Genomic DNA, 144179 nt, shown 5'->3' on the forward strand with positions numbered 1-144179 from the left:
CTTTTCTTTCAACATAGGCAACACATAATAAGGTTGCCTTTTCACTTATTACAATAAAAAATTACATACTTTGCCCAAGTTTCAAAAGTCTTAAAGAAGGCCACACATGAATTACATAATAACTTATCAATATACCATGAAGGCTATATAATATGCACAGGTTCCTTAATTAGTTAAAAAAGGTGAGACTTTTTATTTGATCCAATAGAGACTATATCTTCAATTCAATAAAATAATAATGTCCTTCATTTCAATCCTGCCGATGCCTATCTTCACTTCATTAAATCATACTTATATAGAATCAACACAATTCAACAAATGATTCAGCCATATAAATAAAAAATATAAGAATGCACACAAGATCACTAGAACAAAAAACTAGGAACAACTTGATAACTAAGTCATCTAAACAAAAATTCATAATCACAAAATTTAAATGATTCAACAATGAAAAGAAAATGAACAAGAACTCGCCAGTAAGTAGATATCAATGTTCTGAAAACCGATTCGAAGTTCGAACCGGTCAAATCGTGAACCGGCAAAGAAAACGGTTCGGACATAAACCATAACCGCCTATTTTAAAAACCGTAAATGAATCACCGAACCGGCCGGGAACTGCCCAGTCGAACCAAACCGGGACCCGGCCAGTTTTCTCCTTTTGAACATGAACGGCGCCGTTTCATTTGCTAAGATAACGCAAGAACTCTAATCCCCTCACTCACGCAGTCACTCACTACCAGAGTACCAGGCAGCAGCATCTCTTCCTTCGAGCTCCTCTCTCACTCCCTCCCTTGCTCTGTCCAACAACCGTCGTGTCACCGCCGCCGTCCGTGCTTCTTCAGCGTCGTCGCAACGCCTCTGTTCAGCCGCTTTCTGCCGCGCTTCCGTGTCTGTTTTGTCGAGCTTCTCCTCTGTTTCGCCGTGCTTTTTCTGCCATTTTGCCGTGCTTTCGCCGTGCTCCAGCCATCGCCTTCCGGCCTCTGTTCAGCTTTGGTTCCGTTGCGTGGTACAACCTCTGTGCGAACGTCGTTTCGCCACTGCTCAGCCTCCTTTCCGTCGCAGCTCAGCCCTCTGTTCAACCATCTCCATCGAGTTATAAAGTTCTAGCTCCCTCTCCTTCCTCTGTTTTTACTTTTTAGTTATTGTTTTAGTTTCTTGTTGTTTTAATTGTTAGGTTGCTGTTCCAGACTTAGAGCTTTTGTTTTTTGTTGGTTTGCTGTTTTGTTAACTTGTTTTGATTATTAACTCATTTTGTGATGTTCTTGATTTGATTATTAACTGGTTTTGATATGTTATTAATTTTATTAATTTGTTAATTTGATAAATTGTTGTGGTGTTGTTCTTGACCTTGTGATTGTTAGATTATTGTATTATTACTTATTATATCAGTGGTAGATTTTGATCTATGTCTATCAATCTGTAGTACCCCAGAAGAAGAATCTCCCAAAGGTGAATTATTTTTTATTTATTTCTTGGAAAAGATTTAATTTTGTTTACTCCCCGTGAATTCTGATAGCCATCAAGAGTGGAAGAAATCTTTTGAGGATGCAGAATGTAGCATCTTTGATGTAATCCACAATGCAATTGATGCGGTTGCTTTAGATTATCCCAAAATGTTGAATATATTGTTTTGTATTTGCTCTGTTGCCATTAGTCTGCTCTATTTTTAATTATCCAGCACAAACTTGTTTGGAAAATACTGAACAAACTAAGTGATTGCACTGAAGAAATATTTATCAGTTTAGAAGGGGATTTTTTTTGTGATGTTTAGAAGGAGATTGTACACATCATTTTTATTACTTGATTGTTTCATCATTTGCAATTTTCATTACCTTAATGACTATAATCATAACCATTAATGCTTCACACTTTCCTTTAATAGGAATGTTTGTATGTTGCTGATGTGAATTTCTTTTGGCAGGAAGGACTGCTTGAGTTGCACTGATTACCCAAATGGTGCATTCGGCTCATTAGACTACAAGAAAGAAGAGAGGCGCACATTGGCAATTAAATCCCATTATGCAGCTCCAAGGTTTGGGACTCCTGAGCGGCAAAAACTGATAGATGAGGTAGAACAATTCTTATTATTTTCTCCCTAGTGCAGTGTTCTGTAATATTAGGCATATTTTGGAGATTAAGGAGAGACTTTACAAATTACAACTATCACAAAGAGGTTAGTGATTATAAATTATAAGGTGATAATCTTAACGAAGCAAATCTGCACTAAGTTTTGGTGGATTTTGATGATTATTGGTATTTTATGTTTTGGCTTTTTTTGTTAATTGACTTTTGAGTTTCTATTGGAATGATATTATAATATTGTGATTTATCTAGTACTTTTAATCTGGATGATATTTTAAACTATAATTATATTTTAATGCGTTTATTTCTATTTTATTTATTATTTTATTGTAAAACGGTTTTATCGGTTGAATTGCGGTTGAACCGGTTAAACTAATAAACCGGTAAACCAGTAGCTAGAGCGGTTCGATAACCGGTTCGGTTTTCAGAACCTTGGTAGATATAGGTTGGCAGCTATTATTGTTGGTTGCTTCCTTGTTGCATGCGAAGGGTTATTGAAGTCTTGTAGCCTCCAAAGTGTTGTCTTCTTCGTTGCTTCTTAAATTAATATCTTTAAGTTTATTCTGTAGACAAGACAAAAACTAATAACAGAAATAATAAATAAAATGAGCATCAATAAGAAAAAGAAAATCAATAACAGAAATAGTAAAAAATTATTCCCGCTTATTACCCAAAATCAAGGTGTATTTGGATTTAGATATGAAGTCTAGACATTTTTGAGTGAGAATTTTGACTTATTCATTGATATGATGATTTGTCTATGTTTTCGCTTGGACAGTAATAAAAATACCTACAAAAAAATACAATATTTAAGTTAGTAAGAACTTTAGTAGAATTGAATGATATTGGATTAAAAAAATGTGTATATTGAAATATTTGCAAGCCATGAACCTAATTTGTATGAAAAAAATAAAGTAGGTTGGGCTTATGTTATATAGGCCCAGATATAAACAAAAATCAGTAATAATATAAAGAATAAAGTAGTATCAACTATCAAGGACAAGATAATCTTTGCTGGAATCGTAGTGTTGATGAAGAATTTACAGTAGCTAGTGTCTATAAAATTCTACCTGGGATAATAAACGAGAAGCATATCCTGTGGCAGAAACTTTGAAAATGGAAAGGACAAAAAAGAATAAAGGTGTTTGCGTGGCAAATGGCACACAACAGATTTTTTACGACAAGTAGAAGGGCTAGAATGATGAATACGGGTGATTCGTGTCATAATTGTCCAGAACAAACTGAGACAACAATACATGTTTTTTTATATAAATAAATATTCAAAAAACATTAATTCCGAAAATACGCACGGCATCAATTTATTCCACAAATGCGCAGGCGCTTGCGAAATGGTATTACACTACAAATCATGGGTGGTAGCAACGAAATGGAGCTGACACTGGCAAGCATTAGCATTTCGCAGCTGACATAAAAAAAATGGCGCATTCCAAGTATGGCAAACACGAATTGGAGCACCTCAAGGACAGCGCCAGCGCCAGCGAAATGGCCCATTTCATATATTCAGTTTTATTGCCAAATGCCTATTTTATAAGGTGTTTGCTACGGTACAATGATAAATTTATACGTACCGATATAATAAAAACGTGGACAAATGACAAAACGCCACGTAAATTATATTATCTCCGTCAACATTTAATTTTTATTTTTTTAAAATATATATCTTAACATTATTTTTACTAAAATACCCTCATAATTTAATAAAAATAAAAAATATTTTTTATATAAATATATAAAAAAGACTTAAATGTCCTTTTTTTATGTTAAATAAAAATTATCATTTTAAATTAATTAAATTTTAACATTCAACTAACTTTAATCTTATATTTTAAAATCTTAAATAATTTAAAAAAACAAAACAAAAACACATGAAAAGAAAAAAAAATAAAAAAAGTTGTTCATCTAGCTGCTTCGTGTTCTTCGTCTCCTCCCTCCTCTTCCTTCTCTCTGCTAAAGGAGAAGAAGAAGAAACCCTCTAACCCTAAACCTTTTTTCTCGAGCTTCAATCAGTACTGTTTCTGTTGGATCCACAGAGACGGCGACGCCGGGGTCTTCTACTTCCTCTCTTTTGTCAGAGCTGTTCACCATCTCCTCTAGTTGTGCGTGGTTCGAATCTGTTGCAGCTGCGAGAGACGAAGCCCATCATGTACCACTGCTTACTGCTTGCCTGAAGCTTTTCTCTGCTCTGCTCTGCTCCGCTGCACTGAAGCGCAGCAAGTTCATCGCCGTACCAAGAAGATCCCGCTCTCTCCTCGACCCTGCTATCTCTTCTGACTCCGTGATTGCAAATTGGTGGCAGGGAAGCAAATTGGGGCTGGGATTTTGTTAAATATTAGCATGCTTTAGCCTTGCTCATGCCAATATTAATTGGAATTTCTTCGAACGGAACATGATTTTAATCACATGATTGTCTGAATTTTAATAACTTTTTTTTGTCTGAATTTTAATCACTTTTTTTTTCTATTTGATTCAATCTCTTTATTTTGTTTCTTTGTTCTTGTCAATATAATGTATCAATGCCTCTGTTATTGGGATTTCTCTGTTTTGCCAAAAATCTGTAGTATGGTGAACTTTTTGGTTTCATGGATGCTTACCCTTTTTCATATTTTAATAAGTATTTATGTGCTTAGAAGAGCAATTGACTCTGGTTGCAAATTCGGATTGTTGGTGGAAGGAATGCAAATTGGGACTGGTTTTCTAGTTGTTGGTGGACTAGCCTAGCTTGCTGCATTGATTAATTCATTAATAGAAGGGAGTGGTGTCATAATCTGCATTGACTCTGAAACAAGAAGTGATGTCTCAGTTCCTTCAGTTTTTCTGTGTCATCATAGCAGCTTCGCATGCTATTAGGTTTGCCACCAACTTCTCTATTCTTGTAGAACACCCTACACAACACCCAATCTTCCTGTATGGACAGAAAAAAGAGTTAATTAGATGCTATCATAGTTAATTTGAACCTATGACTATGCTTTAGAAAATGGCCGAGGTTTGTGAAAGCTTCAATTTTTACCATCATTCAATTGCTTCTTTTTCTTTTCTTTTTTGCTACTTCATTGAACTTCAAAGTGTTTGGACTAGTTGATGGAGTACTCCCACTTGCTTGATAAAGCAGATGAGTGTGAGGATCTATACATGTGGCTTGTGTATGCATGTGAGTGTTTTCTCTCCTTTTAATCCTTCTATACAATAATTTTATTTTATTTGGAGATAGTGGAGGAATAGTTAAAGATTTAGGCGAATGAAATCAAGAACCTCTATGTAGCATTTTAACTAGTGTTGACATGTGATCAATCAACAATGTAAATCATTTGAGCTTAAACATTTTATTGATATGACTTATGCATGTGTTTTACGACTGTTTCTTTACCTTTTGTAATTCATTAATCATCACAGCATCATGGGCTGTATCTGTTCACTATGCATACCAAAGAACATGGAAGCCTTTTAATCCAATCCTTGGAGAGACCTATGAAATGGTTAACCATGGTGGAATCACTTTTCTTTCAGAACATGTATCTTTTCTTCTAGTTGAGTAGGTTTTGTAATGCATATTTTACTTTAATTCCATATAGGCATTTGATTTGTTATAGTTGATGCCTTGATGCTATTAAGGTCAATGATTAATTCAGTTCTTAGCTATTATTTTTCAAAAAGAAATTACCGGGCAAATTTCTTTGCCGAGCTATTGATTCAGTTCTTGGCTATTGATTTTTGTTGTTGGATCTCAACAACAAAAGATTCAATTCTGACATTGGCGTACATGGCCAAGCAAATTTTTCATCATTTGCGACTCATCATGATGTTCATCCACCACCACTACCTATGCATTTGTTTCAAGGTGTTCTTTCCAAGGGCAATATGCTAACTTATAACCAAGTCATGGAAGTAAGTTGCAAGAAATTTCAGAAGGTCAATATTCTTAACTCTTTGGTTCCGTTTAGTAATTGTATCAATATTTTTGAGGAATGAAGCAAATAATTAAACAAATGCTCCTCTCATAAGATAAAATTTGTACATTTTCTAATTTCTATCTATCCAAAGGTTTAGAACAATGAAGGACAATTTTTCTTAATTATAGTTTGTGTGTCTAACTATACATTTGGTTTTGAAACTTTATAAGATAGTACTGATGACTCAAACCATCGTTCAGGATCAAATGCATCAGATAATAAGCCTTTCTATAACTTCTTAGAAGTTAAGGATCCAGAGTGGGGGAGGGATGCACCTGGATCACATCACGGGCGGCACAAAGCAGGACGCTACGGCCTTGATCTTAGCTTGAAGCTTTGATTCTAGCAGGAAACTGTGAAGCAGTAACAATGGCTATGATGAGTATGCATTTATAATGGTTTGGTTTAATTACTCTGTTGGTCCCTATAGTTTCGTGAAATTTTCAATTAGGTCCCTATACTTTTTTCTTTATAATTGAGTTTCTGTACTAAATTTTTTTTTCAATTAAGTTCTTCTTAGTAGTAATTGGCTGAATTTTATAAGGACCTAACTAAAAAAAAAGAATTGGTATAGGGACCTAAATAAAAGGAAAAAAAGTGTATGGACCCAATTAAAAAAAAAATTGGTGCAAGGACTCAATTAAAAGGAAAAAAAAGTATAGGGACCTAATTGAAAATTTTGCGAAACTATAGGGGCCAACAGAGTAATTAAACCTAATGGTTTTCTGCTTGAAATCCAACAATGTTAACAAGCTAAGAAAAAGTGAATAGTTTCCTAGTCTTGGTTGAGGCCAAGGTAACTCGGAATTAAAAATAGAAGGGACTTGTTACATTGGAGACCATGCCTTTGAATTCAAGGAAACTAGAAATCAAAGATAAGAAGAAATCTTGCATGGAGATTTCATTTGACCTATCTTAATTTCGATAGTTATGGTTTTATTTTATTTGAGACTTTTAATTTGGTTACATTACATGTAATTCTATAGTTGCGCTATAGTCTTAGTAATGAAATTTTAAATTCGATGACACTCCACAAGTCTTGGTTCCTACAAGGGATTTTGTAGCGTGAAAATGCATGACTTTTATTTAAAATTTAAGAGGAATCTTATTTGGGACGAAATCATTTTAGAAATTTTGTTTACTCTTCAAAATTTTCACTAAATTTGTTATTTCCTCAAAATAGGGGGTAAGTACTCCTTTATCATTTTCTTTCTTTTGCCCTTCTTCACATTTCACAGAGAATAATTAAAGTTACTTAAAATGAAATTAAATATGCCTCGTATTTGGTATAATGTTCTCAAAATATATAATTCCAATATGAAATGAAACTAAACGTATTCAAATTTAACTTTCTTTTCGTAATATAAATCAAATTTAACTACTAGTGTGGTTTATAAAATTTGATTTGACAGTGTTTTCTTTTGAATATACGTGTAATGTATATGTGCAAAATGATCAAAATACAATCAGACTGTAATGTTGAAAAAATATAAAATAATGTATGATGAAGAGTGAAACTTCATCTAATTATCTTTATATGTCACTTTAAATGGCACTTTCTCAAAAATGAGCAGGAACCAATCTTCCCTTTCGTTATTCTTGAATACAATTTACAAAATCTAGAGAGCGATAATGGTTAAAATCGCAACCTGGCTAATTAGGACTGGGGAGCTTGAAGGATTAACAATAAATCTTAAAATGACATTCAAAGGGATTTCTATCTTTACTCACTAGTTAACCTGTCCTACTTGAACCAGAGACTTGATATCTTAGCAAAACATTTCCTTTGTCTCAGATATCTCCAATAATTAAGGTCAAGGCAATTTAGTGGAGAGGATTAGATTGTTGTAGCTGGTAGAAGTGTGGAGCAGCCTCCAAGAGCCATGATCTTGGAGTGCATGTCGAAGATCCCCCCTTCTGAGAGCTTGCACAATGTCACTGTACTATCCAACAGTAGAAGATATCATTATATTAAAACTTCAAAGGCTGATAAAATTTTATATGAATGTGAACTATCAAAGGAATTTGCATTCTTTATCTTTGCTCCAGCAAGTTTGATTGCTTCTGCAGTTCTGTACATATCATCTGTGCCTATTGCAAAATCTGTAAAGAAACAGATGACAAATATATCAGAGAAATTACTCTTCATTAACAGGCATAAAACTTTTAATAGAGAAACATAAGTTAGGAAGCATTTTAGTGGGAAAAAAAAGACTTGTATAAGAGATATTCACACTTCTAATGAAAACTTCACAAACTAAGACATGTCAAGCAAACATTTATATGCACTATGATAGATTATGCCTAATAAAAAATTAGTACTTACATAAAAGCTCTACTTTTCCAATCATTTATTCAAAACAGAAAAAGCCTTTCATGATAACTGCAGCATTAAAATTTTGTATTGTAGGACTAACAATAACAATAATCGAAAAGGATGGGAGTTTATCATAACATTTATCATAACATTTTAAAAGCCTTGTACCACTTGAAAAATTTATCATAACATTTTAAAATCATGGAACAAAAGAAGGATATTTAGAAGCAAACCTCCTATAATTTTTTTCTCATGAGTTCAAAACATCAAGCCATGAACCCAAAATAAGTCACAGAAATCTCTAGTACGGAACAATAAAATGGCCTTCTAAAGAGAGTCATTTTCATCTTAGTTCGCCAACCATACAAGAAACTGAAGGAACCGAGACATCACTTCTTGTTTCAGAGTCAATGCAGATTATGACACCACTCCCTTCTATTAATGAATTAATCAATTCAGCAAGCTAGGCTAGTCCACCAACAACTAGAAAACCAGTCCCAATTTGCATTCCTTCCACCAACAATCCGAATTTGCAACCAGAGTCAATTGCTCTTCTAAGCACATAAAAACTTATTAAAATATGAAAAAGGGTAAGCATCCATGAAACCAAAAAGTTCACCATACTACAGATTTTTGGCAAAACAGAGAAATCCCAATAACAGAGGCATTGATACATTATATTGACAAGAACAAAGAAACAAAATAAAGAGATTGAATCAAATAGAAAAAAAAAGTGATTAAAATTCAGACAAAAAAAAGTTATTAAAATTCAGACAATCATGTGATTAAAATCATGTTCCGTTCGAAGAAATTCCAATTAATAATGGCATGAGCAAGGCTAAAGCATGCTAATATTTAACAAAATCCCAGCCCCAATTTGCTTCCATGCCACCAATTTGCAATCACGGAGTCAGAAGAGATAGCGGGGTCGAGGAGAGAGCGGGATCTTCTTGGTACGGCGATGAACTTGCTGCGCTTCAGTGCAGCAGAGCAGAGCAGAGCAGAGAAAAGCTTCAGGCAAGCAGTAAGCAGTGGTACATGACGGGCTTCGTCTCTCGCAGCTGCAACAGATTCGAACCACGCACAACTAGAGGAGATGGTGAGCAGCTCTGACAAAAGAGAGGAAGTAGAAGACCCCGGCGTCGCCGTCTCTGTGGATCCAACAGAAACAGTACTGATTGAAGCTCGAGAAAAAATGTTTAGGGTTAGAGGGCTTCTTCTTCTTCTCCTTTAGCAGAGAGAAGGAAGAGGAGGGAGGAGACGAAGAACACGAAGCAGCTAGATGAACAACTTGTTTTATTTTTTTTCTTTTCATGTGTTTTTGTTTTGTTTTTTTAAATTATTTAAGATTTTAAAATATAAGATTAAAGTTAATTGAATGTTAAAATTTAATTAATTTAAAATGATAATTTTTATTTAACATAAAAAGGAGGCTCAATAATTTTTATATGGAAATTAGATTAGTGTTTTGCTTAGTAATGGAGGAGTAGTGTGATTTACCCGATGGTGGACCTATCTTTAACACGCAGGGGCGTGGTGGCTGCGTGGAGTGGCAGGTGAGATGACGTGGCGCCGGATGAGTGAGACACGGTGGCAAAACGCAGAGGCGTGGTACCTCATCACGTGGGGGCGTGATGATGATGTGGCGGAGCAAGAACTAGCCACGCTGGCATCACGTGGGGGCGTGATGATGATGTGGCGCACCAGGATTTGGCCACGCAAGCACGTGGGGGCGTGGTGGGGTGCATCACGTGGGGGCGTGATGACGTGGCACGTGGGGGCGTGATGACACGTGGCAGTACGTGATTCGCCTGAGGCAATCAAAACGTGGGGGCGTAGTGAATGCTACCCTCTATATAAGGCAGTGCACAACTTCATTTTCATTCTGAGGAAGTGTGTGAGTGTTCTTTGAGTGTGTTTTTGGTGTAATGGAGGGTACTACAAACTTGGTAGTGTATCGCGACGGTGAGATAATACGTAATACTCATGAGGGAGTGAGGTTTGTGAGCCAGAATCCGTTTTCGTTTGTGGTTCCATGCACCATGACGTTTATGGAACTTCAGAATGGTCTCTGCCAAAGCATGGAGAACGGAACGTTAATGAGAGTGAGCAGAATTCTGTACCGGAATCCGGTTGTAGTTTTTGGTGGTCTAATACAGTTTGATACCATGCCAATTACTGACGAAGTGACTATGCATAATATGTTTCAAATTCACCGGCAGACGCAGATGCGACAGCCACATATTGAGCTGTATGTTGAGTTTGAAACCGTAGAGGCGGAAGGGATTCAAAATGAATTAGAGGTGGAGGATGATAGAGCAGCAGTGTACGAGGGAATGAATAGTGACAGCGAAGAGGACTTCGAAGCTACTTATGAAGCCGGCGACGAAGACGAGGATGGTGATGTGGGAGTTGAGAAAGCAGCTCATAATGTAGTGGTTCACCTATCGATTAGTCAACCGATGAACGTGCCACCTTTTATGCGTGAGTTGGATCTCGACGCCATGCATGCACCGGAGTTTCCGGAATATTCAAACATAGGTACGTGATGACCAAATAATATGTTATCTTTAATATATACTTTGGATTGATTAGTAAACGATGATGGGCACTTTCTGTAGGCGTTCCTGATCCCGAGGACGGAGAGTTCCGGATTGGAGTGGAATACAGTTCTAGAAAGTCGGTCGTGGCAGCAATTAGAAGTTACACTATCGCTAGAGGAGTTGACTACGAAGTGTATGAGTCTGAGCCATAAACGTTCTATGCAAAGTGCAAGATGTACGGGCGTGGGTGCGACTGGCTTATCCGAGCCAGCTTGATACGGAAAAAAGGTTGTTGGGAGATACGCAGATACAACGGTAGGCACACGTGCACAACTGGAGTGATTTCACAGGATCATTCCAAGTTGGACTCGGACACAGTTGCTGAGGCTATAAGGCCATTGGTCGAGACTGACCCGTCCATAAAGGTGAAAACTATAATAGCCGAAGTCCAGTCAAGGTTCAACTATACCATCAGTTACCGAAAGGCTTGGTTGGCAAAACAGAAGTCCATAGCGAATGTTTTCGGTGATTGGGAGGAGAGTTACCAAGCCTTGCCGTGGTGGCTCTCGGTTATGGTTCAGAAGATTCCTGGGTCAGTTGTGCAGATAGAAACACGCCCACTCTACAATGGGAATGAAGAGGCTCAAGGGGTAAAAATACTTCATCGCGTATTTTGGAGTTTCAATCCATGCGTTAGGGCATTCAGGCATTGCAAACCCCTAGTACAGGTTGACGGAACACACCTATATGGAAAGTACAAAGGTACACTTCTGGTAGCTGTTGCACAAGATGGGAACCAGAACATTGTGCCTATTGCTTTTGCTTTAGTGGAGGGGGAGACAGCTGATGCGTGGCACTTCTTTCTAAGGAATCTGCGAATGCATGTTGTTAGAAAAGATGGTGTGGGTATGATCTCGGACCGGCATGAGTCAATTCGGGCAGCGGTAAATCGTTTCGGAAGTGACTGGCAACCTCCAAGAGCATGGTGGATGTTTTGTATAAGGCACATCGGCAGCAACTTCCTACGCGCATTCAAAGTCCCTCACTTGCAGAAGCTTGTGGTCAATATTGGGTATTCAAGAACGGTGGAGGAGTATAACATCAACTATAAGAGGTTGGAAGAGCGAGGTGAGGCATATGCCAGGTGGTGCGATGCCATTGGGCTTAGACATTGGGTATTGGCATTCGACGAGGGACATCGTTGGGGCCATATGACGACGAACCTTGTCGAGTGCATTAACTCAGTGTTGAAGGGTGCCCGTAATCTACCTGTGTTGGCACTAGTTCGAGCAACATATTATCGGTTAAATGAACTTTTTGTGCGGAAGAGTGCTGAGTCTTACGAACGCAAACGTGCGGGACATACTTACTCCGTATTCGCACAGCAGCGGATAGAGGCAAGTATGCAACAGGCTGGGAATATAGTCGTGCACCGTTTTGACAGACGGAATGAAGTATTTGAGGTGCGCGAAATGACTAGTGGAAAGGTGTTAGTCGTTGATCTTGCACGACGTACGTGTGACTGTGGGCACTTTCAGGTAGAACGAATACCATGTCGTCATGTTATTGCTTGCTGTGCTAACCAGCGAATCGATTGGCACGTGTATGTGCATGACGTGTACAAGATGTCAGAAGTTCGTAAGGTATATAAATTTGAGTTCTCACCGTTAGGTGATGCGGAGACATGGCCTCCGTATGAGGGACCCACATTGGTCGCTAATCCCGCCTTGAGGCGAACGTCAAAAGGTCGACCAAAATTGACCAGATACTTGAACGAAATGGACTCACGCGACATGCGTGGTCCTCGGATATGCCGTCTCTGTGGTGCCCAGGGACATAGTCGGAGTCGATGTCCTCAGCGTGCCGGATCGAGTGGTGGGGGGGAATGACTTTTATTTTCATTGTATTTGTATTTTTGAATTTGCATTTTTATAATAAATTTTCTTTCTTGTCTAAGTCGTGTTTGAATTTTTAAATTTGATATTATCCGTTGATGGTTAAGAACATGATAAACACAGAACATTACAATACATTGAAACATAGTATGAAATAACATTTACTGCCTTACTGAAAGAAACATACATATTTTAACTACAGATAACATCGACCAACATACAGAACATTAAAATACATTGAAACATAGTATGAAATAACATCGACCAACATACATATTCTAACTACCCAAAGATACATATTCTAACTACAAATAACATCGACCAACATACAGAACATTAAAATACAGTGAAACATACTATCAAATCTTAAAAACCCAACCCGATGCTCACTTCTTACGACCCATCCAGTGCAATGCCTTATCCATCATGCTCAGACCTGGCTTTGACGGAGTATACCTATCAGGTGGATGTCGCTCCGTCCGAAGGTCATATGGGTGACCTGCAACTGGGTCACCCATACCTGTCTCTACACGAGGTGCCGACCCACCCGCCCCTGCTGGATCTGCTGACCCACCCGCCTCTCCTGGATGTGCCGATCCACCTGCCTCTGCTGGAGCAGATGCACCGGGGTTGTACTCGTCAACAAGTGTGTATGTCCGCCGAAGGAATCCACTATCACACGATGCACCTTCCGACGTGTGGTCGGAAGCAGGATGCTCCAAACCATGGCTCATACCAACTGGTGCCCCACGTGGATCAGCTGTACCCGACGGTGAATGCAGAGCACTAAAATCTGACCAACCACCCAAACTAGCATTGGCCCAATTCTGTAGTTGTTGATCTCTGTGACCGCCGATGGAAAAGTCGAACCAATCATCAGTACCGGCTGGAATCGTCAGTACCGGCTGAGAGTGATGAGAGTGGTGGCTGTGCTGAGAGTGATGAGAGTGGTGGCTGGACGCACTATGGTCCTGTGGCTGAGGTGGCTGTGGTACATAATAAGGAACCGGCTCAAACACTGCATGCTGAGGTGGCTGAGGTGGCTGAGGTGGCTGAGGTGGCTCAGGTGGCTGAGGTGCAGGTGGCTCCGGTGGCTGAGGTGCAGGTGCATGAGGAACATATGCCGACAATCTCAGCAGATGTCCGAATGAGCGCACGTACCAATCCCGATACTCCGGGGTCGGTATGAAGTCCCATGTCGGAAGGGGGTGTAGATCCCGCATACGAGTGTTTCGCCTGTTGCCCCACTCCGCTATCCAATCCCCAAGCAAAACTGTCCAGTCATAAAGCTGCACTCCGCGAAGAGCCATGCAATGCTGCTCTAGTGGAATGTCCCTAGGTGCTCGCGGTGGGGCTGTAAGAACCCAAACTGACGCATCACTCGATCCGTAGGGTGCCACTCGATACACTCAAACGACAACAACGGAGCAACGATATCACACACATCAAGATGTCTGTGTAACTCGACGGGAATGTTCATTCCCTGGTACGGCCGCCACTCAAACTGCCACAGATAATTCGAATGTCAGAACCATAACATTAATCTTTGGATCTAGCATTCATTAAAACCATAAATAGTTACCTCCTGCATGTAGTCTATATCAACCCTAAATGTCACAACAGTCTTCTCCAACCACGCTGTACTCCGCTCCGCATGACTCCACCTGAAACATGATACAATGAAAAAATCTATGTCAGTAACCGTAACTGAAACATGCATAATGAATATATTGTCCGACAAGAACCATAAATATTTACCTCATGGCAACTGGTATCTCAGCAGGTGGAAGGATATGCCTCGGTACGGGTGAAATACACGGCATTCGCTCCCATGCCCAAACAAACAACAGGTTAAGAGGACCATCCATCTCCTTCGTATCATATCGTGATGCACGGCATAGTGCTCGGTAAAGATGAGCCAGACATGCTGAACCCCAACTATAAGTATGGATCCGCTCGAAATCGCGAAGCAATGGTAGATACTTTGCATGGGCATATGCGGTCGACTTATCTGTGAATAGAGTCGACCCTAACAGACAGAAAATCTGACATCTCACGTATCTCCTTATGGACTCTTCAGTGTCCAACGGCTCCGCATCTCTGACACTTCGAACCCAACCGAGCTTTATATAGGATTTTGAATTACGACTGAGAACCGGTTGACGACCGAATATTTCCATGCTGTGACTGAACGAAATCACTACTACTGTCAGTCCATCCACTCACGGGCTCTCCATCAATTGGTAAGCCAAATATATGTGCGACATCCTCCAATGTCACCGTAACCTCACCCACCGGCAACACAAAAGTGTGAGTCTCCGGCCTCCACCTTTCAACCAGAGCAGCTAACAACGGGTGAGATCCTCTTATCATCCCAATCCTAGATACGTGGTAGAATCCGGTGACACGTAAGTAGTTTTCAACCCTCGGGTTCCAACTCTGTGGCGGATCCAATTTACGCACCAACAAATTTCTGTTCGGCTGCATCAATAAAATTATATTTGTTATATTACCTATAAATATGCATGTATTATTAATAAACAAATATTAATAATAATATTTACATATTTATTTACTTCATTACAAACAAGCTATATATTTTTTTTTCTGATATTTATTTATTTATTACTTTAACAATGTATTAAACTTTTGAATTTGGTCAACATTTATATTATTTATTTATTTTACTATATATGGTATTATTTTTATATTTTTGCCGTAAAAAATTTTTTTTTTTAAAAAAATTTTAACTTTGTCGTATTATAAAAAAATATTGTATAACAATTAACTAATTATACACAAAAAAAAGATTATATTTAAAATTAAATTAAATAACAGCAAATTAATTTTTTTTATTTTTATAACAGCGGAATAATTTAAAATTAGCAAAAACAAACTAAATAAATAACATAAAAAACAGAAATAAAAATAAAAATACACAACCCTTCCGAGCTTATAATTTAGCAACTTACATAGATTGGATGATCCAAATAATTTACAATATGTTCCTCTGGAGCTTTATAATCACGAACCATTCTTTAAAATAAAAATAAAATAATATTTTTTTTTCTTCCCTTTTCCCTTTTTTTCCAGCTGGGAACGGTGAGCAACAACAACCTCCTTGGAAGAACACTTCTCAGCTGCTTATATGGAGAAACACTAAGCTCTCCTACCCACTCTCCATAAAATGCATAAGGCTAGCTTCCTTCTTCGTTTATATAGAGCTTCAAGCTCTCCAACCTCTGCTGCATGCTGTTTACCGGGGTGATACATGTCCCCTGCATGCCAGCAGCTTCAGCACGCCCCCCCGTGGTGCATCGGGGCTCTGCCACGCCAGCTCCACCACGCCCCTGCGTGGTGCCAGTCGCTGCATGTCGGCCACGTCAGCACGCCCCCGCGTGGTGTGCCACGACGGATTCCGGCCCCGTCATCTCGCCCCTGCGTGGTGAGCCACGTTGAATCCTGGCTTGGTCACCACGCCCCTGCGTGTTGACCACCACTTTCACCATCGGGTAAATCCCCCCATCCCCCAATATTCTCCCAATACACCAACACCTTTTCCATAAGAATAATAATTTCCGTAAAAAGGACATTTAAGTCTTTTTTATATATTTATATAAAAAATATTTTTTATTTTTATTAAATTATGAGGGTATTTTAGTAAAAATAATGTTAAGATATATATTTTAAAAAAATAAAAATTAAATATTGACGGAAATAATATAATTCACGTGGCGTTTTGTTATTTGTCCACGTTTTTATTATATCGATACGTATAAATTTATCATTGTACCGTAGTAAACACCATTTTATAAACCAAACTAAACTTAAAAAGGTAGTAGAATTTTGCCACGGTCCATGGGCTTGATGAATCTTTTCCTTTTATAGAGTTTTGACTTTAAAAGGAAAAGTAGAATCATGTGTCTTGCACTCTTTAATATAAGATCTAGATGATTAGATGATCCTTTTAGTGAAAGGAAATAGACTCTTGTGCATATGCTGTGTCCCAGAGGACAAATGAATTTGAATAATTTTGCTTCTTTTGTAATTGTTAAGTACATAAAAATGGTAAAGGAATTTGTTGAGAAAGATACGTGTCGACATATGAATGTAGAAGGAAAGTATTTGTTAAGAATATAATAGTAAAGATGTTGAATAAAAACACAATTATGATAGATTTAATATTTTAAATTTATATTTTAGATGAAAAATTTTTACTGGATGTTTATTTAGAAGAAAATATTATTTTAGTCTTTCACAATTAAATTAAAATTTAAAATATCACAGTTGTGTCAAATGTAATATTTTGTTTTAAGCGTTATTCTATAATATTTATAAAATACACGTTTTAACTTCATAGAAACATAAGTTTCACTTTTTAATACTTATTTAAGCAATTTAGGTACAAAATTTATAGACACAATATAATTATCCTTTGTTTTATTAGGTTTTTGATAAAAAATTATTTTATTTTCTTCTAAATATACCTCTTTCTTTTATTATTATTTTTCAATGGTGATGAATATGATAGTAATTGTAGTGATTTGGTGGTAAAATTATTAGAAAGAATAAGAAAAGAAAAAAAATCCTAATTTAAACAAATGATATTTAAAAAAATTAATATTGATTAAAAATAAAAAATAAAATATAAAAAATTTGAGACAAAAATAAAATTTTAAATATTAAACACAAAATTAAAATTTAATTCGAATATAAAAATTAAAATAGTATTTTATCAATTTATTTATCAACTGTATTAGCAAAATCTAAACTTAATTTCTCTAATTATTTTAGTCTCACATGCACAATGGACTATTTCGTTGGCGCTGCTCTTGAGGTGCTCCAATTCGTGCTCATCATGCTTGGAATGCGCCATTTTTTGGATGCCCATGCTGATGCCTGCCAATGTTAGCTCCATTTTGTTGTCACCACCCATAATTTATAGTGTAATACCATTTTACAGGCGCCTCCCAAAAATTGGCACTGCTCATCTATGGAATAAATTGGTGCCGTGCGTATTTTCGGAATTAATGTTTTTTGAATATTTATTTATATAAAAAAGCCCAACAATACCTGTATTAAGAGATTGCCTTAAGACAGTAAGAGTGTGGATACAAATGCTAAATCCCAGAGTTGTCTCCCACTTTTTTTAATCAGAATTAGAGGATTAGATAGTTAATAATCTGAGCAATATATATGGGAAAGACTCTCAATGTAAATGAGCATATGTCTTTCTAACTACTTGCCGGTAGATCTAGAAATAGAGATGTCAGGAGATTTTCAACCTTCCATACTCTAGATCTAACAATCTTAAATTCTAAATACTAGAATACATTACAAAAAATAAGCAAGCACTCATAAATAAAAAGCAGTCACATATAGTAAGAACAAACAATAAAAGAGATACAAATAAATTAAAAACCATCACCGCAGGGGTAGATCAAACTTAATACAGACAGAACATCTAACAACCAAAGACAAAGAGCAGGATACGGATGTGTGTTGTGTACTTATTTAGGAGAGTGGATTGTTGAATTTGAAGCTAACACAGGTTATTGCAGCGCAGAGCAAATGGAGATGTTTGGAATTCTCCATGGGTTGCGGATGGCTTGGAATATGGGTATGCGCCGAGTCATAGTGAAAAATGATGCAAAAGAAATACTCAAGTCTATCACAACAAAAAAAAATAGAATTAATCAGATTCATCATGAGATAATAAGAAAAATTGTTAAGATAAAACAAAGACTGTGGAAGCTAAGGTTCTGCCATATTTATAGAGAAGTCAATTGAAGCGCTAATTGATTGGCAAGGAGGAGTTTGGATGATGACTTAGGATTTAGGTTCTTAGATATAGCTCTCAAGAATTTAGAAATGCTATTACAAAATGTTTAGGAAATTGTACTCGTACTATTAATATAGTTCAAAAGTGTAGATTATATTTTCTTTCTTGGACCTAGGCCTATTTTATTCCAAAAAAAAATAGTATCAAATGAGCAATAAACAAAAAAAGAACCAAAATAAAAAATATATACTTTATCTAAAGTTAATATCTTACATCATCAATTCTGATAAAAATTATGAGTGCAATAATAAAAGATAAATATCATAAATTTTTAATCTTTAAATGATCAATTAATAAAATTTTTCAAAAATAATTTAGATAAAATCTCATCTTTTGGAATAAATTTAACTTTTAACCTTTGTTATTTTATTATTAAGATAAAAAATAATGTTACACATTTAAATTTGTTTATTAATTAAGTCTAATTAAATGTTAATCATAATTAATTTTTGGTTTAATTACTCTGCAGGTCCCTATAATTTCACCGAATTTTCAATTAGGTCCCTATACTTTTTTTCTTTTCAATTGGGTCCCTGTACCTTTTTTTTTTCAATTTAGTCCCTATTAACGTTTGACGTTAAAAAAAACGTTAGTGAGTTTTGGAATGACTTATTTACCCCTGTCTTCTCCCTATAAATACTCTCGTTGCAGTATCTGAGGTTTCTCTTCTTCTCCCTTTTTCATTTTTAGTTTTTATATTCTCCAAATTTATGGCTCATAGTCAAGGAACCTCATTCATTCTCTCTTCGGGAAGCTGTGTTTCGAGGAGCTCGTACTCGAAGGAAAGAAGACACCTGTGTTTCTGTGGAGAGGCAGTAACCGTCCGCCGTTCCTCAGCCGTTTCTGACAATGGTAGGAGGTATGTTACTTGTGGGAAGATACCAAAATGCAACTTTTTTGAGTGGATTGATGATTTTGATTGGATTGAGGTTGATGACGGTGCAAAGAATGGGTGGCCAAAGGAAAAGAAAAGACGGGTTCACTGTTTGTGTGGTGACACTCTCAGTCTTCAAATTTCAGGAACCACAAAGAATTCTAATAGAAGATTTATTTCTTGCCCTAACAGAAGATGTAAATTTTTTGAGTGGGTTGATGAAGTTGGTGCAAGAAGTAACGTATCTGCTGCTGCTGTTGAAGTTGTTGGAACACAAAATTCTGCTAAGTTGGAAGCTGAAATGTGGAAATTGGATGCACAAGAAAGAAAGATAGAGAGGCTAAACGTGGAGATAGAGAGATTAATTGTTGAAGCCAAAGAAATAGATGCTTGTGTGGGTAGATTATGTGATGAGTTGAATATTCTCCAAGAACAAGTTGGGAGGTTGGATGACAATATGAAAATTCAATGTAAAATGCAATATATGCTATTTATATTTTTGCTAGTCTTAATAATTGGAATGTGGTTTGCTAGAGATTAGAGTTATGTGTGCTATGAAGTTGTAATATAAGAGATTGTATGGCTTCAATCCAATTAAAGTTAATTAAGTTTAGTTTGAATCAATTTTGCACTTTGATGTATTTCGTGTGTATAACAAATGATAGTTGGGAAGCAACTTTATCAATGTGAATATTTAAATTTTCACAATTGACAACAACTTGCAACAAGAAGTGGCCAGAAAATATGCTACATATATTTTCATTAAGTGTTCTTGTAAACCATACTTACACAAAATATCATAACATAAGTGGTCATATAATATGCCACATATAACTAATCCAAAATAAGGATCCAAGAAGTGCAACAATTAAAAGTGGTCCAACCTGATTACAAAATATCAAAATAGTGGTCCTATCCACATAATAAACAGTGGCCACATAAACACAATTCATCACAAGATATACTATTTAACAGCAACCCCAACAACCCTAACTATAAATATAAAGAGACTTCAGTCATCACTTAGGTCTATATGTAGACTAGGTGCTCCTTTTTGCTTCATCACTCCTAACTTCAGCCGTCCACTTCTCCTCACACCAAACACCTTTGTCTTTGGTAAAGGTTGAGAAGATGCTCTAGGTGCTTGGTGAGATTTTGCACTTGCCACAGCTAGGACTAGGAGAGGCTGGGAGGCTGGCCCTTCAAGAGGCAAAGTTTGTTGTGAGGTGGCTGTGGTTGGAGCCACTGCACCGGTGGATGTGGTTGGCCCCAAAATCTGCAGCTACACATTCCAGCCAACAAGTCAACCACAAATCTCTCAACAATCATCCAGTTTTTATGAGAAACTTCGTATTTCAGTCCTCCAGCCCATCTTGCTTGCCACTCCATAGCTCGCGTAGCAATGACATCAAGCCTCTTTTTGGGTTTAGGCATGATTGTACTCATATTTTTCGGCCTTCTTCTTTTTTTCAGCAAACCGAGACATCCAATAATACTGAATCCACTCGAACATAGTAAGTATGGGCTTGTCTCTTGCCTCTAAGATCCTACCATTGAAAGCTTCAGATATGTTATTCATCAACATGTCGCTCTTAGCAAGAAACGTGAAGTGGCTCTTGTACCAGAGCTTTGGATCCAATGATGCTAACTTTTCATAGCATTGACGGTTGATGTTCATTAGTTGAGTCATCCTCCTCTCCCATTCCTCCACATATGTAGCTTTAGCTATTGATAGAATTAGATCCCGCAAAATAGTCCCACCTCCATATGCTTTCTTGCAATTCGCATACAGATGTCTCAAGCATAGTCGATGCTCTAACGCCGACATCATCTCTTGAAAAACTTGCATCAAACCCTGCAGCACAGCATATATAATTCAGATCCATGTAGCTGCATCATATCATATATAATAACTTTTTATAGAGCTGCAACATATCATATATAATTCACTTATAAAAGGCAACAACATATGATAAATATTTCAGTTTTCAGCAGCTGCAACATATCATATTAAAAGTAAATAAATTAATAAATAAATTAAAAAAAAGTAAATTCTTATATCACTGTTTTTGTTTTTCCCCGTAATAATAACTTTTCAAATTTAGTCATAATCAAATTATGAATTGATCCAAAAGAGATGAGACTTGTGCATCTATGATTTAAGGGTCCACCATGATTACTGACAGAACATTTCAATAATCTCAAAAATCAAAATAAGAAACTTGATAAGAAAAGTGTTTTAATAGCAATATTTATTGTGTGGCCAATGATAATTTCTACAAAATAAAAAACTGTTTTAATAAGTCGTCCACTTGCAACTTGCAAGACCAAAATCCAAATCAAAAGCCACTTGTTAACACTATACAATCATGTTGGGGTCAAAGAAGATTTTCATTCTGGCTATAAATATGATTATTCTTCTGTGTTTCATTCTTTCATTAACTAAGATAAATTTTCAAGATATGATCAATATAAACAGATTTCAAGAACATAAAACCATTATGAGAAATGTAAAAGTGTGTAATGAGAAAAAAAATTAAGAGCAAACTAGCTAAGACAACTACTAAATCATACACATGCTACATTGCAGCTTTTATAAGCCTATTAAAAACTGTAGCTACATTTTCACTAAGATGATAAAACAAGAGACAATTTTACAAGAGAGATCGCCATAGTAAAAGTTCAATTTTACAAGATTTAACTTGCAAATGCTAACCTTTTATTGGTCAGACATGAATACCCACTTTCTTCTACTGACATCTCCAATATCATCCAATAACAGGTTTATAAACCAATCCCAACTGTCTCTAGTCTCAGCCTCTACAACAGCAACAACAATTGGAAAATAGTTATCGTTTGGATTTCTTCCGACAGCTACCAATAGTTGTTGACCATGATCACCCTTCAAGTGGCAGCCATCTACTCCTATGATAGGCCTGCAACCAGCCAAAAAGTCTTGCTTGACAGAATTTAGACACATATACATCCTCATAAACCTTGGTTGGTGTGTAATTGAAGGCCTGTCAACCAAAATTTGAGTAGTTGACCCGGGATTTGTCCTCATAATTTCTGCACAGTAATCTCTAAGCTTGCCATATTGTAGAATAGTCCTGCCATGTACTTCTTCCCTCGCCTTTCTCCTCGCCAATAAGCCTTTGTGACTGAAATATTAGCCATGTATTTATCCTGAATGGTCTGAATTACTATTGCAATCTTCATCTCCTCCCCCTACTAATATTGGTAACAATCTTCTGAGACACCCAACTACTTGATGCAAGCCTACCGCTGTAATCTCGTCCACAAGTGTGCTTTCCGTTAAGGGTCTTCAGCCAAAAGCAATTGGAACCACCAACTTTGGATGCAAACGCCATCCACCTACACTTCCCTTTCTTTCCTCTACAGCCCACTCTACATCTAACCTTATCATTCTTGATATACCTAATATCCCTTCCATTCAACAGAGCATGCTCCCTAATAGCATCCTTAAACTGACCAAGTGACTTGAACTCCAATCCCACCTTAAACACATATTCCCTATTCATCTTAGCCTCATTGTATTTAGGATATCTTCTCTTCTTAATCATATCATCCGAATCTCCCTCAAAGCTATCAATATCTTCAGTTTCATAACCCTTGAAAATCTCTCCAACCTCAACATCATCCCTAACGGCGGCGTCATTCACAGCAGCATCAACACCACCAGTTTGAGCATTGTCATATTCATTTAAAGGGCCATCAAATCCCCCAAAAGCATTTCCAACTCCACCATCATTTCCATTTTCAACGTCAAACCCAAAATGATCCTCGTGTTCTCTATCGTCTGCACTGTCATCAAATCTATCCTCCTCACTAGACGCTTCTGATTCACATTCAACCTCTACTTCTACGAAACCACTCTCATTGTACTCAGCTTCAGTTGGCACATAGTCCTTATCATTCAAATATATCTCAACACCGTTACCTTCCCTACAGCCATCAACAACATACACCGAGTAATACTTAACAGTTTGCGACACTAATAACCTACCCATTCTCATGGCATCTCCATCACTTATCAACTCTCTGAGACCCGAGCTCAATTGACAGCCTGGTTCATAATACCAGATCCTGGCATTCTCTTTGTACCCTAACTTTTGCAACTCATTAACTATTTCTTGCAAACTCCATTCATCGAGCTCATAATGCATATCTTCCAACACCTTTCCCCCCAAATATTCTAGCCCATTTCCTAAATCATGAAACGTGCCACCATGGTGTATGTCTATGGTAAAATCCGAGTCTCCTATCCCTACAGGTATTAAAAACAAAAACATAATCCATTTAAAGTAACATCAGCACAGCCACAACAATCAACATTCAGGAATAAACAAAATTCATCATCCAATGCCATAGTAGCTCCATTCAATCACACAATTTGAAAAAAAGGTTTAGACTTTCATAAGTTGAAACCATCAGCATACATTACACTTTCACAAATCTCCCATTGAAAGTAAAATCCATTTAATAAAAATAGAAGTCGAATCCATTTAAAGCACCATCACAGCAACAACAGTCAAACAATGCCATATTTTTTTTGAAAAAAAATAACACAAATATCAACTTTTAACACTGAAAAAATTAGAATTTTTTCTTTGTCACTTACTTGCAGAGAGATGGAGCAGAGACGTGGTCGGTGTTGGGCCGACCGTGGAGAGCTCTCGACAACTGGGGAGACTTCGGGGAGGAATCAAGTGAGAGAACATAAGATGAGAAGACACCACATCCAACTCAAAACCTTAAGGTGTCAAGTTAATGGGTCTCTCATCTTTTAAACTCCTCACTCTTCCATGCTTTCTTAGATGTGGGACTAACTTCAACACTCCTCACACTTGCAACACTAACAGTCGGAGGCTCGGCAACGTGCGGCACGGTGACTCCAGGCGAGGGCCTTCACCGCGGCGGAAGAAAGACGCCTTGGCCGGACAAACCATGGAGAAGACCTCTGACAACAACAACGCACAAGGGCCCAGCGCAGAAAGAGGGCGACGGAGGGGACACCAACAACCGTCTGTTGCAGTCGATGGCAGACACACACGCCGTCGACGGAGGCAGGAGACAGAGAAGACAGGAGAAACTTAGGGTTTCTTTTTTTCTTAGGAATGAAATGTAAAGGGTTATTTGGGTATTAGGAAAAAATTCAGATTATTTCACCAAGCCTCTACAGCTAATTACCAAGAATATTCTTTTTTTTATGAAGAATATTTTATTATCTCAAACGGTACACTGATGGCAGGAACTTAGTTGAAAAAAAAAGTACAAAAATTCAATTAAAAAAAAGTATAAAAACCTAATTGAAAATTCGGTGAAATTATAAAACCTGCAGAGTAATTAAATCTTAATTTTTTCATATTTAGCCGGGTAAGAGAGAGAGTCTGTAGCAGACTTACAGTATAGGTTTGTACTAAGCTCTCCGCATCCGATCAGATCGTCCCCTCTCAGGCTCTCACTGTCACTTTCACTCTATTCCATTTGTCTCCACTTACGAACTGAACCGCTCCCCACCATGGCCAACCACCACCACCATCATCATCAACGACCGCATCGCCTCTCAGTTCCACCGCGCTCCACCTCCCCCACCACCTTCAGCTCCAGTCCCACACGCTACCCTTCGTTCCCATACACTTCTTCCTCATCGACCCCAACCGCAACCCCATCCAAAACCCGTCTCTCCACCATCCCCTCCTTCAAATCCTCATCCAAATCGAAATCGTCCCTCTCCTTCCTCTTCCTCCTCCTCCTCTCCCTTCGCTCCCTCTACTCCCTCCTCCCTTTTCTCCGCTCCTCCCCTTCCTTCTCCCTCTTCCCCTTCTCCTTCCTCCTCTCCCTCCTCTCCTTCCTCTTAACCCTCTCCTTCTCCCTCTTCTCGTCCCACTCTTCTCTCTTCTTCTCTTCTTCCAATTCCTTAGACCCTTTCAACCAACACAAACCGAAGCAGCCTCTTCTTGCGCTTTCTTCTTTAACACACTCTCAGCAGAGGCTTCTTGTCGCAAAATCAGTCCTTCTCGCTCTTGTTTTTCTCCTCCGCTTCCAGGCTCTCCGCTACTGCGGCACCGCCGCCACCATCCTCGCCGAGTTCACCGGGACCGTGGCAGCGCGGTTCTTTGCAGAGCGGAGGACTCAGAACTGGAACCGGTGGCGAAAATTGCGTGGCTTCGGAACTCTGATTTTGGGATTGTTTATGCTGGCTTTTGGTTGGGATAAAGAAGAGTGCTTCCCTCTGTCTAACAAATTGGGGAAGATGATTCTCCCGAGCGAAAGCTGTGTGGCGATTTGGCCAATGCTGCTTCCATTTGTGGCTGGGTTTATCGGTTGTTACGAAAGAATTTCGATGGATTGGGGAACGATTCGGCAGCTAGGTCAAAAACGGGTACGGCTAATTACTCTGTTTTTCACTACAATTGTGCTTCTTGTTCCTGCTCTAGTTAGTTTTTTCGTGTTTGAATCTGAAGAAGATAGTGTTTCCTTTGGGGATTTGGCTTGGCCTTTGGTTAATACTGTTGCGTTCGCTGTGATTTTGAGTGAGAATTACACCAATGATGAGAAGCTGGTGAGTTCTAAGGACACTCAGAGGGAGTATTTGGTCACTTTTGTGTGTATATTATTATTGCAGCTTTTCTATTTCCCCGAACTTTCGCTTTGGGGTTTGTTGCTTTGTGGTTTATTGCTGTACATTGCTGTTAGAGACTTAGATCCTTTTCGCCATGATGTTGCTGGATCTAGGGAGGAGTCCTCGGAGTTCTTGTCTGATATGATTATGAAGCCTATTAGGCATATTTTGAGCGAGAGGAAATCGCGGAAAATCGCCCTCTTTCTCTTGATCAACACTGGGTATATGGTTGTGGAATTTGTTGCAGGATTTATGAGTAATAGTCTTGGGCTGATATCGGATGCTTGTCACATGTTGTTTGATTGTGCTGCTTTGGCCATTGGGCTGTATGCTTCATATATATCTCGTTTACCTGCAAATAATTACTATTACTATGGCCGCGGAAGGTTTGAGGTTCTGTCGGGGTATGCAAATGCTGTTTTTCTTGTTCTTGTGGGAGCTTTGATAGTGGTGGAGTCTTTTGAGAGGATATTGGATCCTCAAGAAATATCAACGAGTAGTTTGTTAGTTGTGTCTATCGGAGGGCTTTTAGTCAATGTGATTGGCTTGATATTCTTTCATGAGGAACATCATCATGCCCATGGAGGGTCTGGATCATGCTCTCACTCTCACTCTCACTCTCACTCAGAGTTACATACTCATCACTCCCACCATTCCCATGGTAAGCAACATCATCACCATGCCATACATGGAAGCAATCAAGAGCAAACTAACGTTTCTGGTGGTTGCCAAGAAAATTCATGCCATGGTGATTCTGGTAATCACCATCACTGCAATCATCCAGTGAAGGGCGACTGTCATGCAGACAGTCATGGGATTCAGAGCATTCAGCATCATGAGAACACCAACTGCCATGAACATCAACACAAACATCATCATAATCCTGACCATCACCATGCTAACCACCATTGTCATGAAGCTTCAGTTGCTCACTGCTTGGATGTTATCGATGTTGCCAAATCTCATTGTGAAGGAGTGAACTCTACTGGACATTGCGATTCAGAGCTATGGGAATCGTATACTAAAGCAGAGGAGCAGCGAGAGCACAGCCATCACCATATTGATCACAATATGGAAGGCATATTCTTGCATGTTCTTGCAGACACAATGGGGAGTGTTGGCGTCGTTATATCTACCCTATTAATAAAGTACAAGGGATGGCTTGTTGCTGACCCCGCCTGCTCAATTTTCATTTCGGTTTTAATTGTATCCTCTGTAATACCTTTACTCAGAAATTCGGCCGAAATTTTGCTCCAGAGAGTTCCGAGAGCGCATGAGCTTGAACTCAAGGATGTGTTAACTGATATAGTGAAGATAAAAGGTGTTTCTGGCATTCAAAAGTTTCACGTATGGAGCTTAACAAACACAGATGTAGTTGGGACACTTCATCTACATGTGTCAACAGACAGTGACAAAGTGTCTGCAAAGTCTCAAGTTTCTCGTTTATTGCATAATGCTGGAATCAAGGATTTAACCTTGCAAGTTGAATGTGTTAGATAGTATTTATTTTACATTGAATGTGGTTTACATATTTTTGTGTAAATGTAACAAATTTGCAAGTGCTAGGCTAGTCAAACTGATATTTTAGGTTGTATAGTCTTATTTGTACGAAAAATGAGATTAAGCATCCAAAGGTTAAAGTTCTTAGCTCAAATGTAATCTATCATGGTTTCTCTTGGAAAATCGTCTGCGACTCTTAAGGCAGTTTACTTATTATTACTTTGGAAAAGTCTCATAAAATCAGTCCATAGCATCGGTTTTGTGTTCGCCACCAGGCTTGTTTTTGAAGCACTTCGTTAGGGTTTAGAGATGATCAAATCAAGTAATACAACTGTGAAATTACAAGTAGCCACCTATTTGGGGAAGTATTTTTCTCCGATCCCATTCCTTTATCGAACTATTGTCCGCCTATTTGTCTCAATTACACAAAGATATGCAATTAACAATACAAAAATATTCTTAACGTAGTTAATTAGACTACAACTAAAGACTTCAACTAATAGATCCATTTCCCTCAATCTCTATACATAAACAAAAATCTCTTGACAAAATTCCTATACATAAATGTTACGACCACCTTTCACGTTGGGCCACGACGCACATAAATGGTTCATTTAGGGACGTATACGCCCAAATCAGAACCATATCCCACAAAATAAGGCAGAATCAAACAGAGATTTTCTTCAAATCTCTCATCACCAAAGGCTATAAATACTAGAGGGCAACTTCCCTCCTCAGGTATCTTTTCTAACCCTAATCCTAGTATCTTAGACCTCAAATTGACTTGATTGTCGGAGTCCTTGCAAGGTACACTACTCCCATCCGGCTCTAAAGTGATGGTTGATTAGTAACTCTCAACTCCCTTTTATCACTGTTGGTAGTTCTAGACCAGGACAATAAACAACACATCTCTTTAATCTGCTGCTACTTCTCTTTCTCCACATATAGCTTAATAATAGAAGAACATCAAGCCAACTAGAAAACCAACGTGTAAGTAACCAATATCAACGAATAAATTGGTGTAATTTGTTATATTAAAGTTTCCTCATGTTGCTAGCAATAGTAATGGTACACTAGACTGGCAAGCGTTTTTCTTCTCTGCTAAAATAGCTTCTTATGGTATCAACGGTTTGAGAAAACACCTGATGAAAACATTGGCACATTTCTTCATAGGAAGCCAATGTTGCTTTCAGAAAACAAATGCTCCAAAGTACCAACTTCAAATACCCAAACCAGGGCATTATGATTATAGTGAGCAACACAGCCTCAAGAGCTCCCATAAGCACAGTGAAGCGTTTCGCAATCGAAACGAAGCTATGTTTACGTACCTCAAGATTGAATTCACCAATCAACATGATGGAATAAAGGGATAGCACCATAGAAGCTGCCCACATAATCTGGTAGTGTTCTTCGAATGGCGACACGTTCTTCGATTGGAATCGAACTTGGAGGTATCCACCTAATGTGGATATGACAAAGATTACAACGCCGTTCAATGGGGACGGGAAACTCACTCCTTGGTAAGAGCTTGCTTGACTGGAAAACACATAATGCATACGTTAAGTTCATAAAAAGTTGTGTTATTATAAAATGATGAACTTGAAGAACATAACAAAGGGACAAACCTTTCAACTGATTCTTGACTCCTTGGATGAATTTCACTATCTGGCATCATCTTTCCCTTTCTCTTGTTGAAAGCTGAAGAAATCTGCAATGATGAGGCAAAGTGAACTTATTATAGTTGAGAATCTTTATCTTTTCTCTCCGTGTGTGAATATGTATAGTTGCAAAGTGAACTTGGAGAAAACAGAATATGGATTCAAGTGAATGGTTAACCATACACTGATTAACGCAACTTACAAGTGTATATATATATGATCACATCTAACTATGGTTAACACAACTCTAATTACTAAACTGAGTAAGTTAATTTAACCAGCAACTTACAAGTATATATTATAGGAAAGGTTTCACCTGTTCCAATGTACTTTAGTCAGTTAATTTGACTTTGTTACAACACTTTTTTTCTTTTGACAGTAAAAAGCCCTACTTTTTTGTTAGATAACTTCGATTTTTTGTTGACATGTTAATGGGAAAACAAGTTGGAGAGATGGAGAAAAGAAAAGGCTTAAACATGATGCAGAGATTGAAATTATAAATAAATATATTTTTAATTTGATTTAATTGAATGCAAATGAGTGATAATAAAAAAGTCAGTTAACCAATTGTGTCATTTTAATTCTTTTCAGAGACTAATATCATCATTCACAAGCTCACTATACAAGACAAATAGCAACCTTTTCTCCAACGTTGATAATTTTCCTATTATGGTTATTAAGTCGGTTAACTTAACCAGCTTTCTAACTAACCAGTGTCAGAGTGGCACTCTCTCTAACTTTCTAAAACTGCCTTAACTAGTAACTAACCAACTTAACTAACCAAATCTGCCTTATCACTAACGAATTTCATTCCCTTTCTCTTGTTGAAAGTGAATTTTCAATGTCAAGTTATTATTTGTCAAACTTTGTATATACTTAACTCGTGGTGTGATTGGAAGTACCGCAATTATTTATTTATACGGTAGAAATGGAAATGTAGAAGGAAATTCCAAATGAGTAGTAAAGATATATAAAAAGTCAAAAGTTTAGGACATTTTGCGGCACGAAACTCTTCTAGTGGTTGGACCAAGTTTCCTTGGTACTTCCTTTTACTTGCTAACAGAATAAGGAGAGTGAAAAGATGGGGGATTCTTATTCTCCAATAACCAAATCTTGATCAGAATTCAATCATAGCTTTAAAAAAACTTTAAAAATAGAAAATAAACTACTACAATGACTTACTTTATTATAATAGTTAAATGTTAAGTGTGGAATTTTAAAAAACTATCATGACTAATTATGGCTTATTTTTGTAGCACATGTTATGTATGCATTAAGAGTGTGGCTTAGGTAAATTTACTTAGTAAATTATTTCTTAGGAGTTGGAATGATCTGAGCTGGCTATGTAGACTCTCTTGTTATGTGCGGTTGAAATAAAACATTTATTATTCTTTAATAATAGTTAAAGTTATTATATATTTATTATATTTAAAATTATATAATTATTTTAATAATAATTAATAAATATTAAATAAAATAATTTTATATTATTTAAGCTGAATTTTTATTGTCTTTTAAAATTTTTTTATTTGGATAATTCCTATATTTTATTGTCTCTATTTTTTTATTTTATATATATGCGCGTGCATATATGCGTGATAAATAAAAATCTTTATAATTTATTTAGTCAATATATTAGAATTATATTTTTCTTTTATGAACTTGTGGGTATAAATTCTATTTTAATAATTTTTAAATTTTTTCAAGATTTTATCTTGTAATAGGTAAATAATTTGATGATTTGATTAATAAGTATCATATTTATAAATATTTTTAAAAGCTAAAAACTTTTATTAAATAACTAAAATTTAAGTTTTAATATATTTATTAAAGAGTAAAATTTTAAATCCGTCTCTAAAAAATTTCTAGTTGAAAAATTTAATTCTTAATTAATAAATTTTAATCGCCTATCCAATCAATCCATAACCTTTTATTTTGTTAGATATATTAATTTTTACATCAAATTTTGATTAAAAAAGTTAAATTATATAGTTAGTCCTTATACTTTTAGTGAAATTATAAATTGGTCTCTATATTTTAAAAAGTTTTAATTTAATCTCTAAAGAGAATTAAAATTTGCAATTTAGTCTCCGTCGTTCAAAAAGTGTTTGATTTAATAGAATATTCTCAACATATTCTTTATTTTAAACATGTAAGCTGCACATGTTTGACAATAAGACCAATTTACAATTTTAGTGAAAGTATGGGAACCGACCGTATAATTTAACCATTTAAAAATGACCAAAAATTTTTTAGGCTGTCTGAATCCATCCCACCCCTCTCCAACTCTTTCCCTCTCACAGTCTCACTTTTTCACTTTTCAAAATGGCACCCCAACTCCAATGCTCTCATGTTTGGGATTGAAATTGTTCTCTTATATTTATCAGTGTTCAGTATTGGGATTGGAAGAGAAGAAAAAGTCGCCGGATGAGAGAGGCGAGATGGAGGAAGGAGACGAGACCTGACTCGTAAGCACAAATACGGTGGATCTTGCGCGGCGACGGTGAACTGAGGTGAGAGACATAGAGCACTAGGGTTGGGTGTCATTTTAAAAAGTGAGAAAGTGAGAGTGAGAGAATTGGAGAGAGTGGGGTGGTTCATATATTCTAGAGAGTTTTTTGTCATTTTCAAATTGTTAAATTATACAGTCAATTCCTATACTTTCACTAAAATTGTAAATTGGTCCCTATTGTCAAAAACGTGTAGCTTACATGTTTAAAATAACGAATATGCTGAGAATATTCTATTAAATCAAACATTTTTTTGAACGGCGGAACTAAATTATAAAATTTAATTCTCTTTAGGAACTTAATAATAAAATTTTAAAGTGTAGAGATCAACTGTATAATTTAATTTTAAAAAAATTAAAAAATTAATTTATATTATTATTATTATTATTAAATAAAGACAACTATTTCTAAAAAAATTTAAAATTTTTATATTAATTCTTTTATATAAATGAACAATTTGATACGAAGACTGATTTGATTAACGAAATAAAAATTAAGACTGATTTGGTAAATAGATTTTTTTTAAGAATGAACGTGTTTAACTAAGTTTTTATAGACTATTTTAGAGTATCACTCATTTATTAGATAAAAAGAATTAACAAATATTTTATTAGACTTTAAATTATTATTATTATTATTATTATTATTATAGAAAAATCTTTGGCCTTCCCAAAACTTTTTTTTAAGCTCTACCACTGTCTACGATCTTTTAAACAACAGTGTTTATAGAACATTTTCAGATATCAATATCACGTACAAATTACAAACAGAAAGACAAGTGGCAAAAACAAAACAAAAAAGATTTAGCAAAAATTTATATTATATAAAGTTGTGGAAGAGCAGAAAATATTATGACCTGTCAACGAATAATTTCTTTCAAATTGTATGCAGGTTTTGGGTATAATGAGTGTAAATTATACTATTCATGTGTACATACATATGTATAGAAATTGATATAATATAAACAATTTGGTATATTAGTTAACTATTGGCAAAAACTTATTCGCTCTCTAAATTTTCTCATTTGTATACTCAAGTTTATAAAACAAATTTGCTTTAACAAGTCTTTGTGAATACAAGTTCGCATGTTATTTACTTGAATGGCTTTTCCCACTCGCTTTGGGTTTGAGAAAAATATCTCTTCTACTACAAAATGGACATAATAATCACGTAGCATAATTCTGGAAGCATTTTTGTGTGTGGTATGAGATTGATTGCTTTCACATTTCAATAGACAAGTTGTGTTGTTTGTTTTGACTAAGTTGCTAAGCTTAAACTTATAAAGCAAGTTAGAAATCTTATCTAATCTATTCCGTTTTGCCATGACTGGTTTCTTAACGCGGAAATGCAGGGAAAAGAAAAATAACTTGTGCCGAAATTTTTTTTACTTGACAAGAAAGAAATCAGGAAGCAGTATCTCTTTAAAACAAGGCTTTAACTATTTCTAGACATATGAATTCTAATATGAATTCTAAGAATGTATAGTTTATGTTTACCGCGGCTATAGTAATTATGTAAGTATTATTAAAATTAAAATTATATTTTTTTATATTTTGATAACATTTTTTGAAATAATATTTTTTAAAAAGCGTTGTTAAATAATAAAAAATATTATTTTAATTTTAATAATATTTTTTAAAATATTATAGTCACGGTAACATAGTCATACTAAAATATTTGGTTGCACCGTCACCAGATTTGCCTCTCAATGTTAAGAGACTGATGAATTCTAAGAACCAGATGGTGATGAGATTATTCACATGAGGGGTCTCATCCTAAACTAAGAAAAAGGGCTCTAAGCAATCACAAATTACATTCCAAAAGTCAAACTTCCAATGCAAGCTAAGCATGAAGAAACACAAGACCTCACAACATATGGAAAATCTCATACCAAAAGACGCTAGAAAAGAAAAGGGAGGATCTAGTGCAACATTTCACCCAATTACTCTATGATTATCCCACACCAAGCAACGAAAGTTCGCCATTCCTTCCTTAGTTTTGAGTTTTCGATCAAATCACCACTTTCTTAGTCCACTGATTCTCTAGACGAAGAACATCTATTTGGTGTGAAATCCCCAAAAATAAATTAAAAAAAATGGAAAGCATCCCATGTCATATTTAAGATTTAGAGTAAAAAAAAAGTTCGTCAGATTTTCATGGGATTAGATGAATATTTTTTAAGAGTATCATCTCTCAATCTGACGGACCAATGACTAATTCGTTATAGATCTGAATTGTATTTAAAGATTATCCGTTAACTAATAAATTATTGTATATTTAAGACAAAATTCGAACTCTAACATTTTTTTAAGCACACAAGTAAACTCACTATTCGATAAATTCAAGTTAAGTTGATTGGATTAGGTGCAGTAATGAAACTAACCCCTATTAATGGTTGATGTTTTAGTAACTGGGGTAACTATTGTGTTATTATAAAGAGTGGAATTGGTGTTGAAGTTTAATTGTAATTGAAGCACAGGAGAACATATAGTAATAATACTAAATCTATTAGCATATATATATATATGAACAGAAATTAGCATTGTGCATTGCTTCACGTTCTGATCAAACCACTGAAATCCTTATCCATTCATTAGATTATTTTTTAAAATTTTCAATTGATGAGCCGTGGAATTTATCTTATTTAACAACATTTTACAACATTTGGTTGTACACTAACTACTATTGATTTTAGAAAGTACGATTGAAATTCAAGGGCAATTGAAATAGACAACAATATAAAGTAAAAACATCATAAAACAAAAGCATTGCGGCGCACCTAAAACTAGAGGTGTACATAGGACGGGTCACACTGGATTTGACTTAACTCAGATTCGACCTGAAATATAGATTGGGTCTAATTTTTAGATCTTAATTCGATCCTAGACCCGATGAAACCTATGCACTTTCGGATTGGGTGAAAATCGGATAAAAATCGGGTGAAATCGAGTCTTTAACATATAAAAATCACTTAATCTCCAACCATTATTTCACAATTCACATAATAAAATTCACTTAAAAAAATATAACAAGAACCAACCATTCTCTAAAATTAAAGCATAACCATAATCAATACTAATATTGTCTAATAACACCAAATATTTAAATCAATACAAATAACACAATATTATGCATTAGTCTAAAGTCTTATGCATTTTAAACATAAAACATTAACTTATAATCTTATAATGACTAATAACACAAAATATTAAGGTTTACAATATTTAAATTCCATATAAGAATAGCCATCATCCATTACTAATAACACAAAATATTAATTGAGTATGATGACCGGGCTACCGGGTCGAGTTCGGGTGACCAAGCTATGGCCCAAACCCGACCCAAAATAATGACCAGGTCTATTTTTGAGACCCTTCTCCGACCCTAAATCCAATGAAATTACACTAAATTAGCCCCTAAAATATTCGAAACTGGACTGGACCTTCGGCCCGAATCGGACCATGTACACCCCTACCTAAAACCAACCAAAATCACTACAAATCTAATCATTAAAGTGCTCAAACCTTCCTGTATTCATTCAAGGATTATTTAAATGTAAACACTAACAAAGCTATAAAAAAAAATAAATGCCTAGCTAAGTCTTAAGTACAATTATTTGAAAACATGGTAAAATTATATATAGCATGGAAACCAAACAAGACATCATCAAATATAAAAGAATCCAAATGGAAACTAAACTAAACTTATGAGATGTGATAAGAATTTAATTTTAAAGTATTATACGTTCATCTAATTACAATGCTATTTTTCAACAAGAACTAATGTTAAGTCTTAGAATACTAATACAATGCTCGGAGCTCCAATTATATAAAACATAAAAACCAATAATAATTAACTTACATCTAATTATGTAATATTATATCAATAAAAATAATTATTTTTTATGAGAATATTAATATAATGCTTAGAGCTAAAATCATATAAAGCATAAAAACTAATAATAACATCTAGAGTAATAAAATAACTTAAATAAATATTCTTTTGGTGGTTGTTCTCTTGTTAGAGTACAGAAAACCTAATATGACATCTATTAATGCAATCTTCAAACATTTCCATGTCATCCCCATAAAGCATTTTGCATGATGCAAAACATTTTTTCAAGTAGTAGCAGTTCTGATGACATGTGTTCAATAATTCGTTTGATCTTTTTAGATAGAGTTCATTGCATTTTTTGATACAAGCACTTACATCAAATTGTTGGTGGCGTTTAGGAATAGCATCATGGAATAACTCTGCAATAATAACGGTAGAACAAATAACCACTACAATCATCAACATTGCTAGTGCATTTGTCGCACTATTCCTAGCCATAGGTTCTTTTTCTTTTTCTCTCTTGCAATGACAAGTTTACACTAAACCAAGTTTTATACAAGTATAAAATATTTTATCAATATTAATTATTATATGTAATATAATTTGGGAATGAATGTCTCATCCCTATACTAGAAGTTGTAACTTGTTATCTATATCCAAAAAAAAAATCATTGTTGACAAGAGTGTTTTGTTTTAAAATATATAATTTGTTCTCTTCGGCTTGATTGCCTTTTCAATACAATGAATTTAATAAAGCCGTCATTATTATTATCTAATAATGCTATTAGATCTTATATGAAAACTTATGTGTATTGGACATTAAACAGTTAAATATGAAATATAGATTACATATATACAAAGAAGTAAAAGGTAAATGTCTAAAAAAATAATCAAAATTTAAAGAAGTGAATTTTAAAATGGCTTTAAAGCTTTCGTAATACTAAAAAAATTTAGTTAAAATTAAAGTTATATTTTTTTACTATTTAACAACACATTTTAATTCGATGACATTTTATTTAACTATGTTTTTTAAGTATTGCAAAAGTTTTATAATCACTATAACCAAAGCGGTCTATAGAATGTACTAAAAAAATATAGCAAGGATAAAATTGAGAAGATAGATACAAATTCTTATTTTAAATTGCTAAATACAAAAGTCGCGAGAGTCAATCTCCTGGATTGAGCCCTTTAGCTTGGTTTGGGTCTGGTTTTAATATTTGGACCAGGATATGAATATATATATATTGTGTGTATATGTATGCGTGTATGTATGTGATAGAATAAAAATCTTTATAATTTATTTGGTCAACATATTATAATTATATTTTTTATGAATTTGTGGGTTTAAATTCTATTTCAATAATTTTTATTTTTTTTAGATTTTATCTTGTAATAGGTAAATAACTTTGATGATTTGATTAATAAGTATCATATTTATAAATATTTTTAAAAATAAAGAATTTTTTTAAATAACTAAAAATTAAGTTTTAATATATTTATTAAAGAGTAAAATGTCAAATTCGTCTCTAAAAAATTTAATTCTTAATTAATAAATTTTAATCACCTATTCAATCAATTCATAACCTTTTATTTTGTTAGACATATTAATTTTCACATTAAATTTTAATAAAAAAAATAAATTAATCTATAGTATTATTTAATAAAGACATAATCATCTCTAAAAAAATTTAAAATTTTTATATCAATTCTTCCATATAAATGAACAATTTAATATAAAGACTGATTTGATAAATATTTTTTTTGAGAATTAACGTATTTGACTAAGCTTTTATAGACTATTTTAGGGTATCACTCATTTATTAGATAAAAAAATTAACAAATATTTTTATTAGACTTTAATTTAATTTTATTATTATATATTTTGTATAAAAAAATTTGGCTTCCCCAAAACTTTTTTTCAGGCTCTACCACTGTCTACAATCTTTTAAACAACAATGTTTATAGAACATTTTTAAACATCAATATCACATACAATGTACAAACAGAATGACAAGTAGAAAAAACAAAACAAAAAAGATTTAGCAAAAAGGTATATTATATAAAGTTGTGAAAGAGTACAAAATAAAATATTATGACCTGTCAACGAATAATTTCTTTTAAATTGTATACATATATTCTATTGATTCCTCATACTTTCCCTTTATGTATACATACATATGCATAGAAAATTAGAAATTGATATGATATAAACAATTCGATATATTAGTTAACTATTGACAAAAACTTATTCACTTTCTAAAACTTTTCATTTAAATACTCATAGTTATGGTATTATAGTCATACTAAAATACTTAGTTGTACCACCGCCACATTAGCCTCCCAATGTTAAGAGACTGATGAATTTTAAGAACCAGATAGTGATCAGATTATTCAAATGAGGGCTCTCATCCTAAACTAAGAAAAAGGACTCTAAGCAATCACAAATTACATTCCAAAAGTCAAACTTCCAGTGCAAGCTAAGCATGAAGAAACACAAGACCTCATCACAATATATCGAAAATCTCATACCAAAAGACGCTAGAAAAGAAGAGGGATCTAGTGCAACATTTCACCCAATTACTCTACGATCGAATATCCCACACCAAGCAACGAAAGTTCGCCATTTCTTCCTTGGTTTTGAGTTTTCGATCAAATCACCACTTTCTTAGTACTGATTCCCTAGACGAAGAACATCGATTTGGTGTGAAATCCTAAAAATAAATTAAAAAAATATATATTTACTCATTTTAGGTCTTAAAATTTTTTGAATCAGACAGTTTATCTTCAACTAAAATTAATTATTCAATTGATCTCTAACAATTAACTCTATTAGTCATTTAGGTCTTTTGTTGTATTAACTCTAACAAAGAATAAAATGATCTCTCAGAATTCTAACAGGGAATAAAATAGTCCGTGACTCTCTCTATTCGAAAATGACACTGTTCTCCCTAATTTTCATTATATCTCATATAATCCTAACATTCATAATCTCCTTCTTCACCTTCACAGTCTTCTTCTCCATCTTCTCCTTCTTCCTCTTCATCTCCAAAATCAAGTCATGGTGTAACTGTCACGCCTATCACACCTACCTCAATATATCATGAACCACACACTTTTAAATTTCTATGACGGTCCGCACTTCACCCACCAAAAGCATCCACCTCCACGTCCTCGATAGCAGCATCATCTCCAACTCCGACAACATCCACCACATCCTCAAGATCAAGTTCTACAACTATCCAAGGACACGCCTTTCTCCAATCCCCGACAAGCAATATAGATTGTTGGATATTAGGACATCACAAAAAGATTCTCCTTCAACAGCATATGAAAACTCTCATTTGAAATGGACTCCGAGTGCTTCATTCCTTCCTTTTCGGAGCCCTAGCTTCGACTTCGCATCCAATATATCAGTACAATGAGCAATGTCGCCATTACCGCTCATATAAAAACCGAAGCGATTATTACTGAAAATTGATTTGGAGAATTAAGAAGATGAAGGAAGCGATCGGAGTAGTGGACAATGCGGCCACGGAGATGATAGAACGAAGGAGGAGGGAGATGGCGACGACGACGGGTCTTATCAAATCGAACTTGGTGTCTATATTCATGGGATCCATTGAAGATGACAAGTACTTGAGAGACATAGTCATTAATTTTTTTAGTATGAATTGGTTGAGAACAAGTTGAGGATTTTTCTTCTTGTAAACATTGAAGTTGCAGAATGTGCACATATAACTTGAAGTTGTAGTGTTAAACTGTTAGAGTTATACGAGATATGATGGAAATTGGAAAAGAACAGTGTCGTTTCTGAACAGAAGGCCGGGTCAGGGACCATTTTGTCCCCTATTAGAGTTATTAGGGATTATTTTGTCTTCCATTAGAGTTGACGGAGTAAAGAATTTAAGTGATTGACGGGATTAATTGTTAGGAACTAACCAAATAATTAATTTTAGTTTGGGACTAAAGTGTCTAATTCAAAATTCTTTAAGGACCAAAATAGATAAATACTAAAAAAAACAAAAAGCATCCCATGTCGTATCTAGTATTTAAAGTAAAAAAAAAAAAAGTCAACAGATTTTCATGGGATTAGATATTTTTTTAACGGTATTATCTTCCAATTCGAGAAACCAATCATTTTTCAATTTGAACTAATGACTAATTTATTGTGGATCTGAATTGTATTTAAAGATTTGTCACTAGTCAATAAATTGTTGTATATTTAAAATGAAATTTGAATTTTAATACTTTTAAGCAGATAAATAAACTGATTATTCAATAAATCCAAGTTAGGTTGATTGGATTAGGCGTAGTAATGAAATTATCCCCTATTAATGGTTGATGTTTTAGTAACTCTGGTAACTATTGTGTTATCATAAAGAGTGGAATTAGTGTTGAAGTTTAATTGTAATTGAATCACAGGAGAACATACAGTAATAATACGAAATCTATTAATATATTATATATGACCAGAAATTAGCATTGTGCATTGCTTCACGTTCTGATCAAACCACTGAAAGCTGTCCATTCGTTAGATTATTTTTTGAAATTTTCAATTGATGAGCTATAATAAAGAGTGGCGGTGGAATTTATCTTATTTAACAATATTATTTTATAAAAATGTAATTTTTGTCTAAAACATCATTTTTTTATTTTTAACTACACTTTTTAAATGTATTTAAATTGATGTTTTTCTTGTGGTGGTAACACTAACTACTATTAATTTTCAGAAAAAAGTACGATTGAAATTCAAGGGCAATTGAAGTAGACAACAATATAAAGTAAAAACATCATAAAACAAAAGCGTTGAGGTGCACCTAAAACCAACGGAAATCACTACAAATCTAATGATTAAAGTGCTCAAACCTTCCAGTATTCATTCAAGGATTATTTAAATGTAAACACTAACAAAGCTATAAAAAATAAATGCCTAGCTAAGTCTTAAGTACAATTATTTGAAAATATGGTAAAATTATATATAGCATGGAAACCAAACATAAAAAATATAAAATGAAAACTAAACTAGACTTATAAAATATAATAAGAATTTAATTTTAATGCATACGTGCATTCAATTACAATGCTACTTTTCAGTAAAAAACTAATGTTAGGTCTTGGAACACTAATACATTTCTTGGAGCTCCAATCATATAAAGCATAAAAACTAATAATAACATCTAGAGTATTAAAATAACTTAAATATTCTTTTGGTAGCTAGTTGTTCTCTTGTTAGAGTACAGAAAACCTAATATGACATCTATTAATGCAATCTTCAAACATTTCCTTGTCATCCTGATAAAGCGTTTTGCATGTTACAAAACATTCTTTCAAGTAGTAGCAGTTATGATGACATGTGTTCAATAAGTTTTTTGATCTTTTTAGATAGAGTTCATTGCATTTTTTCATACAAACACTTACATCAAATTGTTGGTGGCGTTTAGGAATAGCATCATGGAATAACTCTGCAATAATAACGGTAGAACAAATAACCACTACAATCATCAACATTGCTAGTGCATTTGTCGCACTATTCCTAGCCATAGGTCCTTTTTCTCTTTCTGTCTTGCAATGACAAGTTTACACTAAACCAAGTTTTATACAAGTATAAAATATTTTATTAATATTAATTATTATATGTTATTTTGGGAATGAAAATATTCTTCGTTTATTTCATGTCTCCTCTCTTTACTAGAAGTTGTAACTTATTATCTATATAAAAAAATTTCATTGTTGACAAGTGTGTTTTGTTTTAGAATAATTTGTTCTCTTCGGCTTGATTGCCTTTTCAATCCAATGAATTTAATAAAGCCGTCATTATTATTATGTAATAATGCTATTAGATCTTATGTGAAAACTTATGTGATGTATTATTGGACATTAAACAGTTAAATATAAAATATAGATTATATACATAGAAGTGAAAAGGTAGATATCTAGTGGCGGAACTTAAAAGAAATATTTAGAGAGACAAAAAATTTTAATAAAAAAATTATATAATAATATTTATATTAAAATAAAAATTATAAATATAATTACATATGGTTAAGATTAACTAAAAAAAATAAATTTTATTTTCGTTAAAAAAATTTGTTTAAATTAATAAATCAATTTGATTTTAAATAAAAAATTTAATTTAAAAAAAATACTTTTTACATGAAAAAAAAAGTATTTGTCCATAAAAACCTATTTTTATTTAAAAAACATTTTTTTAAATCTAAAAACTAATTTTTTCTTTCAAAAAACTAATTTTTTATTTAAATTATACAAAAACGATTACGACTTTAAATTATTTTGTAACGTTTTAAAAAATTAATTTTATTTTTAATAATATTTATTTTTCAAAAGTCTCAATACTCACAACTAGAAAATGGATTAATACATACAGATTTACAGACGGATTTAGTCTTTATTACAGATGAATTTTTGGTTACCGACGAAATTACTGACGGATTTTGTCATTCTGTAAAAGTCCCGTCAAAAATTATTTACCGACGAATTTTTTTTCCGTCGAAAAATTACAGACAGATTTTTACCAGTTACCGACGAATTTTTTCTCTGCAAATTCTGCATCCATTTTTTTGAAAGCGATGAACTTTCTAACGGATTTTTCGTCTGTAATTACAGATGGATTTTTCGTCTGTAACTACAGACAAATTTTCTGACAGATTTTCTGTCTGTAATTTGAACTTTGGAAAATCATCTACACTCTGATTACAGACAAAAAATCCGTCTGTAAATCCGTCAGTAAGGTAAAATAATTTTTTTTAATTTTTCTATTACAAAAATAAACCTGTTTTCATACAAAATAAATATAAATTTAATAAATACAATTTTTTTTTATCTATTTTGTATTTGAATATTTATAATATTTCAAAAAATAAACAAATTCATCGTATTATCAAATTAAAAGAAAAGTACTATAAACAAACAAATTAATATAATTCAAAACATAAACAAAGTGTATTAATACATCAACTATAATATTAAGTAACAACCATACATCAAAGTGTGTTGATACATCAACTATAATTCATCACAAACAAATATTTAATTAAAAGAGTATGTAGTCAAATCTTATAGAATAAAAAATCTCTTGGCGTGTATATTTGCCAAGCCAAGCCAAGCTAAACAGATCATGCTGGAATTGCTTGGTTCTTCCTCTAAATGAGACAGTAGCATCGGTGGTAGTGTTGGCATTGGTCAATAAGCAACTTGATGATTTGTTTGAGGCATACACAGTGGCCTGAAATAATTATTTTTGAAAAATAATTATTCATTATTGCTCTAATTCAATTAGAGGGAAAAAAATAATGCAGAGTTGTAATTTTGTTTTCATGTATTTTGGTACCGTGACAGAGTTGCCAAAATCAATTTGGGAAACGTTTCCGTTTGTAAGACTCTCTTCCATTGACTTCAAAACCCTGTGAAGTTCTTTGAGGTGACCCCATTTTGGTTGAGCTTTGTTGCCTACATACAATAATTAATTAATTACTCAAGGATCATTTATGGAAAAATATTAGAAATAGAAATTTTTCTTGATCAATGTAATTTTACCATATTCATCAAGAGGAGCATCATAATCGTATGAAGTGGCAATGTATGGTCCACCAGCGGTTCTATCAAAGTTAGTCCCACCATGATATTGACCAAAAATAAATATACACATTTAGCATGAATTTAACTAAAACAATTTATATATATATATATATATATATATATATATATATATATATATATAATTTTATGATTAATATAATAATTTACCATGTCATAGTTTTGGAATGTACCTCCAGTCTGGAAATCAAGGTAGCGTTTTCCTACATGAGACATTCCTAACAGAATAAGCACTTGCTCTTGCAATCTCAGATGCTTCCTGCAGTCACTTCAACGGTTACTAAAAGTTATTGAAATGGAAGATTTTATTTGAAGTTAAAAATGAATGCCACAGCATCCAAACAATTTCTATAAAACAAACCTTTAATAAAGAAGCCCCCAATTAAATGCTCCCATGTTCATGCAATCTTTTGCTAAATAAAGAAGTCCCAAAGCAAGCCCATATTGTGCTGTCATACATTGTGATGAAATCTCTAAAGCTTGTCGAAATTGTTTAACTCCCTTTCATGTAGAAAAACCAAAGACAATTTCACAGATAGTTATAGAATATAAACCATTGGATGTGGTTGAACAGCTTCCAGAAATTCATGAAAGGATTTGCAAGAAAATAGAATTCATTATTATCGAAGAGTACCTTCCTAAATGAACCAAGTGTCAACGAGATATTTTCGCTTTCAACCAAAGCAAAGACCATCTTATCATCCAACTCGATGGCACGGCCATAAGACTGATGGAGAATTCAAAAGTAAGTTGGTGGTTGAGGAATTAATCATCCAGAAGATTTAAGAGGAACCCAAACAAAAGGTACCTTTATGGCTGCAGTATACCTGCACAGTCGCTGATAAGCAAGGCCCAAAGCCTGAAAAAGTTTTAGATACTAAAAAAGTCTTGTATTTTGCAGCCAAAATATTTTTCACAATGACAAAGTTCAAATCCAGTGATGCTTTAGCATGTAGAAAACCACCCATTTCAGTCACAATCTCTTTTATCTTAAGCTGCGCGTTCACATACATCAAACAAACAAATTTAGAGCATAAATAAGAGCAGAGAGAATGATAAGACATTGGATAAAATAATTCCTTTTGTGAATAAACAGAGTTAAATAAGGAAAAGAAATTATCTGAATAATGAATGAAGCAAGAGACAAGGAGTCCTGGTGGTGGAATGCGAGTATACAAGAAAAGATAAAGATAAAAAGGGAATGCTTAAAGAGTGGTATTTATGCCACAATGTAGATAATTCGAAAAAATATAAGACGGCTAAGAAAGAGACAAAAGTGGCTGTAAGTGAAGCAAAAACAAGAGCATATGAGGGTCTCTACCAGTCTTTGGGCACGAAAGAAGGAGAAAAAGGTATATGTAGAATCGCAAAGAGTCGGGAAAGAAGAACGAGAGATTTGGATCAGGTTAAGTGCATAAAGGATAAGGATGGAGAGGTGTTGGCTCAAGAGGAGAAGATTAATGAAAGGTGGAAGAGTTACTTCTACGAGTTATTTAATGAGAGACAGAAGACTCTTCCGAGCCTTGGTCGATTATGCACAAGGAAAGAAGATCAAAACTTTGACTACTATCGAAGGATTCAAGACTTCGAGGTAAAAGAGGCTTTAAAGCAGATGAAAAATGGCAAGACAGTAGGACCTGATAATATCCCGATTGAGGTTTGGAAAGGTCTTGGAGAAAAAGGCATCAACTGGTTAACCAAGCTTTTTAATGAGATTTTAAGGTCAAAGAAGATGCCTGATGAGTGGAAAAAGAGTACCTTGGTACCTATCTACAAGAATAAGGGGGATATACAAAGTTGCGGAAACTATAGAGGGATTAAGCTTATGAGTTATACTATGAAGTTATGGGAAAGGGTGATAGAACGGAGGTTGAGAAAAGAGACACAAGTAACAGAGAATCAATTTGGATTTATGCCAGGAAGATCTACCACTGAAGCGATATACCTATTCAGAAGGATGATGGAGAGGTATCGTAGTAGTAAAAGGGACCTACATATGGTATTTATTGATTTGGAAAAAGCGTATGATAGGGTACCAAGGGAGGTCTTATGGAAGGTTTTAGAAAAGAGGAGAGTAAGGATCGCATATATTCGGACAATTAAAAACATGTATGATGGGGCCACAACTAGTGTGAAGACTCAAGGTGGTTTGACGGAAGAATTCCCTATTGGTATAGGATTACACCAGGGATCATCCTTAAGCCCATACCTTTTCACATTAGTCCTGGAAGTACTCACAGAGCACATCCAAGAGCCTATGCCATGGTGCATGCTTTTTGCCGATGATATCGTCCTTATGGGAGAGTCAAGGGAAGACCTAAATAAGAATTTGGAGTTATGGAGAGAAGCTTTAGAAATGTATGATCTGCGCATAAGCCGTAGCAAGACGGAATATATGGAATGTAAGTTCAGTCTGAGAAGGGAAAACCCTAATATAGAGGTGAAGATTGGAGAAAACATCCTAGAAAAAGTTAAAAGTTTTAAGTATCTTGGGTGCATCATACAGGATAATGGAGAGATTGAACAGGATGTAAATCATAGGATCCAAGTAGGTTGGTCAAAATGGCGGAGTGCATCTGGTTTTATATGCGACAAAAAAGTGCCTTTAAAACTTAAAGGTAAATTCTATCGCACCGCTATAAGACCGGCTATGCTGTATGGTACGGAGTGTTGGGCGGCTAAAGGGGAGCACGAACATAAGCTGAATGTGGCAGAGATGAAGGTGTTGAGATGGATGAGTGGTCATACGCGATTGGATAAAATAAGGAATGAAGATATAAGGGAGAGAGTTGGAGTAGCACCCATTGTGGAAAAGATGGTTGAATCGCGTCTCAGGTGGTTTGGACATGTGAGAAGAAGACCGATAGAACATCCAGTCAGGAGGGTGGATGAGATGGAAGATGGACAAAGGGCGAAAGGCAGAGGAAGACCTAAGAAGACCATCCATGAGGTGGTCAAACGAGATCTACATGTAAACGGTTTCTCTGTAGACATGATACATGACAGAGCACAATGGCATCATTTGATTCTTGTAGCCGACCCCACTTAGTGGGACAAGGCTTTGTTGTTGTTGTTGTTGTTTTGTAATGAATGAAGCAGCAAATAAAACTAAAAGAAACCAAATTGCAAGGATGATGAACACGCTACAGCACAACAGATCCACACTTAACCATACCAACCATTTTTCTACTGTGTAATAAAAAAGAAAATCAAAAGGTAAATAGGTATTCCCAAACAGATATAATTGTTCCCCGGAAATAAGAGAAATGAATAAAATGCATACTACAACAACCACCAAATAGCAGTGAAAAGGATGATGTCCAGAATCATAACTACCTGTGAATGCCCAACTATGAATAGCTTTGAATTTGTTACTAAATATATGTAATTGATCATTTCTGCCATATCATACAGGGCTAATTCCTGCCAGCTCCAATCCCAGAATTTCTATCAAGGGACCAAAGTTGAATCAATCACATGATGCACTGTACAAACTCTGGCTCTAACAATTCCAATAAAAATAATATACACTGAAAATGACAGTGAAATGAAAATATAAGTATTATGACAATTTAGAATATTTTCTCAAGATCAGTGATCATCAACAATGCTGTAGAACTCAATTTGGTGCTGAATATAAGTAGCTTCAGCACTAAGAACAATTTAATAATTCTTATTTCAAACATATCAAAGTAAATAGAAAAGGCTTGATAGTATTCGGCACAAACCCTTTTACTATTAAATAATTGAATGATAAAACCTACTAAAGTGTGACCTTATTCATATCAATTGCAAATGTTTTTCCCCGATTCAAATTCAGAATAAATGAATATTTGGTTCTTAGTTTTGACTCATAATTATTTATCATTGAACTTTATGCACTGATATTATTTTCAGTTTAATCACACACGCCATCAGCATCTTTATAGGTCAAAGAAGAGCCACACACCTTATTCTTCACTAAATAAGACCTATGACCATGGCTCCAGCGTGTTCCACGCACATTTCCTACCCATACAACAAAACCTTGATCTGCAAGGATGAAGCTCAATGATTGTTCAGGAGTATTTAAAAACCATGCATCACCTGCCTGATCACGTCAAATAGCATCAACATATCAAAATGAAGATTCAATCAGATTGTTTAAAACTTCAAAAGGGAACTTCACTAAAGCCTGAACAAGTAAACTTGTAAGATTAATCTATATATATAGTACCAGTTGGTGGGAGAATATTGGAAGAAGATGATAAAAGGGCAAAGCATGCCTGAAGCAATCAAAGAGATTCTTATTGTTGAGGATCCACAAATATCATCATCAGATTCATCAAAAACCAAGGATAATTTCATTAGGGACTTTGATATAAAGCCTAATGTCATATTATATCACTCCCACAAGCAGAAGCAAAAGCACAATTTGATTATTGTACTACATGAATTAGAAAGGAAGTAAAGAGACAAGCATAAAGGTTCATGAATCCTTCTGTTCATGAATCCTTCTATTTTCAATCAAGCAAATTCTAAAATCAAAGAAAGAAACAGTATCCTTCTTACAGAAGTAAAATAGTATCATGTCTCAATTTGACATTCAGAGCTTAATCAGAACAAAAAAGAGAAAGGAAAAGGAAAGCAAAGAGAACAAGGAAAGGGGATGCAATGAGAAAAGTGAATGGAATTGACTATCGACTAACGAATTACCTGCATGCGTGAACAATAAGTGAGGAGAACATCCCAACTGATCCATCGCCAATGCCTAGCCTTTTCTGTTCTAGTGCAGCCACTTCGACTTTGTTCCTGAATATTTGATAGAATAATAATAAACACCCTGTATTGATTCTAGTAACCGCACAAAATTATTTTTTTAGTTAAAACTTAATTCATCCATCCTAAATTCCTAATTATACTTTCTTTGTAAGAGCGAGTTTGTTTTTTTTTAGACCTGACAAGAAAGAAAGCAAGTATTAAGTATACTATGCACATTCTCTTCATGTCTCAGCTTTCTCTTCAATTTATCAACCTGTCAAGTTTGAAAACATTAATTTACTCTATGTACTGAAAATTTATTTCACTAATAAATTATCACATACATCTTGTATCAAAGCCATTTTCCTTTCTTGATTCGATCGACGCCCATTTTTCTGTGCAGCCATTGCTTTGCTCCCTCTACTTTACATTAAACAATTGAGCCACAAAAGTAGAGTATGATAAACCTAACTAAAACCTAAGGTCCCCTGCATTACAAATTATAAAAATCAAAAGCTGAAAAATATATATAGGACTACTAAATTTCAACATCATCAACAACCACCTTATATTATTTTTCTGTTACATAACTCCTCAATCCAATTGAGAAACAAAAAGAATCAGTAAAGGAAAGAAATATAAATCAATTGAAGAAAAAAGAGTCTCTAAAATCCAAAGCATGCAATTTTTCACAGAATTGCGTGAACTGAATCAGAAGAATTGCACTAACCTTAACTCATAGATCCATGTCTTAAAAGTACCATTTTTTCTCCTAATTACTTGATATAAATAGAACCAAACTTTATAGTTCCTATCCTAAATTATCAGCTAGCCACTCAGCACATCATGCTCATATATATTTCATTCAGAAACCACTTTGGAAATATAATGAAGAAGAAAATTAAAGTATGCTGCCAAGTTGATGAGAGAAAATAGAATAATAATTCCACTTTATTTATAACACATGCATGATAAAAGATATTATATGCAGAAAATTAATGAACATGATTCATTATTTCTAATGGTGGAATCACTTATTAGTACCATCAATAACATACATTTTACAAAGTAAGATCAGTTTGTCTACAGAAGTGAGTAATCAATAGGAGATGGAGACAGAATGTGACAAGGGTTGAACCAGAAGCCTATACACTTCATAGCATCTCAATTGGCCCAAAAAACTCAATAGCTTATGGTAGTTTCATAAACTACTAACAGTTAAACATATGATTGATCTTCAGTAAGCTTTACTTCTTTTAATTTCTTGTCTGGAGATGTCTCACCAACACTTTATTCATTTTTTTTATCTATTTTTCCACTAATCATAAATGTTACAACACTAAACGAACCTTAACATTGAGCAAAATCCCTCAAAAAAAATGTTGAACATAACAATAACAACACAATAAGAAAACTCATCAGAAGAAACACCAAGAACAAAAACAAAAAATAAAAACTAAAAAAAATAGGAAAAAAATCTTAAATCTTACCTCAGAAATAAAGAGAAAATGGCGTATGGATGAGGTGTGGGAGGAGGGGCACAATGTGATTGTCGACGACAGCAAGGGACGCAAAGTTATGGCAACCGCAACACCAACTCAATGATGGAGGAACATGCCACACCTCGGTTCGTGGCTCTTCAGATCTACTTCCAATGGAGGAGTGAAGGAACGGTCATGACTCGTGAATGAAAGTGAGGAGGAAGGGCAGTGGCAGAAACATAACAGCGACACCGAGAGAGAAGGAGAGCACTCGAACAGAGGAAAAGGCCAACGAGCTTCCAAACAACAGCGAGGGAGCTTCCAATCACGGCGACACAGCTTCCTACGACAGTGACGGATCTTCTACGGCGGCGGTGGAGGTTGTGTCTCTGTAGGGGCTGCAGTGGCTGCGCCGCTGCGGGGCTGCGAGGCTGTGGGGTTGCGGGGAGCTGCGAGGGCTGATGCGGGGGCTGCAGTGACGGCAGAGACTGCGGTGGCTGACAAACCCCAATTTGACGGTTTGTTTTGTATTAAGTTTAGAGTGTTTTGATAACCTTTTGTCACATTTAGCCTATGAATTAGCATGGTTTTGTTATCTCTCCCATATTTGTGCTTAAGTGTAAAAACATGCTTTTTAAGCCTTATTTTGATGAATTCTAGTTCCTCTTTGATTCCATAAGATGCCTTGATGTGTTTGCTAGTAATTCCAGGATTGAAATAGGCTAGGCATGGATCAAAGGAAGCAAGGAAGGAAGCATGCAAGTGGAGAGAAGCACAAAAAGCCAAAGAGTTGATCTCGGCCAAGCACGCGTACGCACACAAGGCGCTCACGCGCACATCGCAAAATTAGCCAGGGACGCGCACGCGTACCGTGTGCGCACGCGTCGTGGTCCGCACGTGATTCTTTTATTGCAACACGTGCCTGGCGATTTTGGAAGGTTTCAGCAACCAACTTTGGCGCCAAAATGCATATAAGAGCCAAGGATTGAAGGGGATTGACACACATTCACATCCATAGACTAATTTTAGATCCTTAGGTAGATATTTTTTGAGTTAGTTACATTTGTAGAGAGAGAAACTCCAACTTCTCTCTAGGATTCATCTTCATTTTCTCAATTCTCAACCATTCCTTGGTGAGATCCATTGCAACTCTCAATTTACTTTGTTCATGTTGTAGATCTTCTTCTCTAATCTCAATTAGTGTTTGTAATTGTTCAATTCTCATAGATCTTAGATTTAACTTTGTTGTTTTGGATTCTATTAATTCATTGAAGATCTCATTTTCATTGTTGTTCATTATTGATTCTTGTTGATTTCTTGTGTTGAATTACTTTGATTCTAAATTTCCTCTCAATTTTACTATGTCTTTCATTCTCGCTCTCCAAGTGTTTGAGAAAATGCCAACTTTAGATATGAAGTAGTATCCCCTCACTTGGCCTAGTAGTTGAGTCATTGGAGACACTTGAATAATGGATGTCAATTGTTGATTAAGAATTGAGAATTGCTAATTGACTTGGAGTGCACTAAAGCTAGACTTTCCTAGAGTAAGACTAGGACTTGTGACTCAAGTTAGTTACTTTTACTTGACTTCCCTCTATAATTAGGGGTTAACTAAGTAAAGCAACACTCCTTTGTCATCACAATTGAAGGAAGCTATAGTGATGGAACTTCCAATGTTCAACCTTGGCCAAAGCTTTTAATATTGATTGATTGTTGTTTTCTTTTATTAGCACTTTTATGCCACACTCTTCAAGCCACAAAAGACCACTTAACCAATAACATGCATCCTTGTAGCATTCCTAGGGAAGAACGACTCGGGACTAATACTCTCGGTTATAGATTGTAGAATTACTTTGATGATGGATTCTGCGTCAGTTTAGACTATACTACGATTGATTACTTGATAATTTCTATACCGGCAAAAATTCATTCGTCAGTGGCTGCAGGGCAAAGAGTTCAAGGGATGAGGGCGAATAGGAGTGGAAATGGAGTGTGAATGGTGTTCGAATGGAGTGTGAATGGAGTGTGAAATGGGTGGTGATAAAATTAGGGTTTTCAATATTTCTGACGAAAAATTTAAATTACAGACGAAAAATCCGTCTGTAATAATTTAATAAAAACGCAGCTTTTTGTCTATTTAATTACAGACAGATTTTCCGTCTGTAACCATTTCTCACTGAAAAAAATTAATTTTTTTGACGGAATTATCGACGGATTCTCTTTTCCGTCTGTAATTTATGCTAATCCATTTTTTTTGTTTTCCGACAAAAAATTCCTCTGAAATTTCCTCTGTATTTCAGTGGGATAAAATCCGTCAAAAATATCCGTCTGTAATAACTAGTTTTCTAGTAGTGACTAATTATTTTTGGTATTATTTTCATTACAATCAAATAATATAATATAACAAAACAAAATCTTAAATTTCTAATAAAATAAAAATATTACAATTTATCAATGTAAACAATGTTGATACTACAATAACATTTAACTTGTAATGTTGATTTAAAATAAAATATTAATTTTTTTATTAATAACTGATATTACTACTAGTTATACTATAATTTTTATTATTCTAAAAATAAAATAATGCATAAAAATACATGAGAAATTAAATATAATTTAGTGTAATATTGGTTTAAATATATGCATGCAAGAAAAAATTTTTTAAAGAATATTAAAGGCATGGGTGTTGAACCCAGATATATAACTAGAAGCATATCATTTTAACCAATTAAACTAATTTGTTTTTTTTTTAAATAAAACTATTTAAAAAAATTTTGTAGGGCGGTGGTTTTATTGTTCTAATAAAACTCCGCCCAGTGGCGGATCCACGGGGGACCTAAGGTGGCCATGGTCCCCCCAAATTTTTTAAAAAAAAATAGTAAATAGTAATAATTAATAATATTAAATTTTTTTATATATAATATTAAAAAAATATAACTTACAAAATTTTATAAATTAAAAAAACTAAAAACTGCATTATGTATTAGATATTTGAATTATTGTTGCTCTTGTTAACAAATAGCCCATTCTAATAATTAATAAAAATGGTTCTATTATACTAGCCCAAGCCCATACTATTAATTAAAGTAACCCTAGTACATTTTTCAAATATTTGTTTCAAACTATCATAGGCATAGCGCCACTTTTCTCTCTCTTTTAGTGATTCCCAAACTTTTGGTCTTCTACTCTTCTCATTCTAATTTTCTTTCCATACCAAAACAAGACATATGAAGAAAAACCATTGAAGAGAAGTGAACAACAAAATATTAACCATTGAATGCACAACAAAGATTCAAAGATGTATATTTCAATTTTTTTTAAGTTAATGACAATGTCAAGTATTATTTACATTATTTATTTAAAATAATTAATTTTTTTTATATTAGTGAGCAAGCAACCGAGCTCCTCATACTGAGTACATCTCTAGATCCTAAAGATGCTTTCAAGTTATTCAGTGTTTGCAACATATGCAATCTTGTAAAGAATTTCTATTCTTTAGATTTTTCTGAGCAAGAAAAGATTCAATTGGATTATGAGTTACAACATTATGAACTTGATGTGGTTAAAGCTCCAGATTTTCAGAATTTGTCTACTCTTGCTGAATTGTGTCAAAAATTGACAGAGACAGGAAAATCAAATCTATATCCTTTAATTGATAGATTAATTCGTCTTGTTTTGACTCTTCCTGTGACAACAGCAACAACTGAACGGGCCTTTTCAGCTATGAAGATTATTAAAACAAGGCTTCGAAACAAGATGGAAGATGAATTTTTAGCAGATTGTATGATTGTATATATTGAAAAGGAAATTGCTTCAAAATTCACTTCAGAGATGATAATTGATGATTTTAGTTCCATGAAGCATCGTCGAGCAAGTTTAAAAATATCAAAATCTTAAAGTATGTAGTTGAACATTGACTTTTATATAATATAATTACTTTTTTGATATATATGCTACAAATCATATTTTGTTAATTTTTTGTTATATTTTATATTTAATTGGCCCCCCTCTTATGAAATTTCTGGTTCCGCCACTGACTCCGCCAATGTAAATGTCTAAAAAAAAATCAAAATTTAAATTGTTTTAAATGAAGTGAATTTTAGAATGGCTTTAAAGCTTTGGTAATACTGAAAAAATTTAGTTAAAATTAAAGTTATATTTTTTATTATTTAACAACACATTTTAATTCGATGACATTTAATTTTAACTAAGTTTTTTAAATATGGCAAAAGTTTTATAATGGTTATAATCAAAGCCACCATAGAATGTACTAAAAAGATATAACAAGGACAAAGTTGAGAAGATGGATACAAATTTTTATTTTAAATTGCTAAATACAAAAATGTCTAAAACCTAAGAGAGAAAAAGAGTTATTTAAATAATTTAATATTTGAAGTGGTTTTTAAAGTTATATTGGCACTTTAATTTAATTTTTAAAAGTTTAATTTACTCAATTTAATTCTTTAACTTAATATTATGCAAGTTAGTCTCTAATTTTGTTTTTATTATAGAATTGTTAATGACAAATATAAATTAAAATAAACTAACGTTTATCACGTTAGACTCTAATAATTATTTGATTTAATAATTAAACTACAAGAAAAAGTGTGTTTTTCGACGTCAAAAATCGACGGTTATTTCTGCCGTCGATAATTTTTGACGGCCTGTTGTCGATATTACTAAAAAAAATAATTAAAAATAAAAATATTAAAATCGACAGTCTAGTCGTCGATATTTTTATAATGCATTAATTTATTTTTCTATTATCGTCATGTTACGGACGAACCAAAAGTCGAAAATAAAATCGACGAATGTGGCGTCTATTTTATTATTTTAAATGTCGACACCTTTGCCGTCGATAAATTTGAACGGTCTAGATGCTTTCTAAAATGGAATGGACGGTCTAAATTTAATCTATATAATAGACGCTATATGTGTTGGTTTTTTTATATTAAAATCGACGTATGTGGCGTCTATTTTATTATTTCAAATATCGACATCTTTGCCGTCGATAAATTTGAACGGTCTTAATTGCTTTCTAAAATGGAATGGACGGTCTAAATTTAATCTATATAATAGACGCTATATGTGTTGGTTTTTTTATATTAAAATCGACGTATATAGCGTCTATTTTGTTATTTCAAATATCAACATTATTGCCGTCGATAAATTTGAACGATCTAGATTGCTTTCTAAAATAGAATGGATGGTCTAAATTTAATCTATATAATAGACGCTATATGTGTTGGTTTTTTTTATATTAAAATCGACGTATATGGCGTCTATTTTATTATTTCAAATATCGACATCTTTGCCGTCGATAAATTTGAACGGTCTTAATTGCTTTCTAAAATGGAATGGACGATGTAAATTTAATCTATAAAATAGACACTATGTGAGTTATTTTTTTAATTAAAATCGACAAATGTGCCGTCGATTTTTACCACTAAAAATGCATGTTTTCGCGTCAACTTCCACTTCCAAAGTTCAGAAATCCAAACTTCCCCAAATCAAGCTAGGTATTCTTCAAGCTAGGTATCCTTTGGTTGATTCGCTTTCGCTTCACCACCGCCTCCGTCTGACACCACCACTGGCGGCCACCATCGCCTACCCTCTCTCTCTTCCTTCTTCTCTTTCTTCCATTTCTCCATTTCTTCGTTCCTGCGTGCGACACTCCTGTTCGTGGAGTCACCCTCTGTCCGCGTCTTCAAGCACCGACAAGCAACCACCAGCGGCGGCGACCTTCTGTGCCACCGCGACATCACCACCACCCCACTGCCTCTCTGTTCTTCTTCCTCCTTTCATCAATGCAGGTTCCCTTCCCCTGTTCCCTGTCTTTCTTTTCTTTATTTTCACTGTTTTTTAATTCTGTTTTTTGAACTTTTGGTTAGGCTTAGGTTTGTTAAAACTTGTGTTTTTGGACTGAAATTGTTGTTAGCTGTATCTTTCTGAAATTACTGAGTTGAATGTTGTTTAGATTGGACTGAAATTTACTGTTTTGAACTCTGCACACCACATGTTTGGAGAAATACCTGAATGGAACACATACTATCATCTTTCTTCAAGTTCTATCTTATTACAAATAAATATTGCTAACTTATTTGTTGATCATTAAAAGTTTTCAAATGAAATGTCATGGCTCGAGTTTTGATTTTATTTAATCTATTTACCTTGATCAATTATATTTTCTGGTACTATTACTACACTGTTTAGTTTTAGATTATGGTGCTTATGGTATTAGTTCAACTTGTTAGCTATATTTCAATGTTTCTGAATTGCATGCATTAATTTATGATTAATAGATAAGATCCATAACAGTGGTCATTAGTGGACTGTTCTCTAGAATTAAACTGTTCTCAAGAGGGTATAATGTATTTATTTTGGCCGAAGTGCTTTCAACCAAATTTTAGGAGTTAGTTTGTACAATCCAAACTTGATGCCAGTTAATGAGATTTTGTGAAGTGCAACTAAATCTCCATAAAGCGCAGATAGATGTAACAACAAATAAGTTAATCTATTTACTTTGATCAATTATATAATATGTTTCTTTAATTTATTTTTTCATTCCAAACTTGAGCCATCTGTAGTTTATAGGCCAGTTTTTGAGAGGCAAATGATCAGAACATGTAGAAGCTAGCTAATAAGCTTTAATAACAATGAAAAAAATTTTATGAGATCTTTTTTAATTAATCATCATTTCAAACTATGTGTACCCTTTTTTCCCTTTATGATTATGTATTTTGATGGAAGTGATTCAAGGCTTCCAATCAGATATCAAGCTTCTCAAGGCTTCCCATTCTTACGTGTTGTTAGTAATTGGCTTCCCTGATGCTTAAGTTTGGTAAGATTCCAAGAATTTTCTTCTGGTTATTATTTGATGAGTGTGTGGTTCAACTTAAATTGCATCTCATATCTGTGGATCTTTATGAAACCGTGTGTTCAACACTACTCAAACTGAATCCTATTCTTAGGTCACTTGTAATTATGTTATTAGGACAACAGCACTGAACCTGTGTTTTACACCAATCTTAACCAAAATTATAAAATATAATATTTAACTTGCCCATGGTTTATAATATATAGTTTTTATATAGGAAATATTATTTTAATTATAATTCAGGGCAATAAAGTCCACAAAATATGTATCATAATACATTATTATTAAGGAAAAAACCCCTTCCTTATGTATGAGCCTCTGGTGTCAAACTCTTGATGGGGTCAGTTTCTTTTAGACAAAATAGTGATGAGCTAATGATATCGATAGATACATTATTATTATTATTATTATTATTATTATTATTATTATTATTATTATTATTATTATTATTATTATTATTATTATTATGGAGACTCAATTCATAAGAAAACGTTACAGTGATGAGACTGAGATGTTTTATTTTAAGTCACTTGGATAGAAGTTTCTGAAGGAAATTTCAAAGAATAAATAATGTACAATATAATGATTACGTATGAATATATATGTAGTAATTTAATTTATAACATACACAAGTTGAATATATATGTAGCAATTTAATTTATAACATACACAAGTTGAATATATATGTAGCAATTTAATTTATAACATACACAAGTTGGTACTAGCTGGATAGAGAGGTTATTAAGACAGATGATATGACTAATAAAAGGGTCCACTTTGGCATGAACACACTTTGATGCAATGCAAGATAAAGATATTGGGTTAGTCTGAGTAGTGTTTCAATTCCTTCCTACTCTTAATAATAATAATGCTTGGAGTAGTATTTCAAAGTCCAACTTTTATTTTTTGCAAAAGCCTTCACTTCTTGCCTTCCATTACCGCTTTTTAATTTTTATTTGGGATTACTCTTCATTATTCGTTAGTGACCCGAATGAAATTACAAAATCATTTTGTTTTTTGCTTTGCCTTATTATGCAATTCATGTATTTTCTATGTTTCAATTGATGCCCAATTTTGGTGAGAAGCCATTATGCTTAGGTTTGCGTCATTTCCCTCATAAAAGAAAAAGCTGTGTGTCATTTACTTGATTGATGCTTAGGTTCCATTTGCTTAAGAATTCAGCAACAAGCTATAATAATTCAATAGGGAAGTTGAACAATATACCGCTAAATATAGAGAGCTTGAAGACCGCTACCAAAGGGAGAAAAGAGAGTGACAACAGACTGTTGAATCCTTGCGTGAGGATCTCAATACCAGTAACTCACAGATGGATCAATTTAGTCATCAATTGAGCAGTTTGGTTGAGTATGTGAGAGCCATGGGTCCTAGTAGTTCTGGATCACGTGTTCCCCCACCTCCTCCTTTTACTTTCCCAAGCTCTCAGAAAAGCACAGCCCCAGCCCCAGTCCCAACCCCAGCCCCAGGTAGAAAACTTCCACCTATTCTGCAGCGATCAGGACAACCACAGAGTTCTCAAAGGGAGGATGATTCTGACGACGATTTTGATGACTCAGATGATTATTTAGACGAGTATGAGTAGGTTATTTAATTACTTTACTTTGAATATTTTGTATTATTAGTAGATTGCAATTTAAACGAATATAAGTCTAAGTTTAGTTATTTATCTTGTCTTGAGTCTTTATGTTAGAGGGTTATTTATTATTTTGATAAGTTTGTAAAATCATTATCTAATATTTAGTATAAATTTTATTTTTATATTTAAAAGTTTATTTGTCTTGTTATCTAATATTCTGTTTAAATTTTATTTTATATTTAAAAGTTTATTTGTATTAACGGTTTACTATTTTTCAAATAGAAAAAAAATTAAAACATATAACTATTAAAATCGACGGCAACGTTGTCGATTTTATTCAAGCTTATCGACGGCTTTAGCGTCGATTTTATTGAACATATTATAGACAACAGTGTTGTTGATTTTATTAAGTTAAATATCGACGGCAATGTTGTCGATTTTATTCAAGCTTATATCGACGGCTTTAGCGTCGATTTTATTAAACATATTATAGACAACAGTGTTGTTGATTTTATTAAGTTAAATATCGACAAAAAGGCTGTCGATTTTATTAAGAATGTAAAATTCTCACACCCATATTACAGACGGAAAGGACGTCGATTTTATTAGATTATTATCGAGGGCTATGAAAGCCGTCAATTTTATTAGCATTTTGAAAAATCGACAAGCTTTATAGCGACCAACTGCGCCGTTTATTTTGCCGTCGAATTTCAATATTATCGACGGCTAAGCTGTCGATTTGGCCGTCGATTTTAACGACGTTTCTTGTAGTATTTTATCCTTTAAAAACTTTAGGTGAAATGAAGTTTAGAATCGAAGTTAAAGCTTGTCTAGTGCCAAAAATCGTAACAATTTTTATGATTTCCAAAATATTAGAGCAAATAAGATACAACTACTGCACTTGTTGCCATCATTCAATGGTTAAGATGGTGAGCCAAATAATATAAACTTAGGTTTATAAAGGGGACAAAGACCATATTGATGTAATATAGTTGCTATCGTGTCCAACACAATTAAAAAAATAAATTATTATTTTTATTTACAATTATTTTAAATGTTAATAAATTAATTTATAAAAAAATAAATTAACTTTATATTCATAAAAAATGACATTTTCTTGATAAAATTACTTTTTAAAAAATCACTAAAAATTTTAAAATTAACATTAATAACTTTGATAATTTTTTTAGGATTTGAACAGTTTTGTTAAGTGAATTTCATCTTTTATAAATATAAAAAGGATTTTATATTTTTGTAAATAGATTTGTCATCGTTTTTAGGGGTGGCAATAGGTAGGATAGAGTAGGGTTTGAATCCAATCTTAATCCTACCCACGGATTGAGAATATCTCAACCCTAATCATACCCGCTCTTAACCTGCGGGTATCTATAACTTGATGATAATTCAAAATATAACTGATTTTTTTCAATGACCAAGGATCTTTTGTATTTAGTGAGAGGTCTTTGATTCAACATCTACTTAAAACATATTTTTATATAAGTATATACATATAGATATATAGAGTGCAGGTTGGTCGAGTAGGGTTGAGTCTCAACCCGCACGAAAACTCTACCTGCACCCTATCCTACCCGCTGCAGATCGAGTTAGCAACCCTACCCGACCGGATGGGGTCAGATTTGATACCCGCGGGTAAGATATATATTGCCACCTCTAATCGTTTTGAATGGTCGTGGATAAAAAAAAATAATTTATCTATAATAAGAATTATGTAAGATCACTCATGACATTAAGACTCAGTTGATGAAAATAAAACGTGAAACTAACATAATGCACGTAAAATCTCAAAAACCTTTTAGTAGGAACCACTATTTTCAAAGGTCGTTTTGGAGTTTAACTATGTTTGTATTAAACAATGCTTTAATAATAAGCTCGAATAATATAAAGCATAGAAATAAATAATAACATCTAGAGTAATAAAATAACTTAAAACATTATTCTTTTGGTGGTTATGTTCTCTTAGAGTAGTACAGGAAATCTATTATGACATTCCTTGATGCATCGTTCAAACTTTTCCATGTTATCTCGATGAAGTATTTTGCATGTTTGAAAACATTCTTTCAAGTTGTTGCAGTTCTCATGACATGTCTTCAAGTTTTTAGATTTTGGGGGATAGAGTTTATTGCATTGTTTGATACACGCATCCAAATTAATTTCGATGTTATATAGATATTGTGATAATTGAGGTGGTGGTGGAGGTTGAACTCGTTTATGAATAGCATCATGGAATTCCGCAAAGGTAGAACAAATAACCAATACAATCATCAACATTGCTAGTGTATTATTTGTGGCAACATTCCTAGCCATAGGTCTTTCTTCTTTTTCAGTTTACACTAGACCAAGTTTTATACAAGTATAAAATGATTTTTAATATTATTATATGTTATGAAAATATTCTTCGTTTATTTGATGTCTCCTCCCAATACTAGGAGTTGTAACTTACCTATATAAATAAATAAAACAAGTGTGTTGTTTTAGAATAATTTGTTCTTTTCGGCTTAATTATAAATTGCCTTTTCAATACAATGAATTCAATAATAAAACCGTCATTATATAGTAATTCTATTAGATTTTTATGTGATAACTTATACGAGATGTATTGGACATTAAACAATGTTAAATATGAAATATAGATTACAAAGAACGGAAAAGGTGTACCTAGACAAATAACGAAAATTTAAATTGATTTGAACGAACTAGCTATGAAGTACGGATATTTCACTAAGTTGTGATGTTCGCATGTTAGATATATTTTGAACACGATATTTATTGATATTCGTCCGACACATGTGTCTATTATGTCTAACTGTATTAATAAAAAATAAAAAATTATTCTCCAGACACGCTTAGATACATACCTAAATATCATCACGTGTCAGCGTATCTAGTCTTATTTTTAACATAAATTCTTAAAATAATTTAGATATAGTATATATTATTATTTATTAAAATAAAAAATATTTTAAATACTTGATATAATTAAAATAAACATTAAAAATAATTAAAAAATTAATTTATATTTTAATATCAATAAAATATTAAAATATCATTATTATTTATCTAAAAAATACTTTATATTATATATATATATATATGTGTGTTCTCGTATCTTATAAAATTTTAAAATTTGTGTATCAATATATTTTGTATCGTGTTCATATAAGTATCCATACATCGTAGCAACGAAGTCTTGGAGTTCAAACATAAATCTTAGTATTTGTAAATTGCAATCGGTAAGGAAAAATACTCATACATAAAGATACTAAAGACATTGAATAGGAACAAACAACACTCAAAATAAATAGGTAAATTTGATGGTGGTTTAATTAAAATTTTGACAATAATTAAAAAAAATATTATTCATATATTATTAAAATTAACTATTAAAATTAGTCATTATATATTTATGTATAAATATATATTATTTAATTTATTTTTAATATATTTTGTACTCTAGAAAGGAGATTAAGACTAAAAATTGAATTTGAGAGGTAAAAACTGAAAGACAAAAATTAAATTTAGTCTTTATATTATGTTTGTCATAAAATAATATATTGAAATGAATTATGTTTCAATATTATTTTTTGTTTAAGATAAAGACTAAGAGATAAATTTAAAATTTAAAAAGTTAAATGAGAATATTTTTAAAAAATATATTATTAAAATTTTAGTCTCTATTTCCAAAAAATTTAGTCTCTTGTATTCCACTTTTTGAAGGTACAAGTAGTATTTGAAAGAGAGATAGAGACAGAGAGAGTGAGACTAAAAGACAGAGATTGAAATAAGTTTCAATATTGTGTTTGGTATAAAGTGGGAGATAGAAACTAAAATAAAAATGAAGCTCTAATTTAATTTGTACAAAATGTAAAATTGGAATTAATTAATTGAAATGAGAATATTTTAGATATAACATATTATTAAAGTTTCATTTTCTGTCTTCAAAATTTTTAATTTCATGTGTCTCCATTTTTTGAAAGTATTGAAATAATGAAATTTTAGGGACGGAGACCAAAAATTTAGTACCAGTTCCTGGACCAACAGTCTCAGCCTCTCAATTTCTGTCCCAGTACCTCAAAACAAATACTACTTAAAGGGACTCAAGTTTTATATTCCGGGACTGAAAATTTAGTTCTAGTATCTGACCACTAAATACAATATTGAGTCTTCAGAAATTTTGTGTTCTTAGAAATTTTAATTCATGTGTCTCTATTTTCTATAATATATGTAATATACATAGAACAATCAGTAAAACGATTAATAATATTGTATTATTTTAAAATTTTTATTTTAATTTATATTATGTATGTGATAATATTTATATAAATTTTAAAATTTAATTTTATTTGTTGAATTTTAATAATAATAAAGGCGCGACGGATATCCACGAGAATAAATTAGAGTTCAAATTTTTATTACCTTTAGATAAAAATAGAATAAAATCTTAGAAATTATTGTAGGGTAGGACGGAATTGGATAGGACAAAAATTTGTCCCTACCCACCCTAATACCAAGTCTTATTGGTCAGATTCAAATTTAGTTGATTTGAGTCAAATTTAATTCAATTCTATTTAGATTCCATCGAATTTAAAATTAAATAATTTTACTTGATTAAATCACTTAGTTGGAATATATTTAACCAAAATTTCGAAAATATAAATACGTAAAGCGAGTGTTTGGTTTTTCAAATGTGATGAAGTAATTATTTTATGTTTTATTTCTCTTGCCGTGAAAATTTAGCATAACGTATAAATAATTTTTCGTTTTAGGCTTTATATAGATCTGTTCGGTAGGGTGGTTACCGGACAGTTCGGATGGATATTTGAGGGGGTGAGAACGCTTCAATCGTGGTCGTGCTGGGTTCGGATCTGCCGGGTAGCCGAGCTCTCGTTGTGGAAGGAAAGAGGGGGTGCCACCTGCAAAGACACTCCGACGCTTTAGTCAGCTAGTATGCAGGTGGGAAATAGGTTAGGTGGAATGTGTGACGTACCTTGGGGGAGGGTAGGACCCTTCCCTTATATACCATGTCAGGTGTGGGTCCCAGGAGGGCGGAGCCCACCTTCTTCGAAACTTTCTTGTACAGCTGTGGTGGCCAGCAGTCCCGGAAGGATGCGCGGGTCGGATAGGTTCGGGTCACCTGATCGTTGAGGTCGGGTGGTGATCAGGTCGGGTAGGCCCAAGTTCTTTCTTGGGCCAGGCCGTAACAGTGCCCCCGATGCATGAGCAACAGCCGTGTGGGCTGTTGGTGACGCGACGTTCTTGACCTCATGTGTTGTCGCCAATTCGGCCGTCCGTGGAGAGGACGTGCCTCTTTCACGCGTGCCTGTTTGTTGCTGGGGTGATTAGTTACCACCTCGTTTTCCGCGCCGAGCATTAAATGCTCATAATGGGTTTAAAACCCTTTATGCAAAGACTGATATGTCCCTCGACTTTCGCGCTCCTTTTGGTGGTGATTTTAAAACTGTTCAGTAGTGCTTTCGGGATTCATTTGGCGATCATCTCTTCCAATTCCAATTCTGCCAACCTCCATCCTCTTCTCCCTTATCAGTTCCAGGGTGTTTGTTGTTACCTTCTTTCCAGATTTTTGCTATCAATACAGGTAACTTCTTTTATCTTTTTGTCATTCTTTTGCTTCTGCCATTACTTCTTTTTGTGCATGCCGTATGTTTATCTTGCATGATGGTTGATCTTAGGTCCTAAGGGGGGGTTGCCATTCTTAGTGTAACTTTGTTTGGGCCTTTTATGTTTTTAACCGTGTTTAGCCTTAGTTGGGGAATAGTGTGGGGGTAGCTTCTGTATTCGCTCCGAGCACCCGACCTCTTAGACTGACTGGATGGTCCCCCCATGTAGGTATGGCTCGCACTGCCTCCCAGGCTTCCCCTTCTCCCGCGGCGTACGACCCCTACGCTTGGGTTATTTCTGATGTAAGGGACTCTCCCAACCAAATGGGCGAGGAGGAGCTCACCGAGTTCCGTCAAAACGAGTATTTATGCGGAGGGACCGACGAGGAGGCCAATTACGACGTCTTCGTCCCGGTTCCTCTGAACGCTTGTACGAGCTCAACTTCCACGCTCCCTGAGTTGCCGATTGGATTTGGTTCTACAAATCCATGTTTACTCAAGTGGGGGTCCGTATACCGTTTTTCGCTTTCCAAATGGCGCTTCTAGGTCGGGTTTCCGTGGCACCGTCGCAGTTGCATCCGAACAGTTGGGTTTTAATCCGCTGTTTCGAGATGGTTTGTAAATATCTCAAGCTGCCGGTGTCTGTAGATGTTTTTTTTTTCTTTTTCAATCTTACAAACCCTTCGAAGGAAGGGAAAAACAAGAAGGGGTTCATGTCCTTCCGGTCTGCCCAAGGTCGGAGGATTTTTGGTCTGTTTGAGGACTCCTATCATGGATTTAAGGATAAATATTTCAAGGTCCGCCCTGTCAAAGGTCGTCATCCCTTTTGGTTGTCGTTGGAGGGGGCACGCCTCATCCCGACTTATTGGAGCTTCGGGGTAGGGTCCAATGCCTTTGTTAAAGTATCCTATAAGGGCATGTCTGCGGTGGACAGGAAGATTGCCGATGTGTTGCTGGCAATCTTTGGGAGGAATCATGTGAATCCTCACCTCCTCATGGGTGACCGGGAGGCCGGTCGGAGCTATATTTGTGAGAAGTCTTTGCTTGCTTTGTCTTTTAGTTTCTTGTTTTTCCTAATAACTCATTGCGACTAACGGACTTCTTTTTCTTTTACAGTGGGAATGTCTGCCGAGATAACGGGTCTCCCTAACTTATTCCAAACCTTCCTATGCGCGAGTGACGACGAGGCGGGCAATGAGAAGTCTGCTGCTCCCCCGGAGGACAAGGCCGCTTCCGAGCAAGGGGCTACGGCCGACGAGACCGGTACCTCGGCTCAGGGTGCCTTGGTTCAAGGTGACAAGGAGGTTCGCGTTTCCCCCTTCCGCGAGGTGGTCGGCACTGGGGGTTCGACGTCCAACCCTTCTGCCGACGACGAGGTGGAGGAGGTACCTAGCCTCAAAAGGAAGAGGAAGATGTCCAGCAGTCCTAAGGGGGTTCTTATTGTGATGGAGAAGAATTTCGACGCCGGGAACTTTATAGATTCTCAGCTGATTCCTGGTACTAAAGAGCACTTTCATGAGTCATCCCTTACCGGACAAGCAAGGTGGATGTATCGTACCCTCTTGCACGGCGCAGTGATAGCTCGGAAAGCCGAGTTTGAGCTGTCTGGGATGGAATCTCTTCGCAGAAGATTGGAGTCTGCTGGAAAGGCTAATAATGAGCTTAAACGTGAAGTTGAGACTCTCCGAGAGCAGCTGACCCGATCTAATGAGAAGCTTGACGCCACCGAGAAGAAAGCTACTGCTGAGGAGAAGAAGGTCGCTACCGCTGAGAAGAAGTTAGAAGAGTCGGACGCTACGGTTTCACATCTTGTTGAGCGCGAGATGACTTTAGAGAGTCAGGTTGGCGCGGCACAAGGGCGTGTGGCCGCGATGGAGAAGGAGAAGCAAGCTGTCGAAGCTGAACTGGCAGCGTTGAAAACAAAGTACAAAGACGTCGTCAAGCAGGGGAAGGGCGCGATCCTGGCAACCGAGGAGGCCCTTAAAGCTCAAGTCAAAGTTGTTGCTCCTGACTTCGATACGTCGGCAATCGGAGTCTTCAAGGTGATCAAAGACGGCAAGATTATTGACGTTCCCAAAAAATGATTCCTTTTGTCCTGTATGAAACTTTTGGTTGGCCGTTTTGGCTTTTGCGAACTGTTGTTTTACTGGGTTGTTTGCCCGTGTTATTATAATCAACACTTTTTTATTCGTCTGGTTATGTAGTCGTTTATATTCACCGTTATTGGTTTGCGATTGTCATTCGTCTTACCGTATTGGTGGTATACCGGCTAAGTTGGTTGAGCCGGGTCGTGGCTTTTCGTATAGCCGTTTCGTATTGTGGTAATTGATGGCCTTCCGGGGTGATCAGTCTTGGGGCCGCGCGTTGTTGTTGAATTGGGAGGTTTTCGCTTGTGTAGTGGAACAAAACAAAAGAGAGAAAAATTTGCACAAGTATATCTTATTCGGGAATTGCGTTAAAGGCCCTAACGAAAAGTACAATTCAGACGCATTAAATACTTAGCTCGATAGATCGGTATGTCGCCTCATGTGCTAGGAGTAAAACCTTCTCAAGTTGCTCGCGTTCCACGTTCTTGGGACTTCTTTGCCATCGAGCCTTTCCAGCTTGAAAGTGCCTTTACCCATCACTTTTTTTGACTCTATAGGGGCCTTCCCAGTTTGCTGTCAGTTTGCCTTCTCCTGGGGTCGGCAAGCTGATGTTGTTGCGCCTTAGGACGAGATCGTTTGGTTCAAACTCTCTTTTGAGCACTTTGGCGTTGTAGCGTAGGGCCACTCTTTGTTTCAGCGCTGTTTTCGTCAGATGGGGCATTTCTCTGGCTTCATCTATCAGGTCCTTCTCCACGGCTTCTCCTACTCCTTTCAGGAGTAGTCGCGGGCTCGGTTCCCCGACCTCTACGGGTATTACTGCGTCTAACCCGTATGTTAGTCGGAAGGGGGTCTCCTTGGTGGAGGTCTGTTCAGTTGTTCGGTAAGACCAGAGGACAGAGGCGAGCTCGTCTGCCCAAGCGCCTTTTTTTATTATCCAGTCGCTTCTTAAGCCCTGACAGGATAATCTTGTTCGCGGACTCCACCTGTCCGTTCGTTTGGGGGTGTTCTACCGAGGAGAACTTCTGTCTTATACCCAGGCCGGTGAGGAACTCCGTGAACTTCTTGTCGGTAAATTGTGTGCCGTTGTCTGAGATAACGATCTCCGGGATCCCGAATCGCGTTATCACCTGTCTCCACATGAATTTCCTGCACTTAGATGAGGATATGCTGGCCAACGGCTCGGCCTCTATCCATTTGGTGTAGTAGTCAATGGCGACTATGAGGTACTTGACTTGTCCGGGGCCAACTGGGAAAGGTCCCAGGAGATCAATTCCCCATTGTGCGAATGGTCGGGAGGCCGTTAACAGGCTTAGCTCTGAGGCCGGTGCCTTGTGAATTGGTGTTCTCTTGACACTTGGTGCATTTTCTGACGAATTCTTTAGAGTCTGCCATCATTGATGGCCAATAGTACCCAACCCGGATTAACTTTCTTGCTAAGGTTTTGCCCCCTATGTGATGTCCGCAGCAGCCTTCATGGACTTCCCTGAGGGCGTAGTCCGTCTGGTTGGGGTGTAAGCATTTCAGTAGGGGCTGGTTGAGCCCTTTCTTGAATAGCTGTCCTTGAATGACCGCGTATTTGGCCGCTTCCCTTCTCAGTTTCGCGGCATCCTTTTCGTCGTCGGGGAGTTTGCCATTTTCTAAGAAGCTGGTGATGGGGTCTAGCCATGAAGAACCTAGCCTTGATAGATGCAGGGTGACCGCCGGCTCCCTCGTCATACCTTGGATGAGAGACCGGTTGCCTTCTCCCGGTTTAGTGCTGGCCAATTTTGATAGGAGATCTGTCCGTGTGTTCCTTTCTCTGGGCACGTGGTGGACCATGACCTCCTTAAACTTTTGGCTCAGATCCTTGACTTTTTCTAAGTACTTTTGTAATAATGAGTCTCTGGCTTGATAGCTCCCGTTTACTTGGGAGGTGACAACCTGCGAATCGCTGCATATTTCCAGCCTTGTTGCTCCGACTTCCGCTGCTAGGGTTAAGCCCCCTATGAGGGCTTCGTATTCTACCTGGTTGTTCGAGACGGGGAATTCGAACCTAATCGACTGCTCGTATACAACTCCAGCTGGGCTTTCCAGGATGATCCCGACGCCCCCAGAGGCCTGGTGGGAGGCTCCGTCCACGTGGAGCTTCCATCGTGCGCTCGTTTCTTCAGTTGGATCTCCCGTTACTTCTACTAGAAAATCTGCCATTGCTTGTGCCTTGATTGCTTGCCGGGGCTCGTACCGTATGTCATATTGGGAAAGTTCGATGGACCAAGTCATCATCCTTCCCGCCAGGTCGGGTTTTTGGAGCACTTGTCGGATCCCTTGGTCCGTTCTTACGATGATCCGGTAACTTTGGAAGTATTGTTTTAACCTCCGTGAAGAGGTCAAGAGTGCTAGAGCTAGCTTTTCCAGTTTGCTGTACCTTAGTTCTGCCCCTTGTAGGGCTCTGCTCATGAAATAGACCGGTTGTTGAGCCCTCCCTTCTTCTCTTACCAGAACCCCGGCCAGGGCTTCTCCTGTTATGGCGAGGTATAGGTACAGCGGCACCCCGACCTTTGGCTTTCCGAGAACTGGGGGTGCCGCCAGGATTTTCTTGAAATGTCTAAAAGCTTCCTCGCACGCGGGCGTCCACTCGAACACTATCCCTTTCTTCATGAGATTAAAGAAAGGCAGGGTCTTTGCTGCCGAGGCTTCGAGAAAACGGGATAACGAGGTCAGTCGTCCTGCCAATCTCCGGACGTCCTTGATACAACCCGGGCTCTTCATCTGGAGGATCGCTTGGCATTTCTCCGGGTTAGCTTCTACCCCTCTTTGGGTTATCATGAATCCTAGGAACTTTCCAGCTTTCATAGCGAAGGCACATTTGAGGGGATTGAGTCTCATGCCATGTTGTCGGAGAGAGGCGAATACATTTGCTAGGTCACTCAGGAGGTCATCAGGTCGCATTGTCTTTGCAAGGATGTCGTCCACATAGACCTCCACAGTATTGCCTATGAGGTCATGGAATATCTTGTTCATCAGCCTCTAGTATGTTGCTCCTGCATTTTTTAGCCCGAATGGCATCACCTTATGGATCCACGGACCCATCGTCGGTAACAAACTTCATGACTAGAAGCTTCGTGTTGATTATCGCTTCAACATCATTGATCGTCCTCCTCCCGAAGATGATGTTGTAGGCTGTGGAATCTCGGAGAACCACGAATTCGGCCATTGCTGATCTTCGGCCTTGTGCCTGTCCCACAGAGATCGGCAAGGATATTACTCCGTCTGGCTTGATGAAGTGGTCGCCTAATCCGATGACCCCGTGTTGGTGCGATGATAAGTCGGTGTCCCTTAATCCTAGAGCGTCGAAGACATTGCGAAACATGATGTTCGAGTCTGCCCCCGTGTCGACAAGGATCTGTTTGACGAGGCCGGTTCCCACCCTGGCCGTGATGACCATAGGTGGGTTTTCGGGTGCCTCGTCGAACCATTGGTCCTCGGGGCCAAAGGAGACGCATGGGGGCTTCTTGGAACTTCGCATCGGGGCAGAGGAGACCGCCAGGATTTTGGCGTCTTTCCTGTGAGCTGACCTAGACCTCGGCGCGGTGTTTTTGGCGGTTACCACGTTTATCACCGTGAGACCGTGGTCTTTGTCTTCTGGCTCTTGTCGCCGCTTCGTCGCTCGGGTCTTGGCCTCTTCACTGTCTTGGTCTCGTTGCCGTTTCCTCGGCTCCCGTAAGAGATGGGAGAATTCAAAGAGTTTGCCATCTCTTATTGCTTGCTCTAATGCATCCCTCAGGTCAAAGTAGTCTTGTGTTTGGTGTCCATAGCCCTTGTGGTAGTCACAGTAGAGGCTCTTGTTCCCCCCTGTACGGTCCTTGAGTGGTCGGGGCTTCGACAAGATCCCTCTCTCGGCTATTTGCTGGTAAACTTCCACGATGGGAAGAGTGAGTGGAGTGTAGTTGGTGAACTTTCCGATCTGGCGAAACGGTCTGTGTGCCTTGGTCGGCCTCCCTCCTTGGCTTGTTCTTTGTGTCTCTCCCCATTACCCTGTTGCCTAGGTTGATTGTAGCCGGAGTGCCGTTTATTGGCGGCCACGACCTGGCTGACTTCTTCGTCATTTATGTATTCCTTGGCCACCGTTTGGATTTCGTGCATCGTCCAAACCGGTTTCGTGGTAAGGTGTTTTCGGAAGTCCTCGTTCAGGAGGCCGTTCGTCAGGCAAAGGCTGGCCACCGAGTCGGTTAGGCCGTCAATTTCCATGCATTCGTCGTTAAAGCGATCCAGGTATTTTCTGGTCGGCTCTCCGGGTCTTTGGGTTATCCCGAGCAGGTTGATCGGGTGTTTTGCCTTTGCTATTCACATTGTGAACTGGGCCAAGAAGGTACGGCTAATGTCCGAAAATCCATAGATGGATCCCTGCGGGAGGCCGTTAAACCATCGGATCGCGGGTCTGGCAAGGGTGACCGGGAAGGCCTGGCATCTCACCTCATCCCCTACTCCCTCCAGATTCATTCTAGCCTCGAAAGTCATGAGGTGTTCCAGAGGGTCTTGGGTTCCATCGTACCTCATGTCCGTTGATTTGTCGAAGTGCTTCGGCAACCGGACCTCAAGGATGGACCGATGGAACGGGGTGGCGCCCATTATCACGGGTTGCCGCGTCCTCACAGGCCTTCCTTCCCCGCCTTCGCAATCTCGTCCCGTGTGGTACGTTTTCCTACCTCGGGAGTAGATTATTGTGTCGTTTCGTCTTCTCGGAATGGGAGAGTCTTCTCGGGTGCTTTCCGCTTCCGTTCTGGAAGCGGAGGCGTGCTGGGGGTGACTCCGGTGGGAATCTCTCTCCCGGCTCTCTGGGGACGAGGAGTAGGTAGGATCGGTGGTCTGTCGATTGTGCTCCTGATCAGCTAGTTGTCGTTCCAGGTTCTGGACTCTGTGGCGTAACTCCTGCATTATTCGGGCGCTGTCACCGCCAGTTCCTCCGAAAGGTCGCGTCTCTTGTGTCCTTGTGCGCGGTTCGATACGCTGCCGAGGGGACCTTCGTCGCCCTCCCGGTGAAGCAACGGAGGCTGCCGCCTCTGCGCCGGCTGCTCGGCCTTGGTCTCCGAGGCCCGGCACAACTTCCATAACAGGTCTCCACAGACGGCGCCAATGTTCGGTAGGGCGGTTACCGGACAGTTCGGGTGGATATTTGAGGGGGTGAGAACGCTTCAATCGTGGTCGTGCTGGGTTCGGATCTGCCGGGTAGCCGAGCTCTTGTTGTGGAAGGAAAGAGGGGGTGCCACCTGCAAAGACACTCCGACGCTCTAGTCAGCTAGTATGCAGGTGGGGAATAGGTTAGGTGGAATGTGTGACGTACCTTGGGGGAGGATAGGACCCTTCCCTTATATACCATGTCAGGTGTGGGTCCCAGGAGGCGGAGCCCACCTTCTTCGAAACTTCCTTGTACAGCTGTGGTGGCCAGCTGTCCCGGAAAGATATGCAGGTCGGATAGGTTCGGGTCACCTGATCGTTGAGGTCGGGTGGTGATCGGGTCGGGTAGGCCCAAATTCTTTTTTGGGCCAAGCCAGGCCGTAACAAGATCCGATTTTATTGTGGTGCGAAATAATAAAGTATCATAAAGTTTAAAGTCAGACATGTATAACAAAAATAGATCTAATTAATATTTAAAGTCGAATTTAGATTGAGATAAATATGATTTTAAATCGATTATGAGAACTTTTTTAATTAGAGTGATAATTACGATAATAAATCATGTAATATAATTTTAGAATAAATTTAAATAATTTAATTAACAATTTATATACTATGATTACATAATTTATCCCAAATTATTGATTTACAGTTCATTTCATTTCGCTTAAATTTGATTTAAATGAATTTAATTCTTTACTCTTTTTTTTAACACATTTTAGGACTACTTTTTATAGATATGAGAATCAAACTAATCGAACTATTAAGTCATTTGATTAATGATTTAATTAATGAATTATGAGTTGAATCGACGATTGATTTGATTATATTTATATAAAATTTATTGTTTTTATTTTCATAAAATATCTATTTGTTAATTTTATTTTGTAGTAAGTTATTAACTATTATTTTTAGGTTTTAATAACTCATTAGTTAGTTCATATTTGTTGTACTCTTTAAGAATTTTAAAAAAATAAAGATCATAATTATAGAAATAAAAAATGTATTATATTTAATATAAAAAATCTTTTTTTCTTATTTTTGTAAATATGATTTAGTTTTACTTATATAATATATTTAATAAAAAACATTATTTGTTATAACAAATAACAATTTACTCTAGTTTGAGTGAGTTTTGTTAAATTTGACTAAATTGATTCCTATGATTTTATTGAATAAATTATTTATCCGGTTTAAATAATGACCAACTTCGATTTGGTGATTATGGTTGAATTCTCGATTCAAACGACCCGACAATACAAGATTGATAACTGCTATGGTATAATATAAAATAAAATGACAATTAATAAAATGACAATTACACTGTGTTTGTTTATGGACATGAAATATTTAAAAAAAATATAAAAATATAAAATTGTATTTAGCATATGAGATATAAATAAAAATAATATTTAAAAATATTAAATTAATATATTTTATGTCTGTTCTTATATGAAAGACATAAAGATATTAATAAAAAAATTATTTATTTTTTATTTTTTATTATTTATGTTAATTTTTATAATTTTATTTTATATTATTATATTTTTTTAAATTTTTGAATGAAAAAAAAGAATAAATTAAATTTTTATAATGTGTTTTAGTTTATTACTGAACAAAATCTAAGAACACTGATTTTTGCATCTTTGTCTGCATTTGTTTACAAGCCGGAATATACTGAGACAGAAACACATAAATATAAAATCGTGTTTAACAGATAAGACATAAACATAAACATTATGTTTAGAGACATTGAATTAGAATATTTTGTGTCCATTTTAATAAAAAGGACACAAAAATACTAACAAGAGACTCAATTTATTTTTTATTTTTTTATCATTTTTGTTCATTTTTTATTATTATATTTTTCTCTCCTAATTTTTTTAATGAAAAAATGAGAATAAATTATAAATTTTTTATAATTTGTTTTAATTTATCAATAAACAAAATACAAAAATACTAATTTTTGTATCTATGTCTTTTATTTTTTTTCTTAGTCCTTTCTCAGAACTAAACACAGTTTTGGATCCTTAAAAATTTTGATCTTGGACTAACTCATCCTTAAAAAAAAAAAGATGCTAATTAGGTCCTCTACGATAACAAATAGTAGACATATATAACCTAGGAATAGATTCAAAAATTTTGATACAGAGGAGCCAAATTTTAGATGATTTTTTTATTATATTTTTCATTCCATAAAAATAATTAACATATAGTGATTTGAGTTGATTTTTCAAAAGATTTATCTATATATCTATAAATTATAATTTTTTTTTACAATTTTATTTTTAATATGACAGCTACACAAAAAAACATAAAAATATCAATAGTACATTACAAAATTATAAAATACTAATAATTTATAGCGTATTTAGTTAAAAAATTATCACATCTCTTATTAATTAAAATTAATTCTTTTAAAAATTTAAAAATAAATTATAAATTATTAATTATTTGAAAGATACTGTATTTTTTTTAAAATACAAGATATAAAATATTTTTATAAATTGTTTTTTAACAATATAACTTTAGAAAAAAATAAATATTTTTTACAAGAAAATAAATCCAAAATACAAATATGATTATCAAAATATAACTAAGTCATTATTAATATTCTATATAATAATATAAATGTTAAATATGTTAATATAAAAAAGCAAACGAATTTAAAAAAGAATATAGATATAAAAATTATTATATAAAAATTAATTTAAAGATACAAAGACTTCAGGATATGGTATTAAATTGATTAAGTGAAAAATATTAGTGAGTTAAACAATTAAAACATAAATTTATCATATAGTAAAATAATACATATAAAATTACTAAATTACATAATATTTTTTTTTAAGCACATATCTCACATATATAAGTATAATTTTTTTAAATTTTGGGGGAGAGGAGGTTAAGGCCACTACTCACGTCCTTTTAAGTTCGTTCCTGATATAATCTTTTGTTAATTAATAGTGTAAAACAAAATAGAACTGTTCACGTATTTCATTGCTACCACATATGCATAGAAACGATACAGTTTTAGATAATGAATCATTTATTATTTTTAATTTTTTTTACACCCTTTATTAATTATTTTTTATTTATCATAAATTCTACTAAAATATGTGAAGTTATGTTTCAAAAATTATTATTTATGTAATATTAGAATAATTATCAGTATATATAAACATCACAGTTAAATTTTAATTGATAAATTAATGAAAAGATATTACATATTCACTATTTACTATTATAAAAAACTAAAGAATAGTCGTACGCCAGAAAAATTAACTAAGTCCCTGATTCCTAAAATTGTTAGATATATACCATATACGTCTCTAGTCCAGGTTTAGCTGGTTAACCAAACACTCTTTCTTTTACGTGGAAGTGATCAGTGTGACGTGTCAGGTTATATGCTACACGTCACTTTCAGGACACATTGGTCCCTGCACACGTAACCAAAACGACGTCATTTTGGTGCTTCTTCAAATGATATCGTTTTGAGTGCGACAGGTTAGTCCCCAACCTTTCTGATGGAAGTGTTACAAAACGACAACGTTGTGAATGGGGACCTAGTATAAAAATGCACGTCCGTTCCCCATATTTTACAAGATAATCCTTCATCTTTCTCAACCTCATTAACGTTGACTAAAGTCTGTAATGGTGGTTTGATGGAGTTGATGGCGACTGACTGATGACGGTGGTGTGTCATGCATATCGTCATTGTTGGAGGTAAGTTTACTAATTTTTTTTTGAATTAATTTGGAGGAGAAGATTGCGAACATGCATGTCATGTGTAGAGTAGATAAAAAATAACGTGTTGCTGGTGTAGGTTAAGTTAGAGTTGTAAATTGATTTAGATTGTGTCGTTTCATAATAACATTAACAATGTCAGTATTTACAAATTGGATTATGTTTTAATGCTCTTGTAATGTGTTCGTTGCTTGTTGTAGTTATGATAGATTTTTATTTTCTTATATTTAGATGAGTAAAGACGTGGTATCCGTATTTCACTACGATAGAAGCTTTGTTAGAGATAACAAAAGGGTACTTGTGTACATTAATGGAAAAGTAACAAAGTTTCTCCCAATGGACATTGTCTTAATATGTTTCTTTGACCTAAAGAAACTGTTTTTGGATTTAGATTACCATGACTACAAGGCAATATTTTAGTATGGTCCTATTTCTGCTAACCTGAAATTCAGTCTTCACCCAATTCACGGAGACAAAAAAATTAGAGCTTTGCAAAAGAACAAGATGCTAAATGAAGATACTGACAAATTTTACATCTATTTTGACCATCCTATCATGGAAGATACGAAGTTCATTGACGACGATGATGATATTAGTATTGAGGAGGTGAATGTGAAAGAAGTTAGTGTAAAAGATGATGGACTTGACAATGATGCCGATGTTGAGAGTTCAAATAGCGATGATGGGTATGAGCCGACAAAAGATGCATTGTACAAACCCCTACCTTTTTGGATATGATTTTTTCGATTTATGTGAAGGGGAAGAGTCTGTCGGAGCTAGTAAAAAAGAAAAGAATGATGGAAAAAAAATTTAATGAAAAATCTGCATAAGAAATCAAAAGTTAATAAGCCTGTTAATGAGTCAATTGGCAAGGAAAATAGCAAATAAAAAAGGACAGACATTCACAATGCTGTCGTTTTATAACACTTTTATCAAAAAAATTGAAGATTAATTTGTCCCTCTCAAAATGACATTGTTTGGAGAAGCACCAAAATGATGTCGTTTTGACCACGTGTGCAAGAATCAATGTCTCCTAAAAGCGACGTGTAGCCTAGAACCTGATATATCACATGATCACATCCACGTAAAAAAAATGTTCAGTTAATCAATTAAAACCTGAATCAGAAACATATATGATATATATCTAATAATTTTAAAAATCAATTACTTAATTAATTTGTGTGGGGAACAAATCTATTAGGACAACTAAGTCCTTAAAAATCTATTTGAAGTATTACTCAAAACAAAATTGATAAGATTTTTAAGGACTTAATTGTCACGTCACTTTGCACTGTATTATTCCTTTATTTAAGATTGAGTAAAGTATCATTTTAGTCCCTAATGTTTGGAGTAAATCCTATTTGTATCCCTAATGTTTAAATCGTTCTATTTGTATCCCTAACGTTTATAAAAGTAATTCAATATTATCCTACTATCAATTATACTAACAAATCAAATTATATTTTTCAATTATTCTCATTTGTATGTATTCATTCTCAATTAGGTCTCACTTGGATGTGTTCGATTTTAATATTATACCCACTATTTGTGTTTAGATTCAATTATGTCCCTAAAAAAAGTTAATTATGTAAATTTTGTAGAAATTAGTTTCAACTTTTGATAAGCTATTTTTCGGATTATGTCCAAGACATTTGTATTATAACTTCAAGAAGAGATTTTTAAAACTCAAACTAAAGCGTTGATAATGTGTAATTGATGACAGAATAACATTGAATTACTTTTACAAATGTTAGAAATACAAATAAAACAATTTAAACATTAAAGACACAAATAAAATTTACTCCAAACATTAAGACAAAAATAATACTTTACTCTTCAATTTTAGGGTGAAATACTGAAATGAACTATACTACTTAGCCTCAAGTCCTAGCCTCCTAGGGCTCTTCAACTGAGTATCTTTCTCTCAATCTCTCCTCATTATTCCCTTTCCCGCCTCCAATGCTGCCGGCAAGGAAGCGGCGAGGGCGACGGCCACGGACGACACAAGTTATTAACTTTGGGACGCCGGAAAATGAAGTTCCGAGTGATAATAATGTTGACCTTGACAAAGACGCCAAAGACGATGATGGAGCTACAAATTCCTCTCTTGTTCAGAACTCCAAGGGAATGAGGCAGGACAGAAAGAGAAAGATGGCGAAGATTTCTAGTAACATCGGAACTAGCAGCAGAAGCAGGGCTGAGAGTGAAGAGGAGGAAAATGGTTATTCGACGGCGACGGAAAGTGAACTTCCGAGTGATAATGTTGAGCTTGGGTTGGATAAAGATTCTCAAAAGGACGACGCCAACGGCAGGAGGTTCCTACTTCGGAAGCATCAACAGGAGACACCCAAAGTCATTAGGCGAGGCCCTAAAGTTCGTTATTCCCTTTTCTTTTTTCTTTTGATTAGATGTTCAAAATTTGGTGTTAGGTGATCATGTATATTGAAATTGTGGTCAAAACTTTGTTCTTAATCAACAGTTTATTCAAGAGGAGAGCTTAATGTGCCATCAATGTCAGAGAAATGACAAAGGTGAAGTTGTGAGGTGCAAAAATTGCAAGCGGAAAAGATTCTGTATACCTTGTTTGGCTACCTGGTATTGATTTCTGTTTTTTAGTTATATATATATATATGGAGTAAAGCTATATTTAAGGGTCAATGTCTCGAATATTAGAGTTTTTGTTTTTTATTCTTTAGATTTCTTCTTGAGAACATAATTTCGAGTGACAATGGCAAGAGCAGTAACCTATAAACTGTAAAGTTATTGCAAGTTTAAGCTGTGTTTGGATTGTCTTTCCATTTTTAGTGTTTCTTTGTTTTCACTTGTTTCTTATAAAATCATGAAAAAAAAAAAAAAATTGAAGATGAAACTGCAACCAAATTGACCCCTAGATTTTTGATGATGAAGACTTATCAATGCTGTCAGTTCTTGATATTTTTGCTGTTGCATCTATAGGTATCCTGAATTAAAGCCGGAAGATGCAGTGTTATGTCCGGTTTGCCGTGGTAATTGCAACTGCAGAGCATGCTTGCGATCTACAGCATTAATTAAGGTCAGTATATCCCACCTTTTATTTGGCTTTACCCGTGAGTTACTGTATCCCAGATTTGCAATATGGCCATTTGGTTTTCTGTAGGCAATGAGGCATCATGTGCCAAGGAACGAACAGGAGAGATTTGAGCATTCTAAGTATTTGCTAAAACGGCTTCTTCCTTATTTAAGACAGTTGGATAAAGAACAAATGATTGAGAAGGATATAGAAGCTAAGAGGAAAGGTAATATTTTGATTGAGGAGTCTCTATTGTGGTCACGGATGTGATGTACATATAAACTTTGCTCTGAAATAAATCAATTTGATCTTGATGCAAATTAAGTTGGACTAGTGTATATGCATTTTTCAGTACTCATATTTCTTTAAATGACTATAAGTCTATAAGGATGTTTTGAATCAGTGCCATCAATAGTTCAATACACATCTATTTGCATGATGAGGGCTTCAACAAAAAGTAAAAAGTGTTGTATTTTATAAGATTTGACAAACTTTTGGCTTTTGAACATCTTGCCTCTTGCAAACCATGTTTTCCAGTTTTTCCCTTCCTCATATTACATGGTTTGCTTAGTTAGTGTTTTCTAATTCCTGGTTTTGGTTCTTTACTTTTAGGATCAAGCGATTGGCTCTCTCTCTCTCCCTCAGATTATTCTGAATTAATTTGATAATGCTTCTTGTATGTACCTTAGCAACATAGGTCATCTCATGCCACTGTCAAAATTCAGTATATATATCTACTGTTATTTAGTTTGGTTGTGGGATGTGCACTGCAGGGCTTTCACTCCCAAAGCTAAATATTGAAAAGTCAGAATACCGTCAAGATGAACGTGTCCACTGGTTGGGATTTTTCTGATTCTCTTTTCTTTTCAGTTATCCTCATATTCTTTTAGTTGGTTGACCTTATCTTCTTTTGTAGTGATAACTGCAAGACGTCAATATTTGACTACCACAGATTCTGTAGAAAATGTTCTTTTCACCTTTGTCTTATCTGTTGCTATGAGCTTCGCAATGGAGAGCTACTAGGTGGTGCAGATCCAGATGAGCTTGGATTTGTCAACTGGGGTATTGATTATCAGCATGGTTGTGATATAAGTAGAGACAAGTCGAATTCAGCACATGAGGATGCTAAGCCTGACTCTAAGAAGAATTTAGCGCATTCTGATGCTAAGCCTGATGTTCGTGGATGGTCAAGATCGGGGTGGCATGCAAAGAGCGATGGCCGCATTCCTTGCCCAAAGAATACGTGTCGCAACAGGTTTCTTGAACTGAGAAGTGTACTTGGTCCAAATTTTATCTCAGAGTTAGTACACAAAGCAGAAGAAGCAGAAGCACATAAGCTTCACACTGCAGTTGAGAATCCTGTTAGCTGGTGTTCATGTTTGAGGCTCAGCAGAAACACAGATTGTAGAAGCAATAATAATACACTGAAGTCAGCTTCTCGTGAAAATTCCATTGACAACTTTTTGTACCATCCTCGGGCTATAAGTCAAAAACCTGAAGAGTTGAAACATTTTCAATGTCATTGGAGTAGAGGCGAGCCTGTTATTGTAAGCAATGTGCTTGAACATTCATCTGGTTTAAGCTGGGAACCACGAGTCATGTGGCGTGCATTCCGATCGTTTAAGGCCAACGGTAATCAACATTTGGATATGAAGGCATTTGACTGCCTAGATTGGGCACAGGTTTGTTTAATTTCTCAATCCTAAGTGTTGACTTCTGATGGCTTTATTTGGAAATTCTATTTTTACATGGATTCTCAAATCTCATGGCTCTTACATCTCATAACACTTACATTGATTCTCATAACTCTTTGATGCCATTGTCTTCCCCTGAAACATTTAGTCCTTCCTCTATGGTTGCTTCACTGTGTCCTATTGAACCTACAAACTTACCTATAGCCCATGGAAAATATCACCCTATCCACAAACTTACCCATGGAAAATATCACCCTTTTACAAATGTAATTCCTACACTGCTCGCCCCATTCGTAATTTGCTTACTTGTCTTCATCCAATTATGTGTTTGCTTTTGCTTTATCCTCTATTTCCATCCCTGAAATTGTTCATGAAGCACTTGCCCATCAAGGTTAGTGATAAGTGATGACTCTTAAGATGTTTGGATTCTGATTTGACGTGTATTCTTGTTTCATTACCTCATGGGATTTCTATAGTAGGTTGTCATTAAGCCTTTATTGTTGAGATTGGCCTTGATGGTTAGGTGGATCATTCGAAGGCCGTGTAGCTAAAGTCTAGAAAGATATTTAGACTCGGTTACAGGGACATCTCCGCTTTCTAAAATGGCCACTGCTTGTCTCTTCTTGTAATCTTGTCTAGGGTTGCCGTTAAAAGCTGGCTCTTGTCTCAGATAGATGCCAAGCTCAAGAGAAGTAGAGAACCATGAGTGCCCAATGTTTGTTGCATAGGGAAGGGAGTGTTAGTCCTAGACCTGTCCAATGTGCAATTTCTTAAGATGGTCTTAAGTATTCTCAACTCCGCCTATGTTACATTTGCGGTACATAACCGGTCCCAAGTCCGAATAAAGGAGGAGGGTTGTGTTAGGTTTTCGGCAACCAACATAAAAATATAGCCGAATCCCCTGGATATGAATCAAAGACATTATTGCGCTAAAGTTAGGTCGTTGCTCGGAAGCAACGCGCCGTATGGCTCGAGTACGGTGTCAAAGCAAGAGCCGCTGCATCGGTGTCCGGATGTAGTGTTAAATGAGTAAGGGTTCTCGCGTTTCCGTGAACGGACGGGGGTAAATAAGCTAGTTCACAAAGTAAAAGGTAAAGGTCAAAGCGACATAATGTTGAGATTTATGACATGGAACATAGGCACTTTAACAAGAAAGTCCACGGAGGTGGTGGACACCATGACAAGGAGGAAGATTAACATTATGTGCCTACAAAAAACGAAATGGGTTGGTGAAAAGGCTAGTGAGTTGGATACTTCTGGTTTCAAATTTTGGTATACAGAAAAGGTGAAGGATAGGAATGAGGTTGGAATAATTGTGGATAAGCAGTGGAAGAATGACGTAGTGGATGTCAAGAGGGTGGGAGATCGGATCATCTCTATCAAACTTGTGGTGGAGGGAGGTGCTTTTCATGTGATTAGCGTCTATGCACCGCAAGTGAGTTCGGACGAACAACACAAGATAAGGTTTTGGGAGGATCTAGAGAGTTTGGTTCAAAGCATACTTTTGGGAGATAAGATTTTCTTAGGAGGAGATTTAAATGACCATGTTGGAAGAGAAGTGACTGGATATGAGAGTATTTACGGAGGCCATGGTTTCGAGGTGATCAATGCTGAGGGTAAAATTATTTTGGACTTTTTCTCAATTTTTGATCTTTTCATTGCAAATACATGTTTTAAAAAGAGAGACGAACATCTTATAACCTATAAGAGTGACATGACAAGCTCTCAAATTGACTTTTTGTTGAGGAGAGTCGATCGGAAATTTTGTATTAACTGTAAAATTATCCCGGGAGAGAGTTTGACAACGCAATATAGGATGTTCGTCATGGATTTTCGCGTTGAGCAAAAGTTGAGGAAAAGACATACGAAGAACTCAAGGACGAGGTGGTGGCGGGTGAAAGGTGAGGAACAAAGAAACTTCCTAAGACGTGTAGAAGAGGCAAAGTAGGATGGGAGTGGAAGCGCGGAAGAGATGTGGAGGGAGATGACAGAAGTTATTAGAAGAACAACAAAAGAAAGTTTTGGTGAATCTAAATGAATAGGACCAAGAGACAAGGAGTCTTGGTGGTGGAATGCGAGTATACAAAAAAAGATAAAGATAAAAGGGAAATGTTTTAAAGAGTGGTCTTTATGCCGCAATGCAGGTAACTGGGAAAAATATAAGGCGGCTAAGAAAGAGACAAAAGTGGCTGTAAGTGAAGCAAGAACAAGAGCATATGAGGGTCTCTACTAGTTTTTGGGCACGAAAGAAGGAGAAAAATGTATATATAGAATCGCAAAGAGCCGGGAAAGAAGAACGAGAGATTTGAATCAGGTTAAGTGCATAAAGGATAAGGATGGAGAGGTGTTGGCTCAAGAAGAGAAGATTAATGAAAGGTGGAAGAGCTATTTCTACGAGTTATTTAATGAGGACAGAAGACTCTTTCGAGCCTTGGTCGATTATGCACAAGGGAAGAAGATCAAAACTTTGACTACTATCGAAGGATTCGAGACTTTGAAGTAAAAGAGGTTCTAAAACAGATGAAAAATGGCAGGGCAGTAGGATCTGATAATATCCCAATTGAGGTTTGGAAAGGTCTTGGAGAAAAATGCATCAACTGGTTAACCAAGCTTTTTAATGAGATTTTAAGGTCAAAGAAGATGCCTGATGAGTGGAAAAAGAGCACCTTGGTACCTATCTACAAGAATAAGGGGGATATACAAAGTTGCGGAAACTATAGAGGGATTAAGTTTATGAGTCATACTATGAAGTTATGGAAAAGGGTGATAGAACGGAGGTTGAGAAAAGAGACACAAGTAACAGAAAACCAATTTAGATTTATGTCAGAAAGATCTACCACTGAAGCGATATACCTATTAAAAAGGATGATGGAGAGGTATCGTAGTAATAAAAGGAATCTACATATGATGTTTATTGATTTGGAAAAAGTGTATGATAGGGTACCAAAGGAGGTCTTATGGAAGATTTTAGAAAAGAGGAATTTCCTATTGGTATAGGATTGCACCAGGGATCATCCTTAAGTCCATATCTTTTCACATTAGTCTTGAAAGTACTCACAGAGCACATCCAAGAGCCTGTGCCATGATGCATGCTTTTTGCCGATGATATCATCTTTATGGGAGAGTCAAGGGAAGACCTAAATAAGAAGTTGGAGTTATAGAGAGAAGCTTTAGAAGTGTATGGTCTGCGCATAAGCCGTAGCAAGACGGAATATATGGAATGTAAGTTCAATCTAAGAAGGGAAAACCCCAATATAAAGGTGAAGATTGGAGAAAACATCCTACGAAAAGTTAAAAATTTTAAGTATCTTGGGTGTATCATACAGGATAATAGAGAGATCGAACATGATGTAAATCATAGGATCCAAGCAGGTTGGTCAAAATGGCGGAGTGCATCTGATTTTATATGCGACAAAAAAGTGCCTCTAAAACTTAAAGGTAAATTTTATCGCACCGCTATAAGACCGGCTATGCTGTATGGTACAGAGTGTTGGGCGGCTAAAGGGGAGCACGAACATAAGCTGAATGTGACAGAGATGAAGATGTTGAGATGGATAAGTGGTCATACGCGATTGGATAAAATAAGGAATGAAGATACAAAGAAGAGAGTTGGAGTAGCACCTATTGTGGAAAAGATGGTTGAATCGCGTCTCAAGTGGTTTGGACATGTGAGAAGAAGACCGATAGAACATCCAATCCGGAGGGTGGATGAGATGGAAGATGGACAAAGGGCGAAAGGCAGATGAAGACCTAAGAAGACCATCCATGAGATGATCAAACGAGATCTATATGTAAACGGTTTCTCTGTAGACATGATACATGACAGAGCACAATGACATCGTTTGATTTATGTAGCCGACCCCACTTAGTGGGACAAGGCTTTGTTGTTGTTATTGTTGTCGTCTTAAGTATTCTCTTCAAGCATGGTTTTGGACGTTTACTAAGGTCTTACTATATGCAAGGAATTTTTCACTTAATCTCATTTTTCCTAAGGGCTCATATAAACAGGGACGTGAATCCTGCTTAGGAAAACTTATGCAATGTAGGACATAATTAAAAATTTTAGAATATAGTAACTCAAAAAGAAATTGAGTTAAACAATAGAGACCTAAATATTAATTGAACCTTAAATTTATGAACAACAAAAAATGTGACAAAATTTTCCAAATAATTATCAATCAGAAGAAAATATTTTTGTTGATAATCAATGGATCAAAAGAATTACCAATAGGTGATTCTTTTTATGGATCCTTTTTGTTGAAATTTTTTTCTATAAAATTAATTTTAATAGGTATTTAAAAAGTTTCTTCAATAATTCTATTGGTTTTTTGCATTTTTCTAATTGTGTAATGTGTTGATGGATTATGCGACTACAGGAAAGTTATTGATAATTTTTTATTACTTTATTATCTTGGTTAAATAGAAGAGTATAGTTTGTTAAAATATTCTAATATAGACTATCAAAGAATGGGGTGCAGTACCGCAGTGCTATTTTGAGAAATCCCAAATTCCCAATTTTTACTATTAAATTTTACATCTTTGAATTTGATATCACCATCTTTTTTTTTAATGAGATTTGAGAATAGTCTTTTTAAAGGGAGTCTTGGAGCAATGGTTGAGTTGTCTTTATGTGACCTCATCATAGTCACGGGTTCAAGCGTGAAATCAACTACTGATGTAATTATAATGTTAGACTATCTATATTATATCCGTTGGGTGCCGCCTTTCTTTGGACCCTGCGTTAAACGTGAGATGCTTGTGCACTGAGCTGTCCTTGGAAGAAGTCTTTCGAAATTTTTGAAAATTTACAGCTATTTTTTGATGGATTTCATGTCCGATCGATATCGTTGGGAAAGAGGAAGAAGAGAAGAACGAAGCTGTCTGCCGGTGAGAATGCGGTATTGCTTTACGTGGTTGCAGTCTCAGCAGTCGTGACCTTGCTCCAATATGAGTTGATAAGTATCCCGGGCCCCATACTAGTTGCCTAGTCCCGTTCCACTCTTCTCTCAATGTCGGTGCTTGGGTTGAGGGTACAGCTATATCACCTTTCAGCTTCTTAGTCTGCTATGCATGAAAGCTAGGAGGCATGATATATCATATTAAAGAGACTGCGTGGCTTGTTGGAGAAAGAGTGGAAGGATTCTAGCCAAGACGGAGACGCAAGCTTGCGAGTTTGAGGCATAGGGCATTGGATGTTATAAATTAGTTCGCGGATTGGTCTTCATTGCGCGCCACCCGGCTGGTAAGAATAAGAGATTTTCCGCTAGTGTAGCTTGGTCAACAATTTGGAGAATTTGCTTTTCTTTCAAGCAATCTGTTTGATCAAATCAGAACGCTCCTGGTGTTTGAACTTGTCATTACCGGCCGGCTCCAGACCGAAAAGACCTAACGGAGTAATCCCTTATCTCGGATCGGAGATGCTAACAGGGTAGGAATCGAAGTGGGGGACCTATCTACCGCCTGTGGCCATCTCCTGTCAAGTATGCTCCCCAGACATAGACTACGTACAGGGTAGTACTCTTGGATATAAGATCACCGCGTGAACATGAACATAACATTAAGTTACGAATGTAACTCCCGAGGGATCGACCACTATTCTAAATAAAGTAAGGCGAAGAACTTTTGTTCATTGGAGTGCCGGAGTGCGGAGGTTGTTCCCACCATTGAAGTCAGAGTGTGGGACTGAGCCTTTCAAATGATAAAGAAAAAAATAGTGCTTAGTTTCGTTGGAAAAACCAACGCTAATATCATATTTCGCCGAACTTCTAAGGATAGATAGAAAAGGTTGATAGAACTATCTACATTCTTAAAAGAAAAAGAGAGCAATTAACCCGTAGAGCCCTTTTTAGAGGTAGAGGTATTTGAAGACATGTCGAACCCGGAGAGGGGCTACCGCAGGTTCCCGTGGAAGGAACTTCGATGGTCGAAGGGGAGGTATCCTGGCAATTTGGGCTGCTTTAGAAAAAAAAAGGATTGGGAAGATCTTATAAGGTCTAAGGAGTGGCGGCAAAGCTGAATAGGAAAGGGGAAGCCCCCATGGAACTAACAACTCTCTAGTCATTAATGGTTGGCTTCATTGGTACCCTTTTCTTTTTTCGGTATACCGCTCCGCGAGCAAGGGGCGAGAGAACCAGTTTTTGCTTATGTTATGCTGGAAACTATTCTGACCATGATGTCTACTATACTTGTGCAGCGGAGTAAACGTCAGATGGCTCATTAGTTTGGACAACATTAGCTACCTTGGTAGGACGACCATGGAGAGCATAACATTTATCCTGAGTATGACCAATCCTATGGCAATAGGTACAACTAAGGTGAGTACGATTACCATGACCCCACGGCCGCTGTGAGTGGGCACTTGAAAGGACACTTGAGAAGAAGATTGGGATGCCAATGCAGTTTGGTTGAAAGTATGAGTCTCAAGAGAGGGGCCGGATTGCAAGAGTCGTGCAAATACGTCCTCAAAGGAAGGAACGGGTGAGGTGCCCAATATTTGTTGCCAAAGAGATTCAAGTTCAGCTGGCAGCCCAAGTAACGTAAGTACCAAAAACAGCTTTCCCTGTTGAGCATGATGGTCATTAGCATTAAACACATAGGGAAGGAGAGTCGAAAACTCTTCCTTGACAGCTTCCCAGCCCCAACATAAGATTCCATATCAGTTCCTTGAAGCTGTAAACTACACAGCTTCTTAGCAACATGGTAAAGTCTTGCAATGTCATTAGTGTATAAAGCTTTAGCACGGTCCCACACCTTTTTACAAGTTTTGTAAGCTCGAAACATAGTCAGCTTTGATGGATCAATGGTCTGCCACATAAGGTTACATAGCTGGGCATCAATCTTCTTCTAAGTGGTTTTGTTAGCGGTGCGAACGTCATCAACAGATTTAGTAAGGTGGTCTTCATAGCCTTGGCCCATGAACCAAAGTTCTACAGAATCAGCCCAAGAAAGGTAATTTTTGGCACCCATCAATTTTTCAGAGGTCATTGTAGCGGTTCCAGAAACAACAGATGTTAGAACAGCCGGTTTGCCACCATTGGAGTTGGTGTCGGGGGTTACCTCAGAAGACATGATGGCAGATACTTAGAAACGGCCGGAAAACACCTGCAGAAGGGAAACGAGGGCCGGAAAAAAACCTGGGCAGTAGAGTGTGACGTTCACGCGCGTCTGGAGCTGAGGCGCGTGAGGACCATGCACAGGAAAAGGGGCGGCGCGTGTCGGCGCCCGCGGCGGTTGACGGCGGTGAAATTTTGGGGACAGGCTGAACTTGGCTTTCCGGTTTTGATTCTGGGGTTGCTTCGGAGTGGGTCTGATGTTTGACAAGGTAATTGGCCGGAAAAATAGTTTCTGACGAAGAGACACAGCTGACACACACAGCTGATAGTGTCAGCTGGTGGGAAAAGGGAACACTGCTGAGAGATTGCAGCCGGAAAAGAAGAAAAACAAATAGAAACAGAGCCAGGTCGGAACTCGCTCTGATACCAACTTGAAATACACGAATGAAGTGAGACAAGGATTGTGTTTTGGATGAATTCCTTGAGAGAATCATCTCTAGCGTCAATATATATATACATAGGTACAGAAATAAAATCCTTTAATACTAGGAGATACAATCAGAATCAAATATCTAAAAACAGAAACTATATCAAAACAGAATAACTTATATAAAGTCTATATCTCTCATCTGATATTCAACAACTATAAATGCTGATTATGCCAAAATAATAATGTTTCTTTTTTTTGTCCTTATTGCCTATCTCGCATTATTAGTAGTTCTATATTCAATATTTCTGCTCTACCTTCCCTTCTGGAACCAAAAGCCCTTCTGGAACCAAAAGCCCTTCTGGAACCAAAAGCAACTAAAGGGAGAAAATGAGTACATTGTACTCCATCGTTTCTCCTTTAGTTGGATGCAGGGGGTAACCCTGGCACCTATTATTATTACAAAAGGGGGGGCCCAGGAGCAGCCCATCGTAATGGAGGCCCCCCCAAGAGATAGAGATAGTGAAAAAAAAGCCATAAGTAAGTAAGTCAGCCTTCAAGAGCGTGACTAGATATATGGTCAATTCGAGATGTTAGAAGGTGCAAAATCAATGGGTGCTGGAGCTGCTACAATTGCTTCAGCGGATTCTGCTGTAGGTATTGGAAACGTATTCAGTTCATTAATTCATTCCGTGGAAAGAAATCCATCATTGGCAAAACAGTTATTCAGATCTGGGCTTTGCTCTAACCGAGGCTATTGCCTTGTTCGCATTAATGATGGCCCTTCTGATTCTCTTTATTTTCTAAGTTTATCCTTTTGAAAGGTGTTAGAAATAGTTTCTAGACATTCTGCTGTCATGGTAAGATTGAGATTCTGGTCAAGTTGGAAATTTGTCAACACAAAACACACATTTTGGACGGCATGGTAGAAGCTTGTTGCCAGTATGTTGTTTCTCCTCACCCTGTCAACAAATACAAAACATATTTGATCAATTTAGACTGCTGTTAGTATTGTCATCTTTATCCCTCCTCGGTTTGCTTCCTATCTTAACATTTTACATTTACAACTTATATTTCTTTCTGTTATCCTGTCTGTTTTGCTTTCAACCATCCAAATGTTTTGTAGTTTCCCTTTCATCCTCTGCTTCTGGTTTCCTACTATGTTTTCCATTTTGTTTTAGTCTTAAGGCGTACATCCTGTTTAAATTTTCTGGTACAAAATATTATTTTCCATCTGTACTAATTACTTTCTGTTCTATGATTAGAATGAACTAAATCATACGTGCTTTGTTTTTCAAATTCTTTATAGTTTTCACTTAACATATCTGTTTTGTTGCTGGTGATGTATACTTTCTCTACTTAAATGCAGGGAGATATTAATATCCATCAATTCTTTTGTGGGTACGAAATTGGTCGTTGGGATAGGTGTGGTTGGCCTCAGATGCTGAGATTAAATGATTGGCCTCCTGATTTCACGGAACGTGCACCACGTCACTATGCAGAATTTATGTCTTTATTGCCCTTTGGGGAATATACACATCCTTTTGGAGGTGTTCTTAATCTTGCTTCTAAAGTACATGGGACTGGTTCAACACCTAACATGGAGCCAAAAGAATATATTGCATATGGATTTCCTCAAGAGCTTGGACGTGGTGATTCTGTGGTTAAACTCCACTATGATATTTCTGATACAGTATGCTTTATTTCCTCAATTCTTATTTGGTAATTTTGTTGAAGGATATCTCTTTTGAACTTTTTGAATTCTTTTCATTTTTATCTTCTAATGCAGTCTCACATATGAAGGATTAATGTTTGTAGATGTATAAATGTATACATTTGTTGCTTCCCTTAAGACTATGCATTTCTCTGTGCTGTTATGTATGAGCAGATTGTCATTTCAAGTTCTCGCCATAAATTTTTGTGCTCATTGTGTTGTCCTTACTCCATAGTCCATAACCTCTCATTTCATCCTATGTTTTCTTGGGAGATTTGATAATTTGTGAGATGAATCTACTTAGGATTCGCAGTATACAACATCACAAAACCTTATCCCATTGCTTGGGATTTGTTACTTGGAGAAAATGACGACATTGCATCCTGTCATGTATCATATCTGCGGTAAGCCCGTTTATACTTAGATCTTTGTTGAATACCTCATTCAGAGTCTTCTTAGGTCTCCCTTTGCTCCTAACCCCTACTCAATCTTTCATCAAATTTATCCTCTCCACTAGATTTGTTGTTGGTTCCCCCTCCCCCTACTAAACGTGATTTCACCATCTTTTCAACAATTGGTGCACTGTTTACCTTTTCTATCATGTCCTTATTCCTTACCCTGTTCATTTGTGTATAGCCACTCATCCATTTAAGCATTCTCATTTAGGTCACACTAAATTTATGTTTGTGTTCACCCTTTACCACCCAACACTTTGTTCCACACAAGTTGGTCTAATGACAGTGTGATAAACTTTATTCTTATGTATTATAGGTTATTTTTTGTTTCAAATGAAGTTCGAACCAGTCTTTCACTTTGACCAGCCTATTGAATCCTATAGTTTACATCATCCTCTATTTTTCTGTTGTCTCAAATAATTCAATTCAGATACATAAATCTCTTGACTTGTGGTGTATGGTGTTTTCTCCAATTTTCTTTTATATGTTAAACTTTTCTCTTCTCATGTTGAATTTACACGTGTAGCTTATGTGTAAACCATGTACTTCTAAAGCTTATCTCAACAAATTTAATTTCTTATTTAAAATCTTCCTTTGATTTTCCGATAAATCTGATGTCATTTGCATCATGGTATGGGTTCCTGGATATGCTTAATAATTACCACAAAGACTAGTGTGAAAATGTATCAGGGTAGAGATTACCCCAACTGTAACCCCTACAACAATGGGAAGTTTCTCTATTACACCACCTTGGGTTCTCATATTGTAATCCTATCGTGCATATCTTTAGTTACACAAAAGTATCTGCTACCTTAACTTTCCACAGGACACCCTATCATATGCCATTTCTAAGTAAATGAGAATCACATGTAAATCTTTCTTATTGTTCCAGTACCTCTCCATCGTTTCTTCTTAACAAGTATATTGCATCACTGGTAGATCTACATAGCATAAAACCAAAAGCCGACTTTCCAAAATCCAAGTCTCTTGTCTCAACTTCTGCTCTATCACCCTCTCCCATAATTTCATGGTATGAGTCATGAGCTTATCTTTTTGTAGTTTTCACAATTATGTATAAATTGTTTTTTCAGATGGGGATCAAACTGTTTTCTCTCCATTTGTTTAGCATCTTCTTAGGCCAGCCAAGTAATGCCTTTTTCTCCTAGATCTTTCCTAATTAATATATTATTCTGACCCACTGCTCCACTATTCTTCATCCATTTTCGGGCCTCTTAACTCCAAACTCTTGCATTCTCCAATAGTGATAAAATTTTGGGTCCTCCTTCCTTGTGTGTAGCAGATCCGAGCACGAGAGAGTCTCATATCTCATTGAATAATTTATGATATTAGTTCTCTATCTTTCGTTAATGCTCCTTTGTGACCAAAACCTTACCCTCCTCATCCTTAATACACTTGTTCTAAACCTCTTGTTTAGTTGTTATTCTTTCTCAATCCTCTGATATTTGTGATTTAATCTCATCAATTTCCTTACCAAATCTTTGTTAACATTGTATTTGTTGCTATATATAGTGCTAGGATTTATATGTATTGAGGTATAAAAAAATTGTGTCTCCTTTCTTTTATATTAATTTGGCCATTTTAGGTTAATATTTTAACTCATACTGCTGGAAAAGTGAGGTTGACATCTGACCAACTTAGAACGATTGAGCATTTGAAACGGAAGCACCATGACCAAGACAAGAGAGAGCTCCTTGTAACTTATCAGGAAGAAAGCAATATATTAGCTGGAGGGGATGCTTCTGATGGTGTCCTTTGGGATGTTTTCCGGAGACAGGATATTCCTGTGTTAAAGGAATATCTGAAAAAGCATTTCAAGGAGTTCAGGCATAACTATTGCTGTCCCTTAGATAAGGTAATTAGTATAATAATTATGCATTACTTTAAAGAATATTTCAGTTTGATTCACTAATTATGCCTTGCCAATAGTGAATAGTTTAATTGCTGGGAGCATTCTTTTTTATTCTTATGACCATCATATTTTTGGTATCTAGGTCAGCATCCTGACCAGTTTATATATTGTTGATCTCATTCTATCCTTGCTTCCATAAAAATACATTACATATGATGTATTCCTTGCGTTTTTAATTAATTGTCCACTTTTTTGGTTTTCCACTTGAAATAAGAATATGATTACAAATTTAAAATGTACCAGAGTTACAAAAATTTAATTTCAATTTACAAAATTACCCTTCATCTCAATTAATTTTTATTTTGGCATTTCTTAAAATCCATTGTCTTTAGAGTGTTTATAAGTACGAGGCCCCTATCACCTCTTGAGCTTGTTTTTGGGGTGAGTTAAACCCACAATTCTAATATGGTAGATTATCCAATCCAATCTAGTTGGACCATCCCATATATGTTCATGCTAGAAATCAAACATCACGCTCTAGATGTTCATTCTTGGGCATGTATTAAAAGTATCACTTCTTAGATATGGTTTTTGGAGTGTTTACAAGTTTGAGGTTTTATAGATAGTAGAGATGTCAAACATGCAAGAACTATTAGAAGCAGGAGAATCAGTAGTCATGACACCTGATAGAGATAAAATCAAGGAGTTTGATGATGCTTTAGGTGGACTATTGTAGTGGAAACAGCCCGGATGAATGGTGCAGTAGTGCCAGGGGCACAGTAGAAATGCAGAAAATGCAAAAGATGAAAAGTGGTTGAAAGAGAAACCGACGACCAGATCTGGAAAGAGGATGGTGAGATGAGCATGGCGGTGGAAAGAGACGGCTGACGCGCTAGCATGCACTGGCGAAAGCTGCGGTGGTGACTGGAATCCAAGGGAGAAAACAGCGCATGGAAGTGCATGAAGCCTCAAACCCGGATGGTATTGGCTGGGCTGCCGGAGATGATGAGCTTGATGGTGCGGTTAGTGATTGGTGACAAGAAGGCGCCATCAGTGCTAACAGCAACTTAAGGCAGAGACAGTGATGACAATGGTAGTGGAGAAGGTGGAGAAGATAACACAACATAACCGCAGTGGTAGGAGGAATTTCGAGACTTTTCTCAACTTGTGGCGGCAGTGACTCATAGGGATTTGCGGGACTATCAAATAAAGAGACAGAGACAAGGTGACTTAATCGAGAAACAGAAACAGAGAACACGAGATCAAAAATTCTTCTTCAACATAGAGCTTGATACAACGGAAGCATATGAGATTACGGAAGATACCATGACTCGGATACCATGTTAAAACCCTTGATTAACCTGAAAAATTAGAGTAAATAGTAACTCAGCAGATGAGAGAGAATATGTTATTCCTATGTGATCTGTCTTACATGAGAGGAATACTAGCATCTATTCATAACAATAATAAAAATCTAATACTAATACGGAAACAATGATAAATATCAATGCGAAACCTAAGAGATCATATTTGATATTCTTTGATATTATATGATTCTATCCTGATTTCTAACAGCATTATTATTGAAGTTGATTAGAGTATATATATAAGTGATATGACTGGAAAAGAAAAATAAAGTTACACTCAATTTGCTAAGTGGACAATTATTTGGGGAAATTGGAATTTCAGAATTGGACAATTAATTAAGAATGGAGGGAGTGCCATTGGATTTTGAAACGATGAAGGTTTTGATAATAATAGTTTTGAATTGTTCTTTTCAAAACCGAAAGAAGTTATTTATGATCAATCACTATTTATTTTAGACATTGGCAAGCCGCATTGATGGGAGCAGCCATATTGAAGCATATCATATATTTTATGGAATATATTTATTTATTTATTTAGTTTTATAGATATGTTGAGATAAGTAACATGTACAGATTTAACTTCATTTACTAGGAGATTTCTTTCTTGTAATCAAGATGGGTAGACATGGACTTATAACCAAATATGTACAATGTCCAATAGAGTCCCAAATCATAACATGGAGATAGCTAAAGTTCTCCTCCTCAGGTAGGCCAATTACCAAGCAGAAAACAATCCTTCCTTTGTGTGTCCTAGTGGGGCTGAATTAAGCATATCAGCCCAGAACCAAGATGAGACTAAGCAGTGTTTTCTCTCATCTCATTCACTCTAGTGTCAATGTATATTTAAAGTTTATGCTTTCACATATTTATCTTTGGAGAAGTATGGATTACACTGCTGTTAGAGTATATTGTATACAGGAAAAACTGGTGGTATGATTGTTTATTTTCTTTTTGTTGTAATTTTCTGTTATTCTATAGGGCCAAATTACATTTACAAAGGCTGTAGTTTGCAGGTTAGGACTTACCTCCATTTCTAGCGGATATACCTATCAAATAAAAGGTCCATAATACCCCTTTTGTTGATTCTATCTCGCCTTCAACAAACCTCTTATGTCACTCTCTCTTGGTCTATACCCATCCCTTTCTGGCCTCCAACTTGTTCATCTTCACTTCCTTCTAATCCCTTCATCTCACTGCTGCCGTGGTGATGTGGCAGCTTGCGTGGTGGTGAAAGTTGGTGGTGCCACACTGGTTTGGGCAATCCAAAGTGGTTGTCATAGCTGATAGCACACAAAGTTGAGGGCCAAAAACAACCACCACTCAAATGTCGCCAGTTATCACAGCAACTCCAGAACCATCATGGCCCAGACTCGTCCTTCTAATCAAATGGATCTTTTTCTGAAAAAAGCTTTTAGAAAGATCCAAGCTTTCAGTTTTTCATCAGTTTGCCTTTTGGAGTTTGTTAATTTCTCTCTAGATAAAGTTGCTATCTTCGAGGGGGTGAGTTGTTTCCGTGTAACCTCTAGGTTACGGGTTTGAGTCATGGAATCAACCATTAATGCAATTATGAGGTTAGGCTACTTACATTACATCCTTTGGGTGCAATTCTTTCCTGAACCCTGTGTTAATGCGGGATGCTTATGCACCGGGTTGCCTTTTTTATAAGTTGCTGTCTTTGTTGTTTGTTTGAAGGTTGTGAGAAAAAATTATTTGTTTTACTCGTCGTTTTGTTCAAAATGTATACTGTTTATACTAGAATGGAGACAGTTTGTCCCTATCTAGTTCTTTGTTTTTTCTTTATAATCTTTCAAAATAAATTAAGGGTGTCAAATGTCTACTTCAAAACATGTTAGAATTTTGGATATCCTGTATATTTAGATGTTGTGTGAGAAACAATGAGAAGTGCTTATTTATATTTATAGGTTAATATACAATCTAATCATCATGATAATCATGCTACTATCAAATTGAATCAATACAAGATATACCTAGATACTATATCAATCCTAAATATATTCTAACTCAACAGGGGGATATCTGTAGTATTGAAAGATCTCAAGGGCTAAATTGTAATTTGCCTAATTTTATATTTATAATTTATCTAAGAATATACAGTAACCGAGAGATTATAAAAACAGTAGAAGTTAAGTATTTGTACCGAAAAGAAAAAGTAAGTCAAACATATTTACAGTAGGAAAAGTATTTGTTTGTTTTATATATTGATATTGATTAGGATATAATTATTACTTCTCATCTTAAGGATTTTTTTTTTCATCATAATAAAAAAAAGAGAGTAAGAAAATATAATTTTTATGATAGGGAAAAAAGGGGTAAAATTGATACAAGTTTGAAAAGGAATTTTCATCCATTTCCCTTTTCTTTTCTTGATGCATCCTTCTTTACCTGAAACAAGGTATCTTCATTTCACTGTGCATGTTTGCTTCTGTTTGAATGGCATTTCTCTTGGCAACGTAGGTTATTCACCCCATTCATGATCAAACGATCTATCTGACTGTGGGACATAAGAGGAAGCTAAAGGAGGAGTATGGTTAGCAATTTCGTTTAAGTTTTCCTAATTTTTTTGGTGGATGGAATGTTTTGATTGTTTGTGCTGTACCTTGCATTGATAATTCGTTTATTAGGAATTGAGCCCTGGACTTTCATTCAGAAGTTAGGAGATGCTGTCTTTATTCCAGCGGGATGTCCATACCAAGTTAGAAATCTGAAGGTACAATGGAGAAATGTGGCATGTATATTCTCTTTAATGTATTTATAGTGATGCGTGATATGCCTAGAAGAGTCTGATTCTGTCTTGAGATTTATTCAATTTGTTGATTTTATAGTAAAGTTCCTTTATGTATCAATTAGGAACAATTAGGTTCTTTATTAGACATTGTAATTATGATCAATGATTACTTCGGTGTATATAGAATTATTATTATTATTATTATTATTATTATTATTATTATTATTATTATTATTATTATTATTATTGTACAGCCAATGTCACAGTGTGGCAAGACTAAATTGCTGGTAGTTTGAACATAAACCTACTGTGATAAAATTTTCTTGTGCTAGATTGAAACTAAGAATAGTAAGCTCTTTCTTCGCAAAGCTAGCCTTAAAATACGGTAGTTTTGAAAACACAATAACAGCTGGACGTTTATGATTTCATACAAAATACTTAAACCTTTGCTATTAGCCCACGTTTTCTGGTGTGAGTACTTTTAATCTTTAGTACTGTTTGAAATGTTTATCCACCGTTCTTTTACAGACATGCATCAATGTTGCGCTTAGTTTTGTGTCTCCTGAAAGTGTTGGCGAGTGTTTTCGTTTGGCAGAGGAAATCCGCACACTTCCGATAAATCATAGGTCGAGCGAGGACAAGTTGGAGGTATACTGAACAACTTTATTTAATCGTGATGTTTATATGTTTATCTAGTTTGTGATACCATCTCCTATTTCTTGGTGCCTTCTTTCTTCAACTTGTTATATTTTGAACTTTCATTGACTGCAAGTTTTATTCAAATTGCTCCTTGAATGTTACATCACATCAAATTAGTCTTGGAAGATGATAAAAAGTTAGAAACCCACCTAACCCTCCTAAGCCCAGGTATGTTATATTAGGGAGAAAGGAGGGAATGGGCCTGGATGAAAGTAAGCAAAGTCAAGGAGAAAATGCAGAAGTTTGTTATGTTGTCTAGAAGAGAGATCAAAGATCTGATGTTACCTGTACAGGTTTATGCATGAGTTGAGGAGGAGGAATTTAGTTAGGCAGTACAGGTTTATGCATGAGTTGAGGAGGAGGAATTTAGTTAGGCAGTTTATGAGTGAGCTGGGGATCCCAGGTCCATGCCAATATACAAGATTTTTCAGCATTTTAATTTTTTTACCGACAATCTTGGAATGTCGCAATGTAGTCCGTTGCTTACAAACTGACTTATATTTTCTCAGGCTGCCATATGAGTTTCTGCTTATTAGATATTTGTGTTTGAAAAGTTTATGTTGACCAATGTGATTAATTTTTAAAATAATTCATTGACACATTATCAGACAGAGAGGATTGAACTTGCAGATAGTTTCTTTTGGGGATTTTATGTAAATTCTTCTTCCCATTTGTACTGCTTTGGAAACAGGTGAAGAAAATGACAATATTTGCTATAAACAATGTCCTTGAAAACTTGTCAAGATCAAGGTTAGTGGCTGCAAACTTTTCCCAGTTGTATTTTGATAGTAGCATTTGCTGAGTCCATGTATACTCTTCTCTTGAAAGCATTGTTGGAATATCTCTTATGTACTTTGCACATCCGTTACATACAGTTGTGTTTGGTTTGTGTATGCCATGAGATGTAGAGACAGTATTAGTTTATGTGTATTGTATTTAGCAAAAAGCAATGAACAAGACACAACCAAACTCTAAAAAGTCTATATTATAAGTAAGTGTGTATAAGCATATGTGTTCTTGTATACAAGATTAACAAATGATCCAAGTCTAGGTGATTTTTATTTTATTTTCAGAAATAGCATTTACTTTGTTGGAAAAATCATCTTGTCTCTGGTTTTTTTTTTTTTTTTTTTTTAACCTTATAGATTCAATTCATAGAATAAGTGAACCTTACCCTATCATTATGTGTCATTTCTTGTAGGGGTGTCCATGGATCGGATCGGATCCACAGATCCGCGGTAAATATCCGCATCCGATCCGAAAATTGCGGATACGATCCGATCCGCAAATTGATCGGATCGGATAGGATCCGATCTGCATCCTTTGCAGATCGGATCGCGGATATCTGCTCTACATCCGCAGATCCGCATAATAATAATTAAAAATAAATAAATATATATGTTTGGTATTATATTTACTTGTTTGTATGTTTTAGTTAGTAATTATTATTCATATATTGTATTATTTTATTTTTGTTATTTAGAAAGAGTTTGATTGAAAATATTTTAGGAATAAATAAGTTTAAAAGTATAAAAGAAATATTTTTATTGAATTTTTTTACATAGAAATACGATTAAAAAGAGAAGGTTTAATTATGCGGATATATCTGATATCCGATCCGATCTACGGATCGGATCTGGCACTAAAAAGCGCAGATATCATATCCAATTCGATCCAATGAAAATTGTGCGGATTGGATCGAACTTTCGGCCATATCCGATCCGATCCGCGGACACCCCTAATTTCTTGTCCATGACCAGAGATATTCACTTTACTTTTACCTTATGTTGTTCCCTGTCATTTCCTTACTATTGGACTACATTTCTACTTTGCTTTCTCTATATGCCTTCTGCATCCTTCTCTATATTAGTATATTTCCTTTATCATTCATCAGATGAAACCAAGAGTTTTCTTTTTGCTCATAGTATCCATGCTCTTTAGCCATTTTGGTATCAGCATACTGCATATCAGACTTTGTACATGTATACTATACTCACGTTACTCTCAAATGAAGAGCTATACAGTAGTTCTGAATTTGTTATTCATATTTTATGTGCGCATAAGTTGGATACATGGTTTTAGCGTATGGTTTTATTTAATGAAATTGTACATATTAATCTTATTTTCATTTATGCTCTAGAAATAGGTACATATTTTTCAAACTTTTTCTTGATTGATTATTGTTTCTTTCTTGGAAGATGGTCAGGAAAACAAAATTGTTATTTTAGATGCATATTTATCTACTTCAATTATGATGTTATCATTAAATTTGTTCAATATTTTGAAATTGGCTGCTCATACTTGGACAATATAGCTTGAATGAAAATCTGAAACCTGAAAGGAATATCCAAGAAAAGCAGCCAACCGGAGAAAAGGATAAATGGGACGAGTATACAACCGGAGTTTTCTTGGACGTATGTGTTGAGGAAATAGCTTCAGGGAATAGAGCTGACGCTGACTTCAATGAAGAGGGATGGATTAATGTGATTGCTAAGTTCAATGGAAAAACAGGTCGTAACTATGACTGCAGGCAATTGAAAGATAAATGGGACATTTTGAAAGGTGACTTTAATTTATGGGAAAAGCTTCTTGAAATTGGTGTGGGATGGGATCCTGTTAAAAAAACCATAAAAGCATCTCAAGAGTTCTGGGTAGCTAGAAGAAAGGTATGTCTTATTGTTATTATCAGTTTGTGCTACTAATTTGATAATTTTGGTTGCTGCATTATGTGTTTATTATCCTTTCACTTATTTGTTCTCCCTTTTCGATTTTAGGAGAACCCAGAATTTCTGAAATTTAGGTTTCAATGTCCTTCACACTTGGATAAGTTGGAAGCATGTTTTAAAGATATGAAGGCTATAGGTGATGTAGCTTTGAAAACACATGCAGATCCATCATCAGCTGAGGTGAGGGTATGTGGGAAAGAAAATGAGGATAATCATGAATTAAGGGCTTTTGGTGAGGGTGTTAGGGACAGTGATAGTGTTGCTTATGAAGAACCTCATACTTCATATAGTGTGGGCCACACTACTTCAAATGATAATCCAAATAAAAGGCAGATACAGCTAAATGATAAAAAACAATTTGGTAAAGTCAATAAGCTTCAACATTCTGTTAGGTAATGTTTTTCTTTTTCTGTATCTATTTTATTTTATTTTTCTCTGTTCCGCTTTATTCATTGTTTGTCTACACTTCTTCTTTGCTATACTTATATGCCTTTGAAGGGGAGCGTTGGAGCAATGATTAAGTTGTCTCCGTGTGACTTCAAAGTCATGGGTTCAAGTTGGGTACATATCACCCTGTGGGTGCGGCCTTTCCCAAACCCTGCATTAGCGAGGGATTCTTGTGCACCAGACTGTCCTTGTACTTATGTCTTTCGTTAGAATTGGAATCTATTTATTGATGACTTACAATTTACAAGATAGAAAGGATATTCAAGAGACATCCTGACTGCCAGGACTCTAACAAAGGACAAAAGATACTCTACTATTTCCTTTCCAGTTACACTAATATTAACTGTAACATTAATGGGGTCATAACATGCTTCCACTTCCTTCACTATATTTCCTTTTTATTAAAATGAAACAACCTTCTCCCTCCCCCGACCCGATATATAGGTTATTACTTATTAATCAACCTGACGTTACATATTTACCGTCACATATGGATGGAGAGATATTAAGAAATTTAATGTAATTATGTTCTCTTTTTAATTAGATAGCGGATGTTGTTGCTTTTCCTTGTATTCATTGTGTTTTGTTTGCTCCCGTAATATATATTCTTTGTGCATGATTTTGATAGTTGGCATTAGAGTGAGAGTTAATTTTAAAGAAGCTGTAAATCATTTTCTGATTTTATTTTATGCTATAAATTTTTGTATCTGCTGACAATTGGTTATTTGCTGGTGATTTCTCGATTAACACTTTAATTTGAAGGAGTTTAAAATCCTTCCTATGTGGTTCAACTATTCTCATCATGTGTCGAGTTTTTTCTTTCTCATGGTGGGGTGCTGTGGAGGGCCAAAGCCTAGTTCTGTTTGTCACTTTTGCTGTTGTTTCCTTTTGCTCTGCTATTTAGTTGTTAGTTTTCCGTTTTCCTTGAGGAAAAAGTTTTTCCAGCTGACCCAGGTATCCAACACTAGACCCAGTGGCTTAAATCTTAACCTGATATATGTAGCTCTGTGTCTAGGTTAATTTATTTCTGGACTTTTATTTTGTGTGTTCAACAGTTTGTGTTTGATCCGATCCGATATGTTTTGCTCTTGCTGTTGTAGAACATAGGTGAAATCTTGTCTCTTTTTGGAGATTGATCTCAATGGTAGATGATGAAAACTTAAAAATATAGAATATTACTTTTGTTTGATGCATTATGTAATTAAAGGTATGATTGTTATAATAAAAATTGTGCAATATTTTGGTATTGTTTTATTGTATAAATATAGCGTGCCTTTGGAGGAAGAGGAACATAGCATCCCTCCGGAAGTGACACATAGAAGAGCTACTCAAGAGAATCAGCCCATTCCAGACAATGATAAATGGGATGATTTCACAATAGGAGTTTTCTTGGAAGTATGTGTTCAGGAAATAGCTGCTGGGAATAGGCCTCATGATGACTTTAACAAAGAGGGATGGAACAATGTGGTTGCCAAGTTTAATGGAAAAACTGGTCAAAATTATGATCATAGGCAATTGAAAAAGGAACTGGACAATCTAAAAAATGATTTTACTTTATGGACAAAGCTTGTTGAAAATCAAACTGGTTTAGGATGGGATCCTATTAAAAAAACTGTCAAAGCACCTCCCAAATTTTGGGAATCCAGAAAAAAGGTACATTTTTTATGCTATTGCTTTTAATTTAGTAATTTTAGTTGTTACTTTTCTATTATCTATTTACGTATTCTTGATCTCCTTTGGATTTTAGGAGAACCCTGCATTTCTAAAGTTTGAGCATCAAGGTCCTCCACACTTAGATAAGTTGGAGGCTTGCTTTGAAGATGCTAAAGGTACAAGTTATGTAGCTATATATGCAGATCCATCACCAAATGGGGTGGGGTTTTATGGTGAAGAGAATGAGGATAATCTTGAATTAAGGGCTTCCAATGAGGATGATGGGGACAGTGGTGATGATGTTGCTATTGAAGAAACTCATCATACACAGAATGTGCAGCATAGGGAATATAATGAGAATAATCCTGAATTAAGGGCCTCTGAGGAGGGTTTCAGTGATGTTGTTGATGTTGCTATTGAAGAAACTCATCATCATATGCATAATGTAGAGCCTAGGAAAGAGAATGAGAATAATCCCGAACTAAGGGCTTCCGATGAGGGTGTCAGTAGCGCTGATGTTCCCATTAGGGAAGAGAATGAGATTAATCCTGAATTAAGGGCTTTTGATGAGGGTGTCTCCGGCAGTGATGTTGCTATTGACAAAACTCATGATACGCATAATGTAGAACTTAGTGAAGAGAATGAGGATAATCCGGAATTAAGGGCTTCCCATGAAGGGGATGGTGATGTTGTTGGCATTGCTAATGTGGAGCCTCTTGGAGAGAATGAGGATAACCTTGAATTAAGGGCTTCTGATGAGGGTGTTGGGGATGGTGATGGTGTTGCTAATAAAGAAACTTATCATTCACATAATGCAGAGCCTGGTCCTTCAAATAGTGTTCCGAAGAAAAGGAAGAGACTGAGGAAAGCTAAGAAGCATTCTGGTAAAGCAGTTAAGGCAAAAGCAAATAATACTGCCACTGGTTTTGAATGTAATTTGGATTTGGATAGCTGTCTGACGTTACTTGGTAGTGTGCCTGGTCTCGAGAAAGGAAGTACTTTGTACTTCATTGCCTGCAGAGTTCTTACAAAGATTGTTAACAGGCAAACTTTTGTGCATTTGATGCGAGATGATCCTAAGTTGGCATTTGGTTGGCTCAACACTTTTACATTGGAGGACCTAAAGAATTTGACTGGCTGAACACAATGCCTTTTCTAGTTAGGATTTAAGGCTATGTATGTTTTGTTTGCTATTAGTGGTGTATTGACTTTGAGTTGGGCCATTGAAACTTCGATGGTTAACTTGGTAACGGTTTATTTTGTGATCGATTATGAGTGGTTTAGTTATTGTCAAAAATTGTGTTTATGAAACTCAGTTTATACTTTATATCCTCACTCTATGATATAACTAGTTGTGCATGATAGCTTAAATGCATAAATTTCTGACTTCGAAATAGACAAAAGACGTGGAAGCTTTGGAAGATGTATTGTAGAATCAACCTCAACCTATTTAGGTGATCAGGGTGCATGGTCATAAATCGTAGTAATCTATTACTATTTATATAAAAAATATAGACTCAAAGTCTTGCCACGTGAAAAAAGGAGCTGAGAATTTACCACATAAATTGTGATATACTTTTACGATATATATAGTTATATACAAACTTAAATAACATGATTTATATAATATTAAAATATGACATGTATAACTAGTTTTGATTTAGAAAATTCTAGTAATTTGATTATTTTATTTTATTTACATAAAAAGGTCTATTATAAAATGTGATTTGATTGTAAACATTAAAGAAGTAAGAATTTATATATTGTGGTTTTATATGAAGTTGATTATTAATAATTATTAGATAATATTAATAATTTAATTAAATATTTAAATTATTAATTTTATGTAAATGACAACTGTATTCGAATAAAATTTTTTGTAAATTATATATTCTCAACACAAAATGAAAAATAAGAAAAAAAAAGGGTGAAAATTGAAGACATGAAAAGTGAATGGATGGCTGAGCTTAGAATCCACAGGTCAATATTTGAAGAACGTAAATAGAAGAGGGGGGAAATGAGACAGTGGTCAGAGGGACACAAACGCAAGGAACAAAGATTCACTGCAAATGGCGACACCTCAGGAATCATCCAAAACCGACGCACCACCCCCTTCGCCTGGCACAAGTGGCTCCCTTCCCGCTTTCAATGAAACGACGCCGTTCGTCGACTACGTTGTTGGCCAAGCCCAGCTCTACCATGCCGCTCTCAACGACGCCATCGATTCTGCCATCGACGCTTCAAACTCCCGTTTCTCTCAAATCCGCTCAACTTCTTCCGCTCATTTTCAACAAACCTTGGTGAAAAATTATCTCCTCCATCCCCCTCTTTCGTTGGTTTACCAGATTATTTTATTTTCTTTGAAATTCAGGGGAAGATAGTGCATGACTGTGAAACAGTGGGAAATTTATTTTGTCACAACCGAATTCGATTTCACATGACACCTTCTGTTGGAATTATTATTATTATTATTATTATTATTATTATTATTATTATTATGGGTGAAACCATAGGAATGCTCCAATTGAAAGCAATCCTATTCAGGATTTGAGATCTTATAGGAGGCATAACTTTCCCGACACTGGTTTTTGCATACCGTGATAACCCTAGAGCACTGATTAAGGGAAATGAGTATCTGCCACTTCAACCGATCAAGTGTTGGTGTTGTGTTAGTTTGCTCGTTCGTTTAGTGTAGTTAGCTCTTCTGACAATGTGATGAATTTTTGTAGTTTGTAAATAATTGAACATTTGAACTAGGTCAGATATTTGTCTTAGTTTTATTCTGATGAAACTGATATCTTTTTGAATTTCTGTTGAATGTGGATTGTAGCTTGCTTTGGATGATGTCAAGGCTCAGTACAATGCTTATGAGGATCTTATGTTCGGAAAGATTAAAGGTTTGGAATTTTAGTTATGCACTGAGATTAGGCTTTTTTTGGTTTCCATTATGATAAGTTTCTAAATTTTACGCTTTTATTTGTTAATCTTCCATTGCAGAGGGTGTTCTTGTTGCTGCTTCACATCCAATGATTACATGTGGGACCACTGCTGTCTTGGGAGTTTTGGCATTTAAAAGTAAGATTCTGTGCTTGTTTTAATGAATGTGGTCTATTTTAGAGATTAGTTTTTTTGTACAAGCACTGGCATTAACACCTCATCGCCTATTTCATTTTCATACTTTAGAAGTTAAATTACAAAAATACTAAATGGTATGAACAACAATTCACAATATGAGATAGAAATTGACAAAAGGAATTGCTTATTTTGCGTTTTGGCTTGTTTCTATGTTTGGGCTGGCAGCAGTGTCCCTCTCTCACAACTTTGTATATGATCCTTTATTGGTTGATTATAACCTGCTTTATGACACAAGCCTGAAATGGTTTTTATAACTTATATTGCTGCTGATGTACTTATATTAAGATATTACTGTTAATTTTTAAAACCACAATCTTTTTCTTCTGGAATGGCGAGATGATCCTCCAATTGATTACCAACAACCAGTGTGTTGGTTGGCTGTTGCGGTTGAGAAACTGGAAGTTTCTTCAACCCTTATTTGCTTTGAGGATATGGTGGAGTAGCAAAGGTGGCCTCGAGAAGAGGCATGGGGAGGAAATAGTGTAACACCTTGGTGTCAAGAGTAATCAAGAATGAGCAAAATAGTAGAAGGGCATGCTATCACCCAATTTCCCAATGTGTTTGTATTATTTACCAAAAGAAAAAGTAATGAAGAAAAATAAAAATGGCAGACATTCCAGAGCCTGCTTTCTCAATTTTGGTTATTCCTCACCATCCAAAATGCCTAACCTCACTCTCAAAACCCTCCGCATATGCTAACTCTCCTCTCTCTCCTCTAACTGAATCCTCCTCAATTCTCACTCCCATAATAGAATTGCCAGACTGCAACTATGTTATAGCCACTGGTCCCACCTCACGCTTTTTCTCTTCTCATGGATATTTAAAGTATGCCATGGAAATCAGTAATGTGTTAAATTGTAATGGGATGTCAATGCAAATTTATCTTTCGCTATTAGTGCATAGAAGTTGATCTCTTCATTTCAATTTTTAAATGTTTTATTTGATATTTTATTCATCATATAGCATGTAATGTATACCTATATATATAAAGAAAATTGGAGTACTTGGTTTGGTCTCTTTGGTCTCCCACTCATATGCTTTGGTCTCTCTTATTTGGTCTTCTTCTTAAGAAGAAACAATTATTTCTTCTAGGATTTGATCTCAAGACCATTGGTTACGAGACTAAAGAACTTACCATCTTTAGTAATTTCACATTAATTATTTTTAAACCATAACTAAAAAAAGGTGGATTAATCCACTAGTGGTCATAATATAAGTTATACAGTTTATTGGTCTAAGATTATGGCCGACACATAAATCTTTGTTTCTTTGTTGAAGGATTAAGTTGTTGGTGTTATATGTATATCAGTTTCACTGCTGCATGTTTTTTTGGAGGCAATGCTATTGAATTTGTTCTATATTACTCAAAATGTTAGTCGATTAGGGGGAGTAATATTGTCTTAAAATTTGTTTGCCTTGTAGGGCCTCGACGATTCTTGTATTACAACACTTTGCGTCTTTTTGTCAGTGAAGAGGTTAGTATTTATCTGATTATAATTGATGAAGAGGATAAAAGTTGTAGGATTTTGAGTTCAATTTATATTTAATTATATACATGTAACCACAAGGATATTAACCGTTTTTTCTGCATATCTTATATTCTGTTAGAACCTTGTAAATACAAGATCAAATTTGTTGTCTTGTGATATGGAATCAAGGACAGAATACTACCATTCTAAGCACAAAAGTGGAGTAGAGGGGATTGAGGAAAATAGTTCAATTGGAATTTCCTTTATATAAGTTTTTTCTTTTCTTGAGTTGGATACCATTTAGGTAGAATAATAGAGAATTAGAAATTCAATATACAAATGCACAGCCTTAGAATATCACTATTAAAAGCAATCTCTTAGTTGAAATGTGCTTCAAACATTTATTGACTAGTCACCAACTATTTTATAAAACATTGTTGGAATTGTGAAGTTCATGAAATGTTTCATAACAATTAGCTGAATTAATGTTGGTGCTTGTTTGTGTATCCAGGCTTTGATTTCCAGAGCTAGTGCTCAATTGAAAGAATTGCGCCAATCAATTGATCTTCTAAAGGCTGAAGGAGAAAAGTTGGAGGTAAAAATGCTTCATATCAGTTATAATTGAGTAACTTTAAGCATCTTTTGCATTACATGTTGTGATATCTTGTGCTTCTATATGTATTAGATCTTTTTGGCTTCCTTTGTAATGTTTCTAATTATGCCCCTGCCTCTGAAAGACTAAAACATGTTGAGCTAAGGCTAGCGTTTGAAAGGGCAAATGGTTAAATAGAGCATTAAAGAATATTGGGGATCAATATTTGTAACCAACTCTCTTGAGTTGGCATGGGAAATGAGGTGGCTAGATCTATATAAGATGTGAGAGAGTGCTGAAGGGGGGTATCTCAGAAAATTGGAAAATAGAAATTTGGCTAGGAGAGTGCTAGGACCTTTTTGGTTTGTATTTACGTTTTTTGTTTTGATTTTCACTGTGAGGATTTTCTCAAGACACAGTAAACACAGGAACAAATATAGAAAACTGGATTTTATGAGCTCGTGTACTTTGTGATTTCATGTTTGGCTTTAAGATTTTGCAAAGGAAAAGGTGAAAATAAGAGATGAAAATAGAAAATAGGATTTTTCTTGTTTTCTATTTTTTCTTCATTGAATTATGTGAACAGAAAACATTGAAAATGATGATAAACAACAAAAATCAAATAGGCTCTTATTCTCTGTTCACTTTTCTCTTCACAAAATATTGAAAATAGAAAACGTTAAAAATGAAAACAGAAAAAGTTTTCTCAAACCAAACAAGTCTCTCAAAATCTTAACAAGGCCACTCATGTTTTTTCTTTAATTTGTCAATATATACAAAGGGGGAGTAGATCTGTAAGACACAGTTATTGATCAATTCATAGCAGTATTATTCAGGGGGAATTTGGAGCATATGGTAAGATAAGGCTAGAGGACGTGTCGGTTATACATCTTGTTTTTATCATTGCTACCTATGATATCATCATAGAGGATGTCTTGGTGTTCTTGGGAGTTTGGTCAAGAAACACATTCCAATTCTCTGTGACTTTTCTACCTTGTGTAAAATGCTTCAATATTTTTTCTTTGATTGGTGAGTGTCTTGGAGTTCTTATATTCCAGAACTAAGTTACTTATTCATTCTCATATTCCATGTGCTTGTCCCTGGACTAAAGTTCTTTCAGGATTGTTTACCAGTAAGTATTGTCTACGACACTTTAATCCCTTTCTGACTTTGCGCAAAAGTCAGCTTTATCTTATTCATATTTGAAGGTTAAGTGTGTAGATGTTGATGCGTAGTACAATAGGGTTAACACAAATGAGCACAGACCTCTTAAGGCCCTTTCTCACAATGTTGCATCATGTTCACGAGTAGGAAGGATAATAAAATTCATGGCATAAGCTTTTTAGTGACTGCTATTTAGGTATTCATGGTATTTTGTTATGTTGTTTTCAGAAGAGGGCATTACATGCAGAAGAGGAATTCTTACGTGGAAGGACAAAATTGAGGTTGGTGACTTATAGATGAGTAGATGTAACATTCATTTTGTAATTTATATGCCTTAATCTTTTACTTACACACTTCATATTTTTATATTAGACACGCAGGAAAGCAAATCCGAAATGTGATTCAGTCTGCATATAAAATTGAAAGACGGGTAGGAGGTATGGTATAATATTATACTTAATTTGGAAAAGAATATTAGGAAAGAAGATCTAACGATTATGGTGATCAGTGTATGTGCCTTTGATGATTTCACATGATTTTGGTGCATTAGGTTTGAAAGATCTTCTTGGAGAACTTCCTAGAAGAGATGCATCTCACTTTAGGTCACAGGTAATTATTCTATTGGCTTTAATCTCATCTCAGTATTTCTTGTGCCTGGAGTAATCCATCAAATGACATTGAACAAATCTAGATCCTATTTTTCTTTATCATGCATAATTTGAAAAAGTTGTAGATACACCTCTTTGATAGAAAAATAAAAACTAAAAGTTAGATACCAAGTCCTCAGTAATTTGGGGACGGAATGAAGTTTTGTTGTATTCTCTTGAGGATATATGCTATATTTAAGAGGTGAAGGACAATATTGATTATGGAGGCTAGAACTATGGTTTAGAATTTTGGGAGACTGAGCCTTTCCAATGTTCAGGAACTACTTTGTGCTAATTTTATCAACGCTTGAGTTCATGAGCATGTTGATCCAACTATCTACAACTGTAACCATTTATAAAGGGAAAGTGTCACTCTTCGTACAACAGAGAACTCTAGGTGAAATAGAGTGAGAGAGATGGGAATTGGATTTGTAATATTATGCTTGAATGGAGTTGTTTGAGATGGGATAGATTCCATCCAATTCCATTGAAACCTTTTGCGGTGTCAAAGGTGAAAGACCATTTTATCCAAATAATGGAGTGGAGTGAAATTCCACTCGTTTTTGCCCTATTCCGCTCCCTTAAATCACATGCTACTTTGCTTTCATTACTTTCCATCAATCCAAACATGTGTACTATAGGCCTCTGGTTTAACCTGATGGGTCGAGCCCAATTATCTTGCAAGAAAATGTGAGATTAGTACAAACTAATTTAATGCTTTAGCTTGAAACCAGAGACATTCAGACCTAGATATCAACATACGATTGCATATTCATATAGTTGGGAAAAGGAATGACAATTAAGGTGGCAAAACCCCTAATGGTTAGCATCACCACATCCAGAATTCTAGTGAGGATGGCATCAAGCTCCTTGATTCCCTCCTACATGTCGATAGTAGTGAGCATGACGATAGGTTTCAATTTGTGGTATTCATTTAGATGGACATGGACTTGTGTAATCTAGTAATGGCATTTCTTCATTTGTCCTAACTATAACCAATTTCACTCAAGGTGAGCTCACTACAGCATTGTCCAAGTCCAAGACCATACTTTGACTTTTGGCTAATTACTACATTGGCATCATTGTGATCCTTCACGGGTTTCGAAAAGGAGCTTTTGGTTGTGTTTCTTATAATTTACTATTAGCATTGCATGGATATCCCCTTATTAAAAAATTCAGACAAACAAGTTTATGGAATAAGATTAGATGTTTGGCATCTATTTGGTATAAAATTCATTATCTTTTGAGGTCATTCCTTGTCGGACATTGTGAGATACAAGAAAGCTAGATATCTCTTCTCTTCTTTTGATTTAAAAGATTTGTAGTTAATGCAAAATGCTGAACTTTCTTTCTCTGGCTTACAGGTTTCCAAACTTGCTTCTGAGGCAAAGCAAGAAAAGAAGTCCTTGACAAAAGAGATCTCGAAAATTAGCAACTATGGCATCTCGGTGTAAAACCCTTTCTAAATTATTTTGTTGAACTTCAATGAGTTTTCTGAGAATGACCATCATATCCGTGATCTTTCTAGCTTTTATTAGGAATAATATAATCCTCCAACCATGTTTGCTGTGTATGAGAATGAGGCCATCAATGTTTTTCTCTTTTATTTTTTGTTTTTTTGTTTTTTTGGTTCCAATATCTTATTCCGAAGTTCACAAGTTGGGGGAGGCCTCATGCCCAAAGGTAGAAGGGATTGTTGTTAACTTGCTATAGGAAAATTTGTCTCCGAAGTGAAACGCATTCAGGCTTGTATACATATGAGAAAGCATAATGCAGATTGATGTGTAATCTTGAACACACAAACTTTCAAACTTTCTGGTCAAGTGAATGTGAGTACCTTAAATACGGTTCCATTAAGATATAGATATTGCAATATTTTTAATTTTACATTGCCAGGCTTTAATTGAGATGCTGGAAACTTAAACCGGTAAACTGTGGTCTGTTGTCTCAGACAGCTACATTGCGTTGTAATTAATGAACCCAAGAATAGGAAGTTTACTTTTAATCGTTAGTTCAATGCTGCTATTCTCAATTTCGTTCTTATTTTGGGTAGTTTTATGTAGTGCCCTATGTTCAATGAGGTATATTTTATTACATCGTTCTTGTAGCTTTATTTTTACACAATAATTAATTATCATATTCGTTAATTAGTTTGATGTTTGATCATTGTAAGTTGTGTGATTACAACAGATCAAGTCTTATTTTACCAAGTGAAATCTGTTATAAACCGAATCAAGGAGCAATATAATGATATGTTGTGGTTGTGTTTTGAGGTTTGAATATGTTTATCGTCCTTAAATATTGTCTTTTTTTTAAGGTTTTGAACTCTGATTCACTCTCTAGCAATAGCAAGGCATACACAACTGCCACTAGACCAAGCCTTGCAGTGCAAATATTGAAGTTTTACAACAGGTTTCAGTTTTTGTGATTCAAATGATCTTGTTATGGGTTCTAGGCCGTCCCAAATCCATAACATTGAGTCATTGACCATTGAGTTTGGGCAAAGGGATGCATTTATTAGGTACGGGCAAGGCATACCTCAAAAATCCTGAGAGAATTATCAACAAAACAAGCATATATTCTAAAATATAGTATGATATGAATGGGCTTGTGAAATTAGAATACCTATTTAGATACAAATTTAAAATTCCAATGGTTACCAAAAGAATGATGTTCGGGATACTTGCCAATAGAAAATTAGAAACACAGCCAGTCAGCCACAAACTAGATCAATATATAGTCATGTCACCAGTTCAACACAACTATCTCTTCTTTCTCTATTTAGCATTAATCATTAGGCACATCCCTAGAAAAGCAAAACAGCTTCATAGACCCCTCCCCCTTTTTTTTCTCCCCATTTTCCTTTTAGTCACTTTAGGTTTCATTCAAAACTTATTAGCATTTAGACCTTCTTGTTCCTTGACATTGCCATCTAGACCAAACAAAGGGATTTTCTTTTCACGGTATTTTCTAATTTGATAAGTAAAGGACGTTCATCGCGGATTGGAACTTTTTCTAAGGTTTGCTACTGGTCAATGAGTTTCCATACATAAAACGGCAGAAGAATATGAACTGATGGCTTGATCAACTCAAATCAGTTTCAAACAAAGGGATTTTAACTAGACTCTATGTGTTGTACATCAGTAACAACTACACTGAAAAAACCTCGTAACTACAATGTTTGTTACTAGTTTAACTACTGTCAGCCAGGCCCTATCACAATTAATCGTCAACACCATCATAGGTTATTTGGATAAATTAATTTCCGAACTAAACACCCAAGAGGGGAAAAAAGGAAAAATATTAGGATATCAATATTTTACTATCAATATTAGCTAATATTTTGGATTAATATTTTATTTTTATGCTATTAATAGATTTAGGATTTAAGATTTTGAATTTAGTATAAAAATATTTTTATTGGACAAAAATGATAAGTTTTGTTAGTTATATAGCATTTAGCATTGCTCAATAAATAAAACTAAAAAGTCATTGAAGGCTTTAAAGATATCTAAGTTATTTTTATCTAATAAAAGTGTTATATTTTCAAAATAATTTTTATAATTTTCTAAGAAGAATATGCTGTACTTACTACAGTTTTTATTTTTAATAAAAAAATGTTATTGTACTAAAATGAATGTCAATAAAAAAATATGTTTTAAGAATATTATCAATATAATTTTTGTTTAGAAAAAAAATATTGAATAATATATCCTATTTTTATACTCAAGGTTTACTTTTTTTTTTAATTTTACTTTTAGGGTTTGATTTCAAATTTATCCTGACATTTTAATATATTTCAATTATATCATTGAGACAATATTTGACGTAACAATTTTACACTGATGTCTCATTAAAGATTGACTGAGTGTTATTATATATTAGTGACATATCAACACACAATTACTACATCAATATTTTTGTAAAACAAAATTATTAGGATAATAGAAACATATTTAAAACTTTAAAAACAAAATTAAAAAAAATTAAATATTAGAATATTTTAAATTTTTTAAAAATATTAAAAATAAAAAATATACTTTACTTTTTCTTTTTATTAGAAGTGCAAAATGTGGTCAATAATTTTGTAGCTAGTATAATAGAAAAAAATAAAAACCTAATTGAATATTTTATTTTTGTGAAAATTAAAAAAAGAATAGTAGAAATAAGTTGCATTTGCAACTACCACCGTCATAGGTTTAAAAATTATTAGTACTTAGAATTTCTTAGGTTTTTATATTGTGTAAAATCATGCTATACCACCACCGTCAACCAATTATGTTTAAAAATTTAAATGATCATTTAAATATTGTGTGAGAAATTTGCTTGTAATGATTAATGTGAGAATAAATAAGCTTTTAGTATCAATATATTCAAATTAACAGATACACTGACACAATTAAAAATTATAAAATCCGCAAATAAATTAAAAAAGTAATCAAATCAACTACTGCTTAATAATTCTATTAGAAACATTTTAATAATATATATTAGACTCGAATGGTACATAAAAGGTTCTGGGATTATTCTAATGCTCTAAAAAAAACAAAATCTACTTAATATAAAAAGAAGAAAAGTGTACATCTATAATTTTAAATGAACTTATGGAGCACATGCATCATGCATTTGTTTAATTGGTGCTCTTTACATATGATATACGGTAATCTGTAGTCGACATGAAATTATTTTTATATAGCTGATATGTGTTATTATTTAGTTTGAAAAAAAATCGATTTAATTATTAGAGCAATGCTAGGGGACCAGTAATTTTTGTGATTGTTAGTCATCAACTAGCCATCAATGATGATTTGATGGTATGAGATTGGTATGAGATTTCATCCAATGACTCACCTTCTTCTGCTGGTTACATGCTGGCCAAAATTCAATAAAACTGCTGGCCACTAGACTTTTCCTAATTATTATATACAAATAACTTTTTTAAAAAGAAACGGTTTGAATAAATCAAATAACCACTTCTAAAAAGAATTTCAATTTTTTTATGTGTTATTTCTAAATCTCTAAATGTTGAATTTAGTGCGTTCTTTTTTTTCGAAGAATCTTCTGAACAAAAAAAAAAAGAGAATCTAAGTGGCCAGCCTAAACGGTACACACCCAGTGTAAGTGTGTCAGAATCTCAATGTTGCAATTTAGAAGCACATCAGAGTTGACCGAGTCGTATCTGCTTACTTAAAAGGTGAGTAACAAGTAACAACAACCACATTATTATTAAAAATTTTATATATATGTTAATTTCTTTTTTCTAATTAACAAAGTTGAGTTAGTCAGTTAGTTATGACACATATTATAGTTCACAGGTGGATTTGTTGGCTTTGATGCACAATGCACTCTTAGATTCCACTCCACATTTTGGATCTTCCTTTAAGCAATCAACAATACTACTTAATTACGTTCTCACGCTTTCTGCGTTAGCCTGTTTCAATAAAACCTAGTAAATATTTATGAGCAATTAATACAACCATCCGTATAATTAATAAAAGCAAGCAAAACTTAAGGAATTGGTAATCCTTTTTAAAAGATAGAATAATAACAAGGATGCTGGAAAAATTAACATGAAACTCACTAGAAAACTTAACAGTATATAAAAGATTCTTAATTTAATTAATTTAGCGATTCTTACATTTTGGTAGCAATGTAAGAAATCAAAACAAATAAATAAATAAATAAAACCAGCAAAGCACTAATTAATAATGAGCTTTGTCTTGTTGCATATCAGGTAGAGTAGATGCGTCAGCCTCTCTATATGTAATAATCTTCTTAATTACGGTTACACATGAATTTACTAATTAGGTGATGTGTGTTAATTCATGCATTTATGATTTGTGATTTATCACGTACTAGAACGTCATGGATCACCTACGGAATCGTTAATAAATATGGTGAGAATACTAGTCCCAAACTAATTCTTTATGCTTATTAAAGGAATATTGATAAAGGTGAAAATTCAGGTGCAATCAACTTTATATGAAGTTAATAATTGAGAGTCATTAGATGATTTAACTAAAATTTCATCTAACGACTCTCAGCTATCAACTTCACATAGCGTCGACTGCACCTGAATTTTCACCACGAAAAAAACAAAACCGCAACCACGACAAACAAATCTATAAGAAATTAAAAAAAAAGGAAATATGGGAAGAGAGGAAAAAGTGTAAGAGACCAAGAGTAGTAGTGCCAAACTAAAACAAAGTAATTAAAATCCATGACCGAAACATAATTCTCATCATCACTGTCAGGGAGATCTGGTGATACTTTGCTAAGAAAGAAGAATAGGAGCCACCAAAAAATTACAGACTAAAAATTAATTCGTCACAGATTGAAGTCTTATTTAAAAATTTATTATTGACTAATAAATTATTATATACATAAAATAAAATTTAAATTTTTAATACTTATTTAAATAAATTAATGGATTAACACTAGATCAATCTAAATTAATTGAATAGACATTTTAATTGATGGGATTCTAATAGAAGATGAAACCGGTATGTGCAGTGGTGGAGCTTAGTTCAGACAAGGGGTGGCCATGGCCTCCCCAAACTTTTATTAAAAAAATTAGTAATACTTTTTTAAAAAATAAAAAATAGTTCAGTTGGCTCAAATATTTTATTATGACTTAAAATACCAAAGTTTAATCTTCATCTCTTGCTTTTATTGCACAATAATTTTTAGTTTTAAACATTTAAAATATATTGAATTTGGAATGAATTGAGTGTATTCGCATTTCGCAGCTCTCTATTCAATAAGCAACACTCCATTTACCTTTGAGTTCAAATATAAAAAATTAGGTATTTTTTATTTATGTAATTTAATATTATTTTATATTTTACCGTTTATTTAATTTAATTTTTATATGATAAAAAATATTAGAATATTCAATAAGTATTGATATTATTGTATGCGTATAAATTGATAAAAAAAATTCAATAAATATTATAAATTTTAATATTTGTTCTTCTAATTTCTTTTTTACATATTTTACTGGATATATATTCAAATTTTTATATAAAATAGTCATAAAAAGTCAAAAACTTGATGTTGCATTTTTTAAGAGGAAGGCTAATATTCAAAAAGGAAAACATATAACTTTTATAATATCAACATTTGTAGATAGTTCTTCTACTTTAATGAATCACGAAGAAAGTAAGATACAACCTTCAAAAGTTTAAAGAGTTACGTCTGATGAGTTTGACCTTAATTCTTTAGAACGATACCTTGAAAAATGGTTTTAAATTTGGCAATATTACCCAAATCAGAAAGATGAGGTTAGACGAGCTTATCTTAAATGAGATTCATATCAAAAGTATCTTGACAATTATCTTCTATCTGGCCCCCCAAAATTTCTTTTCAAGCTCCGCCACTCGGTATGTGATTCTCAAAATATGTACATGTAAGCTATTGAATAAAATGCTATTGAATAAAATAGGATTCAAAAGAACAAACCTACTTCCCGACCTCTACTAAAAATGTCAGTTACTTGAAAAAATAACTGAAAGTAAGACTAAATTAGAAAAATATAACCCAAGAAATTAGGATTATCTCAATTAATAAGACTTAGTAATTTAAAGTTAATTAGAGCCCGTGTTACGAGATATATAAATATTTATTTGTTTTTTTATCTGTTTAAATTAAAAAAAATGATAATATAGTATCAAAATTTTTATAAATGGATAAAAATTTAGAGTTGAATCCTTATAATTATAAATTATTTGTGTGGCCTCCTACTATCATGCGTCAGTTAATAGTAATTTCATAATACATCAACACAATATATACCACAATATTTGAAATACAATATAGGCAATATTATTGAGAAAAAAAATTGTAAACCAATTTTTTTAATTTAACAATCAGTTAATAATTTTTATTTTTTTTTCTCTCTTTCAATTTTCGTCATCCAACATTATTTTATCTACTAATTTTAAACTAAAGATTTTCTAACAAAACCAGAACCAAAATAGACTTATATTAATGATTGAATTATGAAATGATTATCAATTTTTAGAGAATAAAACCTCAGCTCAAATTGGTGACAAGTTTTGTTAGTCCGTTCCGTTATGCCCTTTTGGTATTAAAATGTTGTGTGTTCTATATACAGTGAAAATTTAAGTGAAGTCGATTTTATATGTGTAGTTGATATTTGATACTCCAAAAGCCACAAACCGGACAAAAGCTGTTGAAAAGGAAACTATAAATAAACAAAATAAAAATAAAAAAGAATTCTAGGTAAGAAATTATAATCAAAGCTAGCTCACCCATGCCCATGGCTCACAACTCTCTCTCTCTCTCTCTCTCTCATATGCTACTTTTAAGGTTCTCTCTCTCTTGGGTGTGCCTGCCCTAACTGAAAATGACTGCAAACATCCTGTGGTCTACTTGTGTGTGTATATAAAATAGAAAAATAAATTCTAATAAATAAAACACATTTTATAATAATAAATTAAATTAATAAAAATGATTTCAGTTGTCCACATGTGAATTTAGTCATTTACTATAAATCACTCTTTTTGTCTAAACACAAAGTTTTAAAACGAGAAGAGAAAATACAATTAGGTTATGTGAGCAATTTACTTATGTTCAAATTATCTAATATTGTTACTTGTTAGTGATAGCAATATTATTAAAAGGTTTTTAAAAAAATTATATAATAACTCTATCTATCTATTTCATAATCTTTTTCCAAAGCAAAAAGATATACCTCTTGAGGAAAAAAAAAATAGATTCTTGAATAATATGAATAGATAGAATTATATTACACTCACAGAGAAAATAAATTTCAATTAGTATAATTAATATTTCTTAAATTTACATTATTATATAAATATTCTTTTTGAAAAGTTAGTATTATCTAAATACCATAAATAAATAAAAATTTTAAATATTAAAAATTTAAATAAAAATAAATACTAAACAAATAAAATAAACTTTTAAAAACTAAAATTTAAAATTCTTAAATTATACTTTAATTTATATTCAAGATTTAATTCCATAAGTATTAAATGAAAAGAAAAAAAAAATATAATTAATTTAATATAAAATTAATAAATAAATTATTAAATTTAATTAAATTATGTCTAATTATTCTTAACTGTTAACTCTACATAAAGTTAAATCCGATTTGAGTTTTTATCAAAATGAAATTAGAGTAGAAATTGTATCCCTAATATATAGAGTGGGATCCACTTAGATGCCAACATCAATTTTGGGTACACATAGTTTTTTAATTTTATTTTGTTTTCACCGACTCAAATGCCCACTGCTCGTATTTCTCAATATAAATTCTCCTTCAATTCTCACTCTTAAATCTCTCTCTCTCTCTCTCATTCTCTTCTACCTCCTCTCTCTAAAAAGAATGGTGGATCTTCAAACCGTTTGCTGCATGTGCGGTGATGTTGGTTTCCCTGACAAGCTTTTCCGTTGCAACAAATGTCGAAACCGCTTCCAGCACTCGTAAGCCTCTCTTCCTATCATCATCTCTTTCCTTCTTATTCTTTTTCCCAATCATACATCTACATATGTATATATATACGCCATCTTCGTATGTGTTCGTTCTTTTCTTTATTGGAGATCTCGGTAGTATAACAACTCTCACCGCACCAATTTTTTTATATCAAAATTCGAACTCCATAATTATGATCATGTGCAAACCAACTGTTCGTCGAATGGTCAGGTCACTCGTTAGTTTAAGTAAGTGATGGAGTTCGAATTCTGTATAAGCAGCTACTTGATTAGTCTGATTGAGATCACGTGTGGAGAAAAAATTATGATGATCATGTGCGGATTTTTATGCTAAATTTTCTTGTTGATCGTATAAGATTACATGTGGAGAAGTTAAATAATTATTGTTAATGTTGATTGTCAGGTATTGTAGCAATTACTATGGGGAATTACCGGAGATACAAGTGTGTGATTGGTGCCAAAGCGAGGAAAAGAGCAGCACAAGGCATGTTATTGGATCCTCCACTTCCAAGAAATCCGTTACGCCCGCCGGAAACGATCCCGGAATCACCACCCGTTCCGAATATTCCGGCGACAAAATCAAGCACCACGATCGCGAAGACGCCGCCGCCTCCGACAAGGGAAAGAGCCCCACGCCGTCGCCGCGCCCCACCACACGCAGGTACAAGCTTCTCAAGGATGTAATGTGTTAGACACAGAGAGAGGAAAAAAAAAAAAAGAGAAAACGTAACGAATTAATATCATAGGTGAGTTTTTATTCTTAATTTTATTTTGTTTTAAAATATGTGTTTATTATTATTGTAGAGTGTGCTTTGCAAAGAGTGTGTTCGTTCCTTTTTGAGTGTTGTTCTACTTCTCTTGTTTTGAGTGGCTTTTCATCAAGTTGTGAATAAAACTACTATGTAGCTTTAATAATATAATATATATAAATATGTACACCCTAATCTACGGTATAAGTTGAAGCTTGATCTTCTCCCACTTCGTTTTCATTAGCACGATTATATTATGACATTATGATTCCTACTTTAACACTGTATTATATAATTGTTTCAACTGTCAAAGTAAATGGGGTCAACCAAAACAATCTAGTTGATTTTTTTTTCATTTGTCTATTTTATTGCGAGGGTATAGTAATAATGCATAGTATATGGTACACAATTACACATGAAGAAGGTTTCGTGCATGAAATTTTCATTAAGTGACGTGACTGAAAATTAATATTTTATTGCAATCCAAATTCAAGACGCAAGGTTTATTAATTTAATTGACACAATCACTAAGTTTGTTGAACTATTTTGTATGTTCAAGTATGCCATGTTTAATTTCTTAACTTAAATATTATTGCACATTTTTTTTTCCGGTCATGAATATACAAGCTAAGTTAATTTCAGTCTGTAAATTCTTTCTTTTTCAATATTGTTTGCTTCGTTGACTAAGAGTCTTGTACCTTATTGAGGTGATGAATTGAATGCATTGATTTCCTTTTGGGTGAAGAAATCATTTATAGGACCAGAAGCCTACCACTTTTATGGATTCGTTGAAGGCCTTTAATGCTTGGTCTCTCTATTATATTGTTCATGTCTAAGAAAAATAAAAATCTTGATTATAAGTGGATCGGAGGATTATTTACATCACTAATTGTGGCATCAGTGGAGGAGCTTGAAATTGATATAGTGGTATTTATATTTAAATATTAACAAGAAGTCACGCTTTATAGATAAAAATTATAAAGTATATACTTTAGAATTATACTTTCTGCTTCTTAAATAATTTTATCGATAAAATTTTCAACATACTTTAAGAGCTAAGACCTTTTATTCATTATCAGTCCTTCAAAGGACAAAGTCTATTAGTCATTATTTTTCGGGATTTGAACTCCTAATTGAGGGGCAAGGGATAAATACATAGAGAGTCATTATTTATCAACTAAACTAGTTTAGTTTCTACTCTATGCTATTGTGCTTTTGCACTAGTTTATAGTCTGTGTCATGGCCCCATGTTTTTCCAAGAAAAGTTCCGTCACTAATTGGCATATACATACCTTAAAAGTTAGTTTGTTTGTTTTTTGTTCTTTTTTTTTTGTTTTTTGTTTTTCTCTCTTTCTCCTCTCTCTCTGTTTTCTTTTTAAAGTTATGTTTAGTTGATGGTAAAAGGAAAAATAAATTTTATTTAAATAGATTTTAGTTTACACATAATGCTTTTTTAAGTAAACTTTCTCCCAATAGACACATACACCTTAATATAAGAGATTAGCCTTTATTTGTGCAATCTCAATTACATTGTCTATGCAAAAAATCACGCGAGTCTTCTTTATTTTACTAAATTTTATTGATAACCCTTTTTGAAAAACGATATTATATAAATAATTTATTTTGACAACTATAATTAATAATTATATTTAAAAAAAAGAAGAAATTCGTATATTAAATTTAGAGCAATGCTAGGGGCCAGCAATTTTTGTGATTGTTAGCCATCAATTAACCATCAATGATAATTTGATGGTGTGAGATTAGTGTGAGATTTCATCCAATGGCTCACCTTTCTCTGTTGGTTACATGCTGGTCAAAATTCAATAAAACTGCTGACCCCTAGAATTTTCCTTAAATTTATTGTGTAAAGTTTGTAATAGAGATTTTCTTATTTTTAAATAATTGTTTGAGAACTAATTAAAATAATCTTTCAAATTTCATCCATAAATCAAATTGGTCTTTTAAATATTTAGTCAATTAAATTAGTCTCCCAAATTTAAAAGGAGTTGAACAATTTATTTCTCCTCTTTTTATATTGCATTGATTTTCATTTCAGTTTTTGTTTGATTCAAGTGTGAACATTTTGAAAAGCTACATTTTAGAACAATTAAAATTATATTTTAATTTATTTTAAACTATATTCTAAATTTGTAGTAATTTAAAATTTTACAATAAATTTAAAATATAGCTATAATCCGGTAAGGTTTAAGCTAAGCACTCTAATTCAAATAAAAGCCCCACAAAATGAGTGATAAATAAGATTAATGTTAAAAATTTTAGAAGATTAATTTAATTAATGAGTGAACAACTGAACATACATTTTAAAAGCCAGCATAACTAACATATAAAGTTTTAAAGGTCATTTTAATTATTTACTCAATTGTGACAAAAGATAAAATAAAATATTAAGTATAAATTAAAATTATTATCAAAATTAGTTATTAGTGTATTTTGTGTATAAATACATATATAATTTAATTATTTTTAATGTATATTTTATATTAATAATTAATTTTAATATTTTATACTAGTGATGACTGATTTTAGTATGGTGTACACTTAAAATGGTTGAAAAAAAATATGTACTCAATTATTGTCACCTAAAAGCATGAAAACTAGTTATTTAATTATATAGAATTTGTTTGTTTGAGAGAATAGATTATAGAAGCAGCAGTGTTGAGTTTGTGGTGGTTGTTTCTCGACCGTACATTGAAGTGTGAGGAGTGAGGAGAGTGAATTATTGTTTATTTGTTTATATTCTGAGCTCCCCTAACAGGATTGTACAGTGTTGACCCTTTGTTTGTGATATCCGCTTCAACTACAGAAGCTGCTATAACCCTTTCTCTTCACACTGCCTCTCATCTAACCATTTCTTACAAACCTACAAAATCTCTTATCTTCATCACCCTCTCACCTTCCACACACAATTAAATCATTATTCCTTCTAACCAAATCATGCTTTTCACTTCCCACTTTCCCTCTTGGTTTCATCCAAGAAATTAAAATAGGTCAAAATACTTTTTTGTGAATGTTTTTGTCATAAAACCACCTCCTCCAACAGTTTAAGCAGAATGTTTATGGATGGTTATATTTATAACATACTTTTAAAATATTTTTTATTTTTATTTTTTAATTTATTTTATGTTATTTTTTTTTGGAGAATTAACGAAATTTATTTTTTATTGTAAAAATTCTAATATTATGTCATATATAAATTTTTTTTTTAAATTAAACTGACGAAAGAAGATGCGTATGAATGGTTATATTTTTTGTTTATTTATTTATTTAATATTGTCGAGATAATTACTCTTAAATCTCTTGTATAGTATGGAATGTGAGAGCTAATTGAGGTTGTAACTGTTACCAGCATAAGATTGGTTGGTCAGATAGTAAATACTTTGAAGAATTTTTTAGATGTTTTAAGAGGAAATGAATATTCTTGATGCATTATTCATTTTGTTTTATATTTCTAGCTATGTTAACAATATGGGTCAGTTTGTGATTAATTTTTAATTAACTATTGTTTTAAATTTAAATTAAAAACTAATAATAAACTTATAATATATATTGACATAAAAAATAATTAATAAATCAGAATAAAAATATTGACTTACTTTCTAAAACACTTAAAAAATTCTCAATATTTTTATAGTCTTTTTAACCAATTATTTCAAAATCAAATTTGAAAACAAAAAATTCTCGCGGAATTCATTATAATAAGATCTGAATACAAGATTGATAAATTCCCAAAAAATCTTGAGGATATAAGAATAAGTAAATTTGGATTTTATATATGGTCTATTTAATGATTTAATGATTTTATTTTTAAAATAATTTTTGTAGGCATTTTTAATGCTATTTTAGATGTTTATGTATCTAATAATTCATTTAATAAAATATTGTTAAATATTTCAATAAACAAAATTCATAAATATTTTAGAAGAAACCTACTCCAATAAAAATATTAAAATATTTTTTAGTCACATTTTAAAAACATAATTTATAAAAAAAATTAATATTTTAAAAAGAATAACAACACTTTTAAATAAAATAACACTTTATAATATATTAAAATTAAAATTTACAATCTAACAATAAAAATTATCTTTATATAAAAATAATTATAAAATTTTCATTAGACTATTCAGTGTGTTGGAATGGCAAAAACAAAAGTTGAAATAATAATAAGCACGAGGAATAGTGAATTTTCAGCCTTATATGTAACAAGTATACTTGATAGTTGATACCCTTGTCCGACCCTCTTGTAAGCTTCCTCTATGGTTGGTACCTTCTGATCTAAACGTACACATACCTTTATGTCCCAAATTAAGTAACTGCCAAATGTTGAACAGTGCCTGCCTAGTAAAAATAATAATTATCGGAAGACTAAGTTATTATTTGATATTTCGAAAAATTAGTCTCAGACAAAATAATCTAACAGAAAGAATTCATGATATCTTGATTTTTTAAAAATTTAATTATATATGTCTAGTAAAAAGCACTAAATACCAACAACAAACGTACTATATATACATAAAAAAATTATTCACTAAATTTGCAATTATATATTTATAATTATATAAATATATTATTTAATTTATTTTTTAATATATATTTTATTTTGTATTTAAATTTTTATATATACCTGTTATGAGTTGACCAGTGACTTAATCGAAGTATAGTCCAAACTCTTTGAGCGAATTGTATTTTCGGTATCATTGATCTTTCCTTTCTACTCGGTGAGAATTTCGATCTGTCGGAGGTTCTACAGAAAATATTTTAACGCTCAAATCAGTAGAGTTCTAGAAATAAAAAGCTATTTTCTTTTCTTGTTTTTTTGATATTGTTCTATTCGACATGTCTTGTTTAGTTGGTGTCTTTGTTTTTTATAGACGACAGAACTTACTGCCTTGTAACAGTTTTAGAATTAGTGACCCCTGTTATTCAGGTGGATAGGTATGTTTTGAATTTCGAATATTAGGTTCATGGTTATTGTGTTTGCTCGGATCTCGGCCCTTGGAACATTGCCGAGGTTTTCTTTCTTTCTGATATATGCTCGTTTGTTTGTTTTATTGTCGAGGGTATAGGTATAGTTCATAGCCCCCAAACTTAGTCTATAAAATAAAAACAGGTTGAGCTTTCTTGTGTCCTCGGCTTAGAATATATGTCAAAAAAAGTGTACTTGTGAGCCCCCAAGGTCAACATATTTTTTTTTCCTTTTTTGTTGGTCCATTGATATGGGTCGTAGGTAAATTTGTATCTTTTTCTTTTCTTTGTGATTTTTTTAAAGAGAAATGTGCGGGTAGTGGGAAGAGAGAGAGAGAGGGTGTGGGGTTTTACTGTCTTAGTAACTCCCAAGTAGGAGAAATACGTTGTAAACTATTTGTCTTTCTGGATTTGTACCGTTTCTGAAGGAAGAGAAAACCATTAGTAAGAAAGTTAGCAGTTTGTTTGTCTATTTTCAGTATTGTCTATTTATTGTGTGTTTGTCGGGTGATGGGAAAGAAGAAAGTGGCTGTTGTTGATGAGAGAAATCTATATGGTTGGGTTGATGATGACGTAAAAAGTCAAATTTCGATTTTTAGTCCAATTGAGTTAGTGTCGCAACTGAATGAAGTGAGGTGGATAAAAATAGTGAATAACTGAAGGTGAAGTTTTTGCCTTGTGGGGAGAGTGATAGAGTGTGTGAGAGGAGGTCCGATTGATCTTACTTTTATTTATACACTTGCATGTTGATGGAATCGGGCATGAGACTTTCGGACTTCGAATGTGAAATTTTGTCTCAATTGAATTGTGCGCCGACGCAGTTGTATCCTAACTCCTTGGCCATTGTGCGAGCTTTTGAGTGTTTGATGGAATACTTGGAGTGTTACATGTCGTTAGGGTTATTCTTTTCTTTATTTCAGGCGAAGGGTGTGAGGAAAGGGGATTGAGTAAACTTGAATAGTTACCTAGGTCGTAGCATTTTTAGTCTGTATAAGTCCTCATTTAAGGACTTTAAAGAGATGTTTGTGAAAGTACAAATTAGTGAGGATTTTTATCCTTTCTTCCTGGGCTCGTTGATGAATGAAAGGTTCCTTATTTTCTAGTCTCCGAAACCGAAATAGATTTTGGATTGTGAAAATAGGGTGAAGAGTGAGGAGTATATTTTAGAATTTTTAGTATCTGCAATGTTATCGTTTGGAGATGTTATCAATTTCTAGTTTGTTGAAGCTCGAAGGAGATAGAGAAGCAATGGAGGAGTATTTAGGTAATCTAGGTTTGTATGTTTTGATGTTGTGATTTAGGAGTGGTTATAATGTGATTAATTTGTTGTATTTGTGGTTTTTGTTTCAGGTGAGAAGGCCCCAACCCTAACCACTGTCAATTTGAAGGCTTTTGTTAAGAAGGCCAAGAAGAAAGAGAAAGAAGGATCTTCTATTAATGTGGCAAAAGATAGTGATGTGGACGTACGGTGCTCATTTTGTGGCCTATCAGGAGGGAAATCTAAAATGAAAAAAAGGGGTGATACATCGTCAAGAGTTGTTGATTTGACTAAGCTGAAGGAAAACAGTGGGGTGTTCATGGCTGAGGAGACCAATGTTGCTCATCAGAGCCAGCTAGTTTTTCATGAGTACAAGGAGGGCCCCATGAATTTGTTGTGGACTAAAAGCTATCCTTTCATGGCCATTGTTGATGAGTTTGCTTAGGTTGATGCTGATGTGAAATCGTGCACGAAGTTGGTAAGATCGGTGTGGCTTGATACCTGCAGGTGAGTTTTGTTTGCATTTTTGTGTTTTTGATTCTTTGCTCTATTTGTATTTGCTAATCCTGATATGATATTGTTTGTATTAAGGTTATTGGTGGTCGGTTGATTTCGATTGGTCATACGTCTGAATCGAATGCTATTTTGGAAGGTGATAATATTGCTGCTATAAAGAAGTTGAAGGAGTCTGTGAAGAAAAAAGACGAAAAGATGAACAAACTGAATATGGAAGTGAAGGGTTTGAAAGAAAACTTAAAGAATTCGGAGAATGAGGCAAAAAAAGGGTTAGAAATGAGTTGGAACTGAATATGATTGAGGGTGAAAAGATAAAGGCAAGGATTGCTGAGTTGGAGGATGAAGTATTGAGTGCTTTTACGCAGGGCTTTGACCGAGCTATAGCCCAAGTAGGGGTGATTGCACCTGACGTGGATGTGGCGATATTTGATGTTACAAAGATTGTATCTAATGGTCAACCGTTGGATGATGATGTGCTGGTCGAGAACCAAGATAAAAGTGTTTCTGTTGGCCAAAAAGAGTGATTTGAAATCTCTTCTTGTTAGCATTTTGTTTGTATATAATAGTATGGTCGATTGTAGCTGTTAGCTATTTGGATGATGTTAGTTTGTGTCGCCAAACTTTGTTACTTTTGCTTTTGTGATTAATGGTTATGTCTGCATAAGGAATTTCGCTTAATTTGCTGTTTTGACATCGTATATTGTTCAATATTATATCGTATTATTTATAATGAAGTTTGAATAATGTACATATGAATGATATAGGGTGGGGGACCTCATTAAAACCTCCCCAAGAAAAATCCATTGTGAGAAAAAGCTTGTGAGTAGGAAAAAGAGTATTTCTCCTTTCCTATATGATTTTAAGTGAAATAAAGTTTAAGTGATGAAACATTCCAAATACCGAGGACATTAACACCTTTTAATGTTTGGAGTTTGTATGCTCCTCTGCCGAGAACTTTTGTTACTCGGTAAGATCCTTCCCATGTCGGGGCGAGCTTGCTATGAGTTGATGGATTTTGTGCTTCTTCTATCCGTCTGAGGACGAAGTCTCCCTTGAGGAATGTTCAGAGATGGACCTTTTTGTTGTATTTCCTTTGGATTATGGTTTGCATGGCCCAGTGCCTTATTGCTGCTTTCTCCCTTTCTTCGTCTATCGTGTCCAATTCAAGCATTGTTGTCAAACTCTCGAGTTAACTCGTAAACTCGTACGAGTTCACAAGTTTAGATATAGAATCGAGTTGACTCGGACATAGACTCTATCCTAAGTAAACTCGGCTATACTCGGCTAGACTCGGTCAAACTCGGACAAACTCGTGAGTTTAGGACCGAGTTAGCGAGTTTGTATTTTTCTTCATTTTTGCTCAAAAAAGCGTCATTTTGAAACGAAAAAAATACTTTTTTTATTAGGGTTATGATAACACTCCCAAAGAATGAAAGAAAACACACTCACAACTCACTCATCTGCGTCGTTTCTCTCAAGTCTCACTTTCTCCATGTTCTGCCACAGTCGCTGTTCCCCGTCGAGCTGTCGTTGTTCGCCTGCGTTTGCTACCTCTGCTTTGATTTGCGCTATTGTCTTTGTGAATTTTACCTATGTTGTCCTCTACTTTGTATTTCTTTACATCTCTACTATCCTCTGACTTTGCCCCTTCTTTTCTTCTGTATCCTCTATTTTTTGTATGCCTTTTGCCCTGTTTTTGAGCCTTTGCTTCTTGATTTAGCTTGTTTTTGCTTTTTAAATTTTATTGCTTCTAATTTTAGCCTATTGCTTATCGTTTATGTTAGATGGCCAGATGGTTCATCCATTCATGGCTGATTAGTAATTAATTATTTTGATTAGAGTTAATTTGATTATTTAATATTGTTCAATGTTCAATTAAAGGTTTAGTATTATAGATTTAGAATTTTTAATTTTGTGTGTTCTATATTGTATTTGTATAAGAATAATTATAGAAGATTTGAATGTGTATTTTAAAATATTTGTTATAATGTATGCTACTATTTTAATTTATTATGTGCTTTAAGATTAATATTATTAATTTTGAAGAGTTAGAATTGAGTAAATATACATTATATATATATATATATATATATATATATATATAAACTTCATAACAGATGAACTCATATGAGTTTACGAGTTAACTCGCGAGTCGAGTCTAAGTCAACTCCACGAGTTTACTTAGACTCGCGAGTTTGACAACCTTGAATTCAAGTTCTCTTGTATTTTCGTTCTCATCTGGTGTAGTATGCTCGGCTCGTCTTAAGCTATGGGCAATCTCTACTGGGATTATTGCATCTGTGCCATAAACGAGTCGAAAAAGTGTTTCTTGTGTTGTAGTTTGTTTGGTAGTGTTGTAGCCCCAAAGGACTTTTGGGATGAGCTCTACCTATTGACCTTTGGCATCTCCTAGCTTTTTTCTTAAAGCCTGGAGGATTACCTTGTTTGCAGCTTCGGCTAATCCATTTGTTTGTGGATGTTCGACAAAAGAAAAATAATGTTTTAGATGAAATCCCTGTAAAAATGTTGCTAAGTTTTGGTCTGTAAACTGCCGATCATTGTCAATGATGATAGCATGAGGTAATCCGAAATGAAAAATAACATTTTTCCAAAGAAATGCCATAATTTTGTTAGCACCTATTTTTGCCAATGGTGTGCTTCTATCCATTTTGAGAAGTAATCAATTGCAACTAGTAAGAATTTTACCTGACCGGGGGGCTTTGGAAAATGGTCCGAGGATGTCCAGCCCCCATTTGTAAAAAAGCCAACTTATCTCTGAGGTGTGTAATAACTTAGCTGGGTTGTGAATGATTGAGGAGCGTTTTTGACAGCTGTCGCAGCGTTTGACTTTGTTGATGTAGTCTTGTTTCATCGTTGGCTAGTAATACCCTGTTCTGGCTATCTTTGAGGTTAGACTCATCCCGCCGATGTGATTACTGCACACCTTGTCATGGACTTTAGTCATGACGAGGCCGCTTTCATCTTTCCCCAAACAACGCAAAAGTGGTTGTGAGAACCCTCTTTTATATAATTCGTCTCTCCCAGCATTGTAAATAAAGCTGCTCATCTTTTGAATATTGTCGGGTTTGTTGTTCTAGCTGGTGTGTTTCCTGTTCATATATATTGCTTGTATAGTTCTCTCTAATCCTGGACCTGTGAAATGGACAAAACAGCTTTGTTGCTAAAGCTAGGCTCAGCAAGGGTGAGTTAACAAAAAATAGATTCATTCATGTATTTCCTGGTTGTAGCTAATTTTGATAATGCATCAACTCGGGTGTTATGTTCCCGAGTTATATGTGTTATTGGAAATGAAATGAACTGAACTGAGAGATGAGGTATTTTACCATTGTAAAGTATTTTTCAAGTAACTGGTCTCGGACTTGAAAATGACATGTTACCTGTTGGACGACCAATAATGAGTCGCAATATACCTGTACGTGAGTGATGCTTAAAAACTGAGCCCGGCAAGTAATGCTTCGTACTCTGTCTGGTTATTACTTGTTGGAAAAGAGAACTGGATTGACTGTTTGGTATGTAAGTCATGTTGGTTGGTGAGCAGTACCCCTGCTCCTGATCTTTCTATGTTGGCCGCCCCGTCAACATACAGGTGCCACACGCCGATCTGTTCTGCTTGTGTTTCTAGTTCGACTATAAAGTCGGCTAAAAATTGCGCTTTCATGGAGGTCCAAGGTTCGTAATTAATGTCGAATTCAGACAGCTCGACTGACCATTTTACCAATTGTCCAGATACCTCGGGTCTTGTTAGGATTTGCCTTAAAGGTTGGTTTATTTTGACGACGATGGTGTTGCTGTGAAAATAAAGTCTTAGCCTTCATGATGTGATGACTAGCACATATGCTAGTTTTTCCATGGGTGAATAGCTTAGCTCGGCATTTTGCAATGACTTGCCGACGAAGTACACCGGTTCTTGTTTATTCTGAATTTCTGTGATCAAAACAGAACTGATGGCATTAGTAGAAACTGATAAATAGACTAATAAAGGCGTACTTAGGGTCGTCTTTTGTAAAATTAGAGGCGAGGATACCGTTGTTTTTAAATTTTGAAATGTCATTTCACAGTCCGAGTTCCAGTTGAAACTGCATTATTTTCGTAGTATATTAAAAAATAGTGAGAATGATTGGAAATAGCAGGCAAAAACCTAGATAGTGTGGCCAATCTACCGTTAAGTTGTTGCACCTCCTTTATTGTTTGTGGACTTCGCATGTTTATTATAGCATGACATTTTTCGGGATTTGCTTCGATGCCTCTGGAGAAAAACCCAAAAATGTTCTTCCTTAGATATCGAATGCACATTTTTCAAGATTGAGTCTCATGTTATGCTGTCGTAGCTGATCAAAGATTTCTTTGAAGTCGGCTTTGTGACTTTGACACCGGTTTGTCTTTACCACCATATCATCAACGTAAACTTCAATGATCCTTCCAATTTGTTTAGCAAAAACTTTATCCATTAATCGCTGATAAGTAGCACCTACATTCTTTAGGCCAAAAGGCATTACCTTGTAATAACAATTGCCATATTCAATTATAAAAGTTGTTTTATCCTCATCTTTGGGGTTCATTAGAATCTGATTATAGCTAGAGTACGCATTTAAGAAGCTTAAAAGGCCGAAACCTGAAGCATTATCTGCTAGTTTGTCAATAGATGGGAGGGAATAAGCATCTTTTGGACATGCTTTGTTTAAATTTGTAAAGTCTACACACATTCGCCACTTACCTGAGGCTTTTCTTACCATGATCACATTAGACAACCATGTGGTAAAGTGTAATTCTCGGATGAAATCTGCTGGTAGAAGCTTTCGGGTTTCTTTCAGACAAGCCGATTTCTTTTCCTCGCCCATGTTCCGTTTCTTTTGAGCTATAGGTTGGATGGTTGGATCAATTTTTAATTTATGGCATATGAAGTTTAGGTCAATGTCTAGCATGTCTGCAGGGGTCCAAGCAAAGAGATCCATGTTTTGTCAGAGTATATTGATGATTTGCTCCTTGTCATCTGCAGACAGAAAACAACCTATGGAAGTAACTCGATTACCATTGTCGTCAAAAATTACCTTTTCGAGGTCATCCACTGGGGAAGACCTTTGTTTAAAATCCTCTCTTGGATCAAGTTTGGTTGTGTTTGAAATGTCGACGATGTTGTATATAGCTTGTGAAGGTTCAGTCTTTGGTGGTTGCACCGGTTGGCTTTCAGGCTCGTGTTTTAACAGTGCCTTGCCTCCCATTGATAAGAATGAATAGTTGCTACCTGGTTACCTTTCACATAAAACTTAACACACAAGTGAATAGTAGAAACTATTGTACACAAAGAATTTAAGGAAGGTCTACCGAGAATGAAGGGCTAACGCAGTCGACCACTAAGAATTAAACATCCATTGTTTTAGATAATAGGTGTTCTCCTAGTATCACCTTTATCCACAGGTGTCTGAGGACGGGTACCTGTTCTTGGGGGAGAAGCCCACCAACTCCCCCGAGGAAGGTTGCAGTGCTTTTTCACTTAACTTCATTTTCTGGAATATGGAATAGAATAACACGTCAGCACTACTGCCTGGGTCAAAGAGGACCTTCCTTACTAAGAGGTCCTCTGCCTGAATTGAAATGACAACTGAGTCATCTAAATTTGTTGCCTTTGCTTGGTAATCGAAGTGCTCGAAGGTGATTGTGGACGTGGATGATTGTGGTGCTACTTCTGAAGGCGTCCCTTCTACCACTAGCATTGTTCGGTAGGTTCTTTTCCTTGCCAAGCTTGTGAGTCCCCCCTTAAGAACCATCCAGAGATGTAGTTGATTACTCCTCTTGTTGGGGATGGTTGGTATTTTGACTTTTCGTGTGTGCTCGGGACATCTTCTGATTGTGTGCCATTTGCCTTCGACTGTCCTTGTTGTATGCGGCCATCTAGATACTTATTCAAAAGACCTTATCTCGATAATCTTTCCAGGAGATCTCTAGCAATGACGCATTTATCGGTAATATGGCCAAATTTTTTTGTAAAAAAGCACATTATTTATATTTGTCCACGTATTTCTGATCTTGGTATGATCTGGCCCTACTTGGTGGTTTGATAATTTTAGCATTAAGTATTTCTTTGATGATGTCTTCCCTCTTGGTATTAAATTGAGTGTACACATCGAACTTCGGAGTTAATTTATAGGGGCCACGATGGGTGCTAAAATTAAAAAAGTGAAATTTAGTGGGGTTAATTTACTCGGCCCATGATGGGCGCTAAAATGTTCTGAGTTGACCAGTGATTTAGCCGAGATATTGTCCAAATTCTTTGAGCGCACCGTATTCTTGGCGTCGTTGATCTTTCCTTTTTGTTCGGTGAAAACTTCGATCTGTCGGGGCTCTTGCAGAAAATACTTCGATGCTCAAGTCAGTAGAGTTTCTAGAAATAAAAAACTTTTTTCTTTTTTTATTCTTTTGATAGTGTTCTATTCGCCGTATCTTGTTTAGTTGGTGCCTTCGTTTTCTACAAACGACAGAACTTACTACCTTGTAATAACTTTAGAGTTAGTGATCCTATTATTCAGGTGGTTATGTATGTTTTGAATTTCAAATATTAGATTCGTGGTTATTGTGTTTGCTCGGATCTCAATCCTTATAACATTGCTGATGTTTTTTTTTTTTTTTTTGATATATGCTTGTTTGTTTGTTTTATTACTGAGATTATAAGTATAGTTCAATTACCAATGCACATAACATATTTTACATGAGAAATATACTTTTAAAAGAGATTTTAAATTAAATTTTTACGTGATTTTTTTAATATATAAAAAGAATGAGATTTTTCGTTCTTATAAAATTTGTAATTTAATATTAAGTGAATTTTTTTAAGTGGATAATCGATTTTTTTAAAAAGAATATCGATCAAATTTGACCTAATCTTTTAAATTTATTTTTAAATAATATTTAAACATTTTTTAAAAGAAAAGTGCTACACATACAAGTCATTTGGTTTACAAGTTATACAAGTTGAGAAAAATTTAACAAAAAGCACGCTGGCCCATATACGATTTCCATGGCGTGCTTCGCGTTCCTCCTTCTCCTTTCCCTCTTTCTTCTTCTTCTTCTCCTTCTTCTTCTCCTTCTCTTCTTCTTCTTCCTCCATGAAAACGAGTTTCTTGTCAAATTTGATCTCCTTCATGCGTTTTCTCTTTGCCTTTTCATTCATTGTTTTATCTGCGTTTATCACTGGTATTCTTGCTTCGTTGTTTTTTTCGATTTTCATGGTTTCTGAATCAAGCGTTGAAATCGTTTTGAAGATAATGGAACTTCAGAAATACACCCAACCGATTACAGAAATACACCCAAACGGTTACAAAAATACACCAAAAGGATTACAGAAATATACCCAAAGGATTACAAAAATACACTCAAAGGATTTAAAAAATACACCAAAAATTCGTTGAAGTACACCTTATGCATAATTCAGAACTCTTCCTCTTTCTCCTCCTCATCTTCTGCTGCTTCTTCTTCTTCATTTTCTTATTTCATATTCTCATAATTCTTTTTGGGAGGAAAAATCAAACAAAGAAGAAAAAAATACATAATGTTGCAAAATCAAAAGAAGAACGAGGAGAAACACGATGATGAAGATGAAACACTTCAAAAATAAAGAAGAAGAAGAAGAAGAAGAAGAGGTACAGAAAAAGAAGAAGAAGGAGAAGAAAAAGAGGAGGCATGAAGAAAGAAAAAGAAGAAAAAATAAATGACTTATATGACTTGTATGGAAAAACGCTTTTATGTGGAGAATTTCTCTTTTTAAAAATGTTATAAAAAATAGTACATTTTCTCAACAAAATTAATTTTTACGAGGCTAATATTATAATATAATTTTTTTTGAAACCATTGTATTAATTTTTTTTTGTTTATGGTATCTTCTAATCTGATAGGTTAAGGATTAATTTATCACAGATCTGAGTTTCATTTAAAAGTTTGTCGTTAGCCAATAAATTACTGTATGTACAAAATGAGAATCAAATACCTCATACTTATTTAAATAGACAAATGAATTGAACATTCGACCAACCCAAATTAATTTGTATTAGAATATTTTAAAATCCAAAATAATGGTATACTCTAAAAAGAAAAAGACTTGTAGCGCCTAAGGTGATAGGCAACTAGAGAGACCACCCAAAATAAATCCTATCCATTTGAGAATGCTTCATCACTTTAGGCTAACTGCTATTTTTCAATAATTTTTCTGTCTTAGATATATATGAGCATATATCTCATTTTCGCCATCAACATCACCATCGTCATCATCATTCTATCTTCTATGCACATGATGTTAAATTCTAAATCCTAAGCATTAGACAAAATTGTACTAGCTTAACTAAAAATTGAGTTTACATTTTGATTAGATCATACAATAATTTTAAAAATACCATGTTAACAAATATTCTAATTAAAAGTATTTCTAAGAATATAAAAGTACAAGTTTCTTATAAAAATATAAAAAATTTAAAATTTTTAATATAATAAATTAGTTTAATTTTTATATACTATTAATATAAAAAAATTATACAGTCTTTTAAATATGTATTATTGTCACATAATTATAAATAAATTGATAATACTAAAAAAATAATCCAAATTTATTTTATTTAGTATTTATTAAATAATTAATACATACTAAATAAGATAAATTTAGCTGTTTTAGTTATTTTTTTTCAAACATTATTGATTATAAATAACTAATTTTTAAACTTGTTAGTTAAAAATTCATCTGAATATATAAATTTAATTTAATAATTATGTAAAACTATTTATACTCTCAATGCATCAAATTAAACTCTATATATAATAAATTAAATTAAACACTATATATAATAAATTTATATAAATTATTTTATCTATAAAATTCTTTTATTTTTATTTTAATAAGTAAAACTGTGTCCATTATATATAAAATTAGTTGCGGTTGAATAGAGAAAAATAGTATTGCAGACGATGACCCCAGTGGTTGGTCTCCTTCAATATTCATATGTCCACAACACTTTCCTTTCTTTCTAATCCACAATCAAAGATGAGTCACATGCTTCACTTCAATTCATTCATTCATGCCACTCCAACTTTACTTGTCCAACTTAGAAGCAACTTTCCAAATGTAGGATCTAACACATATTAACACATGCAATAATGCTCATTCCACATGCAAAGCTCAGATCATCACACTCAATTCTCATTCTTCAATGCTATCATTTTAAATCATACTATTATACCAGCAACCACACATTTTTTTTTTTGTTGCAAACTTTAGAACCTAGCTAGCTCCCTTCCAACCAACTTAGTTGTTCTAGCTAGTGGTTAACTCCCTAATATAATATTTAAGTAAGGGTTAGGAATTTGAATTATATTCTGAACATGCAGTAATTATTGGCCAATAATAAATTTTTAAATAGAATTTCAATTTGCGATAACTTAGTTTTAGACCTACTAAACAAGATCTCGTAGGAAAAAAAAAGCTAGTTAGTTTTTGTACCCACTATATATCTATGTGTCAATAAGCTAACCTGAGCTTGAAAACTTTTTTTTAACGTGTAATTTCATCAATCAAGCACCAAAGTACACACCAAAATGCATAGTTTTATTATCAAATGTACTGCTATACTATTGTATATATCTACTACTATACTTGCATTTTTAACCTATTTCTAACACAAATGGATAATGATATTTGGACAAGCTTTTAGGTTTTTCAAATAAACATACCTACTTCCCATGTTATTATACTGATGGAGTCTATTTGGCAACATTTGAAAAATATTGCAGAAATGAAAATTACAATTTTTTTTAAAATTCAAAATGTTTTTAATAATAAATAGCGTAAATTAATTTTAATAACATTTTAAAATGTTATCTAAATTGTATAACTACTATAAATATCATCGTGATAGCCACTGTAATATATACCTATTTAGTGACGAACCCAAAAAATTTATGTTGAGAGGCAAAAATAATACACATTACTATCAAAAGATATATTAATCTAAATTTAAAAAAAATAATAAAAGTGCATATTAATTATTCGAATACAAAAAAAATCAAAAATTACATTAGCTGCTAACTTTTTTTCTTCAAATCTTGAAAGTACTTCTCTTTTTGTTTTCATATTTTAAAAATGTTGAATAATTATTTTATTATCAACTTGATTGAATGTCTCTCTTTATATATGTAACCAAATAATCATTACTATTTTTAAATATTTTTTCATTATTATTTGTAAAAATAAAAAAATGTATATTCTAAATTAACAAATTGATCAATTGACTTTAAAAATTTATATACAACATAATTACATATAATAAAATAGAACAAAAGATAAATAAATAAATAATAAGGATCACTAAGTTGAGAATAAAATAAAATATATAAATTTATGAAGAGAATAAAAAATTAGATTAATACCAAAACTATAATTGCTTGAATTAAAATTTGGAATTGAAAATATCAAAAAGAGAAACAATGAAATTGAAAGATATATAAAGTCATAGAGATGTATATAAAAAAATAGAGAATTTAAAATTTACCTTTTGATGAAGAAAAGATAACTATTAGACAAGGAATAGAAAAAGAAAATTGAAAATATAAAAGTGAAAAGAAGGTTTAAGAGAATAAAGGAGTGACGACAGCTGAAAATTAAGGATGAGAAAAGACTAAATTTAATTAGTTTAACTAATAGTCAAAATAATAGAAAAATAAAATGAATTTAAAATTTTAAATAATTAAACTTAATTTATTTATAATAGAATCATAAAAATTTAAAATAAAAATATGTTATATATACATATTTAAAAAAAATAAAATAACAGAATGCGCAAGTGCCCCCATTGCCCTATGTAAATCCGTCCCTGTACCTATTATGTTTAACTACTATATTACAAAGAGAAAATGTGTGGATGAAAAGTGATTTTTGTTTATTTGACAAATTCTAATGTTTGTTAAAAGAAGAAAAAAACACTTTTTGATTTTTTACGATATTTTTTATTGAACTGACTAAGAATTAATTTATTATAAATTTAAGTTTTATTTAAAAATTATCATTGGCTAATGAGTTACTCTGTATATAAGATAGAATTTAAATTTTTAACATTTATTTAAATAGATAAATAAATTTAATCATTCGACTAACTCAAAAGGTTAGAATTTAGAAGATGTTCTAACATCTCCCCTCAAACTCAAGTGATAACTTGAGTTTGAAACTTATTTAAAACAATAAAATAAAATAAAAAAACTACATAAATTAATAGAAACAGGTACAGACGGAACTGTCGAAAAGAAATACAGACAAAACTGCCACAAAGAAGTGCAGACACCGCAAAAAACATGCAGACGAAGCTGCCGTAAGAAAGCGCAGATAAAATTGCAGCAAAATAAGCATAAACGAAACTGTCGCAAGAAAAGCGCAGACGAAACTATCGTAAGAAAAGCGTTAACGAAACTGCCGCAAAGATGGTGAACTGTTCGAAAACTGCAGAAAAGTGGTAAAACTGTGAAGAGATGATAAAATACCAGAGGATGATGAAAAGTATTTACTTTCTCTATGAGAATAGGTAAGCAGTAAATGACAGTAATGTTTGATTCATTAAACTTGAAAAGACACAAGACGAAAATAATAGACTAATCGGTGAGATAAAAAAATATCAAAGAAGTGAGAAAAAGTAAAAAAAAAAATGACATAAACAAAAATGTAAAGACTACAATAATTTTACTAGAAGAAAACAATATATCTTCTTTAAGAATGATATCATGACTTCGATACTATGTTAGAAAGGATAAGAGAGAACAATAAAAAAAAATTTGTGTCTATTTAAATTATCAAAAATGATATAATATAAAAAGATATTTATAAATACTAAGAGTATCAAAATAATAAGGACATAATATCTTATAATAAATATTTAGATATATTAAATAATTTTAATGAATACTAATTAATCCTAATATATATTGAATTGGACGAGATAAGTTGGACAATATTGTTAAAATAAATTAAAATTATTTTATATATTAACTTAAACACTCATAATTATTTATATAACAATCTATTAATTAATAAAAAAAATTTAAATAAAATTCAGTTTTACGATGAAATAATTTTTAATCTATTCGGTTGGAAAATACTATAGAAAACCATATATGTATATCATAAATTTTATATAAAGGTTCAGGTGTTAAACAATTATACTATATATGAACAACTTGTCAAAGTGGACAATCTAATATGTTCGATCTCCTCTTCCAAATGTATTCAATTAATAATATTAACTTTAATGTGTTGTGATTAATTAAGTGATGATTTAAGAAATATAAGAATATTATAGCTTTGTTGCATCCCTAAAAGAAACTCCACTTTTCTTTCCCACTAAAGGATCATGAACAATTTAAAATGCTAAGACAACATGATAAAGTCACATTTTGATTAAAATTTCTACCAATATTTTAATAAAAATGAGTAATATTAAAAAAAAAAACAGTTAAAATTTATTTTATTTAATATTTATTAATTATTAATAAAACAAAATTTAACTATTTTTAGCAAATTTATTTTTTATTATCAAATATTTTTTTAACAGAAATAATATATATTCAAGTATACATATATACATGGTTAGCCTTCTTAGAAAAACACAGGGGCGGAGCTACATACATAGAAAGGGGATAATTGTTCTCCCTAATTTTAATTTTTTACATGTAAATTATATATAAATTTCAGTTTAATCTTTCTTAAAATTTTATTTTAATTTTATTTTATTGTGTAAATATTTTTTGTCCTCCTCAAATATTTCATCTAACTCCGCCCTGAAAAACAAGTCAAATTTGAGGATATCAATTTGGGATCTAATATCAATATATAATAAGACGTGGATGACCTAAATTTGCGACAAATGGATAGCATTACTATGGAAAATGTCAACTCTAAGCACTTAAAAATCTTTGGTGTTTAGGCCATGATGGGATTTGATAAGATGGGATGAAATTAGCACCACGCATATATTTTGCTAATACATTTTCCCAACACAAAATGCTCCTAATACATTTTAAATTGCTCATTATAGTCTGTTTATTATAGTCTACTATATAATTATGTCGCTCTCTTGAATTATGTAATTTTAGCATCGTATCAAGATACCGTTAGAGTCTGATATTGTTGTGGTGGTGGACCGCAATTTAAATAAAAATTTAATTTTTATGTCCTAATAGTGTAAAATTTTTTATATATATTATTATGTATTATTATATTATTAAAAGTAATTAATTTTAAATATATTATTTAAAATTATTTAAATATATAAATTAAATAAATAAATAATTATATAAAAAAATTAGTTAATATTATTTTAAAAGTACTTGATAAATTTTTTATTTAATAAATATATTAAAATTTTAATTTTTTATATTTTTAATAAAAAAATTTAATTTATAATTTTAATATATATCTTTAAAATACAAAATAGATAAATTGTTAATTAGAAGTATACTATGGGCAGAGAGACATTGATGTAAGTTCATCATAGCAATAATTATATATACAGTATACAACATATTAAATTAATTAACTGAACATACGGTGGTCAATGTCTTGATTTAATCGTTTATACTTTATATATAGTTTATAATGTTCTATGTATATGTGCATTTGCATGTTCCTATGTGAATTCTGCACAAACCTAGGTAGAGAGAGATTCATATGTATGTTGATCGTTAGCTATACATAGTCCAATAATGAAGTGTTTAACATGCATGTTGAAGTTATCATCGAGTGCATTTTTTTAATTTTGGATCTAGCTTAGCTAGTACATATAAATTAGTGGTGTCTAAATGGAACCCACACGTTAGGGGTGAAGTTGGATAAAATATTAAAGAAAATAAAAAATATTTATACAATAAATTAAGATTAAAATAAAATTTTAAGAAAGGACTAAATTAAAATTTATATATAATTTATATGTAAAAAATTAAAATTAGAGAGGATCATCACTCCCTTTTTTACCATCTGGCTTCGCTCTTGTAACACGTTGAATTCGTCAAAAAGAACGAAGCGAATTAAAATTTAAAATTCACTGGATAAAAAAAATTCGTCAAATCCGCACGACTAAATATGTAGGTTTTGCCAAAAAAAAGTTATTAAATAAAAAAATAATTAATATTATAAAAATTAATAATTATATAATTTTTAAATATTTTTTTTATTTTTTTAATTATTAATTATTAATTTATTTATTTTATTTTACACTTATTTATATATATATATATATATATATATATTCAAATTATGTAATTTATTTTTTAAAATAAAGATATTGACGAATATTATTTTTAACAATTTTATTAAAGTTAAAAATTTAAAAAAATAATAAAAATTGTATTATAATTTGACTATTTTTTATTTGTATTTATTTTTTATTAATTTTATTATATATTTTTTAAAAGAGTTAAACGGACTAATCCGTCGGCCTATCAACTCGCCATAAACATGGAATCGACTAGCATTTTGAGCTCATTTTTATAATTATTTATGTATTTTTTTATCAACTTACTTTTTTAAAAGAAATAATATCGTAGTATAGTATTAGAGCTTTTATGACCGAAAGATCTAGAATTCGATCTTTGTTAAACTACTCCAAAAAAAAAATTTAAGTATAAGATAAATATAAAAAATATATATAAAGTAATTCAAATAAACCCAAAAGATTTTCTCGAGTTATCACTAAACCAAAAAAAAAAATTTCTAGGGCATTATTTGTAAAAAGTATTGAAAGAGATGAATCGCTGAGAAAAAGTTGAAGAGTATGAATTGTGAATGTAACGTTGAAATTGCTATATTATTGAGTGTGTGTGATTACATATGTAGCTATCTCTCTTATATACACAAAATGAGTGTGAATGATGGCCACTCATAAGTAACCAACTATCAACAGATTCCATAACAGATTCTAAACTCTTAACTAACTTCCCAATGATAACTAACTCAAATAGAATTTCAAAAAGACTTTTAGAATGTAGAATTGGTGTAGGCACTCTGTTTATTATATACAAAGCAGTAATAAAGACAAAATTCCAATGTATTAGAAGTATACCAATTGTAGTTAAAAGAGAAAAATTAATTTTTGAAATATGTCTATATTTTCTTTTGATACTTTCTTATTGTTGGTGAGTATAAAGATATGATCATTTTCTAAAAATATTATTATCTTTTTGTAAATTTTGCTAAGTGAATAATGAGAGATGTGAACAACGTGAATAATAGGTTGCATTTCAAATTTACTAACCATTTAATTTTACTTTCACTCTAAACCCCACCACTTTTATTTAATTTCACTTTGACCTAATTACATCCCTTTCTAACCCAAATCCCTTTTCATTGCAGCCAGCCATCCATTACCTACCCCAACACATAGTCTTTCTCACCATCAAGAAAGCTCCCAAGTGCCACCATCTCCCGCCATCACTAACTCCAAATGCAGGTGAATCATTCTATATTAAGAACAAACATTCCATTCGTACAAAAAATAAACATCCCATTTGCATGAAAAATAAACATCCGCATGCACGATGGAGGCAAGGAGGCAGAGACAGTCACCGTGGTGCGATGGAGGTGCGATGAGGCTGGGTTGCCTGCAACTATGGGCGGGATGGAGGCGTGACAAGGCTGAGAAGCTAGAATGCGTGCGGTGGTTTGCGAGAGACGGCGGGAGTTGTGGGGAGTAGGGGTGGAGCACAATGTGGATATGGGAGGAAGAGTTTGTGGTCGTTGAAAGTCAAATTCAAAACAAGGATTATATCTAGCTAATTCATTCAAAATTTGATTTTTAAAATTAAAATTAATTTTTTTAGTCTATTATTTATATTGTTAAAAAAAAGCATTATTCTCTGTATTTTCTTTTCATTAAAAATTGTGTAAAAACTTTGTACAGAAACTCTTGTCCATTATCACTCTAAAGGGCTTTAATGCTACAAGCAGTTTGTTTTTCAATATAAGCTTTGTAATTTTTGAAAACTTCTAAAGCTTGACTTTTACTAACCAGAAGATATATGCAAGTAATTTTACTATAAGCATCTAAGAAAACTAATATAGTATTTGAAACCATTGACAAAATTAGACGGGGCAGGGCCTCAAATGTCAACTATATATACAAACTCAAGTAGCATGCTAATTACTACACTGATTCAGATGATTGAAATGGCAAATGCTGTATTTTTGCCATTGTGCAAAATTCAGGACTCTATGAGATTCATTTTTAGTTGATATAGATAAACCACATTCATTCATCACCAAACTTATTTTCTTTAGAGTACTGTATGTGGTTAAGCCTTTTATGCCATAGTGTAACATCACCTGAAATTTTAGTCTAAATATACCAAAAGCTACAGGACAAGAGCTAGCGATGCATTTTGAATTGAAATCTTCCTTTAATTTTGCATCAACATTATTGGAAGTACCTAAAGTAAAATCAACAGAATTTAAACTCCAGATAGATGACATAGGCAAAGAGAGATGAATTTTTATTAGGCAAAGAATTTGATTCTAAAAAATTCCTCATTTTATTACTTGTTATTATCAGCACTAATATATCTATTACACAGAGATGAATTTTTAATTTATTAGTCTTTTAAGAGAGGTTTCTTGGTAACTTGATGACAAATCACACAAAATTTAGGCTATAATTCAAAATAGATATGATTATTTTTTTGTAAACTTTGATATACTTAGTAAATTTTGAGTAATTAAAAGAACATGCAACAAATTTGTTAGCTTAAAACAAATATTGTGATATTTATTATAAAGAGTAGTTGAGCCATGATGTAAAATTGGTACTCCTTGGTAATTACAAACAAATAGTTGCTCAGGAGTTTGAGAAGAGTCTGAAAAATTCAAGAAATTGGCATGTTGAGCAGTGATATAACGGGAGGCTCCAAATTCTGCATACCATGCATTGTCATTTGCTGTTGAAGGGATTGATGTGATCATCTTCTTGGATTGGACAGCCAATTGTAATAAGGGAATCTACAAGCTTTCGAATATTAGACAAATATCCAGATGTAGTTGAGGTTTTCTTGCAAGTTCGAAGCTGAATTTTTAGGTTTTGAATTCGAGTTCTCGATGATGTGGTGAAAATATGAGTCATCATCTTCCACAATTCTGCAAAAGTTACATATTGAACCACTTTGTTCTTGTATGTGATGTGTTGGAAATAAGTATAGTATAATGATAATGTATCATGTGTCAAATATTTGTTATTGTTATTATATTAAATTGTTAATATAATAAAGTTTTTGATTAAATTTAAAGATTTATTAGTATGATAATGATCATAATAATAAAAGATAAATACTTCATAATTAATTAAAATAATATTTTACTTCATAATTAATTATGAACCCTATAATAAATACTTTAAGGGATTGGCTAACAAGAAATAATATAAAACACAAAAAAAGATTAAACTTTAATATTATACGCATTGATTGCATTTTTTTAAAGAGAAATTCTTCACATATAAGCGTTTTTCCATACAAGTCATTTATTTCTTTTTTTTTCTTTTTCCATGCCTCCTCTTTTCCTTCTCCTTATTCTTCTTTTTCCGTGCCTCTTCTTTGAAGTGTTTTATCTTCATCGTCGTGTTTCTCCTCGTTCTTCTTTTGATTTTGCAACATTATGTATTTTTTTCTTTGCTTGATTTTTTCCTCTAAAAAAGAATTATGAGAATATGAAATAAGAAAATGAAGAAGAAAAAGCAGCAGAAGATGAGGAGGAGAAAGAGGAAGAGTTCTGAATTATACATAAGGTGTACTTCAACGAATTTTTGGTGTATTTTTTAAATCCTTTAGGTGTATTTTTGTAATCCCTTGGGTGTATTTCTGTAATCGTTTGGGTGAATTCCTGTAACCGTTTGGGTGTATTTTTGTAATCGGTTGGGTGTATTTCTGTAATCGTTTGGGTGTATTTCTGAAGTTCCATTATCTTCAAAACGATTTCAAAGCTTGATTTCAGAAACCATGAAAATCGAAAAAAACGAAGCAAGTATACTAGTGATAAACGCAGATTAAACAACGAATGAAAAGGCAAAGAGAGATCGAACGCACGAAGGAGATCGAAAAGATTTGACAAGAAGCTCGTTTTCATGGAGGAGGAAGAAGAAGAAGAAGAGTAGGAGAAGAAGAAAGAGAAGAAGAAGGAAGAGGAGGAGGAGAAGGAGGAATGCGAAACATGCCATGAAAATCGTATATGGGTCAGCGTGCTTTTTGTTAAGTTTCTCCCAACTTGTATGACTTGTAAACCAAATGACTTGTATGTGTAGCATTCCTCTTTTTTTAAATTGTGTGTACTATATTTTAGTATATTTTTATTTGGAAATATTTGGTTTTTTTTTTTTCATTATGTCACTTTTATATAATTAAAAGTGGAGTTAGAGTCTATTTTAATCTTTGAAATGAGCAAATTGCATTAAAATGATTTTCGACTTTTTAATTACATTACAGTAGTTATTGAGATTGAAAAAAATACACTTCTAATTTGTGAAGTTGGTCCCTATCAACTTGACAGAAAAGGGGAAGGGATTGATTTGAATTGAAACTTCATTTGACCATTATTCTCTTAACGTCATTTCATTTATTTCTCTTTTTTTTTTTATAATTTTGTGAAATATATCGCTTAGCTTGTTCCACGATATATGCTCCAAAGAATCGATTATTAACTGCTCTTAGATTGGACCTATTATTTGAGTCGTCCAAAACAATAATAGGCAATGAAGAAAGGTTATAAGATTACGTCTCTCTTTGTCTTCACTTTATCTTTTATTTTGTTGTTTTGCTTCGTTTAGGTCGACACCTTTGTGTGTTGCTACTTGCAACCAAGTAATAATGTATACGAAAAATCAACATATTGGAACTAGCTAGTGGGGTAGGGGACCGTCAATTTGTGACGATACAAAAACAATTATAGTCATAATAAAGATATGGGTTGGCTTTGCCAACTATACTATTTTATATTTCTTTTTCTTCTCTAAATTAAACAAACTTGACCATCGTTGTTATACTAACTTCGACATGGTTGCCTAGTTCCTCCAAATTAATGTGTCACCTACCTTAAAAATTGGTATCTTTTTCGCCTTGAAGCTAATCAACTTCCATATCATATGGATTACGAGTGAAGCCAACTAAGCTAATATTTTTTTATTTTAAAATTCGAAAAATTAGAATAATAAAAAGTTATTTTTTATAATAAACTTAATTTTTAATTAATTAGTTGAAGTTAGTTTCATGCCTAATTGATTCTTTAGCGAAATCGTAACTAGTCAGACAATAACAACAAAAAATTACAAAAATATTATTAGTATACTAAAATATATAAGTCACTAAAATTAACTATTAATATATTTGTGTATAAATACATATGTGATTTAATTTATTTTTAATATGTATTTATATTTTAATATATATTTTATACTGATAACTAACTTTAATGACTGATTTTGATATATACGTGACATAGTAAAAAAAATAATACTAATTAACCATTACTCAGCTAATAACTAACTACTTCTATTAAAACATTCAAATTTAATATCTCTTACACCTTCTCTCATCCATTTAAAATCAGAAACATAATTTCTTAATAATTCCATCGAATAACACCCAAAATTCTTTCTACATTCAAGTTATAT

General features: G+C 34.1%; 8 protein-coding genes and 4 long non-coding RNA genes across 12 annotated transcripts; 7 read left to right on the plus strand and 5 right to left on the minus strand.

Moving 5' to 3' along the window:
- Positions 1 to 11143: 11143 nt before the first annotated feature.
- LOC112697371 (uncharacterized) lies at positions 11144 to 12799 on the plus strand. The gene has a single exon (XM_025750510.2). The coding sequence runs from the start codon at positions 11144 to 11146 to the stop codon at positions 12797 to 12799; it is 1656 nt and encodes a 551-aa protein (XP_025606295.1).
- A 1327-nt stretch (positions 12800 to 14126) lies between these two features.
- On the minus strand, positions 14127 to 15840 carry LOC112805874 (serine/threonine-protein phosphatase 7 long form homolog). Its single transcript, XM_072198310.1, has 5 exons — positions 15778 to 15840; positions 14962 to 15286; positions 14564 to 14816; positions 14388 to 14469; positions 14127 to 14309 (listed from the first exon to the last, which is right to left on the minus strand). The coding sequence occupies exons 1-5, from the start codon at positions 15838 to 15840 to the stop codon at positions 14127 to 14129; spliced, it is 906 nt and encodes a 301-aa protein (XP_072054411.1).
- Positions 15841 to 24912: 9072 nt separating this feature from the next.
- LOC112697372 (uncharacterized) lies at positions 24913 to 27850 on the plus strand. Its single transcript, XM_025750512.3, has one exon. The coding sequence runs from the start codon at positions 25064 to 25066 to the stop codon at positions 27665 to 27667; it is 2604 nt and encodes an 867-aa protein (XP_025606297.1). The 5' UTR covers positions 24913 to 25063; the 3' UTR covers positions 27668 to 27850.
- A 173-nt stretch (positions 27851 to 28023) lies between these two features.
- LOC112697374 (uncharacterized) lies at positions 28024 to 29428 on the minus strand. The gene is made up of 2 exons (XR_011862626.1): positions 29293 to 29428; positions 28024 to 29203 (listed from the first exon to the last, which is right to left on the minus strand). It is a non-coding gene; the product is annotated as an uncharacterized lncRNA (long non-coding RNA).
- A 13265-nt stretch (positions 29429 to 42693) lies between these two features.
- LOC140173378 (uncharacterized) lies at positions 42694 to 43301 on the minus strand. Its single transcript, XR_011862006.1, has 3 exons — positions 43224 to 43301; positions 43018 to 43136; positions 42694 to 42912 (listed from the first exon to the last, which is right to left on the minus strand). It is a non-coding gene; the product is annotated as an uncharacterized lncRNA (long non-coding RNA).
- A 4574-nt stretch (positions 43302 to 47875) lies between these two features.
- LOC140173379 (uncharacterized) lies at positions 47876 to 48397 on the minus strand. The gene is made up of 3 exons (XR_011862007.1): positions 48368 to 48397; positions 48220 to 48297; positions 47876 to 48074 (listed from the first exon to the last, which is right to left on the minus strand). It is a non-coding gene; the product is annotated as an uncharacterized lncRNA (long non-coding RNA).
- A 6574-nt stretch (positions 48398 to 54971) lies between these two features.
- On the plus strand, positions 54972 to 58191 carry LOC112697375 (uncharacterized). The gene is made up of 2 exons (XR_003151210.3): positions 54972 to 55320; positions 57544 to 58191. It is a non-coding gene; the product is annotated as an uncharacterized lncRNA (long non-coding RNA).
- A 10559-nt stretch (positions 58192 to 68750) lies between these two features.
- On the minus strand, positions 68751 to 69928 carry LOC140173743 (uncharacterized). Its single transcript, XM_072198312.1, has 2 exons — positions 69715 to 69928; positions 68751 to 69595 (listed from the first exon to the last, which is right to left on the minus strand). The coding sequence occupies exons 1-2, from the start codon at positions 69926 to 69928 to the stop codon at positions 68751 to 68753; spliced, it is 1059 nt and encodes a 352-aa protein (XP_072054413.1).
- Positions 69929 to 76446: 6518 nt separating this feature from the next.
- LOC112697376 (uncharacterized) lies at positions 76447 to 101828 on the plus strand. Its single transcript, XM_025750517.3, has 16 exons — positions 76447 to 76975; positions 77082 to 77197; positions 77558 to 77654; positions 77739 to 77877; positions 78425 to 78488; positions 78568 to 79333; positions 88194 to 88517; positions 90597 to 90866; positions 94706 to 94778; positions 94873 to 94958; positions 95505 to 95624; positions 96367 to 96425; positions 97990 to 98341; positions 98450 to 98793; positions 100117 to 100501; positions 100596 to 101828. Exons 1-16 carry the CDS (start codon positions 76562 to 76564, stop codon positions 101640 to 101642), a joined length of 4656 nt encoding a protein of 1551 aa, XP_025606302.1. The 5' UTR covers positions 76447 to 76561; the 3' UTR covers positions 101643 to 101828.
- A 589-nt stretch (positions 101829 to 102417) lies between these two features.
- LOC112697377 (RGS1-HXK1-interacting protein 1) lies at positions 102418 to 109365 on the plus strand. The gene is made up of 9 exons (XM_025750518.3): positions 102418 to 102801; positions 103332 to 103398; positions 103499 to 103576; positions 105059 to 105111; positions 105617 to 105700; positions 107090 to 107142; positions 107234 to 107298; positions 107412 to 107470; positions 108873 to 109365. The coding sequence occupies exons 1-9, from the start codon at positions 102571 to 102573 to the stop codon at positions 108960 to 108962; spliced, it is 780 nt and encodes a 259-aa protein (XP_025606303.1). The 5' UTR covers positions 102418 to 102570; the 3' UTR covers positions 108963 to 109365.
- Positions 109366 to 116724: 7359 nt separating this feature from the next.
- LOC112697378 (uncharacterized) lies at positions 116725 to 117947 on the plus strand. The gene is made up of 2 exons (XM_025750519.3): positions 116725 to 116976; positions 117389 to 117947. Exons 1-2 carry the CDS (start codon positions 116879 to 116881, stop codon positions 117675 to 117677), a joined length of 387 nt encoding a protein of 128 aa, XP_025606304.1. The 5' UTR covers positions 116725 to 116878; the 3' UTR covers positions 117678 to 117947.
- Positions 117948 to 122348: 4401 nt separating this feature from the next.
- Positions 122349 to 125228, plus strand: LOC112698285 (uncharacterized). The gene is made up of 3 exons (XM_072197531.1): positions 122349 to 123984; positions 124071 to 124485; positions 124570 to 125228. Exons 1-2 carry the CDS (start codon positions 123921 to 123923, stop codon positions 124421 to 124423), a joined length of 417 nt encoding a protein of 138 aa, XP_072053632.1. The 5' UTR covers positions 122349 to 123920; the 3' UTR covers positions 124424 to 124485; positions 124570 to 125228.
- Positions 125229 to 144179: the final 18951 nt, after the last annotated feature.

The sequence above is a fragment of the Arachis hypogaea genome, chromosome 6 (genome assembly GCF_003086295.3).
Source record: "Arachis hypogaea cultivar Tifrunner chromosome 6, arahy.Tifrunner.gnm2.J5K5, whole genome shotgun sequence".
NCBI lineage: Eukaryota > Viridiplantae > Streptophyta > Magnoliopsida > Fabales > Fabaceae > Arachis > Arachis hypogaea.

Excerpts from the sequence above, each read along its gene's own strand:
- LOC112805874 (XM_072198310.1), bottom strand. The coding sequence starts at position 15,840 with ATGGTTCGTGATTATAAAGCTCCAGAGGAACATATTGTAAATTATTTG. Across the intron at positions 14,817-14,961 it reads AAATATTCGGTCGTCAACCG|ATAAGTCGACCGCATATGCC; the intron begins GTTCTCAGTCGT and ends CTCTATTCACAG. Across the intron at positions 14,470-14,563 it reads GAGATACCAGTTGCCATGAG|GTGGAGTCATGCGGAGCGGA; the intron begins GTAAATATTTAT and ends ATCATGTTTCAG.
- LOC112697372 (XM_025750512.3), top strand. The coding sequence starts at position 25,064 with ATGGCCAACCACCACCACCATCATCATCAACGACCGCATCGCCTCTCA.
- LOC112697378 (XM_025750519.3), top strand. The coding sequence starts at position 116,879 with ATGGTGGATCTTCAAACCGTTTGCTGCATGTGCGGTGATGTTGGTTTC. Across the intron at positions 116,977-117,388 it reads CGAAACCGCTTCCAGCACTC|GTATTGTAGCAATTACTATG; the intron begins GTAAGCCTCTCT and ends GTTGATTGTCAG.
- LOC112697377 (XM_025750518.3), top strand. The coding sequence starts at position 102,571 with ATGGCGACACCTCAGGAATCATCCAAAACCGACGCACCACCCCCTTCG. Across the intron at positions 105,112-105,616 it reads GTCTTTTTGTCAGTGAAGAG|GCTTTGATTTCCAGAGCTAG; the intron begins GTTAGTATTTAT and ends TTGTGTATCCAG. Across the intron at positions 107,143-107,233 it reads CGTGGAAGGACAAAATTGAG|ACACGCAGGAAAGCAAATCC; the intron begins GTTGGTGACTTA and ends TTTTTATATTAG.
- LOC112697376 (XM_025750517.3), top strand. The coding sequence starts at position 76,562 with ATGCTGCCGGCAAGGAAGCGGCGAGGGCGACGGCCACGGACGACACAA. Across the intron at positions 79,334-88,193 it reads ACTGCCTAGATTGGGCACAG|GGAGATATTAATATCCATCA; the intron begins GTTTGTTTAATT and ends ACTTAAATGCAG. Across the intron at positions 88,518-90,596 it reads ACTATGATATTTCTGATACA|GTTAATATTTTAACTCATAC; the intron begins GTATGCTTTATT and ends TGGCCATTTTAG.
- LOC112698285 (XM_072197531.1), top strand. The coding sequence starts at position 123,921 with ATGTTATCAATTTCTAGTTTGTTGAAGCTCGAAGGAGATAGAGAAGCA. Across the intron at positions 123,985-124,070 it reads AGCAATGGAGGAGTATTTAG|GTGAGAAGGCCCCAACCCTA; the intron begins GTAATCTAGGTT and ends TTTTTGTTTCAG.
- LOC140173743 (XM_072198312.1), bottom strand. The coding sequence starts at position 69,928 with ATGGAAATTGACGGCCTAACCGACTCGGTGGCCAGCCTTTGCCTGACG. Across the intron at positions 69,596-69,714 it reads CAATCAACCTAGGCAACAGG|TTTACCAGCAAATAGCCGAG; the intron begins GTAATGGGGAGA and ends CCATCGTGGAAG.
- LOC112697371 (XM_025750510.2), top strand. The coding sequence starts at position 11,144 with ATGTACGGGCGTGGGTGCGACTGGCTTATCCGAGCCAGCTTGATACGG.